Raw genomic sequence first — 115,136 nt, 5'->3', positions numbered from 1 at the left:
CTTTTTTTCTTAAGCATAGGGTATAAGGAAGTTCTAGGTGGAACTTCGTTACTGTATAAGTTTCATATATTAAATACAGAACTTGTACAGTAATGGGGACGTTCCTTCTTCCTCTCCTAACTTCTTGTTATCAAACAAACCCTAAGTGATTTTATTATTATTTATTATTTATTATTATTTATTTATTTACTCATTCATTCTCTCATTGTCTAATCCAAAGACTTCAGTAATTATTACTTTTATAACTGAGTCCATTGTCGTTATGGTTAGTGTTTCAACTACTAGATCGCCCAGGCAAATCAGCATTCCAAAAATCTACTTTGGATTGGCAAACTGGCGATCTAAATCGAAGAATCAAACTAATTCTTTGGTGTCATAATAGGCAATAAAAGCTAAAAAAATAATTGTAATTTTGTTAATAATAGAATGAAAACTAATAAAAATATAAAACTGGTCATAATCGGGCAATTAGAATTACTGGGGTGAACCGGCCTTTTGAAGATCTAGTCTGGATCGATGAATTGTTTATCTAGATGTGAGAATCTATCCAATCCTCTATTATAAGAATCATTCCCCAAAAAAAATAACAAGATTTTTAATTTTGAAAAAGAAAAATTTAATAAAAATATAAAATAGGTGAGAACTAGTGTCACTCAAGTAATCCAGATCACTTGGTTCTCCAACAACTCACCCCATTCTATGACGGAATTGGGGGTGGGTCCGTCAAAATCAGATCAATTCTCTACCCAAAAACCGGTTGGACCCCATCGATTCCAGTTATGATCATGACTTTGGATTTCTACGACCAGAGGGAGAGAGAGGGACGACTAAAATTTGTTTTGTATAGAGAAAGAAGTTATTATGATTATACAAAAGAAGTTATTATGATTGTTCATGTGTAAAGAGATATATAGAGGGAGAAAGAGAGAGAGAGAGATTGGCAACAGACTTTATTCGAGAAAGAGAGAGTAGGCTTTCTGGGGAGAGAGTAAGACTCTGGGCTGAGAGAGACAAAGCAGTAAGATCTGCTATTGAGGGAGAGAAAGAGCGCAATCTTGGGATGCCTTTTTTTAGGCACAGAGAGGAGAGTTATATTTTTTATCCTTTTAGCTTGGTTGCCCGATTCTACAGATCACATCCCCAAATTTTGGAATCTAAAAATATGGATAATATAAATTTTCTGAGTAGGAAATCTTTTGGGTTTTATTTTTGCTTATAATGGGAAGAAAAGACATTCCTCCTGGTCTTCGGCCCAAGAATTTGAAAATAAGTTGTTAGTAATGTTTATTTATCTGTCTCCTCCTTTAGGCAAAACTTACACTTGTAATGCCATTTGGGAAAAGTTTATATAGAGCCTAGGGTCTAAACAATTAAATTAGAGCCTACCTCAAAATTTCACTAGAAGAGGTTATTTTGATACCCAAATATCTTCAAATTGATCATCTCGACATCAAGATGTATGAACTTTAGAAAAAAAATGGATTTCAAGTTTTGGAAATCCATTTTTAAGCTTTAAACTTCATAATTAAAGATGAAAATATATTTTAAGGCTAGTCAAATGTTTCCAGTATTGAAACCACATTTCTCGATATTATTTGAATGTGGGCTCTAATTTGCTTGTTTAGAGCCTCGGCTCTATACAAAACGCACCCATATCATTTAGGTCCCAAATTTTTGGGGATGTGATGTATAGAACCTAACAACTAATCTCAAAGAAAAAAAATTTATTCTCTCTATGTACCTAAAAAATAGTATCCCAAGATCACCTTAGAACCATTTAATTTTTGGAGGGAATGATCTAGATGTTACAGAACTCAAAATTCAATTTTTTTTTTGTAAATAATCATCTAATTATGATTACATTGATCCAAAATTCAAGGAAAAAAAATCTCAAGTGTATTTCCAAAGGGAGAAAATGTATAGTATGCTCGCGAGGGAGCATAACATTTGCCCTCTTTATTCTATGGGCCATGTTGTACTGGTCTCACTAGCACTGATTAGTCCTCTCCGCCATCTCGAGAGTTTCAAAGGAATGAAAGATATTACAAGCTCCAATTTAGGTATTAATTGCGTGCCTAGTTTTCTGATTGTGAGTATCGAACACTTTTGGAAAATTTATTGTTTCTGTTGAAATTACTATTTTCTTCTGGATTTTTCTAGATTTTAGGGATTTTGTATCTTGCCTATTTTGTATGATAAACATCTGATTGTTGGCTGTGGTGTAAAAAGGAAGCAGGCAGCATTGGATTGGTTTACTTACCAAAAAAAAAAGGCATTGTATTGTTTCATAAAAAATAAATTTTGTATTATTAAGAAAAAACTTATATGGATGAAGTTTCTATAAGAACAGGGCTTTATGAAAACAAAATAAAACATCATCTCAAATCCTCATCCATAAAGTAGTTTGGGCAACATAAATCTCCATTATAGCTCTAAAATCAATGTCCAACTAAGACAATAAATTTTGAAACTTAAAAAATAGTACAAATCTTGTGGACTATAAATATTTATTTTTTGGGCAAAATAGACAGTCTAGATAATTTGTTACAATATACACCACTTTTAGATTTTGAAATTATTTTTTCAACTATAATGTTCAAGCCGAGATGATTGTTGTAAATGTTTTTCAATGCTTGAATTGTAATTTTCGATGAGTTATGAGATGAAGCTTTACTTGTTTCGATAGGGCTGCAACCCTAACAAACCATTTTCCAACTTTTATAATTGAGTTAAACCATATACTATTGAAAGACCACGCCAGCTCTAAAATCCAACTAACAATGAATGTTTGAATATGGAAAAGGGCAAGCTTTCTATACTTCCCCAACAACATATAACTTGTATACTTCCCCTTATCCAACCGTCCATTCTAAATGGAGGGCTACGATTGCCCTAATCAGAATGTCACGTCGCTATACTATTTTATTTTTAAATTTTTTCTATAAACTACTTTGACACCAAATTTTGTACATTCAAAACTCTATTAAACTCGCACTAGCGAAAAAATGTAAAAAGAAAAAATTTCTAATAAAATACAATGACCAAAGTACCCCTGTAAATTTTAATGGGTATTTTGGTCATTATATTTTAATGAAAAATTATTTTTAATATTTTTTCTAGGTGCGTCCCAATGAGAAGATGGCCCGTACAAAATTTCATATTCACACAAATTGTATAAAAAACTAAAAATAAAATACTTTATATATTTAGAATGAGGTTGTGACCGTTATATCGGCCCAGATTCAATCCAGGCCGTTGAATGATTACTGTAGCAGTACGCATATGGGCGTACAAGATCTTTTTCATATATATATATATATATATATATATATATATATATATATATATATATATATATATATATATAATGTTGAGATTAACCCACTAGCTCATATAAACATATAAGCCCAACAATCTCGGCCGATTTGACGGTCACGACCTTATTTCGTATTTAAATTTTAATGTTTTTTCTACAAATCTAAATAATTTTAAATTTTAGACGTGTATTCTTCTCATCAAGGAGCACCTAATAAAAATATTTTAAAAATAATTCAAAAAAATGAATTGACTAAAATACCCCTGAAACATTTATTTCTTACAAATTATTTTTTTTATATTTATATTAGATTCTTCTATTTTTGAAGAATACACACCTAAACTTGAAAATTATTTGAATTCGTAGAAAAAAAATTAAAATTCAAATACGAAATCAGGTTATGACCGTCAGATCGGCCCAGATTCAATATAAGTCGTTGGGCTCATATGAACACACATATTCATATGAACTAGTGGGCTAATATCAAAATTTTCCTCTCTCTCTTTCTCTCTCTCTCTCTCTCTCGATATATATATATATATATATATATATATATATATATATATATATATATATATATATATATATATATTTAGAAGATGCTATAGTATGTTGATTCGTGCACCGCTACAGTAAACACCGAATGCCCCAAGTCGAATATGGGCCGATCTGACAATCATGGATGTCTGGTAGTATTTTATCTTTCATATTTTTTCTAAAAATTGGAATGATCTGAAATTTAGAGCGTGTTTTCATCAAAAATATGCGAAACTACAAAAATTATTTTACATGAAATAAATTGACCAAAATACCCCCAAAACATTTTATTTGTATTTTGGTCAATTTTGTTTTTCCAAATTATTTCTTTTATATTTTTATTAGGTGGGCCTCACTAAGATGTATACACGCTCTAAATTTTAGATCATTCTCATTTGTAAAGAAAAAATTAAAATTCAAGCACTTTCAGACAACCGTTGCCGCCAGATCGGCCCAGAATCGATCTAGATATATATATATATATATATATATATATATATATATATATATATATATATATATATATATATATATATGAAAAAATCTGGGATTAGTCCACTAGCTTATATAAAACATATGAGCCCAACGACCCAGATCCATTTGGGCCGATTTGACGATCACGAATATCCAGTAGTGTTTGATTTTATTTATTTTTCTACAAATCCAAATTACTTAAAATTTTAGGTGTGTGTTTATCAAAAATAGCTAAATCTTCTAAAAATATCAAAAAACAAATTTACATGAAATAAATTGACCAATTTTAGGTGCGCCTTGATTAGAAAAACACACATCTAAAATTTCAAGTGATTTAGATTTGTAAAAAAATAAATAAAATTCAAATACTATTGGACTATAGGAAAAAATTGGGAGAATAGAGAAGTGGAAGGAAGGCTAAGCAAACTTCAAACTTAAGCACACTCTGAGAGATGCCTTCTTCAAAGGAGAAGTCCTCTATTTACCTTCTCGGACTTCAAATTTCATTCATCTCAGTTTTCTTAAACGTGGATGTCGGTCCATTGATTTCCTACCACGCGAAAAGACGAGGATAGTGGATGTTGGTAATGTCAGTGGTACTTGCTACGTAGAAAGTTAAGAATAGTGACAGATGGTGTTGGTGGCAGCATCTTAGTGGGGACATCTGTCCTTTGGTGTGACAAAAAGGTATCGGCAGCATCTTAGTAGGAACACCTGTCAATATAGTAGGGACACCTATCTTTTGTTTTGTCTTAAAGGTGTCGATAGGATTAGTAGGCCTCGTGTCCTTGATAAAGTGGAGTCGGGCTGGCCCAATAGTCTGCTTTATGTTTGATGGATCCGGGGTAGAGTCCTCGAACTATCATCACTGTTCAGGTTTCCTTCTTCTTCATTGACTGACATTGAGTCTTCTTCAAACATTGATAATAGTTTTTCTTTGAGTTCTTCTTTTGACAAATTTGGATTTTCAGTCTGTAAAAGCCTTAAGTATGAGGTTGTACCTGTTGGCTGATTAAGCCCAGGTGTGTTGACTTTAATTTTGATGATTTTAATGGTTTCGGGAACTAAGTCTTTAATATCAAAATTGTCCCACCATTTTATTTGTATTATTCATTCAAGATGGGGGATATAATCCCAATTTTCATCATCTTCAGTAACAGTATAAGACCATCTGAGGATCCAAGGGATCTCATATAAGATGGTAAATCGAACTAGGGTCTCCATTTTAGACCAGTTTATGTTAGCTGTTTCAAATTTTGACACCGAGCATCGTAATTATTTGGGATAAATATATTGGTCAGGTCCCCATTTTTAAAACCATGTGGGTAATTCATTTATGGCTTCATTAAGCCTGAAACAGATGCACCAATTGTGCGTATTTTGCTTGTTTTAGACCATCAGAACCTTTTTCTAGGCTTCGATGTAGTCATAATAATTATAGCTCTTGATTTTAGAGTAAATAATTCTAAAATACCGTAGCTAAAAATCTTTATAAGCCAATATTCTCTTTATTCGGATTTTTGAGTAGGCCACAATGTCATGCCCTCTATCAGGAAGACTTCTATTGATCCTGTTTCTTTAAGGATCGTTTCATAGAATATTTGAGACTTAAATTCATCTTTAGGATGCATATGATTTATTAGGTAGATTTTTGCAATCTCATCTGGATTAAGAAGTATATGAATATTATCTATTGGTAAGATGGGAAGATAAGATTTTTCCCTGTATTCTGATGACTGCATTAAGTCTTCACTTGTATTTGGACTGTTTTCTTTGTAAGCGGCTTGTCTTGAGATTTCACCGCTAGATTTCATTTAGGCTTTTCCCTTGGATTCCCTACAAAAACTCTTGTGTTAAGAACTCTGGTAAAGAATTTGTATTACCTGAGATATGTTCAATGTTGAAGTCAAATCTTGCTAGGATAGCTTGCCATCTGGCAAATATTTGTTTTGAGACAAGTATTTTAACATCTTTTTCTATTACATATTTTGCTGCCTTACAATCTGTTCTAATGAGAAATTTTTGATTAAAAATATCATCTTCAAATTTTAAGATACAGCAAACAATAGATAGAATTTCTTTTTTTATTGTGGAATAATTCTTTTGGGCATTATTCCATTTTTTAGACATGAATCTAACTAATTGTTCTTTTGTTGAATTTAACATTCTTTGTTTTAAAATTCCTCCAAATCCTATTTCAGAAACATCAGTCTCTATTATTTTGAAAGCCTAAGGATGAGGGATTACTAGACATGGTAATTCTTTAGCTTTTATCTTGATTTTTCGAACTGCTTGGGTATGTTCTTCTCCTCATTTTTGTTAATTCTTTTTTAGCCGATCATAAAGAATTGCATAGACTTCGGCTAGGTTTTTATAAAAATTAGCAATATAATTAAGACTTCTAAGGAACCTTTGAAGTTGTGTTTTATCTTTAATTTCATCAGGAAAATGTCGAGCAAAGCTTATTGCCTTGTCAATGGGAATAATTGATCGGTTATGGATATTATGTCCTAAAAATTTGATTTTGGTTTTAAATAATTAGATATTTTTCCCGGACATAACCAACCCTGCATTTTTTACTGCCTGCAAAAAGATTGTCAGATGTCTTCAGTATTGATCTATAGAATTAGAGAAAACTAAAACATCGTCAATATAGACAATCATAAATTGAGTATAAGGCGTAAAAATATCATTCATAATATGCTGAAATTCGGATGGAGCATTTTTTAATCCGAATGGCATCACATTCCATTCATAATGACCGAATGGTACAGTGAACGCTGTTTTATATCTATCATTTTCTGAGATATGTATTTGCCAGAAGCCTGATTTCATATCAAATTTGGAGAATATTTGGACTTCAAAAAGTCTATTAAGCAAATCCCTTTTATTAGGGATTGGGTATCTTATCCATCTCAAGGCTTTGTTCAAAAGCTTTATAGTTGATGACAAGTCTAGGCATTCCTCTTTCCTTTTCTGAAGCCTTTTCCACATAAAATGATGGGCAACTCCTGATTAATTTTTTATCAAAGAGGTCTTGTATTTCTTTCTTACAGATTTCCAAGAGTCTACTATTCACTTGAATTGGTCGAGATTTTGTAGGAATAAATTTTTCATTGAAATCAGGTTCATAAGGTAATTCAACAATATGTTTTTTTCTTTCCCAAAAACCTTTTGGAATATCAACACAAATTTCCTTTTCAAGTTTATTTCTAAACTGCATGATATTCTCTTGGATCGCAGGGCTATTAATCTTTTCATTTATTTGTTTGGTTATGATGTCTTGGTTAAGCGTATTGAGTAGAGATTCTTTATTCTTTCTTAAAAGCATAACTTGATTTATTTCTTTTAGTTTTGGTTTATCGATGAATTCAAACTTGACTTTATAGCCCTGGATCTTAGATTCTATTCCTAAAGAGTCTAAAGATTTTATAGGATAAAGAAGACTCAAGAAAGGGGTTCCTAAAATTATATCTTGAGCAAGACCTTTTTACCATAATGAATGGCATTAGAAAGCAAGCTTCGTTATTACAAACAGCAGCTTCAGAAAGTTTAGAATTAATTAAAAGCCTTTTACCATTGGCAGTAGTTAAGACTTGGGTAGTCTTATCAAAGATTCTTCACGGGACAAGTCCTCATTGATGCAATTAAGATCAACACCTGAATCAATAAGAGCTATGGCATAAAAACTGTATTCTTTGGATACAACAATTGTGACTTTGGTATGCCATTTTTTAGTAATAAATTTATTTACCATGTTACTGTAATTTAGTTGATTAAGATCAATTTTCTCAATTGTGTTAACAGTCTCTTCTTCGTCCTGATTCTATATATTCTCAATTTCAGTTATTAGGTTCTCAGGTGATTGTGGATTACCAAGAGTTTCTAGTATAGTTACTCTATTATTAAGAGCTTGTAATCCTTCTTTTAAATTTCTTATTTCAAACCTTAGTTTGGAAATAGTGGTCTCATGCTCAGAGAACACTTGTTATTAACTCTATCAATTATGTGTTTGAGGTCATAAGTGGGTTTAAAGACTTAACTTTCAGTCTTTTCCTTGGCAAGGTATTTAACAAGAGCATCCCTTTTTTCAAGTGGGTCAATAATTTTATCAATTATATCTAGAACCAAATTTTGTTCCTCAGTAAGCATATTGAGACTAAGACCTTGCATATTTAGCAAAGCTCTATAATGATCACACTTACAGTCCTCTTCAGTCTCACTAGTATCAGAGGTTTCAGTGTTGCTGTCCAAAATTTCATCTTCTGAGTCTATCTCATAAATAGATAAGTCCTCATTAGAGGAATCTCCTATAAGGAGGATTTGCTCTAATTGTCTTCTTAGTCTTTCATCAAAGATTTCATTAATTTTTTGTTTTGTCCTACATCTATTTGCATAATGCCCATAACGGCTACACTTTTTACAAATAGGTTTTTTTTTTTTTGGTTTCTTGTTCTTAGGTTCAAGATCTTCCTTACCTGAATTGAATGTTTTCCTTTTTTGTTTTCAATGATATTTTTTGTTTTTCTTATACTCACCTCTTTTGGAGTCATTTTCATATTTTTTGGAGTGAGTCTTTTCAGGAAGGGGATAATAACCAAATTGTTCACAAAAGTCTCCCATTTCTCTTTTACTAGTGATCCTTTGTTTTTCAAGCTGTCTCTTAAGCTTGAGGTCAGTTCAAAGTTCCAAACCGGTAGCACAAATCTCATTATCAAGTTGGCCTAGAGTATAATTCTCATAAGGGATTTCTTTTCCTCCATTAGCATTTTTTAGCTTGGTCTTAACTTTTTCTTTAAATAGAGCTGGAAGTTCATTCAAGAATTGAGACTTCCAATGTATATCTCTGGCATCGTTTCTGGTAAATAATTGGGTATGAAAAACATCTTTATACCATCTGTAATGAGAAAGGTCAGGACATTTGAGATTCTCCAAAATTTCTTTAGCTCTTTCATTCCAGACAGAGGTGTCTCCTATAAAATGTAGGGCAATAGTATAGATTAGTGTATTGACGCAATCATTGTCCTTAGAAGGTATTTCTTGTTTGACACCTTGATTATAGACGGTGGTAAGGGTCTGTTTTTTAGCATTCAGAACTGTATTCCTCTCATCATCCCTTAGGTAGAAGTCCCACCATCCTTTTAGTTTCCCTGTAAATCCATTGATTATGGATCTAGCAATGTCGAGGTCCCTATTTTCATGGTTAACGGATGCTTGAGCATCCATAATCATATGCTTGATTAAATTCATCTTTTGATATTCTGACAAAGCATTTATGTTCCATTCAACTATAGATCTTCCGCTATATTGACAACATTTGAGAATATATTCTCTTCATATTGAAGATGGACAGGAGAAGGCCTAGGGTAATACATTTTTGATGTAGCAGTAGGCCTAGTTTTTGTTCTATAATTTATCCTATTAATCTGGTTTGGTTGATCGGGGTTTCTAAACATATCCTCAAGTTTAATAATTTCTTCATTATTAATATCTTCAAGTATGTTTGCAGCTGGACTTTTATCTTCATTTTTGCTACTTTTTTCATCACTTATTTTAAGAGTAGCAAGTTTGTTAACCAATTCGTCAAAGAATTCATTCTCCTCTTTGAGGATTGGTCCCAGTTTAAAAGTTTTATTGGAAAGAGGAATAGCATGTTTGAATAGGACAAGTTTAAGTTTCTCTTTTTCCTCAAGAGGTTGGATTTGTGTTGAAGTAGATGCCCTATTATTTAGGCTTTCTTCTATTCTTGTAGTTTGTTGACCTATACTTTGTAAGAATAGATTAGTATAATTATTCTGTTCAATCAGATGATTAAGACTCTCTAAATTTGTGGGTCTTTGTAACATCCCTTCGCCTTTAGGGGTATAGGTTTTCTTATAAGGAACAACCCTAGATTTAGGTAAATCAACGGCTGCTTCAAGAGGATGGATACTTTCTTGATGGCCACTTGGAGTCCTGTAAGTTTTATATATCTTTGTAAGGATAACAATAGTTTCAAGATTCTTAAGTTTAGGAGTATGCAAGTTATCAGGAAATTTTTTAACCTGTCGATTTTTGTAACTCTGCTTCCACCCAACCGAATCATACATGACCATGGGACTGACATGCTAAAGTAGCAACATCAAGCGTGCGTCCTAATATAATCTCAGGGCCTATATAGGTACTCAGCATCACATAGTGACCGGCTATTTCTCAAATGTAATAGGGAATAGGGTTCATCTTATACACCTCTATACAAAATAATAATTGTCATATTTAATTACCATTGTAATGCACCCAAACAACTAGCTTGAATATCCTTGATGCTCTGGCTAGACCATCAAACATGTTACATGATCTGTTTGGACAACATATCAATCATGCCAATTTCCAACCATGGAATCTCATCTCTATTTCTCATCAAGGAAATACATATCTCAAGTGTGCGTCATCCTCCAATGTCCCAAATTGAGAGCAGTCAACATTGTGTGAAAAAAATAGAACAAGCATGTTGATGATTTTCTCACAATGAATATGCATCATATTGTACAAGTGTGAATGCCCATTTAAATCATGTGTATATGCGTTGAACAAAGCATAAGATCATAAATGTCTCAAACAAATTGTGTCAAGTCAATAAAAAATAACATTCATGTATGAAAGAGTTACACAATGATGATTGTACAAAAAAACAATAAGGACTCTTAGTTCCTAATTCCTTGGCCTTGAGTCTTATACTTCTCTCAAGCTCTAGGTTTAGTCATGGGCTTTGATATCATCCTGCAATCAGAGATCATTTCCTAGAATGATCCATGAATAGTCTACGGATTTCTAGAGATACCGGAGCACCTTGTTGACAACCATGTAGACATCCATTTTGAATTTGACCTTATCCCTAGATCCATATTTCCTAAAACTATAGGAAATGACCCTAAAAAATTGTAGAAAACAGCCTCAATTCAACCAAATATACTCCACATTGAACCATAGTCAACTGCAGTCTGTGGTCCACACTGAGTATCTAATAAATGTTTACCGAATCACCAATTTTAGGCTAATTCCTCCCAAAATTGTTGGAAATCAAATGAAAAGTTAGGGTTTCATTATTCCTAGCGCTATTAGGTTTTGAGGAGGGGCTCAATTGTGATTCCTATGGTCTTTCGAGCATATTTGGTACTAGGAATTCGCTTGTGCTTCCGTTGCTTCTTTTATTTGTTATTTCTTTTTTTTTTTGGGAGGGGGGTGGGGGGGTTTGTTATGCTTCCAAAATACATGCGAGCAATGGTAATGAAGTATCATGCATACTATGAGTTATTGAGATCGGACTCGATTAGACAGGAAGTTCCGTTTGTTAATGATTTTTTGAGAAAGTTCAGTTGAATTAACCTGGAGAAAGTTTAATTAACCTAGCCCAATAGATAAGGGGAAATGGAAGTGTGATAATAAAGGTCATAGATAGTAGGGGCAATGGCTAACTCTCCTGGCCCATTTCAAATTGGGCTCAGGCCACAAAAAAGAGGGTTGGATTGTATTCAATGGCCAGACTTTACTTGTGTTGTGGTTATTTTATTTTTATATTTTTTTATTTTTTTATTTTTTTATTGTATTTTGATAATGATATAAAATTTTTATAAGTGGGTTAGATGGGATTCAATGGCCCGTTTTGGTTTGTATTTTTTATGGTATTTTGATTAGGATATAAAATTTTTAAAAAGTGGGTTGGATGGGATTCACTAGCCTGTCTTCACTCGTGTTTTTTTTATTGTATGTTGATAAGGATACAAAAGGCAGGCCCAAAAGCACTTGGTTGAAAATAGCGAGAAAAGATATGGGGACTTATAGCCTCGCTAAGAGAGTATAGCCCTTAATAGAGCAGACTGACGAATCAGGATTCGTGTAGCTGACCCCAATTAGTTGGAAAAAGGTTTAAAGATGATGATATAAAAATTTTAAAAAGTTGGTTGGATGAGATTCAAACCTGAGTAATATTGACTAAGATGATTGCCACTAACCATTAAAGCTCCAACTCACTAGTTAAAAATTATTTTACTTCTAAAATGAATGATTAACATAGAGTTCTATACATATATCTACTTCCCCCTCCCTCCCCCCCTCGCTCCAAAAAAAAAAAAAAACATTTCAACGCTAGCTCTCTATTTCCCTAATCTATAGATATAGCTCCCTCCCTCTCTCCCCTAACTGACAAACATCCCTCTCCCTTTGCTTTAGTACTTAGCTTTCCTTTTTTTGTAAGTGGAACGAATGGTTTGGTTTGGGGCATAGCGGTACGTCAGGTTAAAGTAAAAAAATAACTGAATACAATTATAATTGGGACACGGTTTCTATGAGTCCTCGTAAAAATGAATCTACTCTTAAAAAATTATTTTGGAAATGGATTTTTCCAGTTTTTAAGGACTCGTAATCTCTAACATGGAGATCATGAATATAATTTTTTTAAAAAAAATAAAAATAATGATTTTATGAAGGAAACATTTGGACCGTTAGTGTCAATTGTTTTTAGATGGACCACCTATTTGCATCCATGTTTAAGATGGATGCTTTACACCTTGGCACTGCATATTGTAGAAATGCGGTCCAGCCTGCATGAAACATATTTCCTTATAACTGATGCATAATTATAAATTAATTATGAATTTATGATTGGGGAGTATGTAATAGGCAATTAATTTCACCAAAATAATTTAAGGGGGACTTGCCTCTTGACAATCCCTCATTAATGTAATCCAAAGTATCAATATTTCTCTTCATCCACAATCTCGTGGTGATTGTTGAGTTTTAGGCGTGGCGATCATCAAGTTAAAGAAGAAATCTAAGTACATCTATGGCTGATGCATAATTTAAGGGGGACTTGCCTATTGACAATCCCTCATTAATGAAATCCATAGCATCAATATTTCTCTTTATCCACAATCTCGTGGTGATTTGTTTAGTTTTATGCATGACGATTGTCGAGTTAAAAAAGAAATCTAAGTACATCTATGACTGATGCATAATCATAAAATTGTTAAGTATTTCATGGAATGCCAGAGAAAAGTTCAATATTTAGTATTCCATGAATGACGAAATTTGATCTAAGTTACCTCAAAAGTGGCAACAACAGTTGCTAACTCAGTCTCTTTTACTTACATACATATTAACAATGCTTAAACCTCAGATACATGATAAAAATTATAGAATATTATATGTAAAAATTTAAATGAGCGAGACTAAGAACTTTTTTGATGAAGAATTTTTTTTTTTTTTTTAGAGTCTAACAATTTACTTAGAAAATCAAGTCTAAATTAGTATTGACCCCCTTCCTGCCATCATCCTTGCAATCAAAATTCTCTCCCCTTATTTATGGGTCAATCAAGTCTTTAGCTACTGAACCACCCTAAAATCTTTTCCAAATATGGGATTCCATTGTGTACCCATTGGCATACATCATTACTGTGTCTTACTTCACTCCGTTCATCTTTGGTTACTCTCAAAGCCTTAAGTTGAAACATCTTTTTTTCAATATCAGGCTCAAGTTGCTCGTATGCTTTCCTTTAGCTTCTATAAAAAAAGAGACATGTAGGGAATTTAGAGAGGGAGAATTAAAGATCAGGTGGTAGAGAGAAAAAGACTAATTTAAAAGAGACGGGGGGTCATGTTAAGGTTAAAGAGTGAAGGAGAGAGTGGAGTGGCGACCTAAGTTCAGGGGTGTACCCAGGGACTTAGATGAGAGATATAAGGGTTCAGGGGGTCGGGGATCGAGAGCAAGAGAGAGTGGCTGGCTTAGTGTGCTTAGTGAAAAGTTCAAGATGGTAAGAAGGTTTTATATTCTTTTTTTTTTGTAGCCTCTATCAAAATTTATTTTGAAAGATGGTAGAGATACAAAGTCCTTACGAAAAACAATGTGCTATTGGTATTATAGGCCTAGGCCTATATTGTTTTATAGATCTAGTGTCATTGGGAAAAATACTTTACTATCAACATCAAAGGCACGTGTGGTATGTTTAACATAAAAATTTTAAATTAAAGAGGTAATTTAGGTATGAGAGGAATTACCCAAATGATACTTTTCTATTGCAAGGAATATATTCTATTAACCGCTTAGTATTTCTCTCTCTAGAGAAGAAAAAGAATTGCCATGACGTAATTGATATTATTGAGAGAAACTTGGCAAGAGAGATATGGTCGGCTTTTTAATACGAAGGTTGAGTGTGTAATAGACGATTATTTTCCCCGTAATGAGTTAAGGGGGGACCTGCATCTTCCAATCTTTCAGTAACTTCAACCAGCTTCTATATCATTACATAATCATGACATTTCTATATGTTTTGAGGTTTCTTAAGTGCTTTATGATATTATCTTAACCTCTTGTCCTATACAAGAAAATGACACGACATCTATTACGTGATATATGTGTATTCATTCTTGTCTCTCTGTTTTTTTCCTTCTCTTTCCTTTTTCCCCAACCTTGATACTCAATGTGTTTGATCTGCCCAAATGTTTACTTTCCTTCTTGTGCCTCTAATGCATCCTCTAGCCATAGAGGGATGCGATGCATGGATGGTGGCCTATGTGCCTGTTTACTTTTTTGTTGTGATGATGAATATGCCCCGCTAGAATATTGAAATTGGTTGTTTCTTAGTTGATTTCTGGGTCCTTTGAATGGGGAGGGCTATAGTAGCGTGGCTTCCTCACTTTAGGAGGTCTTAGAATGGTGGGAATGAGGGCTTAGGTCTCTTGTTTAGTTTGAAGGGGTTCTTCATCCCATGCCAAAGGTCAATAGAAAGATTCTGAAATGGTAGAGTTTTGGAATGTTATAGTTAAGTACTTCCATATTGCATTATCGGAGATCCTAATACTTTTACAAGTTCATTTGATCTCGAGAGATTTGGATTTTTCGGGAGTTTTGATCCTTGGGTTGATAGCAATATAGATGAAGTTTCAGCCAATAATCATCTCTAGCTTCAGTGATGTTCTCTCAAGCCTATGAACAGAGGGTGACAAGATTGCATGGCTCCATTTGTCAAGATTGAATGGCTCTAAGATGGAATCCTAGGCAGAGGGCAAGGGGACAAGCAACTTGTTGTTTGAATATGTTGAAGCATTTAGGGTTCTCTACACCTTTCACTATATTTTATAGTCATTTGCAAAAGACAATATTGCCCCAGACAATGTTTATAGTTACGATACAATTTGGGTTTATAAACAGGAAACAGGGAATCAGACATGTCCATGTTACAAAGGGAACTTTTCTTTATGCCACCACACACATATAATTTATGTGTTTGGAGACCTACAGTCGTCCGATCTTAAGTAGATGGTTGTGAGTGACAAAAGAACTATCATAGGCTGACGACTATTTTGTGAGGGCATATTTAATGGTGATATTGTCTTCAGCTGGCTCCAAGCTGTCTAAGCAATGATTAGACAACCGGATGTTCCCACATAGCTATAAATTTTTGTGTGGGGAGGCACATAAAAAGCTCGCTTGTATATGAATTATAACACCCTTATGACAATAGTCTGATTAATCGTAAGGTTATACTATTTTTGTTCCTTTTCTTCTAAAAAAAAGAATGTATAATTTATTTATGCTGCAAATGTTTTCTTCCTTTTGTTGCTAATTTGAACACTCTAGTTATTAAGGACAAAATAATGCTTTCGATTGGAAACTCTCAAGAGATGGTGATTTTTAAATTGCCTCTCATTTTTTATACCCATACATAGATGATGGGAGGGGCACTTTCCATATTTTCCCCTCCACCAAATATATATATATATATATATATATATATATATATATATATATATATATATATATATATATATATATATATATATATATATATATATAAAGGATGTGGTTTGAGGCCTTAATGCATCAAAGCAAGGCACACCTTCAAATAGTTCCAAAACATGTTTCCATATAAGAAATCTTTGTAATGGCCTGAAAATTTATTTTTATATCTAATTATAAAATTTAAAGATTAAAAAATAGTGTAGATCAAGCAGATTTATGAACACTTGAATATCTTGGAAATTGAAGGCCTAGATATTACACTACGAGATGCCTTATTTCTAGGACTTGAAATCTATATCGAGATGATAGAATTGAGGGTTTCTTGGCATCGAAACAACCACTTCTAGTGAATTTTTGAGGTACACCCTAAATTGATTGTTTAGAGCCTCACCTTTATGTAAAGTTTTTCCATATTTAAAAATACAGCTGCAAAATGTCACTGTTAAAATACCAATGTTATGTAGTTTATTCTATTGACATATTGGTGCTCTTATATAAAAAGTAATGTATCAGTATTTTCAACACTGGTATCTTGTAAACAATGATTATTGGAATTGGGATCTTGAGTTCCTTCTCTCTCTCTCTCTCACTCTCTCTCTCGCCCTCAAACTCTTGAGTAGTATTGGGATCTTGAGTTCGTGCTCTCTCTCTCTCGATCTTGAGCTCTCTCTCTCTCTTTCTTTGACTGTTGATTATGAAAAAGGTGAATTGTTTGTTGTCGATTTGGATATGTACTATCAAGTTTTGAGAATTCCCCATACTGGGTATACTGGTTCAACTTGTGAAAACCTTTAAAATGGCCTTTTATTCCACTTATATGTCACTCTCACTAAGATTTGAGTATAGACTAGGATCTAGTTTTGCTTGCCGTTATTCCCTTTCACATGGAACAAATTAATTTGAGTTCGATGAATGATAATAGGTTGTAGGAGTGACTGCTTAACCTAGACACCCCATGTTTATGTGGATTGTCTACAAATAAATTGTTTATCTTTTGTACATAGATGTGACAATTATTCCCACTTAATTAGATGGCTTGGGGTAACTCACGAAGTTCGAAGATTTCTTTTTTTTTTTGTTAACTTTGTGTCTATTCAATAATACTCTTACAACAACCCATTTTGAAATTTAAAGGATAACAATGATTGTGACCTCCATGTACAAAAGATAAATGGTCTTTCATAGATAATCCCATATTTACTGTTGCATTAGGTGCCTATACTTAATGCTACTGCTACATATTGTGTCGACTTTGACATATGACAATAAGTGTTCTCTTCGAAACACGGTAGACATCATAAATGTTTAGAGCTGGAAGCCCAAGATGTCTCGTGCCAAGCCTATATTGTTTACTACTATGTCAAGCATATCTAAGAGACATAAATATGAAATGTTTTTCGTATAAAATAATTAAGATTTAAGGAAAATATAAATGGTCAAATCATTTTACAAAATCATTACGGCAGCCAAATCATCCAATATAAGAATAATATTCGACGTTTCATTGCACCCAAGTATCTCTTTATGGAATATGTTAAAAATGTTTGAATTATTCCTATTTAGGATTGAGAGTTTTAGGAAGTAGTGATATTTTGGTAATTTGGCTTCAATTAAGTGGCTTGAGTTAAATGGTGTTACTACTTTATTCAGGGTTTGAAAAATTGATCAAAGATTTATACTAAAAAAGTGAGTTTTGCGTTGTTAACCTTGAACAATAAGGGATTTGGCAAATTTTGTGTATAACCAAGGGTATTGTTACCATTCAACTCAGACAACTTAAGTGGGAGTTTTATTATTTTACAATAAAATAATTCCCACGTGTTTTAATTTTAATTCATACTTAAGCATTAGATTTGAAGACCCTTGTCTGTGCTTAGCAACACAGTTCTTTACATGTTAGGAAAATGGATTGTGTACAGTGAGACTATTTACCTTTGATGCAAGGAGGTCACATTATTTATAACCATCCGATGTGAAATATGATAGTCACAAAGTTCGAGAAAATTTATTTTTAACTTTGAGCTTGGTCAATTAAAAAAATGCAGCCATCCAATTTCATATCCAATTGTTAAAATTAATTGTGACTCCCTTGTACTAAAAGTAAATGGCCTATTTATATAATTTCTCTTGTACAATTTTGTTGCTAAATTTTTGTGGCTTGGGAGAATGACATACATGTTCAATAGTCTCTCTATTTTTATTAATCTTTTTTTTCTTTATAGTTTATTTATCCCAAGACATACATGCTCAGTAGTGTTTTTTTATCCATCCGATATGAAATCCAACACTTTAAAGTGCATCACAGTTTAAGAATTTTAATTTTAAACTTCGTACCCAATTAATGACATACCCAATCACCCAATTTCACGTCTATCAGATGATAATGGTTGCGACTTCCTTACACCAAAAGTAAAGAGTCTTATTAAATGCATTTCCTAAAAGAAAATTAGATATGCATCCTAAAATTCTTTGAAAAAAAGCAAGCTTCAAAATTTAACACAAATGGTCCATTCTTTGGACAATGACATCTAAGTGTTCAGACATTTAAATTTAAACTTTTAAAAAAATTATTAGTCCAACATACTTAAGATAGTTCTCCATATTTGATGACAAATCCTTTTGAGTGAGTATTTAAATTTACAAGTATGAAATGGGAGGCTAAGACATGGATGATGGATGCTGGGCCTATTGACCTCCATGTTCATCAAGATTACTTTCAAGCACACTATTTTCACATCCAAATGCTAAATTATAGGGTTTGTACACTGTAAAATCATTTGCATTGTGTATAAGAAAGTCACAATCACTTTATGTTATCAGAAGTAAAATATAGCGGTTTGGTATGTGTCACAAAGTTTGAGAAATGATCATTTGGAGCTTGAGCTTTGTAAATAGTACATCATGACCCTTCGATTCAAAATCTATTGGGAAAGGGTAATTGTGACATTTTTTAGCAAAGATAAACAATGTAACTTTATCATAATCATCATCATCCTTAGAGCCTTTTCCCAACTAATTGGGGTTGGCTACACGAATTCTGATCCGTCATTTTGTTCTATTCAAGGCCATAACTCAGGGAGGCTGTAAGTCCTTTCATCTTTTCTCACTACGTCTAAACTAATTTGATTTTATGATCTCCCTGGTATAGAACTGAATTAGTTTTCCGATACACTTGTATCATGCTTTAGTCGTTGCTCAATCACTCTCTCCCACAACTTCGTAGTGTGTTGTAGATAAATTTAATCTCTTGACAATTCACACAATTTTGTATCTCTACTTTGTTCTTGTAAATGACGTAACTTTATATTTATTATTAAAATATGACATTTTTTTAACAAGAAATTCAGAAAATTAAGATATGAAAAGGTTAATTGAAGACCCCTGGCCTGAAGCGGTATATAATCGTAATTACTATTGTCAGTGCCACAAAAATTACTGGATGAGTGAAGTGTCTGGCCTAGCCAAAATCATTATGGTCTACCAAATATGCCTGGTCAAACCGATTACATATGATTTTTAAAAGGTAAAGATTTTTAAAAAGTAAAAGCAAAAAGAATAATAGTTTAAAACATAAATTATTATTAAGTAATTTATACCCTCCATTAAAAAGTGTAAAAAGTTAGATGGTGTAGCTTCGCACTATCTTAAAAGGCATGCCACTTTTTTGACATAGTTTAAAAAAAAAAAAAACGATTATATAAGGATGCAACGTTATAATGTAGAATTAAGGATACACCTCAAAAATCCATCGAAAAAGGTTGTTGAAAAACCCTTTGATTGATCATCTCAACATCGAGCTGTATAACCATGAAAAATAAAAAGATTTTAAGTCTCAGAAACAATGCATTTTACAATATAGATTTTCAAGATTTTCATATATTTATAGATCTATTTTATTTTAACCATTTTTGAAATTTAAAATTTTATAATTAGATATAGAATTTGCGATAATCATAGAACATTTTACGTCAAAATTATATGTCATGATAATTTTGAAGGTGTATCTTACCTCTACAACTAAATATGCATTGATATGCTAACGGCATCTTTTAAAAAAACACATCAAATCTACATCATCCAACTAAAATAGATAATATAGAACATCACAACCTTATTTTTACAAGTGAAGTTATAATTTTCTACAATCCTCAAAAAAAAAAAAAAAAAAAAAACTGTAAAAAATAAACTAAACTGAGATGATGTTCAGTGGTGCCCTTATTTTGGGCGTGCGCACCACAAGACTAAAACTAAGTGCGCCCCTTACACTATTGAAGTGCGGGAAAATCCGCTCTGGCTTCGCACGTGCGACACCCTCGCGTCACAAAATATGAGAAAAAGCCTTATCAAGCTGCACAGTGTGAGTATGGGTATATTTTTATTTGATGTGGTTTATGGATATGTTCTCCTTTGTATTAATACTGTCCATGAATTTGCTTCATAAGAGCCTAATGTGAATATTTCACTTTGGGTCTCAAAAAATTATTGGAGAGTGATAAAGTAATTTTATATATTTTTATATTGGTCCAGAACATAAAAAATGATTCTTTCTAATAATATTAAGTCTAGGAAAGAATTAACTTTCTCATAGCTTGATGTAATTATTTCACTTTGCCTTAAATGTTTTAACATGGAACAAAGGATTTAAGTGTATATATTTTTAGAATTTTTATCAAAAAGCAATAAAGCACTAAATTGTTTTTCTATTATCTTATTTTATTGATACTACCTATATTGAATTTTGCGTTCTTATAGCTTTGAGTGCTAATTTTTTATTTTTTTGAAAATTAGGTTTAATTGATTATTATTCCAGCAGCAGTTTGAAAGAAATTTTGCTGATTCATTTTTAATTTTCATTCTTAAATACTAGAAATTTTGCTGATTCATTTTTAATTTTCATTCTTAAATACTCAGTAGTGGCAGTTTCAAGTGATGATCCTGTGAGTGAATGGATACTCACAGAGGGGAAGGCAACGAAGATAACCAAGATAAGTCCTATTGGTGAAGGGTGCATCAATAACGCATATAAATATGAGACTGATTCAGGTTCCTTTTTTGTCAAAACAAATAGGTTAGTGTGTCCTATTTCTAGTTGACTTGTGTTACTCCTTTGCCATATTTTTCTTGAAATGCATCCATGGATTTATTTGAATTCTATTAACTTTGTGAAGATAGTTGAGTCTCAAATCTTTTTTGGCCCATCACAGCTTTATACCACCTTGGATTTGGTTTTTCTCTGTGAATATAATAATAATTTGTGGTTGGTACGGAATATCTCTTCGATAGAAATATTTATTGATCAAATAGACATGATGGCACCATTGGATTTCTTTTTTTTTGGTTTTCTCGATGCTAAACGCTTTCCTGCCTTTTATGATTACCATTTGTTTGTATAACTTGTATCGTTGCAATGAATTTCGGAACCAAATTGCTAATGCGATATTGCATGTAATTGCCATACTTGTTGTTATAACTCAATTAAAATAGCTCTGATTAGTTAGTTAATGATTATCGTTTAAAGAATGTATCTTTTGACATGTACAAGCTCCCCTTAGTTATTGAGAAAAATAACTCCCTTTTGTCTTTTTAACATGAACCGGAGTAAAGGACCATCAATGTTTGAAGGGGAGACTATTGGTCTAGGCGCAAGGTATTTCACCAATTCCATACGTGTGCCTCGGCCCTTCAAGGAACTCCTTTTCAGTTTTTTTTTTATTTTATATATTTTATTTTTTCTTCCCCTGAATCTATTGTTATTGTTAGAACACCATTGCTTGTTTGTAAGTTAAGCTCACCAACCAACAAAGTTGATCCATTATTAATACTGCAGTTTGGGCCGTTACCTAGAGGAGGTTCCTATATCATTCTGGAGTTTATTGAGTTTGGATCATCCAGAAGTAATCATTTGGTTCTTTTTGTCCTTGACCTAGAGACCAATCAGAAAAATGAGACACTTTCATATCTATAATAGCCTGATAAAATAGCATCCAAAGATTGAGTAGATACCATTTAATTTTGGATGGTCAAGTCTAGGTATTTGATAACTTGAAAGCAATTTTTTTAAAATGAAGCAAAATGGTTCTTGCTCTCAACAGAGGATATTGTCCATTTGCTCCTTTTGTAAAATCCAAGCGGCGTATTTCTAGGACCCCAAAATTTGGGTATGTGACCTCATACAACTAATGAGCAATCTTAAAAAATAAAAATAATAGTAAAGAAATGAAGTACATTCTTTATCTACTTGAAAAAAATAAGATTGAATAAGGACTATCCAATTTTTGAACAATAAAATTTTAAATATTGAAACATTCAAATCCAAAAAATTTCCTTAAATAATAATCTGGTAATTCTCAAGAAGATATCAAAATTTCAGATAAAAAGAAATGCCAAGTAGGTTTTTTTCTCGCAGTGAGTGTGCAAGTTACTGAGTGATTCTAAAGTGGATCCAAAAAGACAAACCGAGACACCGCTTAAGATGTGGTCTGTAATTTGACCTAATTTTCTCTGGAGGGGATCACACTATGTGTGTCCTTATACGAAAGAATATGTCATCTCTCTCTCTCTCTCTCTCTCTCTCACCTAATAAAAACATTAAAAAATATTTTACAAGATATGAATTGATCAAAATACCTTTGAAAAGTTTTGACGGTGTTTTGGTCAATTTATATTTTTTTATTAGTTTTTTTATATTTTTATTAGATTATCTTATTTTTAAAGAATAGACACTCAAAATTTCAAGTGATTTAGATTCAAAATTTCAAGTGATTTAGATTTGTAGAAAAAAATCTAAATCACTTGAAATTTTGAAATGTCAGGTAAACCCAACACTGCCAAATGTTTGTATTTTTATTTTTATAATAATTGGTTGCCTTTTGAAAATTTTGCAGGAATATTTATTGCTTCTGCCATCAATCGGGTAAACTTGAACATCTTATGAAGGTAACTGTTTATCACTGGTGTTAATGCTCCATACTACTTCAGAATTAACATCTTGCTTTTGACATCACATGAAAAAGCCCTTGATCTAAGATATGTAGCTCAGGTTATCAGGACTAGATCAATGATCCCGTCTTAGCTAATATTCTTCCAAATGAAATTCAATATAACTCGGTATATGTAATGGTGCTTATTTGTATTTACCCAAAAAAAATGGTGCTTATTTCTACTGTGGAGTGCGACCCTAAACAACCCATCTTAGAGGGAATTTCGAAGGCTCAAATTTTAGGGATGTCCTTTGCTTCAACTATGATTGATTACAAAAAATACGAAAATGACTTTGAGCTCTTAATATCTATATCTCATTGTTTTACAAATGGACAGTTCGATAGTTTTTTGGATGCTCCAGATCTAGAGTTTTAAGACCTCAAAATATCTCTCTCCCCCCATCCTTTTAAGAGTTCCAGAATTTCAGGCCCTAAAAGACAGTAACAGTGGTTTTCAGGGTGCGCACCCCTGTAGAAATAGGAACTTTCTCTCATGGTACTGTTTTCCTTCAATCAATCCTACGGTTAGTTTTCTCTCAAGAATAATAGGAAAAATTTGAAAGCAAATCGATAGGGCTAAGAGCAACACTTCTTACTGTTTCAGAACACCCAATAATTTGATTGAGTGTACATGATTTTTCCTTAAACAGCCCGACTATGAAACGTTTTTCCATAATGACATCCCTTACATGCATCCCAACTCGGGAGTAATTTTAGAAAGTTGCTCATCCTCATTGTATATATATCCATGTTGTGAATTCATGTATATGCACATAAATGCTCACACCTGGCTTTGAATTCATTTTGGTAGAGGGACCTGCTATTATATTTCGTAGTTTGTACTAGTATTCAGGTGCTCTTACTCGATATCTATCGTCCATATTTCCATGGTCACTAGAGTTGAGTGGCGGTTCTACCCAAAAAAATTTGAGTGGCTGTAAAATTGGGCAACTTATTGTATGGCAAATGTTGGGTTCGAGTACCAAGTCCATACTTGTGATGTGTATGAAATATTTTCCTTTATATCACTACGAGTATAGAACTGGGTACGCAAACCCAAGATTCATCGTCCATGTTTATCCAAAGATGGTGCATAATGAGTTGCTTACTTTATAGCCGCCCTTTTTTTAAGCGAGAATAATTACTCAATCCCACTCCCAATGGAAGTATGGAGAATGGATATTGGGTATCCTTACTGGATACTGTACTCATACATAATACAGTACTACTTGGTGGTCCCTTTTTATTATGGTAAAATATTCTATACCCAATATTAGCGTGAAATAGAGTATTTGGACCCAATAAATGCCATTCTTGTTTATCCATGCACGGTAGGTAATGAATTGTTGCCCTCATATATAGCTTAGCTACCAGTTTATTTTGGGCAGGAATCGTTACTTTGCCTCCTGCGGAAGTATGGATAATGAAAGCTAGGTATGAGTTCCTGAATGTTTAGCCTTATAAGGATATTCTAGTATAGTATCAGATCCATTTCATTATATGTAAAATTGTGAGAACTCACTTCCCCGTTCGTGTGTGTCTGTGTGGGCTCGTATGCAATGTGTTTTAACTGTTATGTCCATTACAGGCTCATGAGAAAGATGTTAAAGGCGTCCCACATCATCCCCATCGGAACCTGTTAGTGACATAAAGTGTCGATTGCACCATGAAAACATGGAAGCCCTGAAGTCTTCCTGGCTCTGTGGCCTTTCCGATATCCATTTTAAATTTTGTTTTATGCCTATGAAGCAGGAAGCTTCATCAGTTCATTTATACAAATGTAATCCCCCAGTTTCATTGTCTCAAAGAGCCTGGAAATCGTATGGTGTCGAGATTTTGATTTCTAATGCACCTTGTACATTGTATTCTCACTGTAGTTCATTTTAGGTATCATTGGCTTGAAACTCTCTCTCTCTCTACTTCGGGAATCAACGTCTCTCTCTCACAACTGGTATTAATTCCCTTTCTCATTGCGTATCCATTGAGTGCCCCCCGAAAGAGCATGGTAGGGTTAAAAAAGAAAAATAATAAATCATTTCTGTGCCACAATTACCTCTATTAAAACCCGTGGAATAGGAGAAACGTATTATTACTGCTATTAAAACCTTTCTCAGGATAAACGTATATTACTGCTATTAAAACCTTTCTCAGGATAAACGTATATTACTGCTATTAAAACCTATGAAGCAACTCAAGAAAACCAACCGATATGAGAAGCAACTCAAGAAAACCACATATCCCACATACCAACAAATACTCCTTACAATTGGAGGGGTAGGATGACACATTATTTGCCTGATCCAAAATGTGTAAAATACTTGACCAAAATTTAAAAAATGGCAGAAACAGGAAAGGCTTAAACTTTGCCCTCCTTTCAAACTCATACTCAACCCTAGAAAATGGCATTCGGAGTCCATTAAGAAACATAAAAGGAGACCAAATTTTCAATTAATGGCTCTGAATACATAATTCAGAAAGCAACAATTTACAGTAAAGTTAAGGAGACATAGGGAAAATCTAAGAGATGACTTTTTTAATATTTTAGTGTTAGGATATGGATATATCGGGTCCATAATGATGTATATCAATATGAATCCGACATATTTATAATGATTTATATCAATATAAATCTGTCATATCCTAACATTTAGCTCTTTCCAACTATTCAAACTCATGATCACATGTCTATTGATAAGAAGATTGAAATAAGTCAAAAAATATGTGTAGAACGTTAAATAGCTCATCTCTTATGGCTGTTTGGATAAATTATATATATACGAGCTGACAACTATAACATCAGTCAATAAGCCAGATTGAATTTAAGTCAAATCCAATAGTTAGTACCTCATTTCATATTTGAATTTTCATTTTTTTATACAAATTCAAATCATTTGAAATGAGCGTCTGTTCTTCATAAATGAAAAAATATAATAAAAAATAGATTAATCAAAATACTTTCAAAATTTTTTTGAGATATTTTCGTTAATTTATATTTTACGAATTATTTTTTATATTTTTATTAAGTACGCTTTGATGAGTAGAATGTACATCTAAAATTTCAAGTGATTTAAATTCGTAAAAATAAAAATAAAAATTCAAATACAAAATAAAATCGTATAACCCATATTAAATTTAAAACACTGTAAACGTCAACCGACGAGATCCTCTCTATATACATAAATTGAGAAATGATCCTATAAAACCTTTTTCTACGCATGTATGTAGAACTCCAAAAAATCCCTATTAAATTTGATAAATTTATAAAAAAGTTAAATTTTTCACCAATTAATAACTTTTTTTAAATATGTATCACTTTAATGATGATCATTTGAGAACTTACTCATAAAAAAAAAAAAAAAAAAAAAAAGTCCGAGTAGGCCGTTACTCATACAAATACATGAAAAAAGATTTAATACCGTGATAAGGTTGGTAAGCCAATGGTGGGGCACGAAGTTTCAAATTTGGGACATTTAGTGCCTGTACGGTAAAAACTGAGGAACCGTACTGTCTCTCGCATGCTCTTCGAGCTAACAACTGTGCCTTTCTCCACTAAATACCCTCCCTCTCTCCTCTTCCCATGGAGTAGCAGTGCCTATCCCCATCCCTATCCTGCCTCTCTCTCTCGCTCTCGCTCTCGCTCTCGCGCCACTGCTGCACCAGACAAAACTCTGTCGATCTCACTCTGCAGCACCATATCCAGAGAACCAGTTGGAAGGCTTGTGCTTCAACGTCAGGTATGGTCTTTTTCTCTACTCTATTTCTCTCTCTCGGCTCTGGATCTCCCTGTCTCTCTGATTTACGTTCTCTCTGTTCTTCCCTTCGATCTCGGTTAAGGCACTAGCCCTCTCTCTATGGTTCTCTCTTTCTCTCTCTCGATTAGGGCATCGGCCCTCTCTCTCTTTATTAGGGCATTGGTCTACTCTGGATCTCTCTCTCTGTTAGGACATTGGCCCTCGCTCTCTCTCTCAATTTGGGGCAGCCCAAGGGAGCTCTCTATCTCTCTGGTTCTGTCTCTCTCTCAATTTGGGGCAGCCCAAAGGCCTTTTTCTATTGCCCAGACACGGGTCTCTCTCTCCACAGTAAGCTTGATAATGTGCAATTATTTTACCATTTTGTGTGCAAATTATTGTCTTAAAGGAAGATGTAGTTCTAGTGCCAAAAATTTCTTCCATAATTATGAAATTTAAAGCTCTACCATTACAATCGATGTCTTGGTCAAGTGGGTTCAGTTTTTTCATTATTATATTGGTTATATATGCACAAATGCAACCTTGGTGTCTTGGCAGAATCAAATAATGCTTCTAGGGACTATTATGGTTTGAATTTGCATTTCTTAAGTATTATGAAAAATGCTTGTACATTTCATAGGTGTTTGTTTATTTCAGTGATTTAATGGTATGCACACTATTTTCCTGGAGGCATTGTGTTATGAATTTGTACAAACTTTAGACCTGAGTTATTGTCTCTCTTAAATGAAGCTCCTTTGATTTTCTATAATTGTTCTCACGTAAAACAATTTTTGTTATAAAGAAACAAGGGTTAAAAACTGTATTGATATGCTGCTGAATTTTAATAGAGATAAGTGGTTCACGAAGACAGAGGGGCTCAGCCAGTGAAGAGATTGTTTTGAAGAGAGGAAGATTCGGTCCCAGATTATCAACACTTGACCATCAAAGGAAGTGCCAATTTTGTTCACCATTTTCTTCAATGTCTGCCTTTTCTCTCCCTACAACTTTCAGAGTTAAACAAAGGGTTTCTAAGCTTTTGTCATGCCTCGAATCCGAGCTCTTGATGCTGCCCAGCCTTTTGATTACGAGGCCAAGATCATGGAGATGCATGAGAAAATCTCAAAGCTCAAGATTGGTATAGTAGGGTTTGGAAATTATGGCCAGTTCCTCGCAAAAACCCTAATTTGTCAAGGTCACACTGTTCTAGCTCATTCTCGATCTGATTACTCTGATATCGCTGTGAAAATCGGGGTTTCATTCCTTAGAGACCCGCATGACCTTTGTGAAGAACACCCAGAAGTGATCTTACACTGCACTTTGATCATTTCCACTGAATCAGTGTTGAGATCATTACCAACACAGAGATTGAAGAGAAACACTCTATTTGTTGATGTTCTCTCTGTAAAAGAGATCCCCAAAAACCTATTTTTACAGATTTTGCCTCGAGAGTTTGATGTTTTATGTACCCATCCAATGTTTGGACCTGAAAGTGGAAAGGATGGGTGGAAAGGATTGCCATTTGTTTACGAAAAGGTTCGAATAGGAAGCGATGAATATAGGGAAGATAGGTGCCAAAAATTTCTTGATATTTTTGCAAAAGAAGGGTGTAGAATGGTAGAAATGTCATGCTCAGAGCACGACCGCCATGCTGCTGAATCTCAGTTTATAACCCACACAGTGGGTAGAATGCTTGGAAAATTAGAGTTGCAATCAACTCCAATCAATACAAAAGGTTATGAAACTTTGCTGAATCTGGTCGAGAACACTTCGGGCGATAGTTTCGATATCTATTATGGGTTGTTTATGTATAATGTAAATTCGACTGAGCAAATTGAGAGGTTGGATGCTGCTTTCGATTCATTGAAGAGGCAGCTCTATGGGCATTTGCATGATGTTTTGAGGAAACAATTATTTGGTACTGGCAAGGGATCGGAGAATTTGCATAGACTTGCACCACCTGCCCTCTCTCAATGGGTATGCACAGGAAGCCACGGCATGTGAGGTGAAGCAATAGGTATACTGAGCTGCAAATTTTTCTCCACTTCTCTTTGTTATTTATGATATCGCTTTTTCTTCGGTTGCATGTTTACGGATGAGCCACAACTACCCAAAAGATAATTGTTGACTGAAAATATGTCTTAGTATTGGCAGCCATAAGATGTAATTTCATGATGTTTTGAGCCTTTGGACTATTTTCTTCTTTCTTTTATGGTATTGTCTTAATCACTTGTGTTGTTCAAAAGTTCAAAACTAAATCAAGAAAATGAAACTGCACTATTATGTGATATATGGTGTTTTTTCTTCTTACCAGTATCCTCTTTTTACGTCATTCATGATTCCTCTGTTGTTTTTTGGTTGCTTATTATTGAATTATCTTAACTACCTAAATAATCTTGTGCATGGCTGAGGAATTCCTAAGTGCCTAAACCCTAAACTCTTGGTCTTAAAACCTTAGAACTGCCTACCCAGAACTCTTGCACCACCCATCATTACAGAATTCAGAATCAGCTTGCCCTATGGCACACCTTTTAGCCTAAAACCCATATGAAAACCTATTGAAACTCCTGCCCCACCCCCTAGCTCTCTTTCTAGTACCATTTTGAGCCAAATTGACCAATGGATTTTGATACACTATTTGGGGTCGACATACTCATCCTTTCTGTAGAGCCCATGTGTCGCTGTGCAGAGTGCTCAAATCTCATCTCTAGACCACATACCCAAATTGCACCACCTTTCGTCCTATGCCTTTTAGAAGCTTCCAAGCCCATTCCCAGCCTCCAGTTTGAGAAATCTTGAGTACTATCTTAAAATTAGGAAATTTGTACGAATTTCTAATCATACCTAATTTGATCCAATCTAGATAGGAACAATATATTTGACGAACCGAATCATGCATTTATTATTAAAACTGACGAGCATGAGTTGACAACTCAAGTTGAAACCTCAGTGGGGGGGGGGAGGAGAGAGAGAGAGAGAGAGACAGCCAGTTTGAGGCAATCATTTAGGAAATGACTGTCAAGTTTGCAAATTAGGTTCCTCCCCCCCAAATCCATCTTTTAGTCCTTCATCTTATGCAATTTTAATGAACTTGGGCACCTGTAGAGCCAAATTTAGAGCCAACACAGATGCATCCAGAGTACAATTTTCTTTTCTCTGAACAGAGGGTCTAGATTTGCCCAACTTGGGGTGGAGGACATATTAGGAATAGAATTTTTGGATGGTAAGGTCTATGGGTGTCTATTTGGGATGAAATTTGGGGCTTAGGGTTTTTTCGGTGAATCCATCCATGACACTCCTTAGACTGTTGGAGATTATGTTTTGGGGGTTTTCATTGATTTGTCCGTTCTTGTCCATACAAATGTGGTGTACGATACCCCATATCTTGACATTTTTGTTTCTTTTTCTTCGCTAGAGAGAGAAATACTAAGAGGTTAAGAGTATATATTCCTTGCAATAGAAAATTATCATTTTGGTAATTCCTCTCATACCTAAATTACCTCTCTTATTTCAAATTTTTATGTTAAACATACCACACAAGCCTTTAATGTTGATAATAAAGTATTTTTCCCAATGCCACCAGATCTCCATTGTCTCTTGAAACAAATAAAACAATATAAGCCTATAATACCAATAGCGCACTGTTTTTCGCAATGACTTCGTATCTCTACCATCCTTGAAAAGAAATGTTGATAGAGGCTACAAAAAGAAAAAGAATATAAATACCTTCTTACTATCTTGAACTTGTCACTAAGCACACTAAGCCAGCCACTCTCTCTTTCATCCCCTACTTGTTGCTCTCAATCCCCGACCCACAGAACCCTTATATCTCTCATCCAAGTCGTTCGGTACACCCCTGAACGTAGCTCCCCACTCCACTTTCCCTCCGCTCTTGAACCCTAAAAAATCCCACGTCTCTTTTAAATTAGCCTTTTTCTCTCTACCACCTGATCTCTAACTCTCCCTCTCTAAATTCCCTACATCTCTTTTTTTTTTATGGAAGCTAAAGGAAAGCATACGAGCAACTTGAGCCTGATATTGAAAAACAGATGTTTCAACTTAAGGCTTTGAGAGTAACCAAAGATGAGCGGAGTGAAGTAAGACACAGTAATGATGTATGCCAACGTGATGGAATCCCAAATTGGGAAAAGATTTGAGGGAGGTTCAGTAACTAAAGACTTGATTGACCCCATAAATAAGGGGAGAGAATATTGATTGCAAGGATGATGGCAGGAAGGGGGTCAATACTAACTTAGACTTGTTTTCTAGGTAAATTCTTAGACTCTCAAAAAAAAAAAAAAAAATTCTTCATCAAAAAAATTCATAGATGCTCTCCTTTTTAAATTTTTACATATAATATTCTATAATTTTTATCATGTATCTGAGGTTTAAGCATTGTTGTTAGCAACTATTGTTGCCACTTTTGAGGTAACTTAGATCAATTTTCCTCATTCATGGAATACTAAATATTGAACTTTTCTTTGGCATTCCATGAAATACCTAACAATTTTATGATTATGCATCAGTCATAGATGTACTTAGATTTCTTTTTTAACTCGACAATCGCCCTGCCTAAAACCAAATAAATCACCACGAGATTGTGGATAAAGAGAAATATTGATGCTTGGATTTCATTAATGAGGGATTGTCAGGAGGCAAGTCCCCCTTAAATTATGCATCAGCCATCGATGTACTTAGATTTCTTCTTTAACTCGACGATCGCCACTCTTAAAACCAAACAAATAACCACGAGATTGTGGATGAAGAGAAATATTGATGCTTTGGATTACATTAATGAGGGATTGTCAAGAGGCAAATCCCCCTTAAATTATTTTGGCGAAATGAATTGCCTATTACATACTCCTCAATCATAAATTCATAATGGATTTACAATTATGCATCGGTTATAAGGAAAATTGTTTAATGCAGGCTGGACCGCATTTCTAGAATATGCGGTCCCAAGGTGTAAAGCATCCATCTTAAACATGGATGCAAATAGGTGGTCCAACTAAAAACAATTGAAACTATCGGTCCATAAAATCATTATTTTTATTTTTATTTTTTAAAAATTATATTCACGATCTCCATGTTAGAGATTACATTTCCTTAAAAATTGGGTCTGAAAATCCATTTCAAAAATAGTTTTCTTAAGAGTTGACTCATTTCTACATGGACTCATAAAAACTGTGTCCCAGTTATAATTGTATTCAGTTATTTTCTTTCTTTAACCTGACATACCACTCTGCCCCAAACCAAACTGTTGATTCCACTTACAAAAAAGGAAAGCTAAGTACTAAAGCAAAGGGAGAGGGAGGTTTGTGAGTTAGGGGAGAGAGGGAGAGAGCTAGATTTGTAGATTAAGGAAATAGAGAGCTAGCTTTGAAATTTTTTTTTTTTTTTGGGGGGGTTGGGGGGGGGGAAGGGGGAGTACATATATGTATGGAACACTATGTTAATCATACATTTTAGATGTAAACTAATTTTCAACTAGTGAGTTGGGGCTTTACTGGTTAGTGGCAATCATCTTAGTCAATATTACTCAGGTTTGAATCCCATTCGACCCACTTTATAAATTTTTTGTATCGTTGTCGTCAAAGCCTTTTTTTAACTAATTGGGGTCAGCAGTACAAATCCTGATTTGCCATTCTGCTCTATTAAGGGCTATACTCCCTCAGTGAGGTTATAAGTTCCCATATCTTTTCTCACTATTTCCATCAAGTCCTTTTGGGTGTACCTTTTGTATCCTTATCAAAATACCATAAAAAAACAGGAATGAAGACACGTTAGTGAATCCCATCCAATCCACTTTTTAAAATTTTTATATCCTTATCAAAATACCATAAAAAACAAAAGCCAAAATTGGCCATTGAATCCCATCCAACCCACTTTTTTAAATTTTTCTATCCTTAAAAAATGCCATAAAAAAAAACACAAGCCAAGACGGGCCATTGAATCCCATCCAACCCACTTTTAAGTGGCATGAGCCCAATTTGAAATGGGCAGGGAGAGCTAGCCATTGCCCCTACTAGATGTGATCCTTGTTATCACGCTTCCATTTCACCTTATCTATAGGGCCAGGTTAATTGAACTTTCTCAACAAATCATTAACAACTAGAACTTTCTGTCTAATCGATTCCAATCACGATAACTTATAGTATGCATGTTTGCAACTTTGCGTACTTCATTACCAATGCTCGCATGTATTTTGGAAGCATAAACGCCGCCCCCCCCCCCAAAAAAAAAAATAAAAAAAAAAAATTAATAAAAGAAGCAATGGAAGCACAAGCAGCTTCCTAGTACCAAATATGCTTGAAAGACCATAGGAAGCATAATTGAGCCCCTCCTGAAAACCTGATAGGGCTTGGAATGATGAAACCCTCATTTTTCCTCGGCCGAGGGTTCACCCAATAAAAAACATGGTGAACATAGGTCTTTCCGACCCTAAAATGCTGTGGAGCGCAGAATAAAGGGCCATGGTTTAAAACCCCCTAAACGACTTCAAACTAGCACCAATGAGACACAAAGGTGCGGCTTCTTCCCCAAAGGCATCCCCATGATGTAATGGATATTATTGAGAGAAACTTGGCAAGAGAGATATGGCCGGCTTTTTAATACGAAGGTTGAGGAGTGTGTAATAGGTGATTTTTTTCTTCGTTAATGAGTTAAGGGGGGGGACCTGCATCTTCCAATCTCTCAGTAACTCTATATCATTACAGATTCATGACCTTTCTATATGTTTTGAGGTTTCTTAAGTGCTTTATGATATTATCTTAACTTCGTCCTTTACAAGAAACTGAGACTACATCTATTATGTAATATATAGGTATTCATTCTTGTCCTTTTTTTTCCCCTTCTTTTTCCTTTTTCCCCAACCTTGATACTCAATGTGTTTGATCTGCCCAAATATTTACTTTCCTTCTTGCGCCTCTATTGCATCCTCTGGCCATAGAGAGATGTGATGCATGGATGGTGACTTATGTGCCTGTTTACTTTTTTGTTGTGATTATGAATGGGCCCCTCTAGAATATTGAAACTGGTTGTTTCTTAGTTGATTTCTGGGTCCTTTGAATGGGGAGGGCTATGGTAGCGTGGCTTCCTCACTTTAGGAGGTGTTAGAATGGTGGGAATGAGGGCTTAGGTCTCTTGTTTAGTTTGAAGGGGTTCTTCATCCCATGCCAGAGGTCAATAGAAAGATTTCGAAATGGTAGAGTGTTGGAATGTTCTAGTTAAGTTCTTCCATATTGCATTATTGGAGATCCTAATGCTTTTACGTGTTCATTTGATCTCGAGTGATTTGGATTGTTCGGGAGTTTTGTTCCTTGGGCAGATAGCAATCTAGATGAAGTTTCAGCCAAGAATCATCTCTAGCTTCAGTGATGTTCTCTCGAGCTTATAAATAGAGGGTGACAATCTGCTTATTCATTTTAAGTTTGCTCAGTTGATATGGAGCATTTTCTTGGATATGGTTGGCATCTTTTTGTTAATACAAGAGTTAATGGTCTCCTTGTTAGCGGGGTTGACACAACCCGTTCTCAAAATGATGAGTTCTTGCAAGATTTATCCATAAAGCAATCTTTTGGGAGATTTCTAGAGAGAAAGATATAAGGTTCTTTAGAGAAACCATTATTGGCTGGTTGCTGTTCTGGAAGAGGATAAAATCAGCAAGGGGATAGACGTAAAAAATATGATGTGATATTGGATGCAATAATAACACTGTTAGGTTATGTAAAAAAAGGAATGGATCGTCGTCGCCTCTCTCCTCCCCTTTCCTACTAGTCTCTGATTTACAGCCTTTATCCCACTACCTCTCCTTCTAACCCTTCTCTTCCTTCTTTGTCTTCGGCTGTTTGCGGTCAGAGGGGTACTTAGAAGGTTACTTTCTCTCAAGTGCTCGCCTCGGCCCCTCCCTCTTCTTCTCATCTCCCTTTCGCATGTGAGCCCTCTCCCCGTCCATATGCTTCGTGCTCCCCTTCCCTTTTTCGTTCCCCCTTCCTTCCACCCTCAACGGGACGATGTGAGAGGTATAGAACATTGTGCTATGAAATGTTGGAACGAACCTTCTATCACTTGTCGACGTATGAATGGAGGTTCTTTTCTGTTATCCTTTCTCCCCGGAGATAGCATAGTCTGCTCTTAAGTCCTTGGTAAGCTCCACCTTTCATGGGGCCTCCTGCTCGCTTTCGGCATGGTCTGCCTCTTTTAGAGGCTATAGAAAACAGAGAGTATCGCTAACGCTCGATAATATCCCCCTCCATGCATGGTCTCCAGTGATGTTCTCTAACATAGCTGAAGCTTGCGGAGATTTAGTGGTGATACATTGGAAATTCATTGAGACCCTTTCCCTCGGATCCATTCCGCTGTTGATTGAAGTTTTGGATCCCAGTTTAATCCTTTTTAGCATATGGCTGGAAGTTCCGTCTCTTTTTTTTCGGTCTTGGTTTCTTGGTCAGGAGCCTCTCCCTCCTTCTCCTCCTTCAACTCTTCCCCTCCCATCTCTCAACCCTCGGATCCACTTGCATGGACTCTTGTTCTCCATAGGAACCGCCAATGCAAGAGGCACCTTCAGTGGGACGCAGCCCCATCTCGTCCTGGCCCGGTCTCGCGTACTGGCTCCACCTTCGGGACTCTACTGGCAGCCTCGGGATTCTCGAGCTCTTGGCCTTCGACGGGCTAAGGGCACGAGTATGCATAATGGCTCGGCTCGTGGGCCTATGGTCTCTGCCTTAGGTCAGGTTCCCTCCCAGGGTCCCCCCCCCGGTCAGATCTCCCCCTATGTGCTTTCGGGTTCCCCGGCTACTTCTCCGGAGTCTCCTGCCCCGTCATATTTGGCGCCCCTAGGACCCGGTAAAGAGCTCATTCTCTCAGCTCCCGTTGAGGACCCCTCTCCGGGCTCGTCTCGGGCTCTTGGCTCGTCCTTAGCTTTCGTCTCTGTGCCCTCTCTTGCTGCTCATACGTGCCCCCCTACCGTTGCCTCTTTTGGATGCTGGCGACAAGTGCCCAACCGTATCTATAGTGCCGTTTGCCACGTTGCTTGGGTCGGCTGCTCCGCCGTTTGCCACGTTGCTTGGGTCGACTGCTGCGCCGCCCTCGGTCACTTCTCTTGTGGCTCCTACCTCGCCACAGTTGTCTTCCTCCCATTGGTTGTTCTGCCAGCTGTCATCCCACCTACCCCGTTGTCGGCCTCCTCGCCATTTGCCCCCCTTCGGCCTGCCCAGCTGCCAGCTGGTATCTCCTTTCCTGTGTCGCCTGCCGCGACCCCCATCCCCATCCCCATCCCCTCGGAATTTATTTACCTTGCTCCTTCCTCTTCTCCATCAAACTCGGCTTCCTCGCCCTCTCCACTCGCTTATCCCGCCCCTGGCCTCAAGCCTTCCCCCGTCCCCTTGCCTCCCCCTTGGTTTGACGCGTGGACGTCTTCTGATGGCGGCCTGCAGCCGGCATCTGTCTCTTCCGATCCCCCATTTTTCTTCTTCTCCTTCCTCCGTTGCCCCTGCTTTGTACTTCCCCTGGGCCTCTCCACACCCTGTTTGCCCATCCCTCTCTCCTCTTCGGTTCGTCCTTCTCTCCCCTCTCCCCTCATGACCTTTTCCCCCTCCCTTTGGGACCATTAGTCTCCCTGCTTTGCTCGCCCCGCTTCAGTTTTCTCCTCTTTCACTGTCTTTTCCCCTCACGTTGTTAGGGTTCACAGGGTCCACTCTTCCCATCACTGTTTTGGGGCCTTCTTTCTTTAATTCTTTCCCACCACTCCGTTGAGGTCTCATTACCTTTCTTATCCCTCTCCCTCGCTTTCCATTCTCCACCTCCCTTTCCCCTCCTTTCTCCTTCAGCTTATTCCTTCGTTCCTCCCTCCTTCCCTTCCTTTCTCTACCCTTCCCTCCTTCGCTCCTCTCCCTGTTCCCCAGTCTCTTCCCCTTTCGTCTCGTCGTTCTCCTTCTCCTCCCCCTCCCCCTCTTGTTCCTTCTCCTCCCCTGCTCTGTGCCTCCCTTGCTCTGTGCCTCCCCAGCTCTCCCTTCTGATCTTTACCCTTCTTTCTCCTCCCCCCCCCTTCCAAGCCTGCTGCAGGGGTCTGACCCGTCCGAGGATCGTGTGGAGCTCATCTCTCCCTCCCCATCTTTGGCTTCAGACAGGGGGATCGACAGGGATGGGCATAACTGACCAACAGTGGCCTCTTCAACTCCCTTCTCTCGCCCCTTGGTGGACCCTGGTGTTGAGGGGGTCGACGGGGAAGTGCCTGACCGCGACTCGAAAAGGATGAAGAAATGTACCGCGTGATGGGGTTACAGTATGATGGCCCTGAAGGACCGGCTCATCGCTTCTTTCTCGCCGACCCTTAGAGTCGTATGAAGGTGGGCTTCAAAGGAAAGAGGGAGCTTCTCAACCTCTTTTTTTCCTTATCAGTTTAGGGACCCTCAACTCTTGAAGGGTTCTCTCCCTCCCCCCAAGGCGGTTCATTGAGGCGTCCACCTAGAATAGCCTCCCTCCCCTACTCTTCACCTTCAACATGAAGATAGTTACCTGGAATATCAGAGGTCTGGGTCAACCTTCGAAAAGGAAGGCTATCAAGGACCCGACTTCCAAACACTGTCCCACTATTCTAGCCTTAACCAAACTAAGAGCCCAGAGCCAACCCTGCTCCAAGTTTGCCAGGTTTGGGGTAGAAGGCCCTGCCAGTGGGTAGCCTTACCTGCGGTAGGTGCCTCAGGGGGAATCTGTGTTATTTGGGCACCCATCGATCATCTGTTAAAATACTCGCATGTAGGGGAATTCTCAGTTATCATTATGCTATGCTGTCTAGAGTCTCTGATGGCCTTGAATGGACATTTTTGGCCATTTATGGCCCCTGTAATTTGGCTTGTAGGCTGCGGTTTTGGTCCGAATTGGACCTTGTCTGTCCCTACCTCACTCAATCTGGTTCTTGGGAGGGGACTTTAACATAACATGCTGGTTTCATGAACGGAACTCCAGCACCTAGATCTCTCAGGGCATGTTGGATTTCTCGGATTTTATAACTAGGAATGACCTACTTGATATTCCTCTCCACGGCAACAGATACACCTGGTTCAGCCACTCTTCCCAACTTTCTCTATCCAGATTGGATAGATTTTGTGTTTAATTTAGATTGGGAGGAAGAGTTCCGGGCTCTCATTCGTTGGCCCTGCCCAAGCCTGTCTCTGACCATTGCCCCATTGTTTTATCCACCTTACCCCTTTATAGGGGACCCAAACCCTTTAGATTCGAGTTAGCCTGGCTTGAGGAAAGGTCCCTCTCAACTCTGGTCCCTACCTGGGGGAATTCCTTCAATACCCTGGTCAATGGTAGAGCAGGGCATAGACTGCAATCGAAAATTCAACTTCTTAAAGCCTCTCTCAAGTCCTGGCGTTCTTCTGTTTCGGGAAACTATTCCCAAATAAAGTCTGACCTCCTTAAGACCCTGCAAGACCTAGATAGCATTGAGGAATCACGCCCTCTGTTCTCTTCTGAAGCTGATCTCTGAACCCAAACTAAACTTCATTACCTTTCCACCTTGAAAAAAGAAGAGATCTACTGGTACCAAAGATCTAGAGTAAACTGGCTCAAGACTGGGGACACAATACACGCTTCTTCCACAGGATTGCTAACTGTCACAGGAGGGACAATTCAATCTCGATCATCAAGGTTAACAACCTTTATTTAGACCAGCCGGAAGAGATTGAATCAACAATCTTAAACTTTTTCATGAACCTATACTCAGCTCCTTTTGGTCCTAGACCAGCTATGTCTGACGTAGATTTCCTGACCCTCTCGGAAGAACAAGCAACTTGGTTAGAATGTCCATTCCTTGAAGACGAAATCCTCAAGGCTTTGGACGACCTAGCTAAAGACAAAGCCCCTGGGCCTGATGGATTTCTCGTGGCCCCTTTTAAGATCTTTTGGGATACCTTTCGCTTGGATTTCTTAAATTTCTTTGCAGAGTTTTTCCAGTGGGGCATTCTTAACAAATTCATCAATGCCACATTCATCACGCTGATCCCTAAGGGCGAAGGCACGGAGGAACTTAAGGATTTTCGTCTCATAAGTCTGCTCAACTCCTAATACAAGATTTTATCTAACGTTCTGGCCTCTAGACTTCAGGAGGTCCTTCCGTCGGTCATCTCTCCCTCGCAGTCGGCCTTTATAAAAAATAGACAAATCCTTGATGGAGCTATGATTGCCAACGAATGCCTCCATTCCAGGCACCGAGCCAAAAAACTTGGTCTTATTTTTAAAATAGATTGGGAAAAAGCATACGATATTGGATGAAACAATGGTTCGTATGGGCTTCCGAGATAGGTGGCGTAAATGGATGAGAGGGTGCTATTCCCACCCCAATTTTTCGATCCTCATAAATGGAACTCCCAAATTTTACTTTCCCTCCTAGAGAGGTCTTCGCTAAGGGGATCCTCTGTCCCCTTACTTCTTCGCTATCTCGGCTGAGGTCTTCAGCCATTCACTAGGTCGCCTCTACCAAGCTGGCCTCCTTTCAGGCTCTAAGTCCTCACGTTGAGGGCCTATTGTGTCACATCTGCAATATGCAGATGATTCACTGGTCTTTCTAAATGCCTCCTCTCCTGAAGTGGAAAATCTTAGAATTTACCTCAAATGCTTCCAATTGGCCACTGGGTTCAAGGTTAATATGGAGAAATCGAAAATGATGGGCATTGCTATCTCCACCAGCCAAAGCAGGGAGCTCATTCCAGACTGGGCATGTAAAGTGGAAGAACTCCCTACTTCCTACTTGGGTCTTCTAGTAGGTCTCGGAAAACTGAAAAAAAGACATTGGTCCCATGTGATAGATAAGGTTGATAGCAGGTTGGCTGGTTGGAAAGGGAGATACCTGTCACAAGCAGGTAGAACCACCCTTATCAAAGCTACTTTGGCCAATGCACTTGTATACATGATGTCTCTATTTCAAATACCGGTCTCTATGGTAAACCGCCTTGATCAGCTCATGAGGAACTTTAACTGGTCAAGATAGGCTGAAAAAACTAAGTTCCATCTCATTTCCTGGAAGAAAGTATGCCTACCTAAAAACCAGGGCGGGGTGGGGATTAGAAACTTAAGAAAACAAAATCTCACCCTCTTAGGGAAATGGTCGTGGCGCTTGGCCACCCAACTAGACACACTTTGGGCCCAGGTGTTGTGGAATAAGTATAATATTCCAGACCATACCTGGATCTCAGAGAAAAAGCCTTGGACTAATGCTTCAGGTGTATAAAGGTCCTTTACTGCCACCCTTGAACTATTCAGGAAGCTTATCAGATTCTACCTAAGAGAAGGCAGTAGAGTGCGATTCTGGACTGACTTATGGATACGTCATACCCCTTTGAGGGATTGCTATCCCTCTCTGTTCTCCGTCACCGTTAATAAAGAGGCTACCGTAGAGGATGAGTTCAGAATGGATGTAGGCAGAAGACGATGGCATCCATCTTTCAGAAGGAACCTTTCTGATGGCGAATTTATTCAATTCCTTTCTCTCTCCTCGCTGCTACACAATAACTTTATCCCTATCTTTAGTAGAGATAAATTGGTATGGTCCCCTGCTCCTTTAGGGGAGGTTACCGTGGCGTCTTTCCATAAAAAACTTATCCAACCTCCTACTGTCCCCCTTAATCCAACCTCGATTCTATCACAGGTTTGGCAGTCCATTGCACCTCCAAAGGTACAAACCTTCAATTGGATTGCAAGGTTCAACAAGGCTCTTATGGTGGACCACCTACAAAAGAAAGGAATCCCAATTCCCTATAGGTGCTCCATGTGCTTGAGTCAAGAGGAATCCAACAACCACCTCTTTCTACATTGTAACGTGGCCCATGATCTATTGGGACTGTTGTTGCAATTGTTTGGGGTCCTTTGGGTAATACCTTCAACAGTGAAAGACCTCATTTTGAACATGGCCTCGCACAAGCCGAAGGCCGGCAGAATCCTATGGAAAGCCACTGTGGCAGCAACAATTTGGACCCATATGGAAAGAAAGAAATGCCAGAATGTTTCGGGGACATACTGGTCTAGCCCCCTCTCTGTTCCACAAGGTTACATCCTTGGTAACCTTGTGGGCATCAAACCATCATTTCTTCTGTGGTATCCCAACAGATTCCTTCATACCGCAGTGGGAGCATATTCTCCTCCACGAACCAAAGAAAAAGAAAGTTATAAGGGCCTTGGAACCTCCCCCCCAAGGAGCAATCAAATTGAATTTTGATGGTTGCTCCTTGGGAAACCTAGGACATGCAGCGGGAGGGGTCTTCAGAGATCACCTTCACAATGTACTATTTCCCTTATCTGAATATCTCGGCATCCAACATTCACAATACGCTGAATCAATGGCTCTCCTTAGAGGCATACAAAATTTTGACCGATCTTGGGGACAGTAACTAGAGGGAGATGCTAGAAACATTATCTCTTGGGCTTCTAGGACAACTAACCCCTCCGGTATCTTGGGTCTATTTATGATGAGATTCAGCATCTTTGCAGGGATACGCCCGTCTTATGGACACATGTCTTGCTGACGTCGAACGGATTCGCGGACGTGCTGGCCAAGGACGTAGCCAAGGCCCATGTTGAACAATAGACCATACCACAGTTGGATTCGGGTCGGTTACAGAACACGCTCATCTTTCTTGGCTTGGGATTTTTTCTGATCTACTCTCCCTACTCTCTTTGTACTCTCTCTACTTTCTTTTTACATTTCCTATATACAGTGTAAGGGGATTATTTTGTAACCCTATTTTGTATAGGGTCGGATGACCTATTCTTTTTAGCAGGAGTTCCGTGTACTTAAGGTACTCCTGGATTTACCGTTACTATTTTGTATCCATCTCTTTTATCAATACAAAAGTTAACAGTTATCAAAAAAAAAAAAACACTGTTAGGTTATAGATGGAAGACTTAATGAGGTGGTCAAGGCCATTGACAGGGTCCATGAAGCTTAAATTTGTGGGGAGCTCCTTTGCTGACCCGTTCTTAGGGATGGGGACTCTCCCTGTTTAAAGATGTCTCAATATGTGGTGCTTTTAGATTCTAAGGGCTTACTTGATGTGTATAATTCCACCAAGGTGGAAGTGAGAACAATCAATGCAAGGGTGAGAACATTGATCAAAACACTTCTCTGACCTCTTCTAGAAGGGTATTCATTCTATGTGATCTGGGGGGCCTGCCATAAGTCTCTATTTCCTTTGAGGCTTCTTAGATTTCTCCTTTCCTGAGGTTCTTTGTGGGGCAAAACAAACATTGACTCCACCCAAAATAGGGGAAATGAAGAGATATTAATCAAAGATTCCCTATGCTTTTGATTGGAAACTCTCAGGAGATGGTGATTTTTAAACTGCGTCTCACTTTCGATACCCATACATGGATGATGGGAGGGGCACTTTCCATATTTTCCCCTCCACCAAATATATATATTTAAAGGGTGTGGTGTCTATAAGGCTGCGGCCCTAACGAATCAAAGTAAAGCACACCTTCTAATAGTTCCAAAACATGTCCATATATGAAATCTTTCTAATGACCTGAAATTTATTTTATATCTAATTATAAAATTTAAAGATTAAAAAATAGTGTAGATTAGGCAGATTTATGAACACTTGAATATCTTGGAAATTGAAGGTCTAGATAATACACTACAAGATGCCTTATTTCCAGGACTTGAAATCTTTATTTTCTCATGTTTATACATCTTGTGGTCGAGCTTAGCATCGAAACAACCTCTTCTAGTGAATTTTTGAGGTACGCCCTAAATTGATTGTTTAGAGCCTCACCCTTATGTAAAGTTTTTCCATATTTAAAATACGGCTTCAAAATATCACTGTTTAAAATACCAATGTTCTGTAGTTTATTCTATTGACATATTGGTGTTTTTTACAAGTTTTCCTCTTATATAAAAAGCAATGTATCAGTATTTTCAAGGTATCTCTTAAACAATGATTATTAGAAGTTTAGAACTGAACAGATTCATTCACTTTTTCTCTTATTCACCCACTATTTCTATTCTTCTATGCAAAACATTGTACGCAAAATGAATTATTTCAAGAGAGAAAGGTGAGTGGTTTTTAGCTGAGAAGCATAACTGGAAAGTGTCGCTTGTGCCATTTCTGACGCAAATACAGATGGGCAGTTTCTTAGTATCTGTAACTTGTTTAGCGACAATGCTAAAATAAGCTCATCTTAAGGGTTCTTAGATAAAATAACAAACAATAAAAAAGATCTTGTAGGTGACATACATTCACTATCTCTTTTTTGTATATATGAATGGATTGTTTGGGGTTTATATTTTGTTGTGATCTCTATATTGGAAAGTTTTCTTGTTTTATATTCCTAGTTGCTCCTTATTTATTGCTGAGAGTAAGTCCAGTTTTCCAACTTACATTGATGAAAAATGTAATCATGTCGCTCATCAACCGTGTAGGAACTTGTTAATGACATGCAATGAGGATTGCACAATTAAGGCATGGAAGCCTTGGATTCAAGGCTTTGGCTTGTTATACCATGGCAATGATAAAACATTATAGATGAATGTTTCAAATTAAATTATTTATCTGGTGAAGAGAAAGTGTGTTCAATTCATTGTTCATATAACCAATTGAGAGGCAGACCTGTTTCATGGTCTCCTGGGGCCGTCAAGGTTTTGAGTGATATTGGGATCTTGAGTTCCTACTCTCTCTCTCTCGATCTTGAGCTCTCTCTTTGTCTGACTGTTGATTCAGAAAACGGTGAATTGTTTCTTGTGGATTTGGGCCTAAAAACTAGTACTTCTTATTACACATTATCTAGACCATTTATTTTTAACTATTCATATATTTGTTTGGTTTGCATGGTCTTCAATTTCAAATTGTTTACTAAATTGGTAGATTCAAACTATGTTTGGAGCTTGAAATTTCATGATCAAGATAGCGTATAGACCTCACACCATAATGGGATTTTTTGGCTCTAGAATTGTATTTTTTTGTGGACCTTGCTTTTTAGTTATTTCGATGAAGCAACGGTTTTACAGCCCCGACTATTACTCTATAGAGTTGGACCCTTGGCCTGAAGCGGTATATAATCGTAATTACTATGGTCAGGGCCACAAAAATTACTGAATAAGTGACGGGTCTGGTCCAGCTAAAATCATTATAGTCTACTAAACATGCTTGGTCAAACCAATTACATATGATTTTTAAAAGGTAAAGATTTTTAAAAAGTAGAAAAAAATAGGAATAATAGTTTAAAACCTAAATTATTATTAAGTAATTTATACCATCCATTAAAAAGTGTAAAAAGTTAGATGGTGTAGCTTCGGCACTATCTTAAAATCCATGCCACTTTTTGACATTGTTTTAAAAAAACACATCAAATCTACATCATCCAACTAAAATGGATAACATAGAACATCGCAACCTTCCTTCTATGAGTAAGGTTATAATTTTGTACAATCCACAACAAAAAAATAGATAATATTTCCCAAACAAAAAAAAGATCCAACTTTGCTCAGTGGATCTGATTCAGCAAATACCAATAATCAATCAAACCTGACGAATCCAATATCTGCCACAATTGGGCATACATCGGTTTCAAACAATTTTTTATGAGATTCAGTTTTTGCTTTGGATGAGATTAACCATTTGATTGGTATATCTTCCCGGAAGCAATCTGATCTGGTTCTGAGATGATCTTCAGTATTGTGGTGCCCTTATTTTGGGCGTGCAGACCACAAGACTAAAACTAAGTGCGCCCCTTACACCTTTGAAGTGCTGGAAAATTCGCTCTGGCTTCGCATGTGCGACACCTTCGCATCATAAAATACGAGAAAAAGCCTTATCAAGCTGCAGAGTGTGAATATGGGTATTCTCTCTCCTTTCTCTTCTTCCACTTCTCTTTCTCTTCAATTGTTCTCTCTCTCTCTTCTCTGTCTCCTCATATAATCCCTCGTTCTGCAGCCCCTTTGCAAGTAAGTCTACACCACTAAATTTGTGCCTCTTTTTTTTTGTTTTTTTGTTTTTTTTTGTTTTGTTTCTGTCTCTTGTTAAGTTTACAGTTGATGCAGTGAATTTGAGTTTAATTATTGTGGGTGTTCTATAAACTTGTGTTTTGAACTTATGGACTGATTATTTCAATGGGGGTACTGAATTTGTGTTTTGAACTTATAGATGTTTTCTCCTTTTTGTCAAAACTGTCAACTGAACTTGTTTAATGGGAGCTTAATGTGATTTTTTTTTCACTTTAGTCTCAATAATTTGTGGGAATGAGAAAATAATGTGCACATTTGTTGATTAAGAACTTAAAAAATGGTACTTTTGGATTGATTATTTGAATGGGGATGCTGCATTTTGTTAGTGTGAGATTGGAACTTGGATGATATTTTTATTTGATATGGTTTATGGATATGTTTTCCTTTGTATGAATATTGTCCATGAATTGTTTCGTGAGAGCCTAATGTGAATATTTCACTTGGTCCAGAACATAAAAAATGATTATTTCTAATAATATTAAGTCTGGGAAAGAATTCACTTTCTCATAGCTTGATGTAATCATTTCACTAGGCCTCAAATGTTTTAACATGGAACAAGGGATTTAAGTGTATATATTTTTAGAATTTTTATCAAAAAGCAATAAAGCACTAAGTTGTTTTTCTATTATCTTATTTTATTGATACTACCTATATTGAATTTTGCGTTCTTATAGCTTTGACTGCTAATTTTTTATTTTTTTTAAATTAGGTTTAATTGATTATTATTCCAGCAGTAGTGTGAATGAAATTTTGGTGATTCATTTTTAATTATCATTCTTAAATACTCAGTAGTGGCAGTTTCAGTTGATGATCCTGTGAGTGAATGGATACTTACAGAGGGGATGGCAACGAAGATTACCAAGATAAGTCCTATTGGTGGAGGGTGCATCAATAACGCATATAAACTGATTCAGGTTCCTTTTTTTTCAAAACAAATAGGTAAGTATGTCCGATTTCTAGTCGACTTGTGGTAACTCCTTACCATATTTTTCGTGAAATGCATCCATGGATTTATTTGAATTCTATTAACTTTGTGAAGATAGTTGAGTCTCGAATCTTTTTTGGCCCATCACAGCTTTATTCCATCTTGGATTTGGTTTTTCTTTGTGAATATAATAATAATTTGCGGTTGGTACGGAATATCTCTTCGATAGAAACATTTATTGATCAAATAGACATGATGGCACCATTGGATTTCTTTTTTTTTTGGTTTTCTCGATGCTAAACGCTTCTCGATGTTAAACGCTTTCCTGCCTTTTGTGATTACCATTTGTTTGTATAACTTGTATCATTGCAATGAATTTCGGAACCAAATTGCTAATGAGATATTGCATGTAGTTGCCATACTGGTTGTTTGAACTCAATTAAAATAGCTCTGATTAGTTAGTTAATGATCATCGTTTACAGAATGTATCTTTTGACATGTACAACCTCCCCTTAGTTATTGGGAAAATTAACTCCGTTTTGGCTTTTTAACATGAACAGGAGTATAGGGCCATCAATGTTTGAAGGGTGGATTATTGGTCTAGACGCATTATATGCCACCAATTCGATACGTGTGCCTCAGCCCTTCAAGGTATTCCTTTTCAGTTTTTTTTTTTTTATGTTTTATTTTTTCTTCCTCTGAATCTATTGTTATTGTTAGAACACCATTGCTTGTTTGTAAGTTAAGCTTACTTACCAACAATGTTGATCCATTATTAATAATTCAGTTTGGGCCGTTACCTAGAAGAGGTTCCTTTATCATTATGGAGTTTGTTGAGTTTGGATCAAACAGAAGTAATCAGGTGATTTGGTTCTTTTTGTCCTTGACCTTGTGAGATAGTCATTTGAAATTGGTTAAATCTTGTGACCATTATCTATGCTTAGTCAGTCCTTGGGAGAAAGCTTGCTGAAATGCATAAAGCTGGAAAATCTGATAAGGTTTTGGATTTCCAGTCGACAACACCATAGGCAGATAGAATAGCTTTTAATCAATCATATATGCAGTGTTTATGATATTTTTTTCGTATTGTATTTAATATAAATTGCGAGATATCTTTGAGGTGTTATGTCTATCCCTCAAATTTATATATGTTTATTTTTTGTTATGTTCTTTCTTGTCCATTATATACATTTGGGCCTATGTTTTAACATTGAGGTGATTGTTTCATAAGCTAATACTTTCTTCTTCAAAATACTACTTTGTGCTAACACATCAATTCAGATTGTTGTAGTATGTCTCAGATAAACACCTGGTTCACAGATTGGATCAGCTTTTTCTCTGAGCATCGATTGGGCTACCAGTTGAAGTTTGCTCGTGATCAATATGGGGATGCAAGCATTTATGAAAAAGGTAATGTGGTCCATGAAATGCTAGGCTGAGTTACTAAATGCTAGGAATGAGTTAGTGCGGGGTCAATACTGTGATGCTTACTCAACAAAAAAGAAAAAAAGTTTCATTTGAAAAGTCCATTGATGGTTAATCTTTTGCGTTAGAGACTATGACTTAAAGTGATCTTTTATCAGGATCTTGATTGCCTATCTTTACCTATTTGATTCGAACAGGGCAAAGGCTACCGAAGTGTATGCCACTTCTTTTTGAAGGTAATGACATTGAGCCTTGTTTGCTTCATGGAGACCTGTGGAATGGAAATATTATAATGGGGAACCTATAATATTCGATCCTGCATGCTATTGTAAGTTTTCTTCTTCTATTTAGAAATATTATACTTCTTTTGTCCCCATGTGTTCATGTAACAAGAGGTGGCTTGATTCCTATTCCTTTCAAAAGACAGTGGAGATTTTCTGTTCTCATAAAGAGGTTCACGGTAGGCATATATTGCATGTTCATTTGCAACTTTTGTATAGACTTAATTTTATGGGTCTGTCCATTCTACCACTCTTGTTGATCTTGGGAAGATCTGTCCGAATGTTAGTAACAGTTATTTGTATTTTGTAATGTCACTAACTGTGGTCCCTATTAGTTAGAAACAAACTCTGTTAGTCCCACACTTTCTTCCTTTTCCTGTCATTATTTCACTTTTTCTTATGCCATGCATGATACATCTCCATTAGAAGCCTTCTACTCAGAGAGAGGTTGTTTCCAAAGGTCTCTGGTCAGTCCCACTTTCTGGATACTGTGGAATCCAGAAATAGCACCTTAAGTTCTCGTAGTATGCCAACTAGACATAGTAGTCATATTGTTATTTATTGTTAGATGCCAATGTCTGTACCATTCTCTTTATTGTCCGGACAGACTTTTAATGAACTCTTGCTCATAATAATTCTTCTTGCCTCATAGTAATCAATAGAGAGAGGGTTAGCATGCCACCACACTCTTGTGGACTTGAACATATGCATCCATGGGTTTATTCCTTCGATTCTTTTCTCATTTTCGGTTGATTGTACTTTTTTCTTTTAGAACTGTTGTTCAAAATAGCGGACTTCAGATGTCGTACAGGTACTCATCATTTTAAATCTTTCGGCAAATGAATATAATATTTGCTTATTGGCAGGAAAGACCTTTAAATGCTTGGACACCTTAGTTTCTCATAGTGACCTTGATTGCTCATGGCTGGATTCTCATGTTATATTGCACTGGGTGTCATGTAGATGGACATAACGAAGCTGAATTTGGAATGTCTTGGTGTCCTGGATTTGGTGGTGCCTTCTATAGCTCCTATTTTGAGGTATTGTCTCATCTCCTTTTATTTGATTCAAAAGGCCATAATCTGTTTGTTTTCTATGTTGATATACTTTAGATGCATACAACCATGCATGCACACAGACATGGGGTTCTTACTCATGTAATTTATGCATGTGTACTATTTACATATATATAGTTCTGTCACTGGTTGTGTTTGGTGTACTTGTGAGTAATACACTGTCAAGCACAAAGTTCTATAAAGAGATATGTATGTGTGTGTTTGATGGACATGTGGTGTATAAATGCATGTTATAATGACAAATGTCATGTATTCATTTGCTTGTGTAGGCACTGACATTTGAGCTGCCAACTTGCCCGAGCCAGCCTGCAGGCTCTCTGGCTGGCCTTGTGGGCCCAAAAGGATTTTGGGCCATGTCAGGGCTGGCCCTGACCCTACCCTGGCCCAAATAGAATTTGGATTATATGTTTTACATATTAAATAAAATGTTATATCACCTGTAGGACCCTTTAGTTTAGGTTGGTCTCAGGCTAAAATACTAAGAAATGAGGCCGGGCCTACCCTTTTCCATCTCAGGCTAGGGCTTGCCCGTTGGTAGTCCTAATATAAAAATATATGAGTGTATTCTCTATTTGTGGGTTGTGTGAATGCAATGCTCGTCTTGTGTGTGGGTATGTTTCTCTGCTCAACGCGCATGTGTAAGTGTGTGTGTATATATATATATATATATATATATATATATAATATGAGTATTTTTGCAATATTCTCAACAAAAGTACTATGTTTATACCCGACATTAAGGGTTTGGGTAAAATGAAAACATGTAGGTATATGTATATGCACGAACATGTAAAGGAAAATCATCACATTCGGGGTTCCCTTCTTAATGAATACAAGGAATGTTGGATTTGAGAAATGATCTTGATGAAGATGGGTGACTAGTGGTAAAGGTGAGTAATTTGTTCTTATGATTTAAGAAACAAGAAGAAAAAACAAACCCTCTATTCTTTATGGACCTGATATGCCATTATGGATAGGCCATAACAAAGGCGACTTCGAAGTCTAAATCCCTTTTACTGTTCAAACCCAAAATATCCTTAGCACACTTATTCACTTCACCATCCCTACCAGAGCAGACATATAAAGTGATTGACACAATTATCATAACTTAGATCTTTCTTCTTCTTCTTTTTTATTTAATTATTTACTTTTTTTTAAATTTTTTTTGTGATCGTTGGGAGTTAGGTAATGCTGAAACAGCCGGGTTTTGAAGAACGGAGGGACCTATATATGTTATACCATTATTTGAATCATTATAATCTATTTGGGTCCGAATACCGTCCAGAATCAATAATTATCTCCCAATGTTTCAGAGTTGAAGTGCTTACTATGAAAATGATAATGGTCAGTACATGCAGATAATTGCCTGTACTTGCATATAATTGGGGCCTGTACTTGCCTGAAACCTATGACAGCTTATCGTGTTTTGTTCATATCATAGTGATTCACCCTGTTATATTTGTCCATGTTTCTCTGCATAGTTTGCTTTTGATTATGGAATTCAGATGTGAAAGCTTACTCCTTTTTATTATGTTGAAATAGAAACTTTATGGTGGGATATTCTCAGCTATTGTTCACATATTTTCTGGAAGATTAGCAAGAATTTGTCATGGCTTATTTAACGAATCTTGTGAAATTTGATTACTATGTAGACAAGCACATTGAACCAATGTATGTGTGTGCGTGCGTGCGAGAGAGAGGGAGAGCTTCTTAGGATAGGAGCAAGAAGATGAAATATTCAAGCAAACATTGTTCTGGAAATCTGATGTTCCCAAGAAAACATTGTTGAAGAAACCAACCAAGAGAGAGGGAGAGAGCAAAACAGCTTTTCCTCATGCATCTTTGGTAGAATATCACGCAAACAACACCCAGGAAGAGAGAGAGAGAGAGAGAGAGATCGCTAGGCAGGAGATTTGGCAATGATGTGAGCATGATCAGGGATAAGGTGCTTTTCCACCGTGTCCATGAATTTTGTGGCGTAAGCCTTGTGTGCAGGATGAGCAACATACTCCTCCAAACCATTTTCAAATTTAATCACAAGGACATGTGTGAAGCCTCGGTGTGCCTTTTCCCTTGTGTGCAATTCCCTTGCCCCAAAAAGAAGATGAAAGGAATTCAAGATAGAAAGAGCCTTATAAAAGGCCAGACGCCAGAAAGATTTTATGCTCCTGTGGGAGCATATAGGGCTGAGAATTTTTTGGATTGGGTCTGGATCTGGATCCAAAAAATATGTTCGGATCCGGTTCTTGTCGGATCTAGAATATTCGGATCTGAATCTAGATCCAAAATTATATGTTGGATTTTGATTCAAATTTGGATCTGAATCATTTCTAATCTTGTATTTTTTGAAGTTAAAATATAATTATAAAACTAAAATAATTATATATTATAAATATATAAATTGTAACATTTATGTATATGTAATATATATTATCCTAAAATATTGGATCTGATCCGGGTCGGGATCGCCTCTGTTTGGATCCGATCAGAATTACTATTTGGATCTAGATTTTGGATATGATTTGAATATCGGATCCAAATTTTGGATCCATACTTGGATCTGGATAGGATCTGAATTTTGAGTCTTGGATCCGAACGGGGTAAATTCTCAGCCCTAGGAGCATATTATTCTATTTACTCCCTCGTGTAAAATCCTTCTCAACTTAGTGACTAATCAGAAAAAGGGGCACTTCCATATCAACATCTAAACATTGAGTAGATACCATTTAATTTTGGATGGTCCAGTCTAGATATTTGAGAACTTCAAAGCAATTTTTTTAAAATGAAGCGAAATTGTTCGTGCTTTCACCAGAGCATATTGTCCATTTGGTCCTTTTGTAAAATCCACGTGGCATATTTTTAAAACAGCAAAATTTCGGCATGTGACCTCATACAACTAATGAGCAATCTTAAAAAATAAAAATGAAAGTAATGAAATGAAGTACACTCTTTATCTACTTGAAAAAAACAAGATTGAATATGGACTATCCAATTTTTGAACAATTAAGTTTTAGGTAATGAAACATTCAAATCCAACAATTTTCCTTAAATAATACTCTGGCAATTCTCAAGGGGATACCAACATTTCAAATAAAAAGAAACGCCAAGTAGAATTTTTTCTCGTAGTGAGTGTGCAAGTACTCGATGATTCTAAAGTGGATCCAAAAAGACAAACAGAGACGCCGCTTAAGGTGTGGTCTATAATTTGACCTAATTTTCTCCTGTGGAATCACGTGTCCTTGTAAGAAAGAATATGTCATCTCTCTCTCATACATCTATTAAAATTATTAAAAAATAATTTATAAAATACAAATTGATCAAAATAACTTTGAAAAATTTGAGGGTATTTTGGTTAATTTATATTTTCATATTATTTTTTTATATTTTTATTGGATTATCTTATTTTTAAAGAATAGACATTCAAAATTTAAAGTGATTTAGATTTGTAAAAGAAAAAATAAAAATTCAAATACGAAGTGAAGCTGGGACTATTGGATCTAGCTTAAATTCAATCTGGATTTTTTGTTTTTGAAATGTCAGATAAACCCAATATTGCCAAATGTTTGTATTTTTATTTTTATAATAATTGGTTGCTTTTTTGATAATGTTGCAGGAAGGTAAACTTGAACATCTTATGAAGGTAACTGTTTATCCTTGGTGTTAATGCTCCATACTACATAATTAAAAACTTGCTCTTGACATCACATGAAAAAGCCCATGATCTAAGATATGTAGCTCAGGTTATTAGGATTAGATCAATGATCAAGCCTTAGCTAATATTCTTCCAAATGAAATTTAATATAACTTAGTATATGTAATGGTGCTTATTTCTATTTACCCAAAAAAAGTGGTGCTTATTTCTACTGTGGTGTGCGACCATAAAAAACCCATATAAGAGGGAATTTTAAAGGCTCAAATTTTAGGGATGTCCTTTGCTTCAACTATGATTGATTTCAAAAACTACGAAAATGACTTCGAGCTCTTAATATCTATATCTCATTGTTTAACAAATGGCCAGTTCGATAGTTTTTTGGATGCTTCAGATCTAGAGTTTTAAGAGCTCAATCTCTCTCTCTCTCCCCCTCCCCTTCCCCCTCTTTCCTCCCAACTTTTTTAAGAGTTTCCGAATTTTAGGCCACTTCGATTTATAAAAAAAAAAAATGAACAGTGATTTCGTCTATGCTTATCAGCGTTAAAAGTTCATCGTATAATAACAGTTGTTCGATAGTGTTTCAATTTTCATTTTTTTTCTTCTAATCAAAATGATCTAAAATTTGGAGCGCCAGTTCATAAAAAATAGGAGAATTTAATAAAAATATATATAAAAATAATTTGTAAAATATAAATTGATCAAAATAACCTTGAAAATTTATAGGGGTATTTTTATCAATTTATATTTTACAAATTTTTTTTTTTCGTACATTTGTTAGCTGTGTCTCATTAAGATGTACATATGCTCAAAATTTTAGGCCATTTCGATTTATAAAAAAAAAATGAAAATTGAAACACTACCGAATAATCGTGACCGTGCAATGAACTTTAGATGGTGATGAACATAAGCGAAATCGTTATTCATTTTCACCTATAAGCGTTGGGAAGACTTCTCCTTTATATATATATACAAGCTGACAACTACAACTCTGGCAACGGCCCAGATTAAATCTAGGCTAAATCCAATGGTCATAACCTCATTTGAATTTTTATTTTCAAATTACTTGAAATTTTGAGGGTCTATTATTGAAAATATAAAACAATAAATTGATCAAAATACTCCTAAAACTTTTTGGGGATATTTTGGTTAACTTATAGTTTGTGATTTTTTATTTTTATTTTTTTTAGGTGCGCCTTGATATGTAGAATGTACTTTTAAAATTTCAAGTGATTTAGATGTGTAGAAAAAAAATGAAAAGTCAAGTATAAAATAAGGTCGTGACTGTCATATTAGACCATATTAAATCTAAGCCACTGTAGATGTGAGTTGGCGAGATCCTTTCTATATATATATAGAAAACGATTTCCTAAGTTACTAGCTATAATGAATAGTATAAGCTATTGAGTCTTAGCCATTAGATCTTGATCGGGTGGTTCAAAATTCATATCACTATTTGAATTTTGACGTTTTTTCTAAAAATCTATTTGTATTGAAATTTTGGATACACGTACTAAAAATAGGGCGCACAATAAAAAATATATAAAAAGTATTTCTTAAAATATAAAATGAGGAAAATACCCCAAAAAATGGTATGAGTATTTGTTTATTTTAAATTATTGAAAATAATTGTTTTATATTTTTATATGGTGTACGATAATATAAAAAAAAAAATTAAAATTAAAATTAAATTAAAATAGTGATATGAATTTTGAATCACACAATGAAAGATCTGACGGTTTGAAGCTAGTAGCTTATACTATTCATTATAACCAATAGCTAAAAAAATGTTTTTAAAAGATGAGCGATGAATAAAAAAAAACTCTGGCCAACCCATCCCGTAAGGACGTCCCTCAGGCATGAGAAATTTAATGATGGACATCTCATTTATAACTCAACAAAGGAATGAAATAGTAGATATAGAGCATGAAAGCAATTCATGCCGAAACACCCAAGTCTCATATTTTACTCAATACATTTTGACGGCAAACAACAATTAAGTAAAAACCGGTGGCCTTGATTAGGAGGAAGTTGAGGTAGAGTGTAAGGCCTCAAGATGACCTTTAAAGTAAGCAAGAAGCTTATCATGAGTTGGAAGGCTTTCCTTTACAACATCAACGCTCGTGAATTCTTCTATCCATGAATGGAAGACTGGTGCTTTCTCAGCATCGTAATACTGAATACCTGCAGCTTCCCCTAATATTCTCATCCAATAGCCTAAAAAATTTCCGACAACGTCGACGTAATCGATTGTTTCTCCGCCGAAAAACTTCGCCTTTAGGGCTGCTTCTAGGGTTTTTATGCACTCTTGGGCCTCCTTGAGAGCCTTCTCTTGTTGTCCCCCTTGCGTAGTGAAAGCTATCCAAGAGACAGGCAGGCACTGTGTGCAAAAAAGAGATATATGACGTTCTCATGTAGTTTACAAGAAAAATAGAAAGATTTTTGTGCTGGCCTAGTAAATTAAAGCATTTGAACAAAACCAAATGGATGTTACAGTCATAGTTGAGGAGAAACAAAGAGATTATATTGGCCTAGAAAGGAATGTATATACAAGACCGTTTATCTTTATTACATGGAGGTTATAATTGCTCTTAGCCATGAGATATCAAATTGGATGGCTTGAAAAATCCCCGAAGGAGCCAAACTGTATATGCCACTTGCAACAATTACTCATACGACTATTTCTCAAAGTTTAAAAACTCATCAAACATTTACGTCTTTTAATTGTCGCAATGATCAAAATGAAGCATAATTTACTATTTGAAAACCCAGAATTAAGCTCTTGGTTTGTCTTGCAATAAAAAATGGCTCGAATTTTGTGTTTCTTTATTCTCCTATTTCTATTTTCTTTCTGATGGGTCTTGGTTGAGGTAAATCATGACCTACACAACCTATATACATGCCTAAAGAGGAGTGCATGGAATTGATCTAATCGACAAGTCCAAACCAGAGGCGAGTCACTTTGCCGAGTCCTCATGACTGAACCCTAAAAACTTTAAACTATATTAAGAAAATTTGAGAAAATTAAAAATATGTATTAAAAGTAAATTTCAACATAAAATATTTTGAAAAAATTAAAGGAGGTTAAAAAAGAAGAGAAAACATACATTTTAAAAAAACCAATTTACAGTTTTGAGACTTTTTGAAAAAGTTCAAAAAATATAGAAATTGTAATTATAACAAAAAAAAAAGAAAAACACTCACCAATCTTTGCCAAATACATCTAAACCACGTAAGAAAAGTTTTATAAAACATATATTTATTTTTTATAAATTTTCTCTTTTTTGAAGTTTTTCTAAATGTCCGGAGTTGCACACACAACTCTTGGGTACTCCTTCTTGAAAGAGTTTAGACCTAGACATTTGTAAAATGAAAGAGTCTGAGGCCTTACCTTATCATCGATGAACTTAGCCCAGAAACGAGCTTGGGCCCTCTCATATGGATCCTTTGGCAAAATGGGAATTTCAGGCCATGTTTCATCTATGTATTCCAAAATCACCGTTGATTCGGACACGGGATTATTGCCATGAATGAGCACAGGGATCTTCTTGTGAACAGGGTTAGACTCCAAGAGAAGGGGGCTCTTGTTTTTGAGATCTTCTTCAATGAACTCATACTCAATTCCCTTGAGTTTGAGGGCCAGTTCAACTCTGTGAACAAAGGGACTACCCCATGCTCCCAGCAACCTTACTTTTTGCCCTTCCATTTAGATAGTAAACAAGTGCGATACTACTCCTTTTCTCTTATTTATGCACCGTTTGATTGTTATCGATACCACTTTTCTCTTATCGCCTATTTATGCACCATTTGTTTGCCGGGTCGTTGTGCAGTTGCTTTCTTCCTCCTGCTATCATATTTATACTTTTCGCTGGTCAATTTTAACTTCTAGTTCAAATTTTCAACTTATCTAGAAACTGCTAGGTTCTTCGTATTTAACCCCCTTTCTATCTCTCTCTTGATACTTAAAAATATAAATGAATTAGGGGTGGTAAGGGAATGGGCCGGGTGGCCCACCCCAGCCCGATCAGCCCCGTTATAAAAACCTTGGGCTCAGGTCACATTTGGTGGCCCGTGGGCCAGGACGGTTTTGTGGCCCGACCCCAGGCCTAGCCTGGGTAAGCACAACCAAGGGAGAGCCGAGCCAAGGCCCACTTGGCTGTTTTTTTTTTAGTTTTTTGTTTTTAATTGTTGTTTTGATTTTATTTGGCTCGGCCAGGTCTGAATTGGGCTAAGGCAGGGCTTACGTCAGGCCTCTTTTTAGCCCAATCAAGGCCGGCCCTAAGATGGGGTTTCCTTGGTCTTTAAGAAAACTTACCAAGTGAGGCGCGAAATTTGGCGTGATTCAGGTGGTCAAAGATATAATTGTATTCTTGAAAGCTGAATTTTCGTGCGGCCCACAATACCACCAGTTTAAGGGCTGAATCTTACTCTTGATCGTTGTTTTGTTGTTTCTCTCTTTCCTACCTCTTTCCTTTGTCAGTTACATTATTATTTTCTACACCATGCCTCGAAATTTTCGTTTGCATTTATATCTTCGTCGAAAAGCAAGCGACAACTACCAAAATTTTCCGCTAAAATTATTACAATTCAATGTTTCTCATAATTTGCACAAAGGTCATACTTTCATTTTATTTTAATTCTTTTTTTTATTTTGTCAAGCTCTAGAGTGGCCCTAGAGGCCAGAGAGAAGCTTTGGATAAGTCTAATATTTGAAACAACATACTGCCCTAAAGGTGGTCTCCGGGTTATTTTTTGAAGCCCAAATGCGAGCATCGGACTGACCATCTACATTTTTTGGAAAGCTGAGGGTTATATCCGACGTTCGCACTATTGAACTTCCTTCAAGGCCTTTTTTTGAAACCCAGAGGTTAGTCTCAGACCTACCTTGTGCATTAATAGTGCAAACATCGAACCTACCTCGAGCCTGTTTTAGAATGCATAGGGGTCGGATGTTCAGACTACCGAACTTGCCTTTGAGGTGTTTTTTTTTTTTTTTAATACCGAGGTAATCCAATGTTTCAAACATTGGACCGACCCAAAACTATCCTCTAGCTTCCCGAACAGATAGTTTAAGAAAATAAAAAAATTAAAATAAAAGATCAATCAAATATTAGACCACAGGAAATCTAGAAAAATAACAATAATAAATAATTTCATAACAGATAATCTCAAGTTACTAAACATTAATAAAATGAGAGAGAAGCGGAATACTTTGGATGAGAGCTAGGTCAGCAATGACATAGTAAGCCCTAATGTCACCAAAAGAACAACATATTAAGTTCTAAATATCAGCAGGCACAAAGACCCCAAACCAATTTTGTGCTAAACACAGTTCAGTGCACCAAAATTTTAAGGCAACCGTAAACAGAGGAGGAAGGAAAAAAAGAAAAGCACCTTCTAGGAGAGAGACTTCAAGTAAAAGGACAAACGAGTTGTCTACAGGTATATGAACGAAAGAGGGGCATAGAGATGGGTAATCATTTTAGTAAACTAAAACACAGCTATGGCAACAAGCGAACAGAGGGTGAGGTTGTTGGGAACGTGGAGAAGACCCTTTGTTTGCAGGGTTCATCTCGCCCTCAAACTAAAGGGAATTGAGTATGAATACATAGAGGAAGACCTCAAAAATAAGAGCCCTCTTCTCTTAGAATCCAACCCTGTGCACAAGAAGGTCCCTGTGCTTATTCATGGCGATAATGCGGTGCCAGAATCAATGGTGATCTTAGAATACATAGTTGAAACATGGCCGGGAAATACCCTCTTGCCCGAAGATCCATACGAGAGGGCCCAAGCTAGTTTTTGGGCTAATTTCATGAAAGATAAGATAAAATTTGACCCATTAGAGCATCTTCCCTCGCTCTTCTAGGCTACCAGATTCTTAAAGAGTCCATATATTGTGTACATATTGGATCCTGTGATAGGAAAAGTTCCTAAATCATCTTAAAAATTTTAAATAAATTTTTACAAATTTTTTTTTTTTTTCTTGCCTTGGGCTGGAAAGAAAAAAAAAAAAAAAACTCATCTGGGCCATGAGTGCTCAGCCGAGTCTAAAAATTGACATCTGTACCCAAAGCCGAGCGACCACAGCCTGAGGGTACAGCCGGACAGGGCCAGCTCCAAGGCCAGCCTGGTCCCCTTTTTCTTTATTTTTCTTTCATTGTTTTTATTTTATTTTACCCCGACCCGTTCCAGCCAACCCCGATAGGGCTAGGGCTAGGGAGGGTCTGGGCCAAGGCCTCTTTGGCATGGTTAGGGCCGTGCCAGGCTTGGGCCAGGCCTATGGGGACTATGACCGGTCTAGGCCAAGGATGGCCCTGCCCAGACCCTGCCCGACTCCAGCCCAATGCAAATTATAGACCTAATATTTTCTTCCTCCATTGAGATTTATCTGACAATATTTTCTTCTAGTAATAGTGTTGGGCAATTATACGTATGGCTATTCATGCTCAAGGGGAAGAGAGAGAGAAGACCATAAAAGAAGCCCAAGAAAACCTGAAAACCCTAGAAAGAGCTCTCAAAGGAAATTTTTTTGATGGAGAGGCTGTCGGATACTTGGACATAGTAGCAAGTAGTATTGCTTTGTGGGTTGGAATCATGGAAGAAATTACAGGAGTAATATTCTTGGATGCCGAAATCATGCCACGTTTAAGTTCATGGATCAAAGATATTTTAAGTGTTGATGTTGTCAAGGAGAGTTTTCCTACTCGTGATAAGCTTCTCACCTACTACAAAGCTGGGGTTCAACCCACACATGCACCTTAAGTCGGGTATATGGTGTTAAATAGCAAGTTCATTCTCGATGTACAACAAGAATTTCATTACCATATTAAATTATGGGTATTACTTAAAGGGCAAGCTTTTTACGCTTCTCATATATACTTTCTTTTATCTACCCCTCCATTTTGAATGGAGCGCCGAGATCGCTCCAATCACAATGTCACATTTTTCTATTATTTTTTTTAAAATTTTTTTCTACAAACTATTTTGGCACCAAATTTTGGACCTCCAATCCTCTATTAAACTCGCACTAGCAAAAAAAAAATAAAAAATTTTTAAATAAGATAAAATGACCAAAATACCCCTATAAGTTTCGAAAGGTATTTTGGTAATTATATTTTATCAAAAAATTATTTTTAATATTTTATATAGGTGCGTCCCAATGAGAAGATGCGACATACCAAATTTCAAATTTAATACAATATGTACACAAAAAATTAAAAATAAAATACTTTGAGACGTCGGATCTAAGATCAAATGGTGAGTGACTCTCTTGATCAAAATTGGACGGCTTGATGATAAGGGAAGCATAGATCTTCTATGCTATAGGAGAAGTATAGAAACCTTTCCCTTACTTAAAATAGTGAAAACAATCCATCGGAGTGTTTGTGCATGTAATAAGAGGGGACAATAAGAAATTCCTAACCACGTTTAGGAAGGACAACTTTTGGCCTAGCACACAAATTCTTTTTTGAAAAATTTACTTATGGTTCGGATTTTTTAACCATTATAATGGTATGACCCAAAAATAGCTTAATATTATATAGAATGATGCATACATAATTTTTTTTTTCTTTTTTACCTAATTTGCCCCCACTCCAATATTTCTGCTTTATTTACCCTCAAAAACTTACTATGATCTTTTTCTTTCTCCTCTCTCTTCTATTTTTCTTCGAATTTGATTGCTTTATTTACCCTCGAAAACGTAGACTGATCTTTTTCTTTCTCCTCTCTCTTCTATTTCTCTTTGAATTTTTTTTTCTCGATAAAATAAAATTATTAGATGGAAAAAGTTTATATAAGGTTACAACCTTAAAATGTAGAATGCATATGCATATTAAAAATCTATCGAAAATGTTGTTTTAATGTTGAAAAAACCCTCTAATCGATCATCTCGACATCGAGATATAAGAATATGAAAAAAAAAAATTTTGAGTCTTGAAAATAGTGCATCTTGCAACACATTATCTAGACCGTCCATTTTCAAGATTTTCATATATTTATATATCTACTTGATTTTAATCATTTTTGAAATTTAAAATTTTTTAATTAGGTATGAAAATAGATTTTAAGATAATACTAAGTATTTTTTAGTATTTTTTACAACAAAATTACATGTTATAATTAAATTTTAAGATGCGCTTCAATTGGTTTGTTTAGGTTGCAACCTTATAAAAACCGCACCGTTATTAGATTGCTCTTCTCTCTCTCTAGAATCCGTAATCCATTTTCTGTCTAAATTCTCCATTTCTTTGACGAGTCAAGATATCACAGGTGGGGAGAGAGGGTTTGATTGAGGATTTGAGCGTACATTTGGAGAATGAGAGGGCTTCTTCCAACCCACTGTCTGTTCCCATTTGGCAGCAACACTTGATTTTCCTCTCTCTCTCTCTCTCCTTGCGCTCACTGTTTCTGAATCGATTCTTCTCTTAACAACAGAGGGCAGTGCAAAGCTATTGAAGAGAGAGAATACAAAAAGGTTGGTGAGGACTAGTTGCAGAAAAGTGTCTCTAAATTCTCCTATCATCACCAAATATAACCACCCCATTTCAACACGCTCTCTCTCTCTATTCTTCTTTCTCTCTAGAATCTGTATGCAAGCTCTCTCTAAATTCTCTTTTTTCCAAAAAAAAAACCCAATTCTATTTCCCCTAACAAACCCCAAATCTATAAGAGAGAGAGTGAAATCTGCAGGTTAATGGGGTGTAGGGCTTAGAGAGAGATGCCCGAGATAGGAGAGAGAGACAGGTTTTTGAAAGGAGAAGAGAGAGGACAGAGAGAAGGCGAGAAGGAAGAGGAACAAAACAAGTTTTGAGGCTATAAATAAAGGGGGACAAACTTGACAAAAAAAAATAAAAAGAAATGATAGGTGGTCATTCCAAGAAATAAAGATATATTTTTTTTGGTCATACAGTTATATCGGTAAAAAAACTTGGTCCATTAGTAAATTTCCCTTCTTTTTTCTAATTTTTTTTGGTGAAATTAGGATCATCCCGTTTCAAACCTAGGTTTCCCTCAAAAAAATGAATTTCGAGCATGAACTTCTAGATTACTATTTCCTTTTAGAAAGTATAAAAGATTGGTTTGGAACTCGAAGTTTTGAACAAGGGTAGTTTAGTAGAAATAAAAAAAACAATAAAACAATAAACAAAAAGGATTGAATTCAACATAAATATAAAATAGGATATCTTTCTTTTAAATTACAACCAGTAAGATACGCCTACTTTGTAAGTTTTATTAAAAGGTTACAGACTCACATACACACATGTTATCAGATATAACCTAGTAAATGAGAAATTCAATAAATTAGCCAAATTTATATATTGCTCATATGATAGTTTTTAATAATACATAAAAAAATAGATATAGAAAATTAAGAACATAAAGAGAACATTATTGTATATCTAATTAACTTGACTATAACTATGTTTAATGTGCATAAAATAAATTAACAAATAATATAAACTTGTTCAATGGTAATTATGTACCTAAAATTATAATATCATTGTATTATTATTATATAATTACATAATTATACTTCTTTGAGTATAAAATATTCATTAGATTCCAATTATTTTTGTAATTATTGAAATGATCGTTAAAATATTAACATTATATTTTTTATAATATTTATAGCTACTTTGATTTTTAATATCATAATAATTACAAATACTAACAATTATTAGAGTAAAAATTGAATTTGGATAATTTAATATATTACTGGTTCATAATATTGTCTTAGTAGAACCAATTATAAAAAGAATTATGTAACTTCCAAATCAATAAAATTTGAATAGAATTTTAAAAATGGTATGTAATTATAATCATTAAAATTAATGAAACTATAATTAATATTGTTCAAATAAAAAAGAAGTAGTATAATAATTTATTTATGATAAATTATGATAAGAATATTATTTGTTTTATGATTCATAATTATGAAATGTCATATATGACGAAGAAGAGATATTCAATAGGTTAGTTATTGAGTAAGCTAGTTAGGTTTATCAAAAAAGGAGAGAGGGAGCAGGCAGAGGGGGGGGGGGGGGGGGGGGGGGAGGGCGAAGAGATTTTAAAATAACAAAATAAAGATACATGTGACATATGAAAATGTATGATTGGAGATTCGAATACCTAAAACCCTAATTTAGCGGATCTTCGAATATCACACACTCAATACCGAATATGTAAAATCGATAATTCAATAATAAGTTCAAGGATCGTGTACAATAATTTAAGAAAAATAAATTAGAGATAGAAACATCATCACGAGAGAAAATTAGAGAGACAAACCATAACATGAATTTAACGTAGTTCACCCTGAGCTACATTCACGGCAAGCCGGTAAGTAATTCCACTATCAAAGAGATATTTACAAGGGAATACAATGTTACCTCAATGGAGAAAATCGATAAAGTTCATCACCATAATACCTTATTGAAATTACCCAAAAGCTACGATTTACCTTGTGTTTCACTTTAGATGATCCAAGGATGCAAGCAATGCAAGCTCATGCAATTTCTCACTAAAAATGGATAAGAAATCATTCTTCACATCTTTCCTTTTCATATATAACCAAAAGATCCTTAACCCCTTTCTAGAGAGAGAACATAGCAAACCCAAAAGAAAGAATCGTGCCACAAAAAAATTATTTTTAGCTTTTATACAAGTCACTTAGTTTAGTGACAAACAAGCTCCTAAATAAATGGTAAAAGACAAATATATGCTAGGTCATTTCTATCACCATTCAACAGGTATTGAGATGCCTTTATAAAAGAGAAAGAAAAAGAGATTTTAGGTACTAGATCAAGAAAGAGATATTTAAGGAGTGATACATGTGAGAGGGGGGAGGAATGAGTATGAATGAGACCAGAGAGATTTTAAGGAAAATGAGGAGGGTGATTTAGGAGTAACCACTCTAGACAAATATGTATCTACATAAAAATCTTACTTTGACCCAAGAGATAAGCCAGGAATTACCTGAAGATGGAGATAGATGATTGAAATATATAGTGTTGTTTGAAGGTTTGAAGATCTGATAGATCTAAAACGGCTCATGTGAGGCTTGCCTCACAAAGAAGGGTGAGCTAGTTACTTATCATGAGGTATGTGAGGTCGATGAAGCCGGTCAATAGAGATAATTCGTAAGAGGTCGATGAAGCAGAAATAGGTCTTCAAGAAGCAGAAAGTTCATGATGCTGCTGCTGAAAGGTACATAGCTCGATTGGTTGTAAACGGTTATGTTTAGAAACCAAGTATTGATTTTGATGAGATTTTCTCTCTTATAGTGTGCATGTCCACTATTAGAGTTGTTTTGGTTATGACTGTTATTTTTTATTTAGAGTTAAAACAATTAGATATGAAAACTATATTTTTGCATGGTAACCTAAAAGAAGAGATTGATATGACCCAACCTGAGGTTTTGATTGAGGAAGGTAAAGATAATGAAATATGCACCAAGGTGTTGGTACAAATGAGTTAACTCTTCATATTGAGCTTGAATTTTCGTAGATAAAAAATCAATTAAAGCAAGAAAGTGTTCAACTCAAACATGACGGATTTTCTCACGAAAAAGCAAATTATCAAAAATTTATAACATTTATGGTCAAGAATTAAATATTCCACTCGGGCTTCAGACTTAGCCTTACTCATACTAAGTAAGTTGGCGAGCAAGTAAATCAAGAGAGTACTACATATGCATGAAAAATGCCTTTAAAAAGGCAACATAAACAAGAAAAGAGGGGACATATTCCGAAAGGGCGGGGGGGGGGGGGGGGGGGAGGAGGAGAGAGAGAGAGAGAGAGAGAGAGAGAAAAGAGAAAGAGAGAGTGCATTTTGGGGGAGAGAGTATATGTCTCTAGTAAGAGAGACAAAGACTTTTGGGTAGCGTGATAGAGGGAGAAATGAAATGAAGTCTCTATAAGATAGTAAACCCTAGACGCCTGAAACCCTAGTTTGCAATTAAATACCTCTTAAAAGGGGTGGCCTATGCATCCCCTCTTTCTTTTTCTCTCTCTCTCCCTCTCTCTCTGAGCTGGACACCCTTTTCTCTTTTCTCTCTCTCTTTCTCTCATTTCTTTTTTCCCTCTCTAGTTAAGGTTTACGGGGTGCCATGCCCAAAGACAGGCATAAGGGGTGGCACGCCCAAACGTAATAAAAGGGCTAGGTTATAGAAGATGGTGACCTATCTAATGGAAAACAACATTGGTTATGCTCTCATGTTTTAGATTAGGGGTTGCCTTGGCTTTACAGTTGTAAGATAAAATGAAACGATCTAGATCACATGTAGCATTGGTGTTAGAGATATGGAGTGGGGTGTAACAAGTCCTTTGATGTTATCCGTGGCAAGGTATTATGGTATTTTATAGTTCTATCTTTCTTGATTCATTTCAATGTATTGTGTCTTGATATAATTGAAAAACAAGAAGAAGCTTTTTATAGCATGCAAATAATGATCCTATATTGTTTTAGGATTTTATTTATAAATTAAATCTGTCTTTTGCACACTTGTAAGTGTTTTACTCGGTATAAAGAATAGAAAACAATAAATTTTTTAACTATATATACTTAGCTAGATCACTCTTGCAGCATTCACGCCAGTCTCCACATTAATAGATCCTTGCACAAAGTTAAATAAAAATGAAGGGAGATTCATATATCAAATAGAATATGCTATGACGATTGGCTGTTTCAAATATGCAATGAATAACATGAGGCCTAATATTGCATATTCAGTGTGAAAACTTAGTAAATATACAAGTTGCCCTGATAAAGAGTATTGAGAAGCAATCTCTTGAGTATTAAGATGTTTAAAAGGAACCATCAACTATCGCATACGTTATGTGGGTCATCCCGAGACATTGGAAGGATATTGATGCAAAGTAGAGCATAGAAGTACAAAGTTCATTATGAACATCTCGATAGATAACCTAAGATATAATCTCCTTAGTTACTCAACTCTACATGCACATTGTGATCAAAGAAATCTTCTACAAGCCAACTCTTTCTACCTTTTCTTGCTATTTATGCTACATTATTAAGCGAGAGTTAAGAGGTGGACACGTATCGTGAAAATAAAAAGGGGGCTCTAATTCTATAGAGATTGTATGATACATTCCTAACTTTAGGGAGAGAGAGAATGAATAGCCATAATAGAGAGAGACCTTAATAATTTTTCCATATCTCCACCTTATCCTGTATCTTAATTAAAGAGAGAGATTGTCTACATATCTTAAGTTCAGAAGGAGAGAGTGTGCACACAAGAGAGATTTCGAGTAGAGGGAGAGTACGCACAAAAGAGAAAATGAGATATTTAAGAGAGATGAGAGATTTTCATGGAAGTCTTTGAAGAGTAGAGAAAGAGAGAATCTCCTAATACTAGATTGTTGGAAACAAATATTTTAGTAGGATTTGTTTTATAGAAATTATATATATATATATATATATATATATATATATATATAGGGATTCTGCCTGCCCTCTTCATCATCTAAAGTTCATCGTACGGTCACGATTGTCAGGTAGTATTTCACTTTTCATTTTTTTTCCTACAAACCAAAATAATCTAAAATTAGAGCGCTTCTACATCTTAGTGAGGAGCACCTAATAAAAATATAAAAAAAATAATTGGAGAAATTTTTTTGACCAAAATACCACCAAAACTTTTTGAGGGTATTCTAATCAATTTTTTTCATGTAAAATATATATTTTTTTATATTTTTCGTAGATTCGCCTATTTTTGATGTATACACGTTCCAAATTTCAGTTCATTTCGATTTGTAAAAAAAAAAAAATACTACCGGACAATTGTGACTGTGTGATGAACTTTAGACGGTGATAAAGATAGGCGAAATCATTGTTCATTTTTACCTATAGGTATTTTATAGTATCGCCATATATATATATATATATATCGAAGAATTATTTTTATCCCATCCCTTCCTAAAATATTTCATATTATATTCGGCAGAGAGAGAGAGAGAGAGAGGGGTGGAGGGTGTGAAAGAGGGGTAGAAGAGAGAGAGGTAGGGAGAGGGAGGGAGAGAGAGAGGAGGGTGAAAGAGAGAAAGGAGGGGGCAAGAGAGAGGGTGTGAGAGGGAGAGGGAAAGGAGGCGGTGTGAGAGAGAGAGAGGGCAAAAAAGAGTGGAGGGGGTAGAGAGAGGGACTATAGAGAGATAGAGATTTGTTTAAGAAATGAGAATTTTTTAGATATTAACATTCTCTGACACTGTTATTGCCTTTTTACATAATTTAATAATATTATTTTATAACTAATTTTTGGTTATTTAGTAAGATATTCTTATTTAAAATTTACTTTATTATTTTTATGTATCAATTCCTGATCAAATTTTATTGATGCATTATGCCTATGTAGGTGTTTTCACCCTTATGTAAAGTGTGACAAAATTCAGATTCACTTTGGTATGTTGCTTTGTAATTCTTTTATTTGGTTTTTAATTTTTCATCTAAAAAATTCATATAAATCTAATTGTATATATATATATATATATATATATATATATATATATATATATATATATATATATATATATATATATATATATATACCTTTGAAATAATTGATTTGTCATGAAATAACAAATGTGAAGCATGATAAAATTCAGATTCACTTTAAGATGTTGTGTATAACTTTTTATTTGCTTTCTAAGTTTTCATCTTAGAAGTTCACATAAATCTAATTGCTTTCCCTCTTAATATTGGACTTCTTACTTTTGAAGTAGTTTATTTGTAATGTTATAATTATTAGAAACTGTATTTCTGTACCTTTGGGTCTTAATCCCCCATGGAAGATGTATTATTCAGCTTACCGCAGATGTGAATAAGAGCCCCAATTAATAGGGTTACAAAGTTGTGTACTACTAAATAAAATAACTTATGTAATGAACCACCTGGCTACTATGGGTACTCATAAAATGAAGGTAAATATTGTACCAAAAAATAACTGCAGGTTCTATAATTTTCCACATTCTCCCTCAAACTCAAGAAACGTTAAGAAAGAGCAATTTGAGTTGGGATATCTGAAAGCAGATCTTAGACAAAGCAAGAATAAAAGAAGCTCGAGTAACTGTAGCTGTCCTCAGAAACCGATGCTTCGAATAAAGCAGTCTCGCATAACAACAAATCAACAAGCCTCTGAAACTTACAGGATCGAGTAACGAAAAAACACTCGATCATCACACAGGATGGAGTAACGAAAAACTCCATCATCTAATATGATGGAGTAACAGAAAACTCAATTATTAAACATGATCTAGTAACATAAAACTTGATCATTGACCAAGATTGAGAAATTCGATCATCAAACATGAGGTACTTGGAAGAGCCAACAGAAATCAGCAGTAGATCAACAACCACAATTGGACCTTAGATTCGGAGTTGAGAACAATTAAATCCAAAACAGACCAGAGAGTTGAAACACGACTTGGTAGAGAGACATGTCACAAAGTCGAAACATAACTTGATAGAGAGTAGAAACACGACTAGGTAGCTGTTTTACAGACGGTGTAGATCGGCCGTTTTCAGATGCCATTTTCAGATGTGGATTTAGAGGCGGGTTTCAGATCTGGCTCACCAAGGGTCTGACATTAGAGGGGAGCATGACAGTAATGGTTTCCTAAAGCAATGGGTAAAGCATTGGGCAATGACAGATAGCTTACAAATCACAGAGATAAGATATTTTTTCATTATGAACAAAATAGAATAAGAATTATTGACACCAACAATAACAAGCTGAGGTGGTATAAGTAAATAGTATGGTCCTTTAAGAGCAGATCAAATAAACACAATGGTCCACAGGGGCACAATGGACCACAAAACTCGACCCTCCGACTTGCTTTTGTAATTTGTCCTGTCCTGTCGAGAAAACAAGTATTTGGTTCCTTAGAGGCCGATTTCAAAAACCTAAATTAGAGTTTGAGCAAAGAGAAAACTAGGGGTTCAAGGATTTACAGGGTAGGAAGCTAGGGTTCGCTGTTTCTGATACTCATTGGAAACCTGATTTTTTTTTGGTGCAATTCATATGGAGAGGGACTTTCTCATATAAGTGATCAATCATATGGGCAGATTTGGTCACTGAAACTTCTACTGATTCATGTGAGCGCTTCACGAGAGAGAGAAGTAACTGTTTGCTGATTCATAGGATAGATCGTTGTCCCAGGTCGTGCGGCTGTTTCATGGAGAGAGAGATCAGAAAACAGAGCAAATGGGAGAGAAAACGGCAAAGAAATTGGATGGACAGAGAGAGGGGCAAAAGGCTTCAGACAAAGCGATAGATTGATAGAGAGAGGAACCAGAACAATTCTAGAGAGAGAACATAAACTAGAGAATAGAGAGATCAGAGAAATCCATAGAAAATAGAGAAATTGTAAAGAGCAAGGAGATACAGGGAGCGATGCATTCCTAGAGAGATTTCCTAGAGAATGGAAACTGTGAAGAAATTGTGGAAACTCAGTACTCACCAGAAATGGGGGCCTTCCACTGTGAAGAAATCTGTGAATTTAGAGAATGGAAGCAACGGCCCCTCCATCCAAACCTTCATCTCCTAACAAGCAAGCTATCGTAAGTTTGACACTTTCATCTCCTTAAAGATGGTGGTGGCTAAGCGGAGTTGCAGCGAGAGAGAGAGAGAGCGAGAGAGAGAGAGAGAGAGAGAGAGAGAGAGAGAAAGAGAGACGAGAATGGGGGAGGTGGATGTGCTTTTGAGTTTTGATGGTGAAAGAGAAAAAGAGGGGAACGAAGTGGAGTTTGGAAGTTTAGAGAGAGAGAGAGAAAGAAGATATGACAGCAAACTTTAACCTTAAAAAAACTTAAAAATGCGGTCCGGCGTTTCGAACCCCGGACACTTCCTTTTCGTTTAAAAGCAAAAAACTCAATTGTCTATTGTTCGGCTTATCGGACAGGAGTAACTTGAAAAAAAAAATGACGAAAAGAAGGATGTCGCCCGTAATTTGGGAACATGTTCCCATTTTGTAATTGACCCCCCACGAATATAGTTCGTACATAATTTTCTCAAATAGGTATTCTACCGCTAAGAGTCACACCTATTCAATTAAAAGACACCTGCCACTCGTGTTTAAAAAATCGTCGTGGCTATCCGGATTGGGTATCGTTTAGATCATCTCGGATCTACTAATAAAACAAGATTCGGGCATTTTTCTACAGTGAATCGTCACGATTCATGAGTGAATTGCTATGATGATGTCATGATTCGAAATGAATCGCTATTATGAGTTTGGACACCTCACATGTCGTCATGATTTGGAGTGAATCGCTATGATGATGTCATGATTCGAAATGAATCGCTATTATGAGTTCGGACACCTCACATGTCGGTATTCAATTAAAAGACACTTGCCACTCGTGTTTAAAAAATCGTCGAGGCGATCCAGATCAAGTATCGTTTGGATCATCCTGGATCCACTAATAAAACAGGATTCGAGCATTTTTCTACGTGAATCGTCATGATTCATGAGTGAATCGCCATGATGACATCATGATTCGAAATGAATCGCTATTATGAGTTTGGACACGTCACATGTCATCATGATTCGGAGTGAATCGCCTATGATGATGTCATGATTCGAAATGAATCGCTATTATGAGTTCGGACACCTCACATGTCGATATTCAATCAAAAGATACTTGCCACTCGTATTTACAAAATCGTCGAGGCGATCTGGATCGGGTATTGTTCAAATCGTACCGAATCCACTAATAAAAAAGGATTCAAGCATTTTTCTACAGTGAATCGTCATGATGACATCATGATTCATTTCATCATGACTCGAAATGAATCGCTATTATGAGTTTGGACACTTCACATGTCGTCATGATTCGGAGTGAATCACCTATGATGATGTCATGATTTGAAATGAATCGCTATTATGAGTTCGGACACCTCACATGTCGGTACCGTTCTGACGCCATCATAGGTCGAAAAGATTTTTTTATACAAGTGGACCCCGAGCATTAAGTGGCCTCCTTCCATGAACACGTGCATTGATCATGAGGGGTTTCCTTTTATAGAACTTCACGTTATTAAGATTTCCCGATGTGGGATAATTATCCCAAGTCTTCATGGCACAACAATCATCTCTCATCCATAAATAAAATCAATAGCTTTGATGCCCTTCCATGCCCCCATTGTCTCTCTCATCAACCGTTAGTACACTCCAGTCTCCAAACTCCCATATCTCTCTCTTCAATATTCATCTTCCCCAATACCCCTATCTCTCTCTCTCTTCAATATTCAGATCTCTCTCATCAATACTCGTCTCTCTCTACCTCTATTTTACATTGCAGTCACCCCACCTTCTCTCTACTCCTCTTTTTCTCTTTCTTATTTTCTCTCTATCTAACAAAACTCACATAACCTTCTAGACCCCTTTCTCTCTATATAAATTAGCATTCCCCTACATTACATACTCCACCCAAAAACCAAATCTCCCAAAAACCAACCCAAATAAAAGCTGGATAAACTAATGTAACAGAAGCCCTGCCTTCAAAACCAGAGACTCTAAAGAAATTACTCTCCATCTCTTTGCAGTAATTTAAAGGCAGATTGATCGATCTTTTTTTTTTTTTCCCAGTTTTCACCTCTCTCTCTCTCTCTCTCTCTCTCTCTCTCTCTCTCTCCTTGGCATCCATCTCTCTGTCTCTCTCTGTCTCTTTATAGTACTTTGGGCCACAAAGTGGCGATTTTGATATATATATATATATATATATATATATATATATATATATATATATATATATATATATATATATATATATATATACGACAAATTCATTCCAACGCCTATAGGCGAAAATAAACAGTGATTTTGCCTACCCTCATTACCGTCCAAAGTTTATCGAACGATCATGATTGTCCGGTAGTATTTCATTTGTTATTTTTTTCTACAAATCGAAATAATCTAAAATTTGGAATGTGTATACAACTTAGTAAGACACAAATATAAAAAAATAATTCACAAAAAATAAATTGATCAAAATACCCCCGAAACATTTCGATGATATTTTGGTAAATTATTTTCATGTAAAATATTTTGTTGATATTTTTTGTAGAATTTCCTATATTTTATGAACACACACACCAAATTTCAGGTCATTTCGATTTGTAGAAAAAAAGAAGAAAAATTTAACACTATTAAATAAACGTGATCATGCAATAAATTTTGGACGGTAATGAAAGTAGGAAAAATCACTGTTCATTTTTGTATATATATATATATATATATATATATATATATATATATATATATATATATATATATATATATATATATATATATATATATATATTTATATATTTATATGGGTTTGTTTAGAATTAACAGCCCCTCAAAATACAAAGGTTCAACTTAGAAAGGGTTGTGATGGGTGTATTTATCAAAACAATGATTATTTTTTATTAAAAATTTATTTCAATAGATAATTTAACCATTAAGCAAGAACAAATTTGGAATTTTTACAATAATACAATAACATCTTGGAAATTAATGTCTTGAAACTTTATTTATAGAGTGCCTTTGTCTTTTAGTTAAAATTTTGATTTTACCCCTTATAGAGATAACAAAAGTACCTTTTGTCGTCGAGTGATATTTACAAAATTTTTTCAAAAATTTTAAAAATAGATAACAAAATTAATAAATCCACCCTTGACAACTCTCTCTAAACAAAATTAATAAATCCACCCTTGACAACTCTCTCTATCTTGAAGGGTTGTGAAATTTAGATTATCCCTATATATATATATATATATATATATATATATATATATATATATATATATATATATATATAGAAAATTCTTAGGTGAACCGGTTCGCGCATAGATTTTTTGTGAGCCAAACGGCTCAGATTTAGTCAACTTAAATGGACGACTCGCGTAGATTTTGGGTATTCAAAATTTAAAACCAAGGTGTCTGAAACAAAGTCGTTCGACCTACAAGTAGCCTTGCGAAACCTCTCTCTTTTGCTCACGAAACCTCTCTCCCTCTCTCGTCTGCGAAAATAGGAAAACATCTTTCCCTCTCTCTCTCCTGCGAAACGCTCATTTGAGGTAGAATCCAGACTCTCCCTCTCTCTCTCTCTCTCTCTCTCTTTCTCCCCTGCGAAACCCTCTTTTGCTTCAGCCTGTTTGAAAGCTACAAAGAACCAGCCCTGCAAGTAGCAGCAACCAGCAAGACAACAAGCAACATTCTCTCTCTCTCTCTCTCCTGCTCTTCTCAAAAAACCAGCCCTGCGAGCATCAATGACCGGCAAGCTGAACGAGGCAAGCCTCTCTATCTCCATCACAAGGGCAACGAGACAACGATTGGAGGGTGTTCCTCTATCTCTCTCCAGATAGCACAACAAAGGTATAGATTATGCTTCAAGCTTCGATGCTTATAATGCTTTCAAATTAGGGCTTTTTTTTTTTTTTTACTTCATAGAAGAGCTTTGTATCAGTGGCTTTCAAATTAGGGCCTTTTTTTTTTTCAATTCACAGAAGAGCTTTGTTATTATATCAGTGGCCTTCAAATTAGGGCTTTTTCGGAATGTTATGTTTTCTAAATTTTTTATCTAACCTATTGTAAGAGTGAAAAGAAGCAAATTTGGGTTGATTTAAGATGCGATTCGCATCTTCATGTTTGTGGCTTTCAAATGAAAAATAAAAAAAAGAATTGATTTGATTCCTTGAAACATATTTGTTATATCTCATATTTAGTAGTATTTATTATTATTATTATTACTTGTTGGCATGAGATATCTTAGCCTCGTTATAGTTTTTGGATTACTGTGATTCTGGTGAAAATTCCTTCTCATAAGAAAATGGGACACCATTTTGCTGTGAAGTCAAAATTTGGAGAATTTTCTTTTTTAAATACTCCAACGGCATTTGATATTGCTCTATTAAGTGATTGATTTTTTTTCATTAGGTTTGTTTCCATTCAATTATGATGCTTTTTTGTCTGTTAATGGTTCAAACAGGGTAGAAATGATGTTGCTCCGTGAAGTCATAATTTGGAGAATTTTTTTTAAAAAATACTCGAATGGCATCCATTAATGTTGTTATGCTAAGTGATTGATTTTTTTTCATTAGGTTTGTTTCCTTTCAATCATGAAGCGTTTTGGTTTGTTAATGGTTCAAACAGGATAGAACTGATGTTGCTCTGTGAAGTCATAATTTGAAGAATTTTTTTTTTTAAAATACTCCAATGGAATCCATTGATGTTGCTCTGTTAAGTGATTGATTTTTTTTCATTAGGTTTGTTTCCTTTCAATCATGAAGCTTTTTGGTTTGTTAATGGTTCAAATAGGGTGGAACTGATGTTGCACTGTGAAGTTATAATTTGGAAAATTTTTCTTTTTTAAATACTCCAATGGCATCCAATGTTGCTCTATTAAATGATTGATTTTTTTTCATTAGGTTTGTTTCCTTTCAATCACGAAGCTTTTGGGTATGTTAGTGGTTCATACAGGCTAGATTTGATGTTGCTCTGTGAAGTTATAATTTGGAGAATTTTTTTTTAAAATACTCGAATGGCATCTGTTGATGTTGTTATGTTAAGTGATTGATTTTTTTCATTAGGTTTGTTTCCTTACAATCATGATGCTTTTTGGTCTATTAATGGTTCAAACAGGGTGGAACTGATGTTGCTCTCTGAAGTCATAACTTGGAGATTTTTTTTTTTTAAATACTCGAATGGCATCCATTGATGTTGCTCTATTATGTGTTTGAATTTTTTTCATTAGGTTTATTTCCTTTCAATCATGAAGCTTTTTGGTCTGTTAATGGTTCAAACTGGATGGAACTAATGGTGCTCTGTGAAGTCATAAATTGGAGAATTTTTTTTTTGAAATACTCGAATGGCATCCATTGATGTTGCTATGTTAAGTGATTGATTTTTTTCCATTAGGTTTGTTTCCTTTCAATCATGAAGCTTTTAGTTTGTTAATGGTTCAAACTGGGTGGAATTGATGTTGCTATGTGAAGTCATAATTTGGCAAAAAGAAAAAATTAAAACTCGGGTGGCATCTATTAATGTTGCTTTGATTAGTGATTGCTTTTTGTTGGTTAGGTTTGTTTCCTTTCAATCATCAAGAATATTGGTTTGTTAATGGTTCAAACATGGTGGAATTAATGTTGCTCTGTGGAGTGTTCTAGGCTTCATGATAGAGGTGGTGATGATTGTTGTTGTTGTCGTGGCTATTGTTAAGATTATTATTGACATATTTGCAATGAATGCTATGATGTGTTTGAAATCCGTACTTATTTAGACCTTCAGAGTGTGGTACTGATACGATTATTGTAGGCCCTAACAATGTCATCTGATTCTATAAGTAATCGAGGATATACAACTCGACGATGCCCAAGGTGCAGTATAGATTGTGCTAAGATGGCATTAAGAAGCCAAAATAACCGGAACAGGCTGTACTATAGATATCTCATATGTGGTTTTTCCAATGGTGTGATGAATATATTGTTGCCGTGAAAAATGTCAATTTAAGATATCGCAATACACGACAGTGGAATCCAGTACAAGAATCAGAAGAACGTGTCATGCTCAATCAAGAAACAAGTGTTGGGTATGATGCAATACTCGTTGCCATAAGGTGCATGCATCAATTTTTACTCGGTGCCTTTGGGCGTTTGCAACAATTTTTGTATTTTTTGTGTATAATAAATGTGGCTTGCTTGCACTCATCTTGTTTATTTTGATATTCCTCATTAGAAACATGTGATACTTTCTGACTTGGAATTGTTTTTTTTACTAAGGGTTGCCTTTTTACTAATATAATTATTCCATCATGGAATTCAACTTATTCTCCTTTTAGGGAAAATGTTGTAGTTGAAAGTAACAAAAGGGTTCTTTTGGTAATGTAAACAACTGTTATTTTCCATGCAATTCCAATTCAAGGATATTATCTCAAGGACATTATGTATTGATTTTTTATTGTGCGTTGATAGCTAGCGAGGGTTCAAGCATCTATAATTTATCTCTAAAGATAATGAGAAAAATAGAGGGCCCCTGTCTCTGTATTTCTTGAAGGTGACCATGTGTTTTCAGCAATTGTTTTGTAGCTGAAAATCTTTCAATTGACATGAATTCAGAAATTGAAAGAAAAGTTAGAATGGATTCATTTAGGGATCATAAGTGGAAATAGACAAGTAAACCAATGATTGAGTGGTATATGGTATAAAGGATAACCTAAATCGAAGATGGGATGACCAACAAGAACTTATGCTTGCCAAGAACTTATGCTTGCTGTGCAATAGCAAATTAGCATTGGGAACAAACCAACCCAATGATAGAAATTCAAAGTCAAGCCATTATAAGAAGCCTTCAAACATTTTGAAGCTCTAAGAGAGTGAAATTCAAAGACGAACCATTACAAAGCCATTATAAGTACATATATATTGTAACCAAATCTTGTGAACTTAAAACTTTCGCATCAAAAACAACATTCTGCTTCTTGATTTCAATCATTGCCTTCTGTGCTTCTTGAGGTTGCAACCTGGCCATAAAGAGAAATAGATAACAAGGGACAGCAGTAGAATGCAATATAATTTCACACAATGCAATTAGAGAAAATGGGATTAGAAATCATTTTCTAAAGGCCATATGGAAGAGCCCTACTAAAATAGGCTTATCACTAATGATAGGATCCAAAGATGGAGTCTCCAATTGGACAACAATTGCAATATATGTAGAACTAAGAGTGAGAGCAATGAGCACATACCACTCGTGATTTTGTGCATCACATTCACCAAACAGTTTTGTCAAAGTTCAATCCTAATGTAATAGGTAGCCAAGTACCCAAAGCATTCTAGCAAACTATCTCAAACAATCGAGCAACTCAATAAAATTGCAAATATCTCTCTCCCTTCCATAACTACGGTGACAGAAAGAAAAGAACCACAGTAAGTTCTTGCCATTAGCACAAGAAGTCCTTGAGAGCTAAAACTAGTCTTTTCATGGTGTTGGGTAGCTGAACAGTTGATCAAATGTATTTTGCAATAAATTTTATTAGAAACTAAAGGTGAAAAAAAAGATAGCAAAAGAAAGAGAATAGTTAGAAAGGCTGAAATTAAATGCAACATATAGATCAGTACGAGGGACTATATAGATTATTAAGTTTCTCTTCTTTAGGACTAAATCCCTAAAGAAGAGATTTGATAGGTAAACCTGAGGCACACCTGATATTGTTCCATCAGAAGGTGTCCAAGAAGCTTTGGATTTGGCGCACTTTCAAACTGAAAAGAAAAACTCAAAGTCATATAGGGATGTCAGTAATGCTAAGATGAATATTACCACAATGAATATCAATCAACTATTTCACTAAAGATATTATTTGACTAGAGTATGTAAAACAATTAATATATCATTAACATATACAATACTGCATTAACAACCACACATGCATAAAATTTCAAATCAATTAAAGGACTTGTTTATTGAGTACAATGCAAAAACACTAAAATGCTAACCATTACTCATCATGTTCCACATACTCCAATGACCCTCTATGCATCTTATAATGACATTTGACCTAAACGAAAAAAACCTCTTTCAAATATTTAAGAATAAAGAATTCATATTAAAATCACAAAGGAAAGGAAAAAAAAAATCACAAAAAGTACGAAAGATGGAGCAACAGTTTACTCATACTTTGAACGTATGAGAGATGAACATTTTCTTCTATCATGTCCTCTCCCTTTTCAAGTTGCGCACTTTCGCATAACTTCCTTGTCTTTTGCTTTCGCTTTCTCTGCCTCTATTTCAGCCCGAGATACATATCTATCATTGGTAGGTCTCCCCTTTGTTCGTGCTCGGGGGGGCTCAAGGATGTTATGGCGTGCATGTCCCTCAAACTCAACGTTTTTGCTACTACCAGCAATCAAATTCTCAGCATGACTGCAGGAAATGGTTCTAATACCACCGTCTGGATCTACGACCTCCCAAATCTTGGCCTCAACCCTTGCAACTGTACATGCTACCTCAGATATTATAAATGCGTGGAGTTGTCCAAAGTCTGCAGCATGCTCTGCGAGTACTCTAGTGGCTTGACTAACCTCATTAAAACGAATGGAACAAGGTAGATCAGAAGTACCGTGAATTTGTTTCCCGTTGGCATCAAGTACAACACCTGCCATCACATCCTTGGTCCACCTCTTCATTATGTAATGCGATGGGATTTCAAAGATATTCGTCACCATCAAAACCCTAATCCCATGCTTACAAATAATACCTAGCCTCTCATACATGTGGCAAGAACATGAAAAAGTTTGCTCGTGACAATTGAACTCTACATTGTAGGCCCTTGCTCCAGTTCCACGTTTTGATACCTTGAAGATTGCGATTGTGCCATTCTCTTCAATAATTTCACTTGTGTAATTGACGCCTTCTGCAACTTCTTCACTAAACAACTTCATAATTTTGTGTGTATATATTTTCGAAACGTGAGCCTCGATGTCACATGTGGTCCTCAAAACAGGCATACTTGTGTTGTTCTTTAAGTCATTTTCTCTCATCTTAAGAAGTTTTTTATCACACACTTTTACAAAAGTTTCTAACAATGTGCGCAAGCTTGTATTGGAAGTCACGTAATATTTGAAATGCTTATTCATTTCTTCGCTTCTTTGAGTCGATGACATACCGGCTATGAATGCATCTGCCATGTATGCATCAATCCATTGCTTTCGACATCTGTATAATCTATTGAACCATTCATTCTAATGAATATCATATTTCTCAATAAGAGATTTTCATTCTGACTCAAATTCTTTCTTAGTTGGTCTCATTATACAGTTCTTGAATATTTCTATAAAAGATGGACTCCTTCGCAAGATATGGCACAATTTTTCTTTAACCTTTGAAAGTATGTGCCACTTACAATAATGATGTCTGCTTCTATTCAAAACTTGTCTCACTGCAGCGGTCATCGCAGGATCTTGATCAGTGATAATTATGCCCGGTTGGCGTCCACCCATTGCCTCTAGCCAATTTTCAAATACCCATACAAAGGACTCCACTTTCTCATCAAATAAAAGTGCAAACCCAAAAAATATTGTGCTAAAGTGGTGATTCACGCCAAGTATGGGAGCAAAGGACATGCTAAAAGAGTTTGTCTTATATGTGGTATCAAAAGTAACCACATCTGAGAAGTAGTTGTAGAACACCCTTGACATGACATCTACCCATAGCAGGCTGACAATATGATTTTCTTCATCTAATTTCACCTTATAGAAAAAAGATGGATTCGATCTTTTCATATCGATTAACTATTCCATTGCACGATTGTCATCTTCCCCTTTGAAATTTCTTCATATTCCAAGACTTTATCAAAGCAGAGCTCATGGAGTTTATCATTGTCTTTATCGCATCTGATATGATTCGATGCGATCGGATGAGTCGAGCTTTATTGTTCGATGCGATCGGATGAGTCGAGCTTTCCTTGGAGTTACAAGGTCGTGATTGTGTTCAAACCTTGAAACAACCCACTCATTGTTGGCATTTATGGTTATTGACATCTTCGTTGCACAACCACACCTTGTCTAAAGACAATTTTTCTTACGTAACACTTCTTTCTCCTTGCATAATCCTTCTTTTGAACATTTATATTCCCTATCAATTCTTTGTCCGTCCTTATTGTTGTAAGTACTTCCCTTTCTAATACCAAACCAATGTACCAATGCATAAGCCTTGTAAAACTCATATGCATCATTTTCAATACTAAATATCATTCATATGCGGGGTTCCTCTATTTCTGACCCCTTAGATGAGGATGCACATTCCCCATTTTCGGGATTTGTGAACTTATTGGGGGACGGGGTTGCAAGCAAGGGATCAATCTCTATGGGTGAACATTATCTCCCACGTTGTCATTGTCTGACAGTATGGGTGGTGTCACACTTTTTGAAATGGTGATGTCCATCTTAGATAATATAATTATCCTACACAAAACACATTTTATTTCAGGTCCAATCTATAATCACTAGTTTAAACACTAATTATGTTTACTGGTTTCCATCTCATTGAACACCGAATTTTAAATTCAATGAGCATACTAATGAACAAAAAGCTCTCACTTAGAAAATAACAAACCATTCAAAAAGCAACATCAATTCCACCCTGTTTGAACCATTAACAGACAAAAATACTTGATGATTGAAAGGAAACAAACCTAATGAAAAAAAATCCATTATGACTCCAAATTGTATGACTTCAGAGAGCAACATCAATTCTACCCTATTTGAACCATTAAGAAAACAAAAAGCTTCATGATTAAAGGAAACAAACGTAATGAAAAGAAATCAATTATGACTCCAAATTGTATGACTTCACAAAGCAACATCAATTCCACCATGTTTGAACCATTAACAAACCAAAAATTCTAATTATTGGGTGGTTGAATGTTACTAATATCAGAATACCCATTTTTTTTATTCGTCTTATATTTTAAAAGTAGTTCATTGTTGCAAACCTCGGATGGCCCCCTTTCAAAACTCACTACATAGAATATTAAAGTAGTTTGTTGTGTCCAATATGGGATCACCGCCTAAGAAATTGGCCCATCCAATAATTAGGGTATTGGACTGCCCTGGATATTAGAGAAAAATAGATGGCAACATCAAACCAATAGCAAAACTAAAACAAAGAAAAAAGAAGAATGGCATCATTGTAAGATTTCAAAAATTATGCACGAAGGGTAATTCCATAAATTTATCATGATATGTACATAAATTTCCCTCAACATATACCTAAGTCAGTAAGTTCCTCATCTTGCATGGTTATCAAGACTGAATCAAACCGCACGAACCGACTGGTCGAATAGCTAACTACCAGTGGTTCCTCGGATCATTAGGTCCCAAGCAAAACCATGTTCGGTTTAAAATAGCTCAAAACTAATATTTGATTGTTTTTATCAAGTTTGATCTATAAATACTTTAAGAACATTAACTTTTGGTAGAAAAGAAATCACAAACAATCTTTGGTAAATCTGACAAATTGAAATGTGCTACAAAATTTAAAACAAATTATTTTGGACCTTAATCGCATCTTAAGTCAACAATTAACATCAAAATTTACTTCTTTTCACTCTCACAATAGGTTAGATAAAAAATTGAGAGATAACAACATTCCAAAAAAGCCCTAATTCGAAAGCCATTGATACAATAACAAAACACTTTTGTGAATTGAAAAAAAAAAAGGCCCTAATTTGAAAGCCACTGATAGAAAGCTCTTTTGTGAAGTCAAAAAAACAAAAAGCCCTAATTTGAAAGCACTATAAGCAATGAAATTTGCAGCATAATCCATACCTTTGTTGTGCTCCGTGGAGAGAGATAGAGGAACACCCTCCCATCCTTGTCTTGTTGCCCTAGTTAGAGAGACAGAGAGCCTTGCCTCATTCACCTTGCTGGTCATTGATGCTTGTAAGGCTGTTTTTTTAAGAAGAGTAGGAGAGAGAGAGAATGTTGCTTGTTGTCTTGTTGGTTGTTGTTGCTCGTAGAGCTGGTTCTTTGTGGCTTTCAAACAGGCCAAAGCAAAAGATGGTTTCACAGGGGAGAGAGAGAGAGAGAGGGAGAGTCTAGATTTTGCCTCAAAAGAGGGTTTCGCGTAGAGAGAGAGGGAGAGATGTTTTCCTATTTTCGCAGAAGAGAGAAGGAGAGAGGTTTCACATGCAGAAGAGAGAGGTTTCGTAGGGCTACTGGTAGGCCGAATGGCTTTCTCGCTGACACCCTAGTTTTACATTTTGAACCCCCAAAAGCTACGCGAGCCGTCCATTTAAGTTAACTAAATCTGAACCGTTCGGCTCACAAAACACCTAAGCATTTTCCTATATATATATATATATATATATATATATATATATATATTATTATAACATTAAAATAAGGTGAGCATGAAGGATGGACAAGCGTCGGGTATTTTGGATTAGGAGCACAACAAAATACTAACACTCAGGGATTTGGGTATAGTTATATATAATGTTAGAACATTAAAATAATATGAGCATGAAGGATGGACAAGCATATGAGATTTTGGATTAGGAACGCAAACAAACACTAATACTCATGGATTTGGGTATAGTTAGGTACCCACTAATTTGGATGATTCGTTCGTAGATTGAGTCAATGGATTGTCACGCGAATTCAATCAATGATACCAGCGTAACCAAGATGAAAACCGACATCATCTTTTATTTTGATATTCGGTCGTATTTTACGAATTGTATGCTTTATTGTAGTCCCTATATGATGATATACTTCATCCATGATACTTCTATAATTCTTCCTTTTGTGCGATATAAATTTAATGGTTAACAGTAGTTCATATATGAAAAGAACAAATTAATATTCATATTGATACAAAAAACTGAAAGCTCTCAATGGAGTACTCTCATTTCTTATTGGATTCCTAAAAAACAACATTTATAATAAATTTTAATCATCTTTTTGGATTTTTTTAAGGCTGAATTCTACCGATTCAACCAATTCCCGATCCGAATCGCCAATTCACCGATCCGGATGGGTTTTTGGGACGCTTGATCGTGGGCACCGATCTGTTTTTTAAACCACTACTTGTCACACTATAAATAGAGGTTTGTTTTCGACATTTTATTCTTTTACTCATCTCTTACTCTCTCTAATATTTCTACCCGTTTTCTCTCTCTAAAATCATGCTAGACAACTTTGGTGTTTTGTGGACTCGTCTTTTTTACGTAATAATTGGTGAGATTTTTTTTGTGAGGACTTCGTGAGATTTTTTTTAAGAAAAGGTTTTTATACTTTCCCTACAACATAAAAGATCTACTGTAACAATCTTAAACTTTTGAAAAAAAAAATAATAATAAAAAATAAAAAAAAAAAAAAAAAATAAACTTTTAATACGTGATGATTCGTTTGAACATAATGGTCCTTAGGGACCATCTCTACTTTTCAAAGCTTTTCGTTTAAAAGCTTTGTTGCTTCTTTGTGCTTGCCACGTTGGTTCTTTGCGCTTGCCACGTCCACTAAAGGACGTGGGCTTTAGTCGTTTAAAGCGTAAACGAACGCTCACACCTGTAACATAATAAAAGAATAAAATAATATATTAGTAGAATTTAAATTCAGAGAGATGAGGACTCCTACCTTAGAAAACTTATGAGATTTTTTTCTCTGGTCGAAACACAGTGAACTCCTCTCTCTAGTCGAATTTTTATCGGAAGCTCCTTCTCAAGTATTTGTGGGTAAGTGACATCGTCTTTCTGAAAAATAGTCTATTTTTAATAAATAATGATATTTCCGTCTAGGATCTTTATTTTATAAGTTTTGTGTGTAAGTGAGTCTTTCTGAAAAATAGTCTATTTTTAATAAATAGTGATATTTCCATCTAGGATCTTTATTTTATAAGTTTTATGTGTAAGTGACATCGTGTTCCTGAAAAATAGTCTATTTTTAATAAATAGTGATATTTCCATCTAGGATCTTTATTTTATAAGTTTTGTGTGTAAGTGACATCGTCTTTCTGAAAAATAGTCTATTTTTAATAAATAGTGATATTTCCGTCTAGGATCTTTATTTTATAAGTTTTGTGTGTAAGTGACATCGTCTTCCTGAAAAATAGTCTATTTTTAATAAATAGTGATATTTCCGTCTAGGATCTTTATTTTATCAGTTTTATGTGTAAGTAACCTCATTGTCTCGAAAAATAATCCATTCTTTTTAAAAATGAAATGAAATAATTATTTCTGCTTATTATCATGAATTTTAGGTGCGATAAATTTTATGTGCACGTGACCTCATTATCTTGAAAAATAATCTTCTTAATAAAAATTGTGATATTTTATCTATGTTAGAAATTTTGAATGCTGTAAATTAAAAAAATAAATTTATTTATTTTTCTTGTCTATTGTTAGAAATAAATGTGATATTTCTGCTTTTAGTAAAATTGTGATATTTCTTTCTACTGTTTTGAATATTTAGACATTGTAAAATTCATGTGCAAATGACTGCCTTATTATTTAAAAAAATTGACATTTTTGCAATTGATTATAGTATTGTTGTGAAATGTTTCAGTGTGGATTGATATCCCATAAATTGTTATACTTCCGTATTCTTGAATTTTTGTAAGAGTTTTTCTATACATATTAAATTGGCAATTATGCTAGAATGCCTTTACAAACTGCTACCTTTCTAAATTTGAGCCCAAAATATTTGATTGGTTTTTTTTGAAATGTTATAGAGAGTGACTTTTATTAATGGTTTAAGTGAAATTCATATTAATGAGTTTAGTGATTTGTTGAGTACATGATATTGCTGCTTTCAAATGTTTAAAGAGATTTAGAAATAATTTAAGTATGCAAGTGGACTCATCCGGTTCGCCGGTGAGGTATAAGTGGACCTATCTGGGACGCCGGTAGGGATTAAGTGGACTCATCCGGTACGCCGGTGAGGTATAAGTGGACCTGCAGGGATTAAGTGGACCTATCTGGGACACCGATAGGGATTAAGTGGACCCATCAGGACGCTGATGGGGTATATAGGTGACCTACTTGGGACGCCAGTAGGGTATTTTGTGAAATCCTTTGAATTATGTACTGCCGTTAAAAGTGTTATAAGCATTTCAATTACTCGGATTATACTTAATTATGCATTTATTGAAAGTGAAACTGTTGATGCATTTCTGTTAATAGATCTCATTTTGGAAAATATTGATATCTTTCAATCATGATTATTTTTAGGATTATGATGAACACTTACTGAGTAGCCAAACTCATCAAACTATGGTAAACATTTTTCAGGATAACTGCGGTTTCATTTGTGTCCTCGTCAAGATCAACTTTGGGAAGATATTGTAGTTTTGCTTAAACTTTCTTTTGTTACGTTGTAAGACCTCGCCACTATAAATTTGTCCTATCAATAGATGTATATATGTTTTGTCTGTCACATCTCGGGGTGTGACATCTACGCTTCCCTTACAATCCAACCGTCCAATTTTGATCAAGAGAGTCACTCACTGTTTGATCTTAGATCCGATGTCTCAAAGTATTTTATTTTTAATTTTTTTTTTATACGAATTGTATGAATATGAAATTTGGTACACACCATCTTCTCATTGGGGTGCACCTATAAAAAAAATACTAAAAATATTTTTTGGATACAATATAATGACCAAAATACCCCTTAAAACTTTCAAAAGTATTTTAATCATTTTAATTTATTGAAAATATTTTTTTAATATTTTTCACTAGTGTGAGTTTAATAGAGGATCGGTCGTCCAATATTTGGTGTCAATATAGTTTATAGAAAAAAATTAGAAATAAAATAGAGTAGAAACGTGACATTGTGATTGGGGCAATCTTAACCCTCCATTAAGAATGGATGGTTAAATAAAGGGAAGTATATAAGTTTTATGTTGTAGGGAAAACATAGAAAGCTTGCCTTCTTTTTTATGCCCTTATGTTTTTAAGTATCCCGACGACTGTTGTGCCCCTATACACCTTTCTTTACACTAATTTTTATCAGTAAAGAGCAAAATATAATCTTGGGAGAATGATTTTAGCATGGCTGAAAACAGGTATGTCTTCCCATCCTTCTTTTTATTTTCTTAAATTCTCCTCAACCAAATACGACAACTCCGGTTTTACCCCTGTCCAAGGTACCTGTATGTTATTTGAAGAATTTAGAGGATTCATTGTAGATAAGTGAAGGATCAAAGCATCTTAGCATAATTCTATAAACGACAACAATTTCCATAGTTACTCAACTATACACGTAAATTGTGATCAAAGAAATCTTCCACAAACCAACTCTTTCTACCTTTTCTTTTTATAATTTTTAAGATGCAAGTGAAAACCTGAAACTCAGAGACTGATATCTTAATTCTGAGAAAACTTTGCTGCGAGATGGTCTTCACGGAGAGCTTTGTAGGAGGCGAAAAGCTTGTCGTAAGGAGGAAAGCTCTCCTTGACCAGATCAATGCTCGTGAACTCTTCAATCCAAGAATGTAAGTGTGGCAATTTCTCAGAATCTATGAATTTTGTGCCAATTACTTCCCCAAGCACTTCGGACCAGATGCTTAGACAACTGGCCGCAATGTCAACAAAACCGATTACTTCCCCACCAAAGAACTTTCCCTTAAGGCCCCTTTCCAGGGTTTTAAGAGCTTCTTTAGCCTCTTTCATGGCCTTTTCTTGTTCCTCACCGTCTGTTAAGAGAACCGTCCTGATTGGTGCCAGGCACTGTTTGAAGGAACCAGGAAAACTTGTGAGCCAATCTTAAGTTATCATGGGCAAGTATGGTTGTCTTTGAAGAAAAATAAAAGGGAAATCATTAAGGCTTAAGATAAATGTCCCACGCTAACATCAATTATTTTACAAAATAACTTCTTCTTCTCATTAATGCTCATTATGACATGAAAAAAAGAAGACTCTATATCTTAAGACGTCACCATTGGCTCATTAACAATCTCTTAGGAAATTGAAGATTCGGGAGCATGTCAAACAATTTGAAAAAATATTTTTGGACCTCGAGACTGGGATTGAATACAATACGAGCATTTATCTTTTATATAAAGAGGTCACAATTAGTTACAATTATTTGATGTGAAATTCAATAACTGGGATGTTTCACAAAATTCAAATTTTTTTTTTTTTTGAAGTTTGAGCTTGGTCAATGAAATAAATGCTGCCCTCTTATTTCACATCTAATGGTCAAAATTAATTGTAACCACCTTGTCACAAAGATAAATAGTCTCATGATATACTTTCCTTATATACATACCTGCTATTCGACTTCAGTTAGGATGATCATAACCTCCTTGTATTAAAAATATAATAATTATTATTATTGTATATATACTTTTCCTCTAAAAGAAATCGCAGGGCAAATGGCCCAAAGTGCTAACTTTACCTTGTCATCAATGAATTTCGACCAGAATCGAGTAATAGCTCTGTCGTAGGGGTCTTGTGGCATGAGAGGATTTTCAGACCATGTTTCATCTATGTATTCTAAGATCACCATTGATTCAGAAACCACATTATTGCCATGAATGAGTACAGGGACCTTCTTGTGCACGGGGTTGGACTCTAAAAGAAGGGGGCTCTTATTTTTGAGGTCTTCTTCAATGTATTCGTACTCAATTCCCTTGAGTTTGAGGGCTAGACGAACCCTGTGAACAAATCGGCTTCTCCATGTTCCCAACAACCTCACTTTGTGCTCCTTTTTTGCCATGCTGAGCAGTAGTGGTCATGTTCTCCATTCTTTGCTACGTTTTATACATAGAAACCCTAAAATTTGTCTTTCCAAAATATTAAGTCTGAAAATATGTGGTATTGAGGTGGCTTCATATTTAACAACCCATGGTCAAACGCTGTGGCATTGACCATGGTCAAACACGTGGCATTGATGTCCTTTACTCTCAAAAATTGACACCCTCTCTCTCTCTCTCTCTCTCTCTAAATTCAGTCTCTCTATCTCGTCTCACTTGACAATTGAAATGATACCATTTACGTCATGGATGATCATGCTGTCCGTTTACGTCATGGATGACGTCACAGTTGATGGTACACATTGAAGACTTGCATAGTGCAGTGTGCCACGTCATTGGTGTTTTTATTCTCCTTTTATTATGTGGAAAATGTTAGTAAAAGGTTTAAAGTTTCAGACTAAGAAAGAGTTTATATACACGGGTACTTTAAACAATCTAATTAAGGCCCACATCTAAATTTTAGCATAATATGTAATTTTGATGTAAAAAACTCTTAGGATTATCTCAAAATCTATTTTCACATCTAATTATAATATTTAAAACTTAAAAAATGGTTAAAATCAAGTAGATCTATAAACATATGAAAATCTTCAAAATGGACGGTCTAGATAATGTGTTACAAGATGTACTATTTCTAAGACTTTAAATATCTTCTTCTTCTCCTTATTTTCACATTCATATATCTCAATGTCGAGATAATCAATTAAGGGATTTTTCAACATTAAAATAACCTTTTCCAATGGATTTTAAGTGCATCTTGAATTCTACATTTTAAAGTTGCAAGCTTATATAAACGTTTTCCTATATATAATTCATTAAGTTTATATGGCGTGTGATTTGAATATGGTTGAGGCCTAAATAATAAAAATAAGGCGCATCTTTAAATAGTATCAAAAGATATTTCATTACTAAAAATCTTTGTAGTAGCCTCAAAATTTATTTTCATCTCTAATTATCAAATTTAAAGCTTAAAAATAGTGTAGATCAAATAAATCTATGAACCTTTGAAATTCTTGAGAGTTGATGGTCCAAAGCATGTATTACAAGGTATATTACTTTCAAGACTTGAAATCCATTTTTTTCTCAAGTTCATACATCTTGAGGTCGAGATGATCGATTTGAGGATTTTCGGTTATCGAAACAACCTCTTCTTTTAGGTGTGCCTTAATTTGATTGTTTAGGACCTCACCGTAATATAAATGTTTTCCTTTTATATAATATAAAAGCAAAATACACTTTCATAATATAAAAGTAAAATGCACTTTCAAAACCAAAAAAAAAAAAGTGATTATAAAGCTAGAAAGCTCTGTAATTGTTCATCTAAGCTTCGTATGTATAGATATTGAACAAAATGGATTTCAAGACGAAAAAATAATGTATTTTGTCATATATTATATGGATCTTTCATTTTAAGATTTTCAAGTTTTTATATATGTACTCGAGATGCAAATATTTTGATCTTAAATTTGGCAAAAAGGGATAAAATATATTTTCATACCATTTTAAGTCTTTTCATCATCGAAACTGCATCCTGCGAGGTGCATCACACTTTAATTGTTAATGGTTGACACCTTATATGCGTAGGGTTCTCGGGAACCCCTTGCTTACAGAACTAGGTATCCCAAATACCGGGATCCCACCCAAGAACATGTATACAATGGGCTGAATGTAAAATAGATTAATACAACTATAAATCATGTACAATAAATATAAAAAAAACTATAATCGCACAATAATAGAGCATAATTTAAGTGGTTTACCCCGTCGGGCTACGTCTACAGCTATAGCAAATAGAAATCCACTATCAAAATCAAGATTACAATTTTGGACTATAAAAGATATACATCTATCTAAACACCCAAAAACAAAAAGAGCAAATTAAGTATGGACACTATTGTGGGTGGTCAATTACCAAATGGGCACTCATTTGTCCGAAATTACGAGCACAACCTCTTACCCCCTATGGAATTTTTTTTTTCTCTAAGTGGCACCCCTGTCCGGCAATACCAACACCAGATAAGGTTTTATTCTTTCCCAAGTTCTTTCCAATACTATCCAGCAATCTCATTGCCAGGTAGTAGCTCTCATTTGTTAAAAATAAAAAAACAAAAATCAATTTCTCTCTTAAAAAAAAACCCAAATCACCTCTACTCCTCATTATCATTGTCTCCACTCCTCTAGCTATCTCTTTGTATACATATCCCCCCCTCTCTCTATATATCTCTTTCTCTCTCTGTTGTTTCAATTTTGTAAGAAGAAAAGATGCGCAGTAGTTGCATTGACATGGTTGAGAGCTCCACTAATTCAAGGAGAAACTGGCCTGGATTGTAATTGACAGTGATGATACCTCCAAAGGCCCTCTACTATAAGATGGGGCTTCTGGGTTACAGGGAATCGGGAGCAGCATGAGTGCAATGGTCGATTACAAGGCTAGCTTGTGCTATGGCATTGAGGCAAAGCCATGCAAGCTGCCTTTGTCCCAGTACAAGGAGCTTTATTTCCTACCTCACAGCCTTTATCCCCTCATCATGCTTCTTCCTTTTAAAAGCTAAACGATTATATTTCTATTGAGAGAGACTGGAACATGGCATTAGAGAGAGAAAAAGAGTAGAGTTTGGCTTTGAAAATTCGAAGCAAGTTATGCGACTCTTGTCTAAGAAAGGGGGATGTTGGGTATATAGCTTTTCAAGACCTGAATACCAATAGTCTCTCATTCAGTGGGCGTGATTGAGATATAAAATCTGGGTGTTTTGCTAATATACCTCAACTATTTGAGTCTCTAAGTTTTATGTTCGAGAAAGAAATTTCTCAAGGAGGTGTGAGGGTCACCTCCTAGTCAGGATCTTGTTTATATTAGCCTCACGATTATTGCAATTAGCCTAGGCTTGGAGTATCCAATCGAGTACAATAGAAACCGAGTATTTTTATGAGTAACGACCTTATATGAGATGGTCATGACTTATGGGACATAAGTCGTATCCTGACACGAAACTATTCCATGGCATGTTCACTAATGTTCGCATGGGAAGCCACTCTTCTAAATCCATTTCTGAGTTTGGAAGAGTCGGTGCACATGTGCTTTGAGAGGACCCTTGTGCTTGTGTTAGAATATGTCCCACAACGGTTCACTTGTAATCCATTGAGAGCCAGATGATGGGAAGCTCTAGCTCAGTGACTTTGATGTGACCAATTATGTATCCCTATTATAGACTCTGGAGCATAGGTCCATTAGGTCAGCTTGAGACAACGGCGGAACGTCATTTGGGACTAGCCAAATAGAGTACTCCGATGCCTAGAGTCAAGGCGATGAGATTTTACTTACCTTTTGTTCAATTAATTATGATGAAAAATGATTTATAAATATTTATTGTGAATTTTAGAGAATTTTTTGAAATTTTTTTGTTGACAGAAATGTACTTTTAATATTTGTTTAGACCTAATTCTATTTTAGGACTGTCATGTGGCACACTCGAGTAGGGTGGAACCCCTGGCCCCACCACAAAATCGATGCCCAACTAGGCACTAATCCTAAGGTGAGGGATGTGGATGACATATATTATTTTGTTATGTTGTTATATTGTTATTGGATTTGTTATATTATGTTATAACCATAGGAACATTTTTGCCACATGTTTATTTGATTCACACCAGTGCCTTTTTAGTATGTGTGAGGTCCATTTTAATTTAATTTAAATATTGAATCCAAAATGAAATTGAAATTTGAATTTGAATTTCAGAAATATATTCACGCATGTGTGAAGAGGACATTAAGTTCATTGTGGTTGGTTTGAAATATTAGATCTATAAGGTAATTGGATTTCATAAATGTGTATTTCTCCGCATGTGTGATTTTTGCCATTTGCTTTATTGTCCATTGTCCTTGATGGATCTCTATACTATTTGATTATTTAAAACTAAGGGCTTTTATGTAAGGGCAAGTTGGATTCACTTGGAATAAAAATATGAACCTAAAGACCTTACTAAGGGTTTCGATAGGTGTCTCATATGCCTTTCGATAGGTGCATCAAAGGTGTTGTTGTTATCCAATCATACATGCTATGTGTGTGTATGTGTGTGTGTGTGTGTGTGTATGTGTATGTGTGTGTATGTATATATATATATATATCAAGTCTCCCTAATTGACACCAACGGGTAAAATCTCCTTGTGCTTTAGGACCCCACAGTAGCAACAAAAATGTGCTAAACTATTAGCAAGAGTAGAAACTGCAGCGGTTAAAAAATTGCATCCTTCCAAATAGGAGCTAGCTAATCCATGGGTGTACCATGAAGTTACAAAGGTTGCACCTGTGAACCACCCTCCTAAAGCAAAATAGGCACAAGGAAAAAGCAATAGACCAAACCAACCTACAAAAACGAAGCGGTCCCTCCATAGCCAGTCATCCATAATATCAAATAAATCAGTTTCCTCTTTGGAAAACCTACCAAGGGCTATAGTCATAGTGATCCTCATATTCAACTACTGCAACCATTTTCAAACACCTCATATCATTATGATTAAAGAAAGAGTATATGATGGTTCGATCATTTATATATGGACGATTACTCGCCCACTGTCCCTTTCAAAATATCGGGTTTCGAAGATATAGATCCCACAGGACAAACCAACCTAGGTAAATGCATGCTATCCCGATTTAATTATTGATTCCTATTCCTACATCTGATCCATGAATTGTCTTATGCCTCATCAATCAGATGAAATTTATTAAAAAACTAGCCAGGAGCAAGTGATCCCTTGTCTCGCTACCAGTTTCTTCTCAAATCCTATCTCCCTGTTCCATCAAACGAATGATTCTTGGATTTCAGCATTTTTGAACCATGAAATGCTTGGCTTCCATTTGGGTCGTAGATGTAACCAACTCGCTATTAAAGATATCGCAGAAAGAAGTAATAGAAAAAGAGCTCCAGTATAAAGATCTTCATTGGTGCGCAAGCCAATTGTATACCACCACTGATAGAGACCAGAATAAGCGATATTCACCGGACCGAGAGCACCCCGTCAAGTAAAGGCTTCTACAACTGGTTGACCAAAATGTGCATCCCAAATTGCATGAGCAATAGGTCTTACATGTAAAGGGTCTTGTACCCATGACTCAAAATTTCCTTGCCAAGCCACATGAAACAGATTCTCGGAAGTCCACAGGAAGATTATTGCTAATTGCCTGAACTGAAAAGCAAACATATTCTGATAAAGACCTTTCTCAGTGATATCATCATGACTCTCAAAGTCATGTGCAGTGGCAATACCAAACAAAATACAACGAGTAGTGGGGTCCTAAGCTAAGCCTTGGCTAAACCTTGGAAATCTTAATGCCAAAATACCTTTCAAATCCTCCTAGCCATTATCCTACTGCAATAATTCTTGTTAAGAAGAATGCCCATTTTGTGGCAATTCCACCCAGAAGGTAATAACTTACTCCTACAGCACGTCCTTAGACATCGCTCAAGGCTTTAGGCTGAGTAGCAGGAGCACCTTTTAATTTGTTATGAGCCTAAACGATGGATTCAATAAGTTCTTGCCAATAACCACGGCTGCTGAATAGAAACATTAAACTGAAGGCCCAAACAAAATGAGCACCTAGAAAAAACAAATTAAAAAACTGTCAAGGAGCAAGTGATCCCTTGTCTCGTTGCCAATTTCTTCTTAGATCCTATCTCCCTGTTCCATCAAACGAATGATTCTTGGATTTCAGCATTTTTGAACCACAAAATGCTTGGCTTCCATTTGGGTCGTAGATGTAACCAACCCGCTATTAAAGATATCGCACAAAGAAATAATAGAAAAAGAGCTCCAGTATAAAGATCTTCATTGGTGCGCAAGCCGATTGTATACCACTACCGATAGAGACCGGAATAAGCGATATTCACCGGACCGAGAGCACCCCCTCAAGTAAAGGCTTCTACAACTGGTTGACCAAAATGTGGATCCCAAATTGCATGAGCAATAGGTCTTACATGTAAAGGGTCCTGTACCCATGACTCAATATTTCCTTGCCAAGCCACATGAAACAGATTCTCGGAAGTCCACAGAAAGATTATTGCTAACTACCCGAACTGAGAAGCAAAAATATTCTGATAAAGGCCTTCCTCAGTGATATCATCATGACTCTCGAAGTCATGTGCGGTGGCAATACGAAACATAATACGACAAGTAGTGGGGGTCCTAAGCTAAGCCTTGGCTAAACCTTGGAAATCGTAATGCCATAATGCCTTTCAAATCCTCCTAGCCATTATCCTACTGCAATAATTCTTGCTAAGAAGAATGCCCATTTTGTGACAATTCCACCCAGAAGGTAATGGGTTAGTCCTACAGCACATCCTTAGACAATGCTCAAGGCTCTAGGCTAAGTAGCAGGAGCAACTTTTAATTTGTTATGAGCCCAAACGATGGATTCAATAAGTTCTTGCTAATAACCGTGGCTGCTGAATAGAAACATTAAACTGAAGGCCCAAACAAAATGAGCACCTAGGAAAAACAGGCCATATGCGGATAATGAAGCACCATAAGAGTGGATCACCTGAGAGGCCTATGCCTATAGAAAATCCCATAGTCATCCGTTTTATATATATATATATATATATATATATATATATATATATATATATATAGAAAAAAGCTGGGGTTAGCTCGCTACATTCTTTGAACATATGAGCCCAACGACCTAGATTGAATCTGGGCCGATCTAACAATCACGGATGTCTGCTAATGCTTGAATTTTATTTTATTTTTTACAAATCCAAACCACTTGAAATTTTAGGTGTGTGTCCTTCTCATCAAGGCACACCTAATAAAAATATAAAAGAAATTATTTGTAAAAATAATTTGACCAAAATACCCCCCGAGTTGTTTCAAGGGTATTTTGATCAATTTATTTCATGTAAAATATTTTTTTGATATTTTTCGAAGATTCACCTTTTTTTTATGAACACACGGCTAAAATATCAAGTGATTTAGATTTGTAAAAAGAATAAAAAATTCAAACACTACTGGACATTCATGATCATTAGATCGGCCCAGATTCAATCTGGGCCATTGAGCTCATATATTCATATGAACTAGTGGGCTTACCCTAGCTTTTTCCATATATATATATATATATATATATATATATATACTTCTTTAAGTCTCAAACCTTACCTTCTTGGAAATTTGGATCTCGCTTGAGTTGAGTAAAGAGAGAAAACCTTGAGACCTCCACATACTACCCATTTCCCTTTGGGAATTTCCATCCTCCATTGATGATCTTTGAAGCTTGATGGTGGTTATTCAGACCATAAGATCAAACTTATCTCATACCATGATTAAGGTATTATTTCTTTAAGTTGTTTTATATTACAGATTATTTTATCCTTGATCAAAGGTTCTTAGAAATTTAATTTACAGTCATGTTTTAGCTTCCGTAGACCTCCATTTTGATATTATCTTCATGTCATTCTTACAAAATGTGATCCCTTACTTACTTATGTGTTTTGTGCATTGATAAACCTTTGATTATACATAGTTTCCTTTGATCTACCTTGTACGAATTCTCTTGAGCATTTCTAAGTCTTGTTATTCAAATTCCTGAGATATTTAGAGCCTCTTAGAAGTGTATTTGGTCATTTAAAGTGGGAACTTTTGCATAAAAAATTGTTGTGGTGGACCGATGGACCACCACAAGTAGTTTTGCTTTATCTTGCTCCATATTGATTTTATTTGCTCAATTCTTCTTGCAAACCTTTTTAAATCAATTTTATGGATTCTAAAAAGTTATTTTAAAAGTATAAGAACTTCCTAATTAGATTAGACACCCTTGAGATTATAAACCACTCTTACAACTATTCATTGGGACAAAACTAAGTCCCTAAAAACTTGAATTTGTGGCCTAGGCACAAGAGGTTCGAATCATAGCTTTCTACATATTTATATGCATGTTTATTTACTATATTTACAATTATTCAATGATTCATGGTTAAAGAGATTGTGTATGTTAAGTGAAAAATAGAATCGTACTTCTAATCTTGTAGTATAAGCTTTAATGATATATTTTATTGTTTATGTGAATTAAAATCGTATTCGATTATTATAATCAAGTGTATAATGTGTACGAGACATTGTGATATATGATGAGGATGAAGAAAGAAGATGGATTTATCATATAATTTTGATATAATGAAGAATTGTAAGTGCAAGTCATGTAATATGTCGTCTAAATGTATATTGTGAATATTCTGACATTGTATCTACTATATATATTAAGTGAGAAGACCTGCACTATTTTTATGATATGTGTCCCTTTCCCTATTTTTTCTCTTTAAAAAAGAGTTCAATTGTTACCAAAAGTTCTCACCTCCTTAAAACTCTCCGACAATATCTCTCCGAAACGGTTGCACGCATTGTCTCTCTTTTCAAAAATTTCAAAGCCAAAGGTTCCTACCTCCTTAAATTTAACATCAAGTGTAATATTTTTCTTCTCTCATTTCTTTCTCCCCTCAATCATCTACTCCTTAAATCTCTCTAACTCTATCCTTAAATATCTCTTTCTTTATCACGCTATAAATCTCTCCCCTTCTACTCTTTTCCTTCACTTTGTCTCTCTCCATGCACCCTCTCTCTCTTTTTTTCTCAAATCTTTGTTACAACATCTATCGTTTTCACTTCTAAAATCTTTTTCTCCATTTTCTATCTTATTTAATTTTCTCTATCATATTTTCTCTTATTCTAATTTTGACATGTTTTTTTGCTAGATTGTGATTTACGGCCAATATACCAATTAATCATAGATCTCTAGACGCTGTCAAATTTTGAACATCTTTTTAAAATTTTAGGTAACAAAATAATTTTCTTTTATTTATTGTAGTTTGGTACTATATTTATTTATGTCGTTTTCTTTATAACATCATTATATTTTATTTATTAAATATGTACATTTAATTTATTGTGTGGATAGAAATAAAGAAGAATATCATTTGGCTTGAGTAATTATGGTTCAGTAATTTGAATAATGATAATTTCTAATTGTTGTAGTTTTATACCAGCTAATCGCAGATATCTGGACACTGTCAAATTTTAAACATCCTTTTAAAATATTAGGTAACAAAATGAGTTTGTTTTATTTATTGTATTTTTTGTACTATATTTATTTGTGTTGTTTTTCATTAATTTAATTATATTCCATTTAATAAATTTTTATAACTAATTTATTGTGTGATTAATAAATAAAAAAGAATATACCAGTTAATCATAGATCTCTGGACGCTGTCAAATTTTGAATACCCTTTTAAAATTTTAGATAACAAAATGAGTTTCTTTAATTTATTATAGTCTGGTACTATATTTATTTGTGTCATTTTCTATTTAACCTCATTATATTATTTTTTAAAAATATATAAATTTAATTTATTGTGTGGATTAGAAATAAAGAAGAACACGTGGTTGAGTAATTTGATTAATGATAATCATTTTTTCTAATTGTTGTATGATTGGTTTGGTTTTATATTGTTGTGGTTTTTTATTAGTTAATCATAGTCTCTGGATGCTATCAAATTTAAAATACCCTTTTAAAATGTTAAGTAACGAAATGAGTTTCTTTTATTTATTGTAGTTTAGTATCATATTTATTTGTGATGTTTGCCATTTAACCTAACTATATTTTATTTATTAAATTTATAAATCTAATTTATTGTGTGGATCAGAAATACAAAAGAATATCGTTTGTCTTGATTAAATGTGGTTGAGTAATTTGAATAATGGTAATTTATGTTTATTTTCATAATTATATTATTGTATACGATTATGACAATTATATATTTTAATTAATTGATCTACAAAATATCATTTGACTTGAGTAATTGTGGTTGAATAATTTAAATAATGATAATAGTATTTCCTAATTGTTGTGTTTATTCTCGTAACTAATAGTATTGTATACAATAATGACAATTATATATTTTAACTAATTGATTAGCATAATATTAATTTGATTATAATAATTAATTATAATAATATAATGACACTTACATAAATAATGTATTAGCGTCGTTTATTAGAAATAAACGAATTATATATATTAAAAATATATGCCTTACAATTAATATAAGGAATTAATGAATATAATATATTAAAATGAAAACTTATATTCATAATAATTAACATGGTTATAGATATTGAAATGCATAAATTTAAACTTATATTAGCAACTCGGGGTATTTTGGATATTTGGTTATTTTATTTTCCAAACCACTATCATTTGGGTTTTTTTTTATCTTTTTCTTATAAAAAAAAGAGAAACTAGGATTTTTTTTGCAACGTACTCGAGCCTAGTGGCTCAAATTATCGAAATTCCCTCCATATTCAGAATTTCCAATCTTGAAACATAGGTAATTTTAAAAAAATTGTCCATTTTTCGAGAAGGTAATTTTATCAAGGGTGACGTTTGTATACGGTGCCTCTTTATACTATGGAAGTAAAGCGCACGTTTAAAAGTTTTATGGAGATATAGTTTCGGTGTCAAAAATTGTGGTAGTTTGAAAATCTTATTGATTCTTAATCATGAAATTTAAAATTTTAAAAATGGTACAAAGCGAGCAATTCATAAATACGTAAAATCTTAAGAATAAACAGTCTAGATAATTTGTTATATAATGAACTAAATTGTAGGACTTAAAAAATATTATTATTTGTTTATTTACGCCATACATCTTGAGGTTGTCATAATCAATTCAAATATTTGCCAACTTCAGAACATTTTTGCCTACTGAATTTTTTGATATGCACCTTACATCTATAATATAAAGTTGTAACATTATATAAACTTTTTTTTTTAAACTCTATATTGGTAAATAAGATCATTGAGCCCTTTTAATGATTTAACAAAATAATTTAACTGCTTTAACAATTATTAGCTCTTTTTATCTCATCTCTCTCAAGTAGGGGTAACTTTAAGTTGAGGGGGAGTAAGGGTGATATGCACGGATAACTTCGTATTCTACCAACTATTTTGTGGAATACAAAACAAAATGAGATTGCTTTGTTATATAAAATAGGGAAGATAAAATACGAAATCCCTAACTTCTAGAAAAATTAAAAAGAAATAATAACTTGAACGTAAACAATGAATTTCCCAAAAGTGCTCGATACGCACAATCACAAAACTTGGGACGCAATTAATCTCTACATGGGGTTATTTAGTATCTTTCAATCCTTGGAAACTCACTCTCGAGTTGTTGGTGAGGACGCATAAATGTAGTGAGGCTACGAAAACATGGCCCCATAAAATAAAAAGAGCACATATTATGCTCCAATGCGAGCATATTATATATTTACTCCCTCAAGCAATATACTTTAGATTTTTTTGTACTTAGAAATTTTGGGTTCAATGTAATCATAAATAGATGATTATTTAATAATAAATAAATAAATTTGGAGTTCTTGAACATCTAGATCATTCCCCTAAAAATTAAATGGTTATGGTACAATCCTGGGATACTATTTTTTACGTACATAGAGAGATTTAATTATGTTCTTTTTTTTGCGGTCAGTTGTTATGTTCTAGAGACCGCATCCCCAAAATTTGGGTTCCAAATGATCTTCCTAGAGTAAGTTTTGCCTGAAGGAGTATATAGATAGTATACTCCTACAAGAATTGGTAAAATAAACATTACTAACAATCTTCCTCTCATATCGTGCCTAGGACCAGCAATACTATAAGTAAAAATAAAACCCAAAAGAACTCCTACACTTGCAAGAGTATACTATCCAATTACTCCCTCGGGAAAAATTTATATATGAATATCATTTAGATCCCAAATTTTGGAGATGTGATCTCTAGAACCCAGCAACCAGCTCAAAGGAAAAAACTAAAATAAAATAAAAAATAAAAAAATCTCACTCTCTATGTGCCTAAAAAATGGCATCTCAAGTTCATGTTGAAGCCATCCAAATTTTGGAGGGAATTATCTAGATGATCAAGAATTCGAAGTCCAATTTTATCATCTAGTATAATTAGATGGATCCCAATTTTTCAGATCACATAAAAACCAGCCAAGTAAGTGTCTTGGCAGAAATAGTACACATACAGTATGCTCCTGAGGGAGCGTAGTACGTGCACTCAAAATAGAAAAAGAAAGCTAAAAGGTCAAGGATTGACTTCAAAGAACATAGAACCGAGGCGGCAAAAGCACAGGTTCTGGAGTTGTAAATTTTTAATCAACATTTTCTTTAAAAAAAAAGAGAGGGAGCACATCCACACAGAAGTTTCGAGGCCCTAAAAATTTCTATAAAAAGGGGGGCAAAGTAGTATTGCTAACTCATGGCGTCCAAAGAGCAAAGAGTGAGGTTGTTGGGAAGTTTTCGTAGCCCATTTGTTCACAGGGTACAACTCGCCCTCAAACTGAAGGGAATTGAATACGAATACATAGAAGAAGATCTAAAAAATAAGAGTCCTCTTCTCTTGAAGGCAAACCCTGTGCACAAGAAGATCCCCGTGCTCATTCATGGTGACAAACCTGTTTGTGAATCGGTGGTGATATTAGAATACATAGAGGAAACCTGGCCGGAAAATCCTATTTTGCCCAAGGATCCCTATGACAGGGCTCAAGCTCGATTCTGGGCCAAGTTCATCGATGAGAAGGTAATATTTGTAATTCATTCTTATGCGATATATTGAAGGTCTTAAGACTCTTCAATCTTGACATGCAAGTTTCTAGATTGAATTTGTGGATTAGATTAGTACCAAGTATTTTCTCTTAATGAGTAGGTCTCAACCATGAGGTTGCTGTTACATATTGCCAATAAAAATGAAAAAGTGAGAGAAAGAATTATCAAAGATGCATCCTAGGTATTATGAAGGGCTGTTTTTGTTTTGGGCAAGCTTTCTATGCTCCCCTACCGCATAAAACTTATATGCTTTATTCTAATAAAAGAAAGCAACAAAAATACCCCTGAGAAGATGGCACGTACCAAATTTCATACTCATACAATTTGTATTAAAAAATTAAAAATGAAATGCTCTAAGGTGTTGGATGTAGGATCAAACGGTCTCACTTGATTAAAATTGGATGGCTGGAGGGTAAGAGAGGCATAGATAGTCTATGTTGTAGGGGAAGAATAGAAACCATTCCCTTTTTGGTTTATGATACACATATTAATCATCTCGACATCAAGATGCATAGATATGAGAAAAAAAAAAAGAAAAAAATATATAAAAAGGTGCAACCTTTCGGAGGGCCAAATATCCTCAAATATACAGTTGTTCGGAGGGCCAACAACCATTTTGGGCCATTTGAATGACCATAAAATTCTCAAATTCTTTGATTAATGGAAAAAGTATATAAAAACGTGCAACTTTTTTTTATTTTTTAAAGATGAGGTTGTAGTAATCTACACTTTTTCTTTATTTGGAGTAGATATATAGATTTGACAGTATCTTAAAAAGCATCACTTGTTGACCACCAAGCTAATCTGATTGACTTTGGGGATCCATTTGATAAACTGTGTCCAAACAGGTTTTGCTTGCCTGCTGGACTGCATACAGCACACAAGGGGTGCAACAGGCAAAGGCACTCGAGGAATTTCAAGAGAGCCTGAAAACCCTAGAAAGAGGGCTCAAGGGGAAGTTTTTCGGTGGAGAAAATATTGGATTTTTAGACATAGTAGCAAATTTTCTAAGCTTGTGGATGGGAGTTCTAGGGGAAGCTGCAAATATAGAGCATTATGATGCTGAGAAGACCCCACTTATTCATTCTTGGATTCAACAGATGAGTAGCAATGAGGTTGTGAAGGAGAGCCTTCCCTCTCGTGATAAGCTTCTTGCCAACTTCAAAGTTCGCCGTGAGGCCTTACTTGCTCCCCCAACTTCCTCCTAATCAAAGGAAAATGGTTTTAGTTAATTGTGTTATTTGGAGTTTTAAAATGTATTAGGTACGATAAAGGTTTGAGGTTTTCTCATAAAAGCAAGAAAAGGTAAAATCTTTCTTGTCTTATGTTTAAATAATGTAGGCCCCTAGCCGCATTATCTTTGAGCTTTTTTTAATGATATTAAATTGTGGTGCACTTTTGAGTTGCTTCTTTCATATGCACATTTACTATTGAGGAAGCACAAAAGAATAAACACGAGCTTGACTTCCAAATTTATTTTTAGATCTTTATCTAACTTTCTCTATCTCAAAGAAAGTACCTCTCTTTTTTTCTCTTTCTCTTTCTTTCTTTCTATATATATATATATATATATATATATATATATAGAAATGATCTTATAATACCTTCCTCCACTCATGCGTGTAGGACTCCAAAGGATCACTATTAAATTTGGTACGGATCTATAGAAAAGACAAGTCATACACCCATGTAATAACTTTTTTAGAGATCCATGTCAATTTTAATGGTGATCATTTGGGGTCCTACACACATGAACGAGAGAGGGTCCTATTATATATATATATATATATATATATATATATTTATATTGTTAATAAAATAAAAATTTGCTAGTTTCTTCTCTTCACAAAACATTATGGTTGTTCCTCTCCCTCCCTCTATTTATACAAATTCGAGGTTATGATTATAACAAGTATTTTAAATTTCACTAATCCAAATTGGGAATTATTAGCCTAGTTGAAATAAGGAATTGAACGGATTTTGACAGATTCACACCCAATTGCGTTAGAGAAGTCGGTGCGTTGTTAGGGAAGCGGGTGATCCAAATTGATTGAGTGATACTAGTTTACACCTATTTTTATATTTTTATTTTCAAAATTAAAATTCTAATTTAGTGTTTTTGAGGACTAATCCTTACAATAGAGGATTAGACAGATTCTCACATCTAGATCACCAAGTCATTGATCTAGATTAGATTTTTAAAAGGCCGGTTCGCCCCAACAATTCTAATCCCCCCAGTCATCACCAATTTTATATTTTTATTATTTTTCATTTCATTATTTTCAAAATTCAAATTATTGTTCATCTTTTATTGGGCCCTATTTAACACCGGAGAATTGGTTTGGTTCTTCGATCTGCTGATCCAAACTAGATTTTGGGAATGCTGGTTTGCCTGGGAGATCTAGTATTTGAAACACTAATTATAACAACAATGTATCCATAAAAATTACCAAAGTCTTTGGATAAGACGATAAGAAAATGAATGATAAATAAATAACTAAACAAACAATAGAGAAAATAACTTCATGAGATCATTCAACTCAAACACGGCATGTCGACTTAAAGAAATGCAAATTAATCAAAAATATTATAACAGTTATGGTCAAGGTTTAAATATTCAGGACTCATGACTTGGCCCTTGTTAGAGGCAAGTAACTCAGGAGAGTCCACATGGACAAGCACAAGTACTATGCAAGCATGAAATTTCTTAAAAATATGCAAAACATAAAATAAAAATTTCCAAAAAAAAAGAAAAAAGAAAAAAAAGAGCTTGTTTTTTTTCTGGGTAAAGGGGAGGTGGAGTGTTTAGGAAGAGAGAGAGAGTGAGTATTGGGTCTTGTGTGAGAGAAAAATGAAACTGAGAGGATTTCCAAACCCCCTCGCCCCCCCTTAGAGAGAGAGAGATGTGCAACTTCTTGAGGTTGGATGTGGTCTTCTAGAACTGGATGACATCCATTCTATTGTGTAAGAAAGAGAGGGAGAGAGAAGGGGGCATCTTTCAGCCCCCTTCTAGAGAGAGAAACGAAAAGGGGTCATCATATTGCATCCCTTTTTAGAGAGAGAGGAATGGTAAAAAAAGGCGCGCTTTTAAAAAGAGTATAAGAGAGTGATGGAAACATGGGCAAATTTATGGCCAGATATTTTAGATGGAGAGAGAGGAGAAATAGCGGAGTTGGTGCCTCCTATTTTCTCTATTAAAAGTGTGTTTGGGACTTGGAACTTGCCTGAATTTTTTTTAGGGTAAATCCGTATACGGATCCTTTGAGGCTGAATAACTCAGACTGAGTCTACGTGGATTCGACTAAATTTTCCCTACCATTATATTTTGGATTTATTCAGATTGGAATTAACTCGATTAACTAGAAATCGTCACATTAATCATAATCAAAGCATAGAAGATGAAAATAATTGAAAATAGAGATAGAGAGAGGCGTGACAAACCTTCCATTCCAAAATCAATCGGCGAATTTGTGGTTTCATTTTCTTATAAGTTTCAGGGTGGGTCCAACAATATTCTGTCGCTTGTATATTTTCCAACTTCTATTGATAATATATAGTCAAAACATGGGGTACCCATGTCCAAAAGTCCTACCAGTTGATTGGAATTGCGTGGCTCTCGGTCTGGACCATCCCTAGTCTAATCAACATATTTTAAAAGGACAAGATTTATTTTGTAATTGTGAATTTCTTGTTCAACATATTTTAAAAGGACAAGATTTATTTCATTTTAGCTAAAATGACTTCTTGCTCCAGCGGTAGTGTACTGTTCATCTACTCCTTCAGGTAAAACTTAATTTAGGAATCTCTCTCAAATCCCAAATTTTGGGGAAATGATTTTACAACCCAACAACCAACTTTCAAAAAAATAAAAAATATTAAACCTCTCACTCTCTATGTGACTAAAAAAAAAACGGGTGATTGCATTAGAACCAGAGTGAATGAGCTAGATGTTCGAGAACTCAAATTCAATTTTGTTTTTTAGAAAATAATCATCCACTTCTATTAGATGGATCTCAAAATTTCAAATATAAAAAAAATCCCAAATAAGTGTTTTGCCGGAGGGAGCAATGGATATTATACTCCCGAAGGAGCATATTATACTAGCTCTTCATTTGATTAAAAGGTTAGGGAATGCTCATCTCTTATAACCCCTAAGGAAGAAACGATCATGTGTATTTTAAATACACCAAGGTTATTTTCATTGGATGGAGTTTTCATAAAACGGCCTTGTTAAAAAAATGTAAATCCTCACCTTGAAATCTTATAAAAGAAAAACACTTTGGGCATGGAAGCCCCTAAGATGGATCTAAAATCTTTTTCTACCCCTAGTTAACTATAACTAGTTATGAAATTTGTAGTTAAAAAAATGGTATACTTGAAAATGGGTGGTCCAAATAATGTAACACAATATACTAGTTTTAGGACATAAAATCCTAATTTTTCAAGCCATAACAATGAAGGTCAAGACGATTGATTTGAAGGTTTTTTTCGATGGCCCGAAACTATAATTTTTACTCAATTTTGAGGTGAGGCTTTACTTTTTTTTTTGTTTTTTTTTTTTTCTACATAGCCTTAGCCTCATTTTAACGTTTACCATTTTAATTTGGACCATCCAATGCAACGAGGGAAAAATAAAATAAAATCTCATAATTCTCTCTCTCCTCTCTTTCTCCCCCATGGACTCATTCGTTGCTCATCTCTGTGAATCTTTAAAAACCTTCTTATTTAAAAGATAGAAGAGAGCGATGAAGGGGAAAAAAACAGCGCAATAGAGTTACTTCTGAATTCATTCTTTCATCATCTCTGCATGTCTTTCAAAACCTTTTTCGGAACGAGAAAAGATAATTAGAAAAAACAGGAGTTTAAGAGAGAGATGTAATTCCAGTGCGAAGGAACTCTATCTTTGCCTCTGCTTCCTGATACTCAAAATGGAGTTAACGCCAGTGCTTTACTGTTAGACGGTTGGAACAAAAATCACAGAGAAGAATTGTAGAAGGAAACGAAGGGTCGGATGGCTGCGACGGAGCAGGCGCAAAGAGTGATGGTATTGGGAGCATGGGGTAGCCCATATGTTCTTAGAATGCACAAGGTTATTGAGTATGAGTATATTGAAGAGGATATGAAGAATAAAAGTGGCCTCCTCTTAGAGTCCAACCCTGTTACAAGAAGGTCCCTGTGCTAATACATGGCCAAAATTCAGTGGCTGAATCATTGGTGATATTGGAATATTTAGAGGAAACATAGCCTGAAAATCCCCTCTTGCCAAAGGATCCATATGAGAAGGCCCAAGCCCGATTCTGGGCTAAGTTCATTGACGAAAAGGTCAATCTCAAAACATTGGCGTTGATAGGTTGGTCCAATTTAATAGAAGTTCTCAAATTGAAATCCTGTTTGGTTCAGTTTCAACTTCTAAGAAAATTACAATGAGTCGAAACCCATGGGCCTGAACCACCGGAGCAGGCTCGCTGGTTCTCAAAAGTTTTTCTCAAATGGAAGTAGGAAAAGATAAAAAACTGGTGAAAATTGGGGGCCTTAGATCCAGATTGGCACTCCACTGGTTCTGAACTTGCCTTGGCGATTCCATGTGATGACATTGTTTCCTGTGTTAAAAACCTTGTAAAACTCGGTTGACTCGGTACTGCCTAATCTGAGTGAACTCATCGAGTTTTTCGATTAGTTGGCAAAAACTTGATGAGTTTTTTTTTTTTTGGCGAAGTTACAAACAAATGCAATTGCTCTTCAGGGTTCCCAACCAGAAATTCAAAAGTCGGCCTAGTTGACTCGTAGGCAGCATAGTAAGTCGGCCTAGGCACCTTGCTGAGTTATGAGTTTTTTTAGACAACCTCGGGTTTGTTAAAATCACTGGAAAAATATTAGATTTTGTTACCAAATCAGTAATAAGTGTTGTATAAATATGTTTCTATCTAATTTTTATGGTTTTTAGGACGATTCATAAATGTTTATTAGATTACTTAATTTTGTATTTTTTTAGATTTTTTTTTTTAAAAATAATCAATCTTCTATATACCTTTTTCATCTTTTATAAATTTTAATGATGTTTATAACATTTTTCTTTTTTTAAATTTAATTATTTTTAACAAAATTGTGTCTGTTTTGAAAAACATTGACAAATTTTTGAGCTCATGGAGGACTCCACGAGTTCACTTTGTTAATCGGCTCAGGATGAGCCAAGTCTTGAGCCTTATGCTTCTCAAACCACCCATCTATATGACAAGAAGAAGAAAACAACATTTAAACCAAAAACTCAGCTACATAGAAGCTTTACTGTTATATGACAAAATAACCAAGAGTGACGATTCTTAAAACCAAGGTTCAAATACACGGATTGGTGACCCAGATTGTCTATCTGGCAAATCGGTTTGGATCAGCGATCCAGCTGAGTGAACCGGCCAATAAAACATTTTGAGCAAATAATAAATATAAAACATATAATAAAATAAAAGTGAGACCACTTCTATGACAGAATTGATTGGTTCCCAATATTTTGTTGGAAACGGACTGGCCCCACTAGTTCCTGATCCAAACCGGCTTGTTCCAATCCAATTCTCCCTATTTTTTATCGAAACCAAAAATTCTCGTGGAAAGAAGCCTTAGGAGTAAAGAAGAAATTCAAAATGAGAAAGAAAAAAGATGAAGCTCTCCACCTGAAATATGTCTCTTGTCGCACAATTCCTCCCAAAATGTCAAAATGATGATATTTTATCATGTTTCATTGCGTTATTTATCAAACACCAACCTTATAATATAAAGAAAACATATATAAAACGAAAAAGAGTTTCCAACTTGGATCTCGTATTTTAATAAGAAATAAGTAACATGACAATACACTTGCCAGTGGCCCATGAAAAGTGAGAAATAACCAATTTACCCTTGAACACTATGCAAACACATAACCTTCCTTTTGGCCAGAGGATTTATTTCTAGGCCAGCATAATAGTCTCATTACAATTTGTGATGATCACATATTTGTGGGTTTTTATTTATTTAAAAAGTAGTGTTCACTTGCTTGTTGGAAAGCTTTTTGTACCCGACGAGAGGAGCAAGAGAAGGCCCTTCATGAGTGCCTAAAACACAATTGAAGGAGGGCTCAAGCTCAACGGGAACATTTTTAATGGAGAAACATGTGGGCTTCTGAGCATAGTTGCTAATGCGATAAGGTTGGGCATGGGAGTACTAGGGGAAGCTGGGGGAATAAAGTATTATGATCCTGAGGAAATGCCGGTCCTTCATTCTTGGATCCAAGGGTTTAGAGGCATAGAAGCAGGGCAGATGTTTCCGTCGCGCGATGAACTTGTCTTCTACTTTAGGGGTCGTCATGAAGCCCTACTTGGAAGCCCAACTTCCTCTTAATCAAATGAAGGGTACCTATTGCATTTCATTGTCTCATGCTATGTCTCACAACTCTTGTTTAAAGTTTTCCTACAAGGTGTGTTTGATTGGTGGAAATTTTCAAGTTCCACTGAATTAAACTTATGCATGGAAGTTGCAAAATGGAAGAGGCGGCGCCATAAAGCATGTAAACTTGACGTTAACCATGGAAGCCGCTCCTTCCATGTAAATCCCCCCTCTCCCACCAACAAATGCCCTAGTATTGGCACTTGTTCAAATTTTAAAATAATGTTATAAAAAACATATCTTTGTGCTTAATTGGTGATCTCACCACCGCCTATTCTTACCACTTGTAGGATCTAATTTAAAAAAAGGAATAAAAAAATAAAGATAATGATTTAAAAATATAAAATATATTAAAAATTATTCAAACTTCAAGACAAACAATGAGTTGGGCTTCAGCAGGACCAGTCATATCCCAAGTCAAACCTTAGGCCCCAAAGGGCTGGTCCATGCCCAGCTTGGACCAGACCAGGCTAAAGAACCCCTAGCCTATTAGAGTTGGGATTGGCGAACTACAACCAAAACAAAAAGGCAAAAAGGGATGGGGCCTGGCCGAACCAATCCTGCCCTATTGTGGTCTAGCCCTCAAACCACATTCTAGTTTTTTTTGGCTGGGCCGGGCTGAGCTTCCCGGCCCATTGCCAGCCCTACAAACTTTGTTTATTAACTCTTTGGTTCAACCTTGTTTAGCAACATTATTTGGCTGAAATCAGCTTATCCAAAAGAGCCAAATTAGTTAAAATTTGATTTTAACTTATTTTCAACCAAATCAAAGTTTTACTTTTAACCCAGATTAGCCAAGGAATTGGACAAGACTAGGTAGGATTACTGAAATTTGGAACTTTCATATGCAAGGTTTTGAGCTCTGCGTGTATTTTATCAATAGTGAAAGAGCTTCTTTCCTAAAAGGATGTATGATTTACTCCCTTTGCAAATGGGAATAAGTAATTGTAGCTGAAGTCTATAATAAACGTTGGCAATTGGCATGGGGCCTTCCTGTCGAAATTAAACTTAAACTGAGGACAAATATTTTCCCATGACCAAATACAACACATCGTTATTTATTTTTTTGTTTTGGGTAAAAGTGAGGGAGAAGGCCCTACCGACTTTTCATTAATAAAAGGTAAAAAAAAAAAAAACTACATAATATTATTTTACAACCCTGCAACAGAGTAATTACGCTACATCATGAAGTAAAGAAGATGAAAGAAATCTAACGGTTGGGAGTGCCAAATGGTAGCCTTTTACTCTACATCATGAAGTAAAGAAGATGAAAGAAATCTGACGGTTGGGAGTGCCAAATGGTAGCCTCCGTAAAAATTGAAAGGTGATGATCAGGCTAGCATGCAGCCGCACCATATGCAAGTTCACTTTTCCCCACCGTTGAATGAGTGGGCTGGGTCATCTGCACCGTTCTTTGTGCGGAGCCCCGGCGGAGATGTCCTCCAGTGGCAACCGTGTGAACATTAGTATCTTGCTTTTAAACACGACTGCTCTACCAACTCTACTCTACTCCACCAGTGGTTGCACAATTTGATGGATAGCCGATCAAACAAATAGTAGAAAGAAAGAGCTCATATGATCTTGCGAGAAAGTTGTATGCTTGTTACCTCGCAAAAAAACTTAATTAATTTTGGAGCCTAAACCCTCCCGCAAAAACTTACGAGTAATTTTGGAGCCTAAATTGTTTCATTGTTACCGGTGTTTGGAAAATCGATGACCCCATTCAAAATTAGACGCTTTGGATCGGGTATCGGTTGGACCGTTTCGAATCTGCCCAACAAACAATATTTTTTTTTCAATTGTACCTCTAAATTTTTTTTCAAAATTAAGATCTCAATTGCCCGCCTTTCCTTCTTTCATTATTGTGTGTCACAGCCAATGTTCGCCAGATCGAATCGGAACAGTTAATCGGACATGGGCCCGGAAGCAGTTTAACTGACCTAACCGGTAAACCAGTCGATTCAACCATTCTAACCGGGCAAGTGCTGGGTAGTCAAAAAAATATTTAAAAAAATAAAAACGATACAAAAAAAAACTACTAAAATATGAAAGAGAAAGTTTATATAAGGTTGCAACTTTAAGATGTAGAATTACATATGCACCTCAAAACTCCATCAGAAAAGGTTGTTTTCATGTTGAAAGACCCTCCGATTGACCATCTCGAAACCGAGAGGTATGAATATATATATATATAAAAGATTTTGAGTCCCAAAAATAGTACATCTTGCAATACATTATCTAGGCCATCTATTTTTCAAGATTTTCGTATGTTTATATATCTACTTGATTTTAACTATTTTGGAGTTTAAAATTTTATAATTAGATATGAAAATAGATTTTTAGATAATCCTAAGAATTTTTTATACCAAAATTACATCTTATGATAAAATTTAGAGGTGCGCTTTAATTGGATTGTTTAAGGTTGCAACATAAAAATGATTAAAACAAAACATATTCAAAAGAAGTTGAAAATTATTAGAAAAAAATGGGTTTTAAATAATCGATTTGTATCTAGAGATATTTTTTAGATTTTTTTAATAATCAAAATAATTTTTAATCTTTGACATAATATAAATAATATTAAAAAATATTACAAATTAACTTTCTTATTTTTGAAAATTTACGTACACTATGAAACTTTAAGTTATCTTTTTAAACACCGAACCACAAAATAAGTTCTTAAAATTCATATATGATTGAAATTTAATATGTCGGTTAGATCAACAAGGGACAGAGAACACATAATCAAATTACGCAATCACTTCTTGAATTCCTCGGTCACAACTGTTTTATAATATTCAATTCGTCTTTAAAGTTACAATGTGGGATAATTCAACGCACACCCTTTACCGTGTACACCTACTTATTAAACCCTTTTATAGAAACCTTTTATAGTCCACATTGAAAATTGTTTTGGGTGCATCAAACCTTTTTATAGTGTGCATTGAAAATTAGTATGCGTGCGAACATCATTACAGTAAATTAAATGGTTTATAAATAGCGCTCTTTCATATATATACAATGATGTATAAATTAAAGGAAAAAGTTTATATAAGCATGCAACCTTATACTGTAGAACTACGGATGCACCTCAAAAATCCATAGGAAAAGGTATTTTTAATATTGAAAAAACCCTTTGATTGATCATCTCGACATCGAGATATATGACCATGAAAAATAAAAAGATTTTTAGTCTAAAAAATAGTGCATTTTATAGCATATTATCTATACCATCTATTTTCAAGATTTTCATATGTTTATAGATCTACTTGATTTTAACTATTTTTTAATTTAAAATTTTATAATTAGATTTAAAAATAGATTTGAGACCATCTTAAGAACATTTTACATCAAAATTATATATCATGATAAAATTTGAAGGTGCGCCTTTACCTCTACAGTTACGGATGCATCTGTATGCCAACTGCACCCTAAATTAAATGCTCTATAATTCTTTTTAAGATTAAATTTATTTATTTATTTTTTATAATATACAAAAATAAATTACATATAATTAAGTTTGGAAAATGTTGGGGTTAGCCCACTAGCTCATATGAACATATGAGCCCATATGGTCCAAATTGAATCTGGACCGATCCGACGATCACAGATGTCCGGTAGTGCTTGAATTTTATTTTATTTCTACAAATATAAATTACTTGAAATTTTAGGTGTATATTCTTCTCATCAAAATACACTCAATAAAAATATAAAAAAAATTATCCGAGAAAAAAAAAATGATCAAAATATCCCCCGAATCTTTTTGGAGGTATTTTAGTCAATTTATTATATGTAAAATATTTTTTTGATATTTTTTGAAGATTCACCTATTTTTGATGAACACGTGCCTAAAATTTCAAGTGATTTGGATTTGTAAAATAAAAAAAAATTCAAATACTACTGAACATTTGTGATCGTCAGATCGGCCCAATCTGGGCCGTTGGGCTCATATGTTTATATGAGCAAGTGGCCTAACCCCAGTTTTTTCTATTAAGTTTTAATTACATATAATTATAAAAAAAAAATTACATATAATAATTTACAGAAATTAGCATAATTATACGAAATTGTTATATATTTATGTTAATATAATTATGCTAAACTTGAGTCAATATAATTATTTTTATATACATTAAATTTATAATTATTAAAATATATGGAAGTGTTTTTTAATATTTTTGATATAATACTATATTATAATTAATAATTATACAAATATTTAGATAGGAAAACAACATCTCAGTATTCTCTTACTTTTATAAAGTAAGGAAAGTACATAATGTACCATTTTTAATTTATTTTAGAAACTAAAATAACACTATTTTTTAGAAACTTATAGTGATTTTTTTTTCCAAAAAAAGGAATAAAATTGCGGATTCAACATATTTTCTCCAAATCAGATTTACGCAAATTCCCTCTAAACTTAGTTATTGTAAAATTAAGTGGGCTTCTATCGAATTACAATCTAAAGATGATCCCACGCCACAAGATTACACCTTCTATATAGCACTAGTGTCGGCTGTAAATTGTTTCGGAATCGAGGAAATAAACAAAATAACGACACGCCTTCAAAAAGTGTGGAATGATGTTGTTTTAGTATTGAAAATCTTTGAAATGACCTAAAATTTATTTTCATCTCTAATTATAAACTTTAAGGTTTCAAAAATTGTGGAGATCGAGCAAATTTACATACACTTGAAAATCTTAAAATTGACGGTCTAAAAAATACATTATTAGATACATTATTTCCAAGACTTGAAATCCATTTTTTTCTCATCTCCAATCATCTTGAGGTTGAGACGATCGATTTGAAGAATTTTAGCTCGATAGAGAAATTAGGGTTAGGGTTTAATTAAGGCTCCTAAATCAAAATTAGTGCATGTGGGGATTAGTGTTTCCAAGATTTCCTAGGGTTTTGAATGACTTAATGGGTCTCTCCATATCTCGAAATGGTTGAAAATGAGGTCTTTTTATAGGGAAAATTTACTTTCAATATAGAAGGCCGTGGTTAGGGTTTAATTAAGGCTCCTAAATCAAAATTAGTGCATGTGGGGATTAGTGTTTCCAAGATTTCCTAGGGTTTTGAATGACTTAATGGGTCTCTCTATATCTCGAAATGGTTGAAAATGAGGTCTTTTTATGGGGAAAATTTACTTTCAATATAGAAGGCCGTGATTATGAGCGAATCCCAAACTAACACATGACTGCACCACACCTTATGGCAGACCGAGACCCGATCCATATCGATCTAATCTGGATCAGATCGCTGTTTTTATAAACGTTGTTTATCATAATGTGATAATTTCTTTGTAATCGAGTTTTAAAGGAGTTTATTTCAATCCAAATGAATCCAAAAGATAACTATAAGGACAACTTGGTCGAGTCCACTCAGATCCATTCGAGTTATTCAGCCTCGACCATATAATCGCTAAGGTACTTAAGAATCGTGTGGTACGGACTCACCTGAGTACTCTGATAATTTCAAGAAACTTCTATGTACTTGAGCTAGAGAGCTGGCCCAAACCCTTTTAATAGAGGAAAGAGGAGGCACCACCTCTTTCATTTCTCCTCCCTCTCTCTCTCGCTCTCTCTCTAAAACGTCGGGGCATAAATCTGCCCCAGTTTTCATCACTCATACTCTGTAAAAGGGACCCCTTTTTACAATTCCTCTCTTTAAATTGGGATTGAAAATACTGATCCCTTCTCATTCCTCTCTCTAGAAGGGGACTAAAATCTGCCCCCTTCTCTCTCTCTCTCTCATACACACTTGAATGATGGAATGGTCTCTCATAAGTTGCATCTCTCTCCCCCGTCCCCCCCCCTCCGCCCCAATATTTTAGAAGCCATATTTGAGTTGAGTGATCTCTTGCTTTAAGTTATTTTTTTATTATTTATTTATTTACTCATTCATTAGCTCATACTCTTATCCAAAGCCTTCAGTAATTATTACTTTTACAACTGCGGTCCACTGTCGTTCTAACGAGTGTTTTAAAAGCTACATCGCTCGAGCAAACTAGCATTCCCAAAATCCTGTCTGGATTGGCGAACTGGTGATCCAGATCGATGAACCAAACCAATTCTTTAGTGTTAAAATAGGGCCCCAATAAAAGTTAAAAAATAACTTGAATTTTGAAAATAATAAAATGGAAAATAATAAAGATATAAAATTGTTGCTGACTTTGCCATCAGAATTGCTGGGTTGAATAAGCCTTTTGAAAATCTAGTATGGATCGATGAATTGGTTATCTAGATGTGAGAATATGTCCAATCCGCTATCATGAGAATTCGTCCCCAAAAAAACAAAATAAGAATTTTATTTTGAAAAATAAAAAGTACATAATAATAATAATAATAATAATAAAAGGGTGAGTACAAAGGCACTAATGAAATGCAGATTGCCCAGTTCCCTAACCAACTCATGCAGATTGCCCAGTTCCCTAACCAACTCATGCAGTTCTTGAGTCCGTTAAAATCAGATCAATTCTTTATTTTGATTAGGACCCGGTTGGTCCCTATTGATTCCCAATTTGGATTAGTAAAATTTAAGATACTAATTATGATCATAACTTTGAATTTCTATAAACAGGGGGACGACTTTATTTTGTGTAGAGAAAGAAGCTAGTAAGATTGTTTTTCTATATTGAGACATAGAGAGGGAGAAATAGAGACAGATTGGTACCACTGATTTTGTTTGAGATAGTGATGCAAAATTTGATTGCTATAAATTTTAATTTTAATTTTTGTTAATTTTATTTTTAGAAATTGGGTAGAATTATTATTTATTTTATTAAGATCTATTTTTTGAAATAAGATTAACATGGATTAGTTTTAGTTTAGTATAATAAAGTCTATATTTTAATAAGTATCCTTTTTTTTAGAAAAGATAAGTCTTTAGTTGTATTTTAGTATCTCTATTTCCTAGGTGGGCCTTTATTTAGGAAAGTTACAGTATTTCTTTTGGAGTCTTCTTTTGAAATAAAAAGGTAAGATTTCAAAAGGTAAGTACGATGGAGTTAGCATGGGAAGAAGGTTATTTTTTAATTCATTTTGGAAAGTTTATTTCTTGTATTAGTTGAGGGTATTAAGAAATATATTTTGTTTCTTATTTTAAAGTTGGTGTTAACTTTTTGTATTGGGTTGAAACTAGAGAAAATAACGAGTCATGTAGGTGAAAACGATGAAGTAGGGAGTTGTAAATTATCTTTTAGAAAATTTGATGGAAGAATATGGAAATAATCTAGAAATAGATTTATTTTGGTTAGTTATTGTTTTTAGTTTTTAGTAGGGAGATATATTAGGGGTTATCTTTTGAGAGTCAAGGGAGGAGGTGATTTAAAGGTATAAAAAGAGGCACGCACCATGTAAAGGGAGATGAAATTAAATTTGATGAAATAAAGATGTGTTTTTTATTGTGGAGAGAGAGAGAGAGGCCCTTTGGCGGTGTTGTTTTTTCTCTTATGTTATGGGCTCGTATCTGAATACTAGTATTCACATGTTTTATTATCTCTTCTTGTGTTTTCTTTCACGATTTTATTTCTCTCTCTTAAACATGGTTACTTTTGCTAAGTGGTGTACACTAATAAATTTTATACTGCGTCAGGTGGTATCAGAGCATAGTCGATTCTTGTCGATCATGCATAGTTGATTCTTGTCGATCATGATGTTCATCGATTGGCTTCATGGTTTGTGAACAAGGTCTATGGCCGGGCATCAGGACTCAACCCATCCAGCGATAATGAAACCTCCGAGCTATCCGAGAGATGGAAAACAAAAGTTTGAGAAGGCAATAGAAGAGCTACACTTGGCGTAAAAATTAGCTTCAATGCACTATGATGACGGTAGTGAGGCAGACGCTATTTTCGAGAACATGTTCCATGCCAACGCTCTGTATTGAGAGCCTCATGATCGAGAGAGTGATCTATTTTCTCATAACCGGAAAATTGATCTACCTAATATTGATGAAGAACCAGTTGAAGATGAAAAACGTGTAGTTTTAGATCTTCCATTGCAATCATCATTCTTGGATGTCATAGATTACCCTATCTTTAATGAAGTTCCTCTTTTTGATAAAAAACTAGATAAAAGAAAAGAAATTATCCTTGAGGCAGCAAGGATATCTAATTTTTTTATTGATGGAGAATTGCAAATTCACTATGTTGACTTTATCCCAGAGGAGATAAAGCCTTTGGAGATGCATAACGAATCAACAGAAGCATATGTGATGTGCCCTAATGTGATGTTTGAGCAATTTCATAACATGATGTTTGAGCAATTTTAACAAGTCGATGTGGCTGAAAAATCAACATACAACAACCATTTCCTCGAGAGTTTCACAATATCATTGCACCATCATTGTGTCTTGATCAGTTGTGTCTTGATCAATGCAATAACCCACGGGTCGCAGGATCGTTTTTTCAATATTCAAGTTGAAGAAGGCAGCAAGACTACTAAAAATATTATCTTAGTGCACTTTAAAACTCAATGATGAGTTTTCTCTAATGAAAACTACTACAAATCTTATCTTAGTACGCTTTAGAGCTCGAGGATGAGTTTTCTCCAACCAGGGGAGAATGATGCAGATCAAAATTTGGTGGCTACAAGTTTTAACTTTATTTTTTGTTAATTTTATTTTTAGAGATTGTGT

The 115,136-nt window shown here is 35.0% G+C and overlaps 6 protein-coding genes, 3 long non-coding RNA genes and 1 pseudogene across 13 annotated transcripts; 5 read left to right on the top strand and 5 right to left on the bottom strand.

Annotated features, from left to right (window-relative positions):
- The first annotated feature begins 26,664 nt into the window (after positions 1-26,664).
- LOC148780537 (arogenate dehydrogenase 2, chloroplastic-like) lies at positions 26,665-45,742 on the top strand. Of its 4 annotated transcripts, none has more exons than XM_088846566.1 (3): positions 26,665-26,817; positions 27,660-28,825; positions 45,608-45,742. In XM_088846566.1, the coding sequence occupies exon 2, from the start codon at positions 27,853-27,855 to the stop codon at positions 28,810-28,812; it is 960 nt and encodes a 319-aa protein (XP_088702692.1). In that variant the 5' UTR covers positions 26,665-26,817; positions 27,660-27,852; the 3' UTR covers positions 28,813-28,825; positions 45,608-45,742. The 4 variants fall into 4 exon arrangements, with proteins under 4 accessions (XP_088702692.1, XP_088702694.1, XP_088702693.1 ...); XM_088846568.1 differs by lacking the exon at positions 45,608-45,742 and adding an exon at positions 44,509-44,643; XM_088846567.1 differs by lacking the exon at positions 45,608-45,742 and adding an exon at positions 44,479-44,643.
- Positions 45,647-50,084, top strand: LOC18438990 (protein-ribulosamine 3-kinase, chloroplastic-like; annotated as a pseudogene). The gene is made up of 6 exons (XR_016040589.1): positions 45,647-45,748; positions 46,295-46,385; positions 47,016-47,144; positions 47,357-47,487; positions 48,404-48,480; positions 49,702-50,084. The product of XR_016040589.1 is annotated as a protein-ribulosamine 3-kinase, chloroplastic-like (transcript).
- A 3,943-nt stretch (positions 50,085-54,027) lies between these two features.
- On the bottom strand, positions 54,028-55,921 carry LOC18438989 (putative glutathione S-transferase). Its single transcript, XM_006849163.4, has 2 exons — positions 55,557-55,921; positions 54,028-54,545 (listed from the first exon to the last, which is right to left on the bottom strand). Exons 1-2 carry the CDS (start codon positions 55,869-55,871, stop codon positions 54,186-54,188), a joined length of 675 nt encoding a protein of 224 aa, XP_006849226.1. The 5' UTR covers positions 55,872-55,921; the 3' UTR covers positions 54,028-54,185.
- Positions 55,922-57,574: 1,653 nt separating this feature from the next.
- LOC18438987 (putative glutathione S-transferase) lies at positions 57,575-59,013 on the top strand. The gene is made up of 2 exons (XM_088847811.1): positions 57,575-58,022; positions 58,580-59,013. Exons 1-2 carry the CDS (start codon positions 57,669-57,671, stop codon positions 58,925-58,927), a joined length of 702 nt encoding a protein of 233 aa, XP_088703937.1. The 5' UTR covers positions 57,575-57,668; the 3' UTR covers positions 58,928-59,013.
- Positions 59,014-67,404: 8,391 nt separating this feature from the next.
- On the bottom strand, positions 67,405-68,895 carry LOC148780536 (uncharacterized). The gene is made up of 3 exons (XR_016041691.1): positions 68,641-68,895; positions 68,132-68,348; positions 67,405-68,035 (listed from the first exon to the last, which is right to left on the bottom strand). It is a non-coding gene; the product is annotated as an uncharacterized LOC148780536 (long non-coding RNA).
- A 3,087-nt stretch (positions 68,896-71,982) lies between these two features.
- Positions 71,983-75,100, top strand: LOC110007687 (uncharacterized). The gene is made up of 2 exons (XR_002281760.2): positions 71,983-72,543; positions 74,482-75,100. It is a non-coding gene; the product is annotated as an uncharacterized LOC110007687 (long non-coding RNA).
- Positions 75,101-75,412: 312 nt separating this feature from the next.
- Positions 75,413-80,888, bottom strand: LOC105421029 (uncharacterized). Its single transcript, XR_966829.3, has 3 exons — positions 80,490-80,888; positions 76,368-76,424; positions 75,413-75,685 (listed from the first exon to the last, which is right to left on the bottom strand). It is a non-coding gene; the product is annotated as an uncharacterized LOC105421029 (long non-coding RNA).
- Positions 76,590-80,482, bottom strand: LOC148780535 (protein FAR1-RELATED SEQUENCE 5-like). The gene has a single exon (XM_088846565.1). It carries the CDS (start codon positions 77,847-77,849, stop codon positions 76,890-76,892), a length of 960 nt encoding a protein of 319 aa, XP_088702691.1. The 5' UTR covers positions 77,850-80,482; the 3' UTR covers positions 76,590-76,889.
- A 3,973-nt stretch (positions 80,889-84,861) lies between the features above and the next one.
- Positions 84,862-86,397, bottom strand: LOC18438986 (putative glutathione S-transferase). The gene is made up of 2 exons (XM_006849160.4): positions 86,064-86,397; positions 84,862-85,393 (listed from the first exon to the last, which is right to left on the bottom strand). Exons 1-2 carry the CDS (start codon positions 86,382-86,384, stop codon positions 85,031-85,033), a joined length of 684 nt encoding a protein of 227 aa, XP_006849223.2. The 5' UTR covers positions 86,385-86,397; the 3' UTR covers positions 84,862-85,030.
- A 12,329-nt stretch (positions 86,398-98,726) lies between these two features.
- LOC18438985 (putative glutathione S-transferase) lies at positions 98,727-100,471 on the top strand. Its single transcript, XM_006849159.4, has 2 exons — positions 98,727-99,050; positions 99,925-100,471. Exons 1-2 carry the CDS (start codon positions 98,730-98,732, stop codon positions 100,282-100,284), a joined length of 681 nt encoding a protein of 226 aa, XP_006849222.1. The 5' UTR covers positions 98,727-98,729; the 3' UTR covers positions 100,285-100,471.
- Positions 100,472-115,136: the final 14,665 nt, after the last annotated feature.

The sequence above is a fragment of the Amborella trichopoda genome, chromosome 9, assembly GCF_054954075.1.
Source record: "Amborella trichopoda isolate Santa Cruz 75 chromosome 9, AtrichopodaSantaCruz75HAP2 v2.0, whole genome shotgun sequence".
NCBI classification, from domain to species: domain Eukaryota; kingdom Viridiplantae; phylum Streptophyta; class Magnoliopsida; order Amborellales; family Amborellaceae; genus Amborella; species Amborella trichopoda.
This window is presented reverse-complemented; position numbering and strand designations above follow the sequence as displayed.

What these genes read in the sequence shown, in the direction of transcription:
- LOC148780537 (XM_088846566.1), top strand. Translation starts at nt 27,853, where the DNA reads ATGCCTCGAATCCGAGCTCTTGATGCTGCCCAGCCTTTTGATTACGAG.
- LOC18438987 (XM_088847811.1), top strand. Translation starts at nt 57,669, where the DNA reads ATGGCAACAAGCGAACAGAGGGTGAGGTTGTTGGGAACGTGGAGAAGA. An exon ending in CATTAGAGCATCTTCCCTCG is followed by an intron (nt 58,023 to 58,579) that starts CTCTTCTAGGCT and finishes TTCTAGTAATAG; the next exon opens with TGTTGGGCAATTATACGTAT.
- LOC18438989 (XM_006849163.4), bottom strand. Translation starts at nt 55,871, where the DNA reads ATGGAAGGGCAAAAAGTAAGGTTGCTGGGAGCATGGGGTAGTCCCTTT. An exon ending in CTAAGTTCATCGATGATAAG is followed by an intron (nt 54,546 to 55,556) that starts GTAAGGCCTCAG and finishes TTTTGCACACAG; the next exon opens with TGCCTGCCTGTCTCTTGGAT.
- LOC18438985 (XM_006849159.4), top strand. Translation starts at nt 98,730, where the DNA reads ATGGCGTCCAAAGAGCAAAGAGTGAGGTTGTTGGGAAGTTTTCGTAGC. An exon ending in CCAAGTTCATCGATGAGAAG is followed by an intron (nt 99,051 to 99,924) that starts GTAATATTTGTA and finishes GTGTCCAAACAG; the next exon opens with GTTTTGCTTGCCTGCTGGAC.
- LOC18438986 (XM_006849160.4), bottom strand. Translation starts at nt 86,384, where the DNA reads ATGGCAAAAAAGGAGCACAAAGTGAGGTTGTTGGGAACATGGAGAAGC. An exon ending in CGAAATTCATTGATGACAAG is followed by an intron (nt 85,394 to 86,063) that starts GTAAAGTTAGCA and finishes TCCTTCAAACAG; the next exon opens with TGCCTGGCACCAATCAGGAC.
- LOC148780535 (XM_088846565.1), bottom strand. Translation starts at nt 77,849, where the DNA reads ATGGCAGATGCATTCATAGCCGGTATGTCATCGACTCAAAGAAGCGAA.